Below are 120,790 nucleotides of genomic sequence, written 5' to 3'. Positions count from 1 at the left end.
CCAGCGGTGCTGACCGTCATGGGCTGTGGGGCCTGTCTTCTGTCTGTGACCTGGGCCCCAGTTTCCTTACCTGTGCAGCTGACCTGGGGGATGGATAGGTTGAGCTGCTCCATTTTGTTAGCCAGCTCCTGTCCCGGGCACCTGGCTGGGAGGAGCAGATGCACCACAGAGACGCTTGGAGGAGGGGTGCTGCCTGGAGAAGCATGGGGTCCGGCCAGAGGGGCTGGGGGCAGAGGGGCTTTCTGGAGGAGGGGCTGGCGCTGGGTCTAGGAACACAGTCCTGGGCCTGAGCACAGGACTGACCCTCCCACGAGGCCACTCTCCCATGGCCGGTCAGAGAGTCTGGCAGTCTCTGAGGGCCCCGCTCCCCAGCACCCTCCCTGCCTGCAGCAGCCGGACCCCGACACGCACTGGAAATGGGTGGGCAGCACGTCCCTGCTCTGCTACGGGCAGATGGCCACACACGCCGGGGAGCGCATCCTGCCCTGGGTGGACAACCTCGTCTCCAGGATGGTGTACTACTACTCGTGCAACAGCGATGTGAGCCCTGCCCGGGGCGCCCCTAACGGGAGGGCACCGGGCTGTGTGCTGATGCGTCACAGGTGACCCGTGGCTCCTCCCACTTGTCCATCTGTGCACGGACAGGACAATACCCTCAAAAGGAGTTTCCTTTCGGCGGTCATCATGCTCATGAGAGCTCTCAGGTGGGAGAGCAGCACCCAGAACTACAAGTTCACTCAGATACCAGAGCTTATCCGCTGTCTCCTGGTGAGTGACCCCTGCAGGGGCCCTGCCCGCCCAGCGGCTATTTGCAGGGACCACCAGGGGAGAGGAGGCTGAGTGGGCAGGGCCAGGCACCGCCACCATGCCTTCTCTCTCTGTCCTTCCAGGGTATCCTTCAGGAAGAGCCCAACTTCCTGGTCACCCTGTTCCGGCAGAAGATCATATTGGTCATTGTAGGACTCAGGTAACTCCTGCTCAGGGTCCAGGAATGAAGACAGGCCAGGTCCTCTGAGTGTGGGGTGAGGGTCAGTGTGTGAGGAGATGAAAGGCTGTGAATAAGGGCCAAAGTCCCCAGGCAGACACCAGGGACTGAAGCTGCTGGAGAAGCTGAAGCCGGGGCCATCACATTCTACCAGGGAGAGTTAGACTTACTTTGTTTCTTGTCCAAGGTAGGCTGTTAACATTGACACAGACTGAGCCCTCGTCCTGGATATATACACAGCCCTGATCCTGGTCACATGCTGAGCCCTGATCCTGGTCACTGACTGAGCCCTGATCCTGGTCACAGGCTGAGCCCTGATCCTGGTCACAGGCTGAGCCCTGATCCTGGTCACTGACTGAGCCCTGATCCTGGTCACAGGCTGAGCCCTGATCCTGGTCACAGGCTGAGCCCTGATCCTGGTCACACGCTGAGCCCTGATCCTGGTCACAGGCTGAGCCCTGACCCTGGTCACACGCTGAGCCCTGACCCTGGTCACACGCTGAGCCCTGATCCTGGTCACACGCTGAGCCCTGACCCTGGTCACAGGCTGAGCCCTGACCCTGGTCACAGGCTGAGCCCTGACCCTGGTCACACGCTGAGCCCTGACCCTGGTCACACGCTGAGCCCTGATCCTGGTCACAGGCTGAGCCCTGATCCTGGCCACACGCTGAGCCCTGACCCTGGTCACAGACTAGGGCCTGACCTTTCCCACATATCGATGCCTGATCTCATTCAGTGTTGACACTGACCCCAGAATAATCCCTAAGTTTTCTTACAAATACATGTTAATAAACCCAAGAGAAGCGAGTGAATGAGCTGGGCTAGCCCCTGCCAGTCCAAATGAGCTCTTGCAATCCCCACCATGCCCCACTCCATGCCACAGTCTAAGGCCTGTTTGTCATCCAGACCCACTTGCACAGTTTAAGTTACATAAGCTCTCCCTGCTGGGAACCCGCTTCAGCCAGGCCTTTCATTCCTAGGATAGTGGGCTGTGCGAAGAAATCCAGAATCCTCTGTGTGTTTCTTCCAGCAGTCTTCGGCCCAGTCTCAAGCCCATGGTCAAATCCAGGATCCTGCAAACCTGCCTAGAGAGCTTGTACAAGCTCCCACCCACGGAGATGCTGAAAAACTGTTTACCTCCGCAGGAGTCAGTCCCGGATGTCATGGTGACTGCCCTGGTCCTGGGGCCTGTCTGTCCCCCGGGGAGGCCAGCTCTGGGTGCTGGGCCAGTTTACTAAGCCTTTGCCATGTATGTGAGTGAGGGGAGCAGAGGGGAGCAGAGAAAGCTCTGTACTCACTGATTTTCTGTCGGCTCCCCTATCAGGGATGAAAGAAGGGTGTGGAAATCCCTGTACAGTTGTGGACTTGTCTCTTTCTCTGGCAGTTGTACCAGGTTCTGCTTCATTTACGTTGGTGCTCTGTTCTTAGATCCATAAACACGTAGGTGTCGATGTCCTCTTGGTGAAATGAGTCCAGTAACATTATGAGATGACCATCTTTATTGCTGGGACTATTGTTTGCTCTGAAATCTGCTTTGTCAGATACTAATGCATCTAGTCCAGCTGTCTTCTGATTAGTGTTGGTACAGGCGGCCTGTCTCCATCCTTCTACGTGTAACCTATTTGTGTTACTGTATTTAGAGTGTGTTTGTCTTTTTTTGGAAGCATATCATTGGCTCTTGCTTTTCTATCCAGTCTGACAAACTCTGCGTTTTACTTGGATGGAGGGGATTCTAGCCCCTCACACTGAGGTAGTTGGGGCTATGCTACCATCTTACTGTTTGTTTCCTATTTGTGCTGTCGTTCCTCTTTTCCTCTCTTTCTGCTTTCTTTTGAATTAACTGAACTTCTTGATGATTCCATTTGATGTGACTCTTCTATTAGCAAGACCACTGTGTTATGTTACCTTACTGGTTGTTTAAAGCTCACAGGAAACATCCTTAGCCCATGATGGACTTCCCTGGGTCGCGTTGCTGTTGTCATCCACTTCAATCGTACACATGTTACACAGACATTGCTGTTATTTCTGCTTTAAACAGCCAGTTGTCTTTTAACTAGATTTAGGCAATAAGGAAAAACGAGTCTCACAGTCACCAACACAGTGACCATCTCTACAGCTCTCGTTCTTTTCTGTGGGCTCATGTTGCCATCCTGTATCAATGTCCTTTGCCTACAGGATAATCCTGTACTTGTTCTTAACTGTTCTGGTACCTTGGCTTTTGTGTGTCTGGAAAGGTCTTTATTTAGCTTTTGTTTACAAAAAGATATTTTCGTTGGGTATAGAATTCTACGTTGACAGATTCTTTTTGAAAGTTGGCACTTTCTTTGGCCTCAAGTGACTCCCACACACATGCACTGATCAGCACTCAGCTGAAGACTCAACGGGAGCCCCCCTATAGATGTCCAGTGTTCTCTCCATGCCTCTCTCTCCGCTTCAGGTCTCTGTCCTGTGAACTCCAGTTGCCTTGGTCTCCAGCAGCATTCCACAGGTGGGAAGGGGGTGGGAGGAGAGGGCAGGATTTGCACGTCTGGCGTGAGTGCGTAGTCACCGTTGGATCAGAAGGGAGTGGCTCTCCACCATGTCTTTGATGACTCTCCTTTTCCATGGCACTTAAATAGCAACACACAATCTCAAACTTGTTTAGATGCTCATTTTTTAAAAACAAATGTTTATTAAATTCATTGGGATGACATTGGTTAATAAAATTATATAGGTTTCAAGTGTACAATTCTATAATACGTCATCTGTATATTGCATTGCGTGTTCACCACCCAAAGTCAAATCTCCTTCCCTCACTACATATGTGACCCCCTTTACCCTTTCTACCTCCTCCCAACCCCCTTTCCCTCTGGTAACCACTGTACTGTGTCTGAGTTTTTGTTTGTTCATTTGTTACTTTCAGTTTTATATTCTACATATGAGTGAAATCATATGGTTCTCAACTTTTTCGGTCTGAATTAATTTGCTTAGTATGATAATCTCAAGATCCATCCATGTTGTCTCAAATGGCAGAATTTCATCTTTTCTTATGGCCAAGTAATATTCTATTGTGTATATGAACCACATCCTCTTTATCCAATCATCTATCACTTTGGTTGTTTCCAAACACTATCACAACACTTTGGTTGTTTCCATGTCTTGGCCACTGTGAATAATGCTGCAGTGACCACCGGAGTACATACATCTTTACAAATGAATGCTTTCAAATTTTTCAGGTAGACACCCAGAAGAGGGATTGTGAGGTCATATGGTAACTCTATTCTGAATTTTTTTTTTTAATTTTTATTGGGGAATATTGGGGAACAGTGTGTTTTTCCAGGATCCATCAGTTGTGGTCCTCCAATCTCGTTGTGGAGGGCACAGCTCAGCTCCAAATCCAATTGCCGTTTTCAGTCTTTAGTTGCAGGGGGCGCAGCCCACCATCCCATGTGGGAATTGAACTGTCAACCCTGTTGTTCAGAGCTTGCGCTCTAACCAACTGAGCCATCCAGCCGCCCCTATTCTTAATTTTTTGAGAAACCTCCTTACTGCTTTCCAGTTTACATTCTCACCAGCAGTGTATGAAGGTTTCTTTTTCTCTGCAACCTCTCCAACACTTGTTACTACTTGTCTTGTTGGTAATATCCATTCTAACAGGTATGAGGTGATTAGACCTTTATCTCTATTCTTATTTGATTTTTACAATGTGTTCTTGCCTCTCTCCAATGGGACTGAGATCTTCTCATGGTCAGAAGCCAGGCTTATTTCCTACTCTACATCTCCCCACAGGTGGGATGTATCAAATGTGCTCAACAAATATTCATTGAAGGAGAGAGTGAATTTATGGCTAGTGAATCATCATTAAAAGGATGTCAATTGTATTCACTGTCTTCTTTTGCATTTATGGCATATATGTGTCCTCTGAACTTGAGAAATCTCTGATCCTTAGGTGGTCAAGGGGGCAGGTTATAGCACTATCATGCAGAGGAACAACTTAACCAGTATTTATTAGGTGCGTGCCATACTCCCACAGTCTGCAGCATCATATAGTATTAATGTATTTACTTATTCATTCAACAATCATCGAGCAAATCCTAGTGCCAAGTGCTGTGCTGGTCTGTCATCCGCCTCCATGGCGAGCAGGTCGGTGCGTGGCTTCCAACCAGCGTTCTGAATATCTATGCCAAAAATGTTCCTAGGAAGAACTACCTAAGGATCAGAGGAAAGAAGACGGGACTAACCCTTGAGGGACGGAGGTGTTTAAGGCAAACAAAAAACATGAGCAGCAGAAGTGATCTGTGGGATGCCGGAGTGGTGGGGGGGACCCTGGGGGTTGTTTCCAGGGAGGCCGTCCTCCTCATCCAGGGCTCATCAGTCATCTGGGGCACATGTTATTGTCTATCTGGGGCGCTGCAGGGAGGAGTGGCCAAGCCCTCACCTGGGGCAGTTCCCCAAGCACCTAGTAAGGACTGGACAAGGGTGTTGGCCAGGGAGGGACACAGGGCTGGCAGGCCAACCCCAGCCATGCGACACCAGGTGGCCATCTGCCCCAGTAGGTGCTGTACCAGAAGTCCATGCAGGCACTTGACCTGCTCCTCCAGACCTTCATCTCCGAGAACAAGAGCATGGACGAGGTCTGCTTTCTCCTGCAGGTGAGGGTTGGGGGCAGCATGGGGTGTAGAACCAAGGGCTTCCAGTGCCCACCCCAGTCCTGGCCTCGGCTTCTCCATGGTCCACTCAGGGTGGGTCCCAGGTTGGCAGGCTTGCCCTACACCCTGTCCCAAATGCCGGGGGCTGTCACCTCTTGTAAGGGCTGTGGTGGGTGTTTCAGAAGAATCAAAGACCCTGTGAGGAGCAGAGTGGCTCGTTGACCTTACCTTCCAGTGCCCCTGGAGAAAGGACCAGTCTTGGGAATAGTCTGAGGGTTCCCACACAACCTGGAGATGCTCTCCTTCAAACACCCTGGCTTCCCTCTGATCCACCAGCCTCCACAACTGTTGCAGCCCTGAGGCTACTGAAACAAACCCAGATATCTGCCAGACACTGCTTACCTCCAGAGCTTCCACAGCCCAGGGCTTTCCTGAGCATTCTGGAGTCTGTCATGTGGCCCCAGACCCAGGCAATCCTGAGGGAGCTGGGCTGATGGATGGGCAGAGAAGGGTGAAACATCTGGTGGAGCAGGAACAGCTTCAGCCACCCCTCCCATCACCCATGCCCAAGTGGCTGTGCCCTGGGCCAGGTCTGAAATGGGTGGTGAGGGTGGACCTGTGGGGTAGACCAGTCTCCTCGGCTCTCTGTCTCCATCCCAGCACACAGAGCCCTGGCTGAAGTCGGACAAGAGCTATGAGCGCAAGCGGGTGGTACAGTCCATCTTCCTGCTCCTGAAGTACGTGATGGACTGTGTGGTGCTCACTGTGAGTCTTCTGACAGCCCCCCACCTGCGGGAGGGTGGCCAGGCAGGCAGGCCCGAGCAAAGGGGGGCAGGGAGCCCCCGTGACGCTCTGCCTTGCTGGGGAGCTCACCTCCCAGCTGCCTTCTGATTTGTGCAGTCACTATTCACTGAGCATCTGGACTGGTAGGCATGGCACTGGAGACAAGACACAAACCCTGTCTTCATGAGGTCTTCCTGGCAACGTTGCCTGTGAGCAAGGCTTGAAGGAAGGGAGGGAGGAAAGCCAGGTGGCTCGCCAGGAGCAAAGTGTTCAGCTGAGGTCCACAGGTGAGCTCCACATATGCAAAGGATCCAGAGCAGCCAACACAATCTGGGGAAAGGAATGAGTGGAGGATTGCTCCTGCTGGATTTCAGGACTTAGTGGGAACCATGACCATGTGGCAGAGTAAAGATAGACCAATAGATTGACCGAAGAGAAGAGGGGGTCGAAAACTAGGACCCCACTTGTACAGTCCATTGATTTTCAACAAAGGCATCAAAGCTATTGAATGGGGAAAGGAAAGTACTTTCCACAAAAGAGCCGAAACAAGCAGAGGCCCAAACAGGGAAAAACAAGAAACAAACGTCAACCCCGATCTCACACACCACAAAAATCATTCAAGGTGAATCACAGAATGAAATGTAGTTTCTAGGAGAAAACAGAATTTTCCTACAAACTTGGGATAGGCAAAGATTTCCTAGACAGAATGTTGAGGGCAGCAATTATAAATAAAAATATGGGTAAAATGGACTTCACCAAAATTGGAAATTTCTGTACATCACAAGACACTATTAAGGGACCCAAGCGTCAAGATGTGGACAGGAGAAAATAGCTGTAGTGTGTATGTCTATAGCAAAAGATGTGCATCCAGAAGGTTAAGTGAATTTCTACAATGCAATCTAAAGCTAAACAGCCCAGTTTTAAAACAGGCAGAAGTTAAGCAGGCATTTTACAAAGTACATGAAAACGAATGGGCTCAATATAATCTGTCATAAGGTAATGCAAATTAAAGCCACAATAGGACTTTAAGTGGTAAGCCATCATCACTTACCACTGGAAGGCTAAAATGAAAAGGACGGACCATACCAAGTGTGGATAGGGATGTGGAACCACTGCTGGTGCAAGTGCAGACCAGTACAGCCACGTGGGAGAACTTTCAGCAGTTCTTACCAAGTTAACCCCTGCCAGTCCTGGAACAATGCTGAGTTCCACTCTTAGTATTTACTCGAAAGAAATGAAGACATACATCCATAAAAAATGTGTGCCCTAAGAACAACAACAACAACATCAAAACCCCTAAACCTCCAAAGGATCAATTAACCGCCTGTCAGAACAAAATTGAATAGAACACTCACAATGTCCAGCAAACACTGAAAACTTATTTGATGTGGGGAAGAAGCAGGAACAGTGGCCCATGATTAGAAGAAAATCTAGTCAACAGAAGTAGACCCAGAAATGACAGAGACGATGGAATGAGGAAACAAAACATTAAGACAGCTCTTTTATAAATATGTTCAAGAATTTAAAGGAAAATATAAACACAATGAAAGAATAGATAAAGAGTATCAAGAAAACTACATGTCAAGTAACTATAAAAAAGAGCCAAATGGAAATTTTAGAAATTGCAGAATACACTATCTGAAATGAAAAATTCACTGTATTGGTTTACAGAAGATTGAGCCCTGCAGAAGAAAGTGTCAGTGAACTTGAAGAGAGGATGAACTTTTAACAGAACCTATTGAAACGGAAGCATATAGAGAAAAAAAGAGAGGCTAGACAAAAAATAAAGCCTCAGTGATTGGTGGAACACTGTCAAGTATAACCGGAGTCCCAGAAGGAGAAGTGAGAGGATTGGGACAGAAAGAAATCTTTGAAGATATAATGGGTGCAAATTTTCAAATTTAATGAAAAATATAAACCCATAGCTCCAAGAATGTCAATAAACCCCAAGCAGAATAAACACAAAGAAAACCACACCAAAGCATATCACAATGAAGATTGCTGAAAAACAATGATAAGTGGAAAAAAATCTTAAAGCAGCCAGAATAAACACACACACACACACATATGCATGCATACGGGGAAATAATAAGAATACCAGTAACTTTTCATCAGAACCAATGCAATACCACCTTTTATAGATGAGGAAGCTGGAGTCGGGAGGTAAGGGCTGTCCTGGAGCTGGAAAGATGGCTTCTTCTCAGATACTGAGTTGGTGCCTTGCCCACAAGACGCTGAGCAGAGCAGTGGATTGAGAGAGCTGGAAAGTTGGGAGGGACGGTGGAAGTGACACCAAAAAGCTTGGCTCGGCTTTGCTCACTGCCCGCCTTCTGCAGGAAGAGGCTGTGCCCTCTGTGCTGGGTCACCAAATAGGCCTGCTGTTGCTGCTATGTCGAGACAAAGACGAGGTCACCAGGACCCACTCCCGCCAGTGTGTGTACCTCCTCCTGCAGCTTCTAATCCAGCAGAAGGGTAAGCTGTGAGGAGGGAGGGGTAGGAGACATTGGCAGAGGCCAGCGCCCACTCTTGCCTGTGGAACTGGCCAGGCTCCATGGCTTCTCTGGGCCTCGCTTGTGGTCTGGAGAGGACGGTGTCACTGTCCGGGCTTCAGCAGGTCAGGTCTCCTGACGGAGTGTCCTACAACAGGGAACATGGAGGAGTTCATGCATTTGAATGAAATGAAGAATTTTGAAGCAAGGGCCTGCAGAGAATCGGAGATGTTCTACCATTTGGTGAAGGTGGGGCCTGTCAGCGCTGGAGCAGGGAGGGGCTCACAGCTGGCCGGGTGCACCCACGGAAACCCCACATTGCCCGAACTACCTCTCCTGAGCATTTTACAGTTGGGGCCAGTGGAGGCCTCTGACAACCTGTGCAAGGGGGTGGTTAGGCAGAGCCAGGAGCTTGGTGCTCTTTCCAGGAAAGTGACATCTCCCTTCTCCTTACAATCCCGCCTGACCCCACCCACCTGTAACCTGGATGTGTGGCTGGACCCATCGGGAACTGCAGATTCTAAGGTCTCACTGATATCTTCAAAACCGGTCTTCTCAGCTCCCTGTCTCCTTCTGGCCTCTCCTTGTGACATCCCGTCTCAGTTTGTTGGGACTGTCCTAGTCTTCGCACTTCCCGTTAGCCCTAGACAAGCAGGATGGCTGGCCTCCCATTTCTCTGTCCACCCTCCCCACCTGCTCTCTTGGGCTCGGCCCTCCCTTCTCATTGGATTGGGAGTTCAGGGTTCAGGTTTGAGTCCAAGCTCTGTGCCTAACTGACTGGGTGGCGTTGGTAGGTCGGTCAAACTTTCTGGGCCTCAGTTTCTCCATCTTCCACGTGAGGGTCCCTGAGCTGGACATCCAGCCTACTCTCAGGACAGGCTGTTGTAGGAGTGGTGACCCCTCTGTGCAAATGGGCGCCTCCCGGGAATCCCTCCCAGGGAGGCCTGGGTTTAGAAGCCTGTTGTTGGGGGTGGGTCCCCCAGAAACAACCTGGGACAGGACTTCTGGTGGGGTTCTCAGGAGAAGGGAGTGAGGGAAGCAGGACAGGGCAGGGAGGAGCTGAGCAGGGTATGGTCTCGGCCTGACCTCGAGGAGTGCTGCGGCTCGAGCTGCACCAGCAGTTGGTCCCACCTTGAGGCTGGGGGTGGGCTTCCATAGCCTGAGTCAGTCACTGTTTATGGGCTGCAGGCCACGGGGCGGGGGTGCCTGACCTGGGCAAGGCTGCTCGCTGCTGTCGTCCCCAGAGCAATTCTCCAGAGAAGGGGCAGCCGGGAGCCTGTAGCAGCCAGACTTCCAGCTGCCGGTGGTGGCCCGTGGCCTCCTAAGGCCAGCTGGGCAGGGCACCAACAGCCTGTTCGGGGCAGGGGGTCAAGCTGGGCCCTTCTTCGTTCCCTGCAAGGCCGTGTACCTGCTATTCGGTCCGTCTGTGGGTAAGAGCAGAGCCCCCAGCCCTGGGAGAGCTGGATGACTCTGACGCTGTGGCCCCTCAGCCCAGCCCCTTTGGCACAGGCCTTGGACAAGACCCTGACCGTGGCCCAGCACACGCAGCTTGTACTCACGCTCCTGCACGGGCTCTGCAGCCACAGCCTCCCACACTGCGCCCTCGCCTCTCAGCTCCTCCTCATGGTCTCTGAGGACTACAGCATCAAGCAGGAGCAGGTGGGCGCCCGGGCCAGGCGGCCACAGCCCCTCTGCTCTGGCCACGCGCAGTGTGCCTCGCGCAGGCACTGGAGGACCTGTCAGGGAAGCTCAGGGGGATGGGGTGCACGACGGCCTCGTGTCCAGGGCTGCCCGTGTGCGTGTGCCAGCTCACCACCCCTCTTCACGGAGACCTCCCGAGCCAAAGGAGGCAGTGGGTCCCAAGGGTGCTCCTGGCAGTTGGCAGCGGCCAGCCCTGCCTCCAGCTGCCTGAAACAGCATGGCCCTAACTGATAGCAGGGCTGAGCCCCAGTGATACCCCAGAGTCCCTGCTTCACCCTGCTTTCCGGCTGGATCCCCTCGAGGTCCCAGGGCCCTGCCTTGTTCACAGACTTGTTCAGCAGGAGAGAGAAATGGTTCCCCAACCCCAGGATTTGATTGTCTCCCGCCTGGCTTGGCCAAGCTTGTCCTCAGCCCCTCCTCGGGCCTGGTCAACCCCTGGCCCTTTGGGGTTGATTCCCATTTTCAGCAGCTGTGAGGTGAGAAGCTGCTCCCACCTGCTTTCCCCATTGGGCCCTGGGTGTGTCCAGACGCCTGCGTGGAGGAGGTGGATCCGGGCCAGCAGGGCACAGGGGCAGCAGCTGGAGGGGCTGCGCTGAGGCCCCTGCTGCCTGCCCCTCCTCATGCAGGTGGCTGAGATCTTGCAAGGCCTGTTCCAGGAGCTGCCTGGCATCCTGTTTAACAACATTCTGCAGACCATGATGAAGGTGGTGGCAGTTCTGGGGGCCCAGCATACACAGGAGACAGTGGAGGTCATGCTGTCCCTGTGCCACCCCTCAGAGAGGTAGGTCACCTGCATTCACGAACCGAAGTGAGCACGTGGCCACCCTCTGGGGTTCGCCCTCCTAGTCCATGGTCACTGCCTGGATGGAAACTGGTCCTGGAAAGGCAGAAGCACGCACAAGCTTTGGCATGACTCCGCCCCCCTTCCTAAACTCCAGAACGGGGCCAGTGGGGTCCCCGAAGGTGGGGTGCCAGGCTGAGGGTGCCAGGCTGAGGCTCCAGCAATGCCAGGAGGGGGATTTCTACACAGAAATATCCCTCAGACTTGGAGAGCTCCACACGCCAACCTGCAGAGGGGCCAGAGGTGAGCTGGGTGACATGAAGAAACTACCCAGCCCCCAAATAGCTCCCGCCTGCTGACCCCGGCCCCAGGCACACATGGTCCCAGTTGCCCCTCTGGGCTGAGAGCCACTGGGCCCCCAGCCAAGGTCTGCAACATGGAGCACGTTAGAAATGTGGTGTCAGCTGGCTGTCCCTGCTGAGTCAGAAGCGTAGCCTCGCCAGCGCACTGGTGTGTGTGCCCCGCTAAGTCTGAGAGGACGGAGGGACCACGGTGCCCTGGGACCATTGTCTGTCTGGGGCCACAGGGCATTCTCAGGGATCCGGATCCGGGAGCACCTGTCAGGCCGCCCGAGGGGTGAGCCCTGCTGGGGTGTGAGCCCACTTTCTTGGCCTTGGCACATGCCTTGCCACCTTGTTTCCCGCGCCCAGACACATTAGAGAGAAAAAATGCAGTTCTCTTTAATTTGAGGATAGGTTTATTAGGGTGAGGAGACAGGCTGGGGAAAGAGTGGGGTTTGCTCAGGGCCACAAAGGAAGACGTGTGAGTGGGAGCAAGCGCCCAGGGCAGGGCAAGCTAGCCGCACTCAGAGTTTCAGGCAGGGGCCCCAACCCCGCTGGTCAGCAGAATACAGCCTCCTGGACACCCCATGCCATGGCGGGCGCACCCTTCTTGAGGGCTCCAGCCGCAGTCTCCACTTTAACAGGTCCACAGGCCATCCTGCTGTCCAGGGGTTGTGTCCCGCCTGCCCCTCTGCCCAGTGTGGCCAGCTGGCTGGTGGGACTGGACACCCTGCCTCCCCAGGCAGGTCACACTGCTGTGGAAGGCCCTGGCCACCAACGACCTGCTGGCCCGCAAGGTCATCACTCTGCTCTACCTGAAGTTGAAGCAGCGGCCACCCAAGGAGCTCCTCAGGTTCTCGGAGCAGGTGCAGCTGACTTCCCTGCTGGTGAGCAGCACCACACCTGCCCGGAGCCCCTCCCTGCCCCGCTGCAACGGCCTCTCATTCAAGGGCCCTATGGGATGCCAGGGTCTCACCGTGAGGAGCCAAGGGCTCTTGATGCTGAGTCCCAGGTGGAGCCAGAGCCCCTGGGACTCTCCGGGTCCCACCAAGCAAGGGCAGCAGGACCTGGGGACAGGGCAGCCCTGTAGCTGCAGCTCTCAGCTCCTCTGCTCACTGCACCAGGCCCCTTGCAAGCACCAAGGGTGGCGGCCCGTCGGGGCCCTGCTCTGTCGCCCCCTGCAGGCCCTGGACACCATTTACGAGCTCCTCTACATGCAGGAGTACAAGGCCGCAGTGCACTGGGCCTTTGCCGGGATCCTCCTGGGCCTGCTCACGCAGCTGCACTACCTGTTTGAGCTGGGCATGGTCGAGGGCATCACAGACCACCAGGAGGACGTCCTGGAGATGAAGCCCCTCAGCCCCTGCAGGTGACGTGTGTGACCAGCCTCGGCGCCCAGCCTCCTCTCTCTGGTTCCTCTCAAACATCCACAGAACGCCTGGTGGGCACCAGGCCCTGGGCTAGGAGCTGGGGACAGGAAGGAACTCTGGCCCCACCTAGGGGCTGTGGTTCAGGGTGGGGAGCAGGGGGTAGAGCAGCCTATAGCTATCAGGACTTAGGATCCTAAGAAGGGGGCAAGCCAGAAGGCAACAGCTTGCCCAGGCCCAGATGGGAGAGTGCGGGCCCGGGAAGAAGCCAGAGCCGCCGAGCCCCTCCGGACTCACCTCCTCCAAACACCCGCACTTGCCCCTAGGACGTGCCTGGAGGCACTGAAGGGTCTCTTCTGGACTGCCAACTACTGGGAGGTGTTTGCCGACCTCAAGCTGCTGAAGGCCTGGGAGCTCTTTGAGCACTTGGAAACCTACCCAGAGGGGGTGACCCTCTTGGCCAAGTAAGCACCAAGCCTGGGAAGGGCCTGACCCCAGACTGCACCCCCTCCTGCCCCCCACACTGGGACCCCGCCCTTCAGACTCAGTCACCTGCACCATCTCCCTGAGTCAGTGAGGTCTGTGGGGAGAGGAGGGTCCCCCTAGCCAAGGATGGAGCCCTCAGGGCTCCCGTGTGTGCCTCTTCCATCTGACAGGGCCATGGCCCATTATGACTGTGAGGTCAAGGCTGTCTTTGGGCAGTCGGTCATCTTACTGATGGGCTCCGAGGCACGGGACAACATCGTGGCCATCGTCGTCATCACAGAGGTCAGTCCCTGCTCTCTCCTCACCGGTGCCCTCTGGCCCTGGTGAGGAGGAGGCCGGAGAACTGGACTTCCATTCTACCCTCCAGCATAATGCCATCCTAACTTGTGCCTTCCATGTCAGACCTACTTGCTGTCTGGAAGTGCTTCCTTGGGTCTTACCCCACGATCTCATGCTGTGCTATAGGCTGGTTTTCCCTGGTAGCCGAAATGGTGGTCTGACTGTAAGAACCTGTTCAGTTTCTCAACAGTCACAATCTCACCCAGCACGTGTCTCGGAAATCTGTGAACAACTTCCTGAGCCTGGGCCTGAACAACCCCAACCATCTGGTGCGGGCCATGAGCCTGCAGGGGCTCAGAAGTATCCTCATGCACCCTAAGAAGGTGAGAGGAGGACATGCCCACTTCTGTCCCAGGAAGACTTCCTGGAGGAGGAGGCATTTGAAAAGAGCCTCCATGACAGGTGGAATTGGAAGGGGTGGATGGTGAAGTTAGGCCTGGGGTAGGAGAGGGTCGGAGTGTTTGGAGGGGACCCTGCTGTATTGCACAGGCCTGGGGATTCTGGAAATTTGGAGCTGAAGGGAGCTCTGAGGTCAGCGACTTTGGCCTCCTTTCCAGGTGGGAATCCCTTACTGACAGCACACCAGCCAGGTAGTCGGGTTCATGCTCCACCCAGTATATGGAAGACTCAGACCTTGCTGGTTGGGGATGTCATTCCTTCTCTTGCTCTGGGCCTCCCAGTACATGTCCGTGCCCCGTGATGGGGGCTGACGGCTGGGACTGAGGGCCCCTGTTGAGCGTGAAGGTGCCGGTGGAGCATCGGGAGGGCATTTCCGAGGAAGTATGGCAGCTGCTGGAGGGCTACGTCTCCCCGCAGGTGGACTTGCTCCAGAACCGGCTGGCCAGGGTGCTGGACAGCTTCCTGAGGCCTGAGCCCCAGGACCTCCTGGGCCTGATGGAGGTCGTGGGCAACATCCTGCACCACCTGGGTCTGCACTGCGTCGGTGCCATCAGCCTCAAGATAGCCCAGCACCTGCGGACGCTGTTTGACGATGTGAGACCCCACGTTTGCACAACGCCTCACCCCAGCCCGCCAATCACAACAGCCCAAGCGGCTGTGGGCCCTGCTCCCCGGGCTTGTGGGTTAAGTCCTCCAGCTGGTGGAGGAGCCCGGAGAGAACCTGGTCCCAGGAAAGAAAGGTTTCTCAAGGGCTCCAGGCTGTCACAGAAATAACCATTCCAAATCACATACACCCCTCACCCAGCGGACACTGGTCATGATGGTGGCTGGCTGGGGTTGCGGAGAGGGCAGGGCAGTAGCAGTTTGTCTTCAGAAAGACGCTTGGGGCAGCCACGTAGAGAACGGGTGGGATGGCTGCCAGCCCGCGCGGGGTTAATGATTTCAGGTGTTCTGAGTAAATCAGGAGAGGTCAGGTGGTGAGGCTTAAGCCAAGGCAGGCAGCAAGCTGCAGGTGAGCTCAGGGATGACACACATTGAGGGGACTGGGCAGAGGGTAGGGTAGGGTGAGCCCCAGTAGGGTGTGCAAGTGGGAGTAGATGCTTTGGTTCCTGGAGGTGAGGAAGAGGGAGGTGGAGGCAGGAGGGGGCCAGAAGGTGCTGCCCTTGTGAAGGGGTCCTGGAGACCCCTGGTGCTGCTGTCCTGAGGCTGCTGCTTGAGGCTGCGGAGGAGGGGATGGAGCAGCAGATGGCCGGATGCAGTCGCCACCGCGTCCCCAGGGCAAGGGCATTGTTTTTGGCCCCTTCTTACAAAAGGTGAAACTGAGTCACACACTGAAGGAGCCTTGCCCAGGGTCACAGAGCTGGGAAGTGACAGATCTGGCACCAGGGTCTATGCTCTAACCCCCACACTGGCCTGCCTGGGAGTCGGAAGTGTGACTGCTGTCAGCCTGAGGTCCCCACAGAAATCGCAGAGGAGGGAAGCCAGGGAGAAGAGGCCAATCCCGGAGGAGGCTGCAGCCATTGGAGGGGGTGGCGAAGGGAACTGGGGCAACCTGGAGAGAAGGCGGCTCCGGCTGGTGTGACAGGCTGGGGTGTCAGGTGAACAGCAGGGTCAGTAGGGGAGAGGGGTGAAGTCTGCTGGCCCTGAGCTGAAGAGGGGTGGATGAGAGGGCACACACTGGCCACTGCAGGTCACTGGGCCACACAGCAAGGGGCGGGATGGGGTGGTGGCCGGCAGGGAGGGTGGTGTGGGGGCTGAGGGCTCCAGCATGCAGCTTGCCCAGGAGCCCTGCCCGACGCCGGCAGGAACGGGAAGACGTGCGTGGAGGGGCCATCTTCCTGTATGGCAAAGTCATCTACAGCGGGGGTAAGAAGTATCAGCAGGTGCTCAGGAAGCACGCCTTCTGGTCTCTGGTGCCACTGCTCTTCCACCTGGCTGACTCCTGCCCTGCAGTGGTCATGGTGAGTGTCCCGGCCATGCCTCTGGCTGGACGGCGTGCTCCAGAGAGGCCTGCGCTGGCCTGGAAGTGGGAAGGGGAAGGCCCTACCTGCCTGCGGGTCAGTCGGGCAGCTCAGGGGGACTGAGCCCTGGTAAGTGGAGACCAGGGCGAGGTTGCCATTCTGGAGAGGCCGCATGACCTTGCCAGGAAACGTGCCGAGGGAGAACAGGAGAGGAGTCATCCAGGGTGACGGTTTCCTCGGCCCCGCCTGTCTCCAGGTTCCCCCGGCTTTATCCAGGACCCTGTGAGCCTCCCCTGGCTTCAGATAGGCCCCCATCAGCCTTGGGAGCTGGGCATTTGGGGTTGGGTGCATACCATACCTGCTCCAGGGCACCTGCCCCCATGGAGGTTACGGGGGGGCCATTGCACAGGCCCCAGGGCTTCCTAGCTCATGCTTTTGGGAGGCGCCTCTCATCTGCGGGAACGCCCTGTGCGGGTGCCCCCTCTGGAGGGCTGTCTTCCCAGAGCGGGTGGAAATGGGAGGGCCTGTGACCTGGGCGGGGCTCCCGCTCTCCCTCTCTCCCTCTCCCCCCCCTCTGCAGAAGACAAAGTTCACCTTCCTACGCTGCGCCATCTTGCTTGGGTGGGAGTTTCGGAAGGAGCTGTTCAGTAAATTGGCATGGGGTTGTGGCCAGAGTGCCGAGAATGACATTTTTGTCTACATGGTAAGATGCCGGCGCCTCCCCAAGCAGGGGCAGGGAGTCCTGGGGCGTGGAGACGGGCTATGTGCAGTCAGGGCCCTCCAGGAATCGGCTCACCCCAGCACCTTCTGAGGGGCATCCACATGGGGGTGGGACGATGCTGGGAACCCCTCGGTGACGTCTGCCTCGGCCGTGTGCCTGTCAGTTGAGTGCCTGCTCTGCACCTCTGGGGGGCGGCGTGGTCTCTCAGCAATGGGCTCACGCCTCCCAGCTGGGCCATGTGGGAGACCACCCCCCCATGTGCCTGGACCGGGGAGCCCTGCTTGGCAGCTGTCCCCAGCTACCGCCATCTCTGCCCCCTCCGCAGGTGGAGAGCAACTTTACCAGCTACCACAAGTTTCTCATGCAGGCCTTGATTTACCTGAGCAGCCCCCACAGGAACCTGAAGCTGACGGCCATGAAGTTCATCGGTAGGAGGTGGCCCAGTGGCCTTGCACTCCCACCCCCACACTGCCCGCTGCCCTGAGCGGCTGCATTGGACTGCCGAGTGCCAGTGCCCTGGGATCTGCTCCAGCAAGGGCAGTGGGCTGGGCCCAGGGTGGGCACGATTGGTCCCAGCAGCCAGGCTCTGGTCTCCTGCCACCCATCACCTTCCTGCTGTGCAGGGGGGATACTGCAAGACTACTTCAGCAACCTCTGCTTCTCCTTAAAGCCGGGCGACGTGAAAATCCTCAGGACACGTGAGCGCAGTGCCCGTCTGGGTCTCCCTTCCGCACCCACACAGGCTGCCCGCCCCGGCCCCCGGCCCCAGCGCCCCGGCCCCGCCCCGCTGGAGTGGCTGTGTTGTCAGACCCTTGGGTCTGTGCTGCAGGATTCGAGGTCCTCAAGCAGGAGCAGGACTCCATCAGCCGCAAGTTCTACCAGAACCACTTGGACAACGTCATCGAACTGTTCCAGAACGTAGCCCACTGAGACCTGGCTGCCTGCTGTGTTGCTTGTAGTTGTGTTGTATTGTGCAATTCTCTCTATTAAACGTGACAGAGTTCCCCCTGGCCTCCTGGGCTCTCTCTGCCCCTCGCTCACCCTCCCAGTGCCACCTTCTCGGGAGGCCTTCTGGGCCTGAAGAGCGGACCTGAAGGGTGTCTCCTTGGGACAGCACAAGGCCCAAAGTCAGCCGCTGGCCCTGGGCTGGCCCAGAGACTCGGGGCTCATCATTGAGGCCCCTCCCTAGCCTTCCCAGGCCTTCCCAGATCCTGTGATCCCTCCTCCCCAGCACCTAGAATCTTCCCGCGTGCCCGCCCTGGTCCAGGCCCCCCAGCTGCCCCTCCTGCACCATCCCTTCTCTGACCCCCAGCGTGAGCAGAGCTTTCTAAATGCACATCCCAGCCCACGCCTGTCCTGCCCTCAGATCGTGTTTAAATCTGGCACGTGGGCCTGAGACACTCCGGGATCTGTCCTCGCTGCCTCTGCCCCCGGCTGGGCAGTGCCCGGGCCTTTCCAGCATGGACATCAGCCCCCACCCCAGGCCCTGCTGATGGCCTCTCACTGTGGCCACAGCCCCCTTGCTCCCAGGGGCTGCTTTGGGGACGGCATCTGCACCTGCTCAGAATGTTCCGGCACATGCTGATCACTGTTGCGTGTGAATCCAATGCAGTCATGGAGATGAAGACCGGGGCGAGGCTCTCGCCCTCACGAGGCATCACGGGCCCTCTCCCCACAGCCCTCCAGGGAGTATGTGACGGGCCATGTCAGAGGCCCAGAAGTCGCCCAGACTTCCCCTCCAGCTGGGAAGGCGGGGAGCCTCCTGGGGAAGGGCATGCTGGAGCACAGCCTGGCAGGCAGCACCAGGGCTGGGGTCAGGACAGGCTGGGAGGGCATGAGGTGCTGGCTGAGCAAGGGGAGAGGCCTGACCGACACCAAGGGGTCCAAGAGGGCGGATGTGGGGAGGGCCCGCTGGAGGGCAGGGGGATAAGCTGGGAAGCTGAGAATGCCCGCCTGGGGGCTAGACCTGCGTCGCTGGTAGCACGGGGCCGGTGGGGGTGTTGGGCAGGAGAGGAGCCTGTGCCATCCTCCAGAGCCTTTCCCTGCAAGCGGAGGGCCGGCCCTTCCCCCAGCTCTGGTGGGCCTGCTTCCCCTCTCAGTCCACCCAGCCCTCAGAAGAGCAGACCCTTTGTGCACGCCTGGTGGCTCCTGTCCTGAGGGGTACCAGACCCCCAGGCCAAAGCCTGCCCAGAGCCAGGGGTGGGGCAGCCACGGGGTGGGGGCTGGGACTCAGGGGCTCTAGGGCTGGCCAAGCAGCAGTCCAGGCCACACACACCTCCCTCCTGGAGACTTGCTGGTGACGTAGGATGAGCCAGAGTCTTCTCTGAGCCCCCAAACTACCTGCCTTCCCCCAGGGGTGGGGCCTGAGAGTAGAACCTCTCTCCTCTGGCCAGCAGGCAGGCCTCCCGAAGGCACCCTGCTTGCATCATCATCCTCTGCTCCAGCTGGGCACTCACGCCTCCAGGCAGCCCACCTGGATGCCCAACTATCCATCCCACTCACCTCCAGCCTCAGCCCAGTCCCCTCCTCCAGGAAGCGTTGGGTGGAGGGGCACATCCCTGCTTCGGCCCCCCTGCCACCTCTCAGGGTCCCACCAGCAGGCTGTCTCCCTCCTCTCCTCCAGCGAAGCACCACTCCATTCTTCCTCTCACCTGTCCTGGAGTCCCAGGTCCTGCCCTCCTGCGTCCATCCAACAGTCTGTCAGCTGCTTCCCCTCCAGGGGCTGGGGGTCCCTGAGCCTGGACAGGGTCTGGGAGGGATCAGCAAGGACATGAGGGGAGAGGTGGAGGAAGACAGAGAGGGGACAGGGCCCCAGAGGCCACAGGTAGCTGAGCTGTCCTGGAACCCCTGCTCCCAGGCCCCCCAAGGAGGAGGCCCCCAGTGATGGAGCAGGAGGAGGGAGCGGATGGGGGTGCTGCCTCCTGCCGCCCGACCCCCTTCCCTGGAGGGGTCCATATGGTGTTCCCGGGGAGCCATATTGAGCCCAGCAACACCTCCTCCTCCTTCCCGGATGGCGGGGATCCGCCCTCGCCCTGCGGCTGGCCCTGTCCCCAGTTGGGGTCTCACTTGCTGGGAGGCCAGGCTTGGGGTGCTGGGAGAGGGCACGCAGGAAGCCCACCCTCCCCTCCCAGGGAGGCCCTGCCTTCATGTCCCCCAGGATGTGGAGAGGGGTCTGAATTTGTCCTGAGATGCCACACGTTAATGCAAGGTTCTAGACTAGGAAATCGTCCATCTCATAACCCTAAATTCTGCGGCCTCCACGCTCTTTGTTCAGGACCTGCTGTCCCCGGGTGGGCCCTGGGCACCCAGTCTGAGCCCGACTTACCCAGGCTCTTTGCCACACCTGCCCCAGGCCAACGGCCCTCTGGGGGAGCACAAAGCACCTGCCACGAGGGAAGGTTCTGGAGCCACCCAGCTGGGAGGCTGACATGAGCGGGGCTGGTTCCTCCCCTGCACTTGCTTCCGGCTCTGCCACGGCCTTATTTGGAGGTGGTTCCGCTCACTTGGCGCGGTGACTGGCACATTCACCAGCTATTCACAGACATCCTTCCCCTCCTGGTTATTTTTAGGGCCTGAAAAAGTACTCCGGGAGCCCGCTGCTCCCCATGCCTGGAGAAGGGTGGAGTTCCAGACTGCTGGCCTGGAAGGGCTCTCAGTCACCCAGTGCTGCTCTGACAGAGGGAATCTGAGGCCCAGAGGGGAAAGTTTTGACCTAGATCAAGGCCTCCTTCCTCCAGCCAGCCCTGCTGCCATGGAGCGGGGTCTAGAGGCCACAGTCAGCTTACCTTATGCCAGTGTCTTGCCCGTCTTTGGGCTCCTCTGTGGCTGCTCTGAGCAGACCCAGTCTAGGGCACAGGGATGCCCCAGTGGGTGGTGGGGCACCGGGGGCGGGGGGACTTGTATAAGGGTGTCTTCCAGGGGCCAGAAACACCCCCACCATCTCAGAAGGATCTGCAGGGAGGAGACTGCAGAATGCACCGCCCTCTGTAGGGGGTCCGAGTCCTCCCTGGGCCATAGGCAGTAAGTGGCAGGTCAGGGATGTAGGTGGGGGTCTCTGTGACCCCCCACCCCCGACCAGTGAGCTCCAGGTCTGGCAGCAGCTCCAGACAGGGCCTTGGCACCCTCCCCCATCAAGGTGATCCCCGCCATCCTCAGCCCCACGCCTCCTAGGACATGGTGGTGCTGTTGATAGCAGCTGAAGGGTGGCAGAGGAGGTGGTCGTAGCTTCACTGGTCACAGGTTGCCAAGGAGATTGGCACTTGTACAAAGATGCCAAGGAGATTAAGGGAACACAAGGTCCAGGAAGATCTCTCTGGTGGTTTCCAGTGGCAGGAAGGGGAGATGGAGACGCCACGGCTGCCCTCGGGTCACCCCCCCATAAAGGGGAGTTTCCAGGAATGAGCCAGGAGAGCTGCGCTCAGACTGACGATCCATGGGATACTGGCGGCATCACTTCGCCACCCTGCACCTCGGTTTCCTCGACCACAGCTAGTGTCAGGCCAGAGCACTGCCCAGCACAGGGCTCACCACCAGAAGGTGACCGGGGGCCGACCCAAGCGGGGCCCAAGGGTACTGACAAATCCTGTGGGAACATCCCCGGCAGGATCCCTGCACTGATAGCCAGGGAGGGGGCAGCAATTTCTGTACTTAGTCCCTGGGCTGGGTGGTCACGGAGCATTGAACAGCTGTGAACATGGATGAGGCGCAGCCAGGACAAAGGACGGGGCTGCTTCCGGAAAGACACAGCCTTCTTGGAGGAAAGGGCTAGGATGGAGGGGAAACCAGAGCCTGGGCACAGGCCAGCCCTGAGCCTGGGCACACGCTGAGCCCTGAGCCTGGGCACACGCTGAGCCCTGAGCCTGGGCACACGCCAGCCCTGAGCCTGGGCACACCCTGAGCCCTGAGCCTGGGCACACGCTGAGCCCTGAGCCTGGGCACACGCTGAGCCCTGAGCCTGGGCACACGCTGAGCCTGACACCAGTGGTTTACAGAGTCATTCCCCTTGCACGTGGAGAGTGTGGCTTGGGTCCATCTTGTTTGTGTTGGGTTGGTTTTATTTTTCAGTTTTTCTGTTGCATGTGGTGCTGGTTGTGAGCAGGACAGGGGAGCAGGCAAGACCCTGATTTGGTCACCCCACAAGGACAGTGGCGAGCCTCCTGCAGAAGCCCAGCCTTCCAAACGCTGGCCCAGTGCTCTGAGCTGCCTTCAGCAGGCGTGCATTTGGGGTGCAGGGGCTCAGAGCTTTTCTCCCCCCGGACCTCCTGTTCCCAGGGATCCACCAGCTTCTATCTGTAACAGTGGAAGGATGAGGAAGCCAGCACCCACCAAGCCCCTTCCCTATCCCATCAGCCGTCATCAGAACCCCCAGGACCAGGTGGGTTTGGAATTCAGGACTTCTCTGGGCTTGGAGAGCAAGCACAGTGTGTGTGTGAGAGTTCACTGAACATCCCAGGAGGCCAACACGAAATGTACAGACGTGTGTAGTGGTTCAAACGAACTATAACAAGCCTCAGTTTGGGTCAAGGTTTGCTGCCGAATCTCACCAAAAATTTTGGCTTTCTGAAGTGTTCAGGATGGTGGCTGGTTCCTGAGCTCCTTCTGATGGGCCTGGGGAGCTTTGCACCGTCTCTTCTCAGCTGCTGCGTGGCCACACTTCCCTCCCTCTTTGTTGTCCACTCTGACGGGGGTCCCTCGTGGTCACTCACAGTCACTCAGCCCCTCCCAGCCATGCACAGTCACCTGTGATCCCCTGGGGTCACTGCGGTCACTCATGCAGGAGGCAGCAGCCACCAAGCCCCTTCCCGGTCCCATCTTCACCTGCTAGTGAAGACTCTGGGGAGGGGGCTGGGTGTAGACACGTCTACACCAGTGAGATTCCCACACGCTGAGCCCGAAAAGGGGAGTGACAAGTGGTGGGAATGGCTTCATTGTTTTCGTTTTGAATGACAAGATGGGGGGGGGCCATAATCTCAGGCCCTGGGGCCTCCAAATGGCCCACCTGCACACCCCCTTTTTGGGCTGGGGCCTCTGTCCGCTGCCTCTGGGGGCTCATTGAGGTCCCCTGGCTGCCTGAATCCCGGGGGCTCCTGTGGTGGGGAGCATAGCCTGGGGGAGGAGGCCTCCCAGCTTCGCAGCTTCCCAGCAGGCTCCCTGCAGAGGCTCAGGCTGCCCCCTGCTGGAGACACGGAGAAGAGACAGATCCCAAATTTCCTTAGGCTGCTCAGGTTCAGAAAAGGGGCAGGGGCCGTGGGCAGTGAGCTGAGGTGGGAAGCGGTCAAGGACCGGGAGGGAGGGAGAAGGGCACCGGGCATGTACCCCACACCCAGGTGTAGGGCAGCAGCTCTGGGTGTGGTCACATTTGTCCCTCACACTTGACCCCTTGACAGTGGGACCATTCTGGAATGTGACCCCAAGTCCAGCCGGCCCCAGGACCGAGGAGGGAGGCAAGTGTGACAGGGGTGATGCAGAGGAGGGCAGAGGCCCTGCTGGAGATCGAAGCGCCCACCATGGCCGGCTAGGAGGGGCAGCCCCAGGCCCGAGTCTCCGTCTCTCTCTCTCCATCTCCTCCACCTTGCGTTTCCTTTATTGTCTCAGATTGTTCTTTAAAGATTTTTGTTTATTCGGGAAGGGGAACAGGACTTTATTGGGGAACAGTGTGTACTTCTGGGACTTTTCCAAGTCAAGTTGTTGTCCTTTCAGTCTGAGTTGTGGAGGGCGCAGCTCAGCTCCAGGTCCAGTTGCCGTTGTTAGTTGCAGGGGGCGCAGCCCACCATCTCTTGTGGGAGTCGAGCCGGCAGCCTTGTGGTTGAGAGGACACGCTCCAACCAACTGAGCCACCAGTCCGCCCTCAGATTGTTCTTTAAAAGCACTGCGTGTCCCTCCTGCAATGAGTCAAGGCCCAGGGAAGTCAACCACCTGCCCCTGTGGGTCTCAAAGTCTGAGGAGGGGAGGGGGGCAGGGGGCCCCAGCACCCTGGGGTCCCCATTAGGTTCCCTCACAGCCCCCCTGGGAGATGAGCCCCTGCCTGGGCCCACATGGGGGCGGGGGGAGAGGTCCTAACAGCCACGCAGGGCACAGGACAGGGTGAAGCTGAGGTGCCCAGCAGGCCTCTCCAGCCTTGACAGGGCGGGGGGACCAAGGCTGGTCAGTGGCCCGGAGGAAGGCGACACAGAGCAGATGTGGGTTTTTAACTCTTTTTATTGAAGAAAAGAAAAGGAGAGAAAAAATAGATTGCCCACTGCTGCTTCGTCCCGGCGCGGGCTCCTAGTCCTGCCCCTGGGGGCGACGCAGGTGAGAGGGCTGTGCCTGGGTCTGGGGAGGGGCCCCCAGGCCCTGGAAGGGGATGGGGGGCTGGCTGCTTCCCAAGGAGTGGGGGTATCTAAAAAACGGTGCCAGGCTGGCTGGGCCAAGCAGGCGGGTCCTGTGTTGCTGCGGCTCAGGCGGGCCTCCCGGGGGTGCTGGCCGCACCCTGCTGGCCATTGTCCGCAGCCACCTGCCTGACCGCTGGGGCTGGGTCCGAGGAGGGCAGAGTCTGAGGCACCTTCTGGCCTCTGGAGCCCTGTGCCACTGGGGCCTCCATCACCTCCTGTCCCGTCTGGCTCTGGTCCCAGCACTGCGAGCCTCTGCCTGGCTGCCGTCTGAGTGCCCTGAGGCCGGGGCGCGGGCCTGGCCGCCGCCCGAGCGCGTGTCTGTGCCCGTCCTGCAGCAGGAGCGGGCAGGGCAGCATCCCTCCGCTGTGGCCCAGTGCGTGGCCGCCGCCCACCCGCTCAGACCTCGGTCTGGAGGTCTATGACGTCCTGGCCCACCAGGGGGATGGTGGCCCCCGACTTCTCCCACTCCACACTCCGCAGTTCCAGAGGGCACGGCGGCAGCGGCTCCAGCTCCTTCTTCACCCAGGCAGGTGTCCCGTGCGCTTTCCGGAGGCTCTCCCAGGGCCGCTTGTTGGGCGTCTGTTGCTTTTCTGGCTGCTGGGCAGCGGGCGGTGGGTGGGGTGGGAGCCAAGATGGAGAGACGGAGCAAGAACAGATGGGGAGGTGAGAAAACGATGCAGGCAAGAGTCAGAAGAGTGAGGAAGGGACCAGAAAGGTGCGGGGTGAGTGCGAGAGGCCCTGGCACAGAAGGGGAAGGGAGTAGCAGAGCCTTTCCCTACTGCACACGGCCGTGGTCCCCTCCACTGGGTCAGGGTCTGGAGGTGGCTTGCAGAAAAGGGCAGCTGGAGGCCTCTGCCTGCTCAGTACCCCTCGCTTGGCCGTTCCCTTCTCTGAGAGGCAGCCTTGCTCAGGCTGCCCTGGCCCCCACCGCACCCCAGTGCACTGTCCCAGTGCTTGCAGATAGGAGCCCTGGGACAGACCCATCCATCTGCCCAGTCCCTCCAGGGTCTAGCATGGGCTGGGTCAGGCCAGTCCTCAGGAAAGGTTAAACGAATGAATGGAGTTGAATGAAGTGGAGTCGAAGGAGGGAGAAGGCAAAGTGACCTAAGGGCGCGCCCCAAGCCCGCCCCACCTTGCTGCCCATGGTCCTACGCCCCCACCCCAGGCCCCGCCCCCACACCCTGAGGCCCCGCCCCCCAGACCTTGCTCTCGGGGCCCAGCACCTCCTTGTCCTTCTCTGCATGCTGCAACTTCCGATTCAGGTCCTGGAACATGTCCTGGTGCCGCTTCCGCGTGTGCATGATTTTCTGCAGGGGGCAGGATAGCGAGTCCTGAGCCAGAAGGGGGCTGCCCTGCCCTCCACCCACTTGTGGGCTGACTCCGGGACACTGGGTCTCCCAGGTCAGGGCCAGGTCCTCCTCCCCAACCCCCTGGCCTGTTGGACCAGCCTGTCAGGCCTGGGGCTCAGAGCACATCTGGCCCCAGGTGTCTGGGGAAGGGGAGACTGGGACGCACCTCAAAGTCCAGTTCTGCATACCGCGATTTCCGCCGCTGTGGGGAGAAGGGGAATGTGTGCATTTACAGCCAGTTCCCTAAAGCCGCCTCCCAGGTCACCAGCCCTGGCCTCTCCTTGCCTGAGGATGGGGTAGCAGGACCCGCTCACCCCATGCCTGCCCTTGGATCTGGGCCACACCTCTGGGTGCACTATGGTTCTCAGTGTCCAGGGCCCTCACAGGCCACCAAGGCCCAGAGACACTGGGGATGGGGGTGGGGCCAGCCTGGGGTTCTGCGGGGACAGAGTGGGCAGTGACGGGCTGGTGGGAAAGTCATGAGGTCCCTCTTCCCTAGACTGTCTGAAGCTCGTGTTACAGTCCAGAACTGGAATGGGTCAGCATTCACCTTCTGCCCCAACGTAAAGGGGCCGACCTGCCCCCAGGGCTGTCTCCTACCTCGAGGCCAGTCCCAGAGCTGGGCAAGGGTGTCTGGTTCAGCGTGCCCAGGACACACTCCCAGGGCCAAGACCTTGACGTAGGGCTATGGCACAGCTGGGCGCCACAGGGAACTGGGTCCTAGGGAGCGTGAGGCTCCCCAAGGTGCTGGGCCTGGCTGCTCCTACTCCTCTCGTTTCTGAGTCCATGTCCTACAGGCTGGGAGGGCCTTGGGGGTTCACTCTAGGTTTCAGGCTGGACTAAGGGAGGGACTTGCTGTGGTGACCGCCCAACCACAGAAGGGGCCAGACCCAAGCAAGATTGAAGTCCAGCTCAGTGGGTCCAGGCTGTGGGCCCCTGAGCCCCATGCAGTGGGTGAGACCACCAGGTTGGGGAACCACCTGACGAGAGGCAGATCCCGCCAGCAAGCTCCCTGTCATGAGGGTCCAGGAGGGCTGAGGGGTGTGGCTGGAGGACAGACAGATGCTGCTGCCTTTTCGTAAGACCGAGGACACCTTGGTCGTACGCCAGGCCATGCCATGCCACTCGCCAGCACAGACCTGTCTCCCTTCTTGCCAAAGGAACGCTTCCAGCACGGTGAGCCTCCCTGACACTGGCTGCCAGCCTCAACCCAAGGTGCCCAGGACGCACACCCCTCCTTTGCTGGCTAGGGCCCCCCACCCCGAGCCCCTGGGCGGCCCTCACCTCCAGGGAGCTCACGGACAAGGTGGACACGTTCTCATTCTTGGTCCCAGCCCCCATGCTGGGCCCTGCGTGGGCAGTGGGCTCCCCAGGCTCCCCCAGGCCGGGGGGCACGGGCTCCAGCGTGGGGGGTGGGGGCAGGGGCTGCTGGGGGGGTGGGGGCGGCGGGGGTGGCGGCGGCGGGGGCTGGGCGGGGGGCGCCTCGGGGGGCTGGCGGGAGGGCGGGCTGCGGGCGGACAGGCCCGAGTCGGGTGCCATGTTGAGGTGGATGAGGCGCGTCTGTGGCATCTGGTCGATGTGGATGCTGTGCTTCGGCTCGTCCGGGGGCTTGGGCCGCAGCGTGGCTGTGGCCGTGGGCAGGATGACGTAGCTCGTGTCCAGGGCCTTCTCCTGGGCCCGGCTCAGCTCCGAGTCCAGCTTCTTGAAGATGTCCCCATCCCCCACAAAGGAGGACTTGGGCACGCGGTCCTTCTTGAGGGTCAGGGAGTGGTTGGGGAAGTCGGGCCGGGGACCGCCGGGGCAGCGGGGCGAGCCGTGCAGGTGCAGCTTGGACACGTTGGCCGGCAGGCTGTTGAAGTTGGGGGGCGGCGCCGTGGCGTGAGCCAGCTTCAGCTTCTCCTCCTCGGGCAGCGACGGCCGCTTGAGCGTGCCCGTGATGGTGGCCGTGCGGCAGGCGGCGATGTCTTTGTTCAGCACTGAGGGGCAGGTAGGGGGTCAGGGTGGCCTCCGGGGGTCCGGCCAGGCCCCCCGGGCACACCCCTTGCTATGTCTGGTGCTGCAGAGCTGGGGTTCCTTTTGCTCTTTTAAACAAGGCTGGGACACAGGCTGCCCCTCTGCCTGCCCCCATAAGAGGTGACCACCACCTACACTGCCCTTCCAGTAGCCGGGTGGCCCGTTGGCCCTGGAGGTAGCCCACAGTGCCTACAAGTGCAGGGACACAGCTCCTTGCTGCGGGCAACACGGCCTGTTCCTGGGGGCCCAGCCGCCCCTCCTGTTCAGCTGCACGGAAACCAGGCTGGCTTCCACGACCTCTGGCCTGGGTTCCAGCTTGCCTACACCCCCCCCGCCCCCGGTTCCCACCAGTCAATTCACCTTTCACTGGCCCTCACAGAGCCTGAAGCGGCCAGGTCCAGCCGCCCATCCCGCCCCTCAGGGACCCTCTCAGGAAGCCTGCTCTGACTGCAGCGCCCTCCCCCTGCTGGCCACACCTTTGTCCAGCCCCCAGACAGCAGCGCCTGTCAGCTCTCTCCTGCATCCCACCTCATCAGCACACGCCCTCCAAGCTGCTCAGGCCGACGGTCAGTCACTGGCTTTAGGTCAGAGCTTTTCATGCTGCCCTCTCTGCCCCTTGTCTTCTCCACCCTCTGGCCACCGACACCCTGCACCCACTCCATGTGGCCCAACAGGGGTCCATCATCTTCTCCACCAAGCCGGTGGCCCCCCAGCGTCAGGAAGGGCCCGTCCCTCACTCTCTCTCCCTCACGTGCCCCCCTCGAGGCTTCCCAGCCCACCTCAGAGCGAGCGTCGAGCCTCGTGGTCTGGGCTGTGCACCTCCCATGAACTAGGCAGACATCCCAAACTCCTCCAGACCCCGGGCCCCCCTCTGGGGTGCCCACTTCACGCCGTATCTGCCTGGGCGGGGGCCTGCTCCCGCACACTCAGCGCTTGGCCGTGTTTATGACACCTCCTCCCCACCATCCCCAACCCACAGCCACCAGCCACGCCAGGCGGGGCCATCTTACTAATGAGGAACAGACGGGAGGCTCAGAGAGGCTGGTGCCACCCAGCGGGGCTGGGCCAAGCTCCCAAAGGCTCCCAGGTCACCTCCCAATGAGGTTGGCTAGACTACATGAGACTAAGAGGGGGGCTGCTCCAGCTCCTGTTCAGCCCAACCTGGAGGTCCCCTCCTTGAGGAAGTCCCCCTGGGTCTACCTGGCCACATCTGACACTCCCTACGTAGGGCTGTCCCAGGCCCTCCCCATGGCTGTCTCTGGAGAAGGTGCTCCTCAAATACCTGACAGGCCAGAGGGCGCGTGAGCAGTTGGTTCTGCCCAGCTCAGGACACTGTTGGTCACTGCCCCAGACCTCTGGTTCACACAAGCCTCTGGCAGGCTTCCTTTTATCGGGCAAGTGATTCCCTTCTTGCCCTTGCTTCCAGGAAGCTCGGTGCTAGCCTAGGGATCAGCGGTGGGTCCTTGTCCCTGTTTCCCTCCTGCCCCCGACCCTCCTCCATGGTTGGACTAACAACGAAGAGATGAAGGCAACACAGAATATGGGCCCTCGTGGGAGGGCAGGCAGGGGTGAGTGACAGGTGTGGGTGGGGCGGGGGACAGGGCAACTCCGGGTGTCATGCAGAGCCTGTCCAGCCTCACTGTCCCTACCAGGAAGGTAAGGTCGCAGCTTGGCAGGGTGTGTGGGTGCTGAGGACTGGGGCACGATGGGGAGACGGCCGGGGCTGGGCAGGGAGGCCCCAGGCGGTCCTCTCCAGAGCTAAGAACTCCACCAAAACAGATGTCCCTGCACCTGCAGAGCCCGAGCTCCAGGACAGTTTTCCGGAGGCTTCTTCAGCTCATGCCCCCCAGACCCTGCCTGAGGCCTCAGGGGGGTGGGTGGGTGTGGGAGGCATGCGGGCAGCCGGGGCAAGCCAAGGTCTGTGTTCAGCCCAGGCCAGGGGAGGGCCGTCTCCCTGCTCAGACGAGGGCTCCGGGCAGCGTTCCCCTGGGCCTGGGGGGACCTGACCCAGCCTCAGGGTGGGAGTAGGAGGCAGGGGCGGGAAAGGACAGACAAATGAACAGATGCACAAAGAAAAGAAAAAGAAGCAAGTGGGCCCTGGCGAGGGCCACCTGTCGCTCTCACCTGTCAGGCGCTCACCTGATCTACAGGCCAGATCCACGTCCTTCTCAAAGTCTGTCTGCAAGACAGAGACAGGGCAGGGTGAGGGCCCGTGGGCCAGCGGGCAGGGCTGGGCGCTGCCCCAAGCGCCATGAGACCTGTGGGCTGCTGGGAAAAGGCCACACTGGAAAAGCAGCTGCACCTTGGAGGGGGGCGTGTGTGCGCACGCACGTGCTGTCTCCTGAGCGCTAAGGGGGTCCACACGTTCAATGGTGCCCGTGTGTTCACACAAAGTGAACTCCTGGAGGGCGGCCACACCCTGCATGCTCGCCTGTGCGTGTACATATACATGCGTGCAAGTGTGCACTCACACACGTGAGCACGTTATCCCTCCAGGGCATCCGTGGATTAGCTGGGAAGTGGGAGGCGGGTCCTGCCACAGCTCACTCACGTTCTTGCCCCCTGGCTTCACTCTCTCCTGCCCCCTTTGCCCCTGGGCCTCCAGCACTAAAACCCCTCTGCTGTCCCTCACACCCCTCCAGTGGGGCACAGAGGGCCCCACACCAGAGACCCTGCTGCCCAGGCCACCACCTGCTGACATGTGGGGCATGGGGGCCTGCCCCATGTCACCTCTTTAGTCACTGCCACAGCCCTGAGAATCAGGAAACGGAGGCCAGCCAGTCAGGGAGAGGCAGAGCAGGGTTGGGATGCAGATGTTTGGTGCCAGGGAGGGCACCAGCTGCCCCTCAAGCAGTGGCCATGGTCTCTGCCACAGCACCGGCCCCATCCCAGGCTAGGAGCTGGGGAAATGGCTCGGGCCACGCCAGGTCAGTGGCCTTCTCCAGGGCCGGTGGGCCCCAGGGGGCCGCTGGGCCCTTCATCTCAAACCTGGAGGATCCTTCCTTGAAGCGCAGAGATCAGGTTGGCGGGAAGACCACAAAGCCTGAGGTCAGAGGTCAGGCCAGGAGCAGCGTCAGGGGTCCAGGACCCACCCTTGCTCCCGACGACACCAGCGGCCTACCCCTGGCTGGCCACTGGCATCTGCTGAGGCCCTGCCTGTGACCACAACCAACCACCTTGAAGATAGAACGAGTGTCCCCTGCCTGCCAGGGGCACCCCTGTGGGCAGCAGGTGCAACATGACATTGAGAATTCACCCAGAGCACTACCAGGGCCTGACGAGGCGGCCTGAAGGGGACGTAGGGAGGGCTTCTGGGAGAAGGTGGCATCTCAGTGGACACCTGTGAGGTGGGCAACACCAGAGGGTGGGGTGTACAAGCGGCAGCACCTGGGGCCAGACTGTATGGCGCTAGAGAGTCTGGTCCTGAGGGGACAAGGCACAGCAGGGTCGGGGTGAGTGGACAGGCCAGGCGGTTCTCTGGGGAGAAGCCAGGTAAGCCAAGTTCTGTTCCTGGCTGAGCTTGAGGGGAGAGCAGGAGCTGAGACAAGGGCTGGGACACCCAGAGGGTGGAGTCTGACCAATGGGCACTGCTGGTACCAAGGGTGGGCCTGGGGTGGACATCAGCCCCACCCAGACTCTCGTCAATTTGACCCTGCCTGCCCCCGAATCCTGGACCAGGGACTTCGCCCTGGGGAGCCTCAGTTTCCCCAACCTTGAACTGGGCTCAGACGTCCTAACGGGGCCCAGAAAATCTCAGCGGCAGCCTGCCATAGGCTCCGGGCCCTACCATGAGCTGGGCGTGGCCGTTCTGGAAGGAGCCCCCCGAGTCCCCATTGCCCTCCTCCTGGCGGTCTACCACGCGGCACTTCACAGCATCCTGGACCTGGGGAGGGAGAGCAGAGGTGGTCAACGGCGAGCCCTGCTATGGAACACTGGCTCAGGAGCGATGCTGGACTGCAAGGTCTCTCCTGACGCCCTCAGGCCCAGTGCGGGCCCGGCCTCTTCTCTGACACTCTCTCTGTGCCCTTCATAGTGTGAACTCAAAATTGTGGAGCCCCCAAGAACGCGCTGCGGGCCCTCCTGGCCAAACGTGGTAAGAACCTGACATGGGGCCAAGGCAGGCGTGGTGTCCAGACCTGTCCTGCGTCACCACGGCCTCCACTTCTCTGACTGTCGGGACAAACCGAGGGCCTGACCCTCACTCCCTCAGGAGATGGCCCTCTGAGTGCCCACAAGGGCCCCGGGTGAGACCACGTGTCTGTGGGGGAGCCGGGCACCACGGGGAGCCGGGCCCACTACAGCCAGGGACTCTTTAGAGGGGACAGTAAAGACAGTTCCGTCAGTCAGGCAGCCCTCTCTCCTGGGTGGCCCGTAGCCGGTCTTATCCATCCACTCAGCTTCTCAGAAGTGCTCTCATATTTTTAATTCCTATGTGCTCGCTTTCTATTCTCGGATGTTCCTTTTCCGTAGTTCTTGTTTCACAGAAGCCAGGCCACCGAGGCCCAAGAGTGTGGCCTTAGAGCCTGGTCAGCGTGTGACCACCTGGGCTCAAGCCCATGCAAGGTGACTGCCCCGTGCTGGCCTGTAGCTGCCCCGTCTGCAGAAGGGGCTGTTGTGAGATCACGGGCACCGGTGGACTTTTTCTGGGGACATCACTGCGGGGCCTGTGACATGTCTTTCCTCTGGGCTGTGCTTGTGGCCCACTGGGTGCATGGTAGCTTTTCCATTGCAGCCTCTCCTTAGGTCCTCGGGACCGACTGGGCCTGTTTCAATGGCAGAAACTTCGGGTCTTCATCTTCCTGTCTTTCCCTCCAGTCAAGGGCTCTGGAGAGGGGTGTTCACATCTCCCCAGCAGGTATGAGCTGGGCTGGGGGTCTCTGCTGACGGGGTGACTGAGGTCAGCATGTACATTTCCCTCACACATTCTCAGTACGGTACCCCAATTTTCAGCTGCAGGTTCCCCCAGCCCAGGGGGATCGAAGCTGCTCCCTAAGCAGACAGCCAGTCCTGGCCATCCCTCGGCATCCAGAGGGCCCTGGTGGCCTCACTTCCCAAAGCTCCCAGGCCTCAGCGGTGTGGGCCGGCCGCTCCGAGCCTCCCACTGCCGCTGTGCGCTGGGCTGTTCTGCTCCGACTCCCAGATTTTGTCACTGTCACTCCTCTCCTGTTTTCTCTATCCTTTCAAATCTATGTGCTTTAAAAATTCCCCTTGCTGTCTTTCTAGGAGGTTCCAGGGGGGAGCAGAGGTAGTCTGGCTGTCTGCCTGCCTCTTCAGCCCCCGCTGACATCCTCTGCAATCCTGCACTGCTCTCCGTCTGACCCTGAAGAAGGCCCCAAGTCCACTGACGTCAAGATGCGTGTTTTTCCACATTTCAGCCCCTCTAAGATAGGAGCACATTACCTTACATGTTGCTACCAGCCAGTGGCAGTCGGGACCTAGTTTGGTAAAAATCTTCTCTACTACCTTCTGGAGAGGTCCAGAAAATGCCAGACGAGGAGTCTCAGCTGCCATGAAAGCTGCTCACATCTCTGGTGGCTCCCAGGGGCCCCAGGAGGATGGAGCCCCCGCCCCCACCCTGTCTGAGCCAACACTGGGCACAGGGGCATCTCCGCGCCTGGGCCAGGCTGATGCCCAGAAGCCCCAGGGACCCTGCAGGTGCCCGGTGGGCGCTGCCCCACCTGCCCCGCCGGCCGCCCACCTCTCTCCGCAAGATGCAGTGCACCATGACAATGACAAAACCCTCCAGCGAGTCGAAGACAGCGAAGAGGATCTGGAAGAGGGCGGAGCGGCGGTCGGTGACGGCAAGCACTGCTGACATCCAGGTCAGAGCCAGAAGCGGCAGCACCACGCAGGAGCTCCACAGCGAGGCCCTGCAGACACAGCGGCATCAGGGCTGCCCAGGCCCGTGCCCATGCCCGTGCCCCACCCGGGCTCTGGCCTCAGCCCCCATCTCCCTCCCAGGGGCCGGGCCAGGCCACCCTTCCCACCGGGGAGAGTCTCCCGTGGGGTCCCCGCTGGGCCTCCCACGCCTGGGCTGTGTCCTCTCCCCGGGGCTGGCCACCCTCCCCATCCTCTGTAGAGACTCTCTCCCCTGACCAGCCTGAGTTCTGCCAAGCTGAGGGCTTCCAGGGGAGCTGGGGACCCGGGAGGGTGGTCCCGGGTCAGGGAGGGAGCTCTCTGGGACACCAGGTCCCTGGCTGTCCAGGAGGCCACAAGGAGGGTAGGAGGTCCCAGTCAGGGGTCCAGGGCCCGAACTGCAAGATGGCCAGGGGAGGGGTGCTTGGCCAGGCCTCTGAGCTCTGGACAGAGAGAGGGAGGGAGAGAGGAAGATAAGGGGAGAACTAGAATACTCAGGGAGAAGGAAGGAGAAAATCTGTGGGGAGGCAACAGGACAGACGAGGCAGGCAGGGGACCAGGGCAGACAGACAGACAGGAACAGAGTGACGTTCACTTCCTCCTCCTGCTGGGTCCTGCTCTGCCCATCCCAGGGGGGCGGCTGCTTCTGCCCCACAACCCTCGCCCCTCCTTCAGGAGCATCTCGCCCCAGACCCCTCCCTGCACCAGCATGGGCTCCATGTGTGGCTACTCTGAGCCTGTCTCCTGGATCATACAGGGGGACACTCTGCCACCTCAAGGGGCTGCTGTGGGGACAGAAAGAGCATCAGCAGGACACCTGGCCAGTCCTGGTCACTCTTAGGCCTCTCAGGGCGACTGTGGCCCGAGGACCCAGCCAGAGTGAGCTCTGTCCCCATGGCTGGGTGAATGCCTGCAGGGACTCTGAGGGGCTGCTGGAGCCACTGTCACGGTCCCCAGGCGTGGGGGCTGGTGTCCAGACCACTTGCTCGCCTCCTCCCTGTCAGGATGAGCAGATTAAGTAGGGCAGGGGGTCAGAACAGGGAGTGTGGGGCAGGGCCACTAGGAAAAGGTTGGGGACACAGGGCTGAGGGGAGAGGCTGGCCAGGACAAGGACCCCCAAACCAGGGTGGCTTTGCCCGGGACAGCAGCTCCCCCCAGACTGCACCCTCTGCTGTGCGGCCCAGGACCTGCAAGGGGCCCAGCCCCAAAGGCTGGGACAGCTCCGTACTCACCTCTGAACCTCTGTGCGAGACTGGGGCAGCTCCCCGCCCCCTCCATCTCCTCCTCGGCCTGTCTCTGGGACCCAGGTCCCCAACCCCAGGTTCTGCCCCACCAAAGGCCCTCCCCAGCTCAGGGATGGCTCCTTGGCCACCCACCTGGTGGTTCAGGCCAGAGCCAGGACTCACCCTGAGGCCCCCCGTTTTCCCCACGCACAACAGGAGCTCCAGAACTGGACCTCATGGACCCTTCTTCACCTTCTCGAGACAAACTCGGGGTCTCCTCACAGGCCCCCTCCATGGGTCTTTCCTAAATGGCAGCCCTGCCTGAGGCACAAGACCCTAACCCGTCCAGGGCCCTGGCGGACCCCTGGCTCCGAGGAGGGACAGGCCGGGTGGAGAGGCCTCCGGGTGGGCACCGCACGCACACGCAGGCTTTCCTTCCTACTCGGAGGCTCTGCCTCCCCCAGGCCTGCTGTGCGCACACCTGCTGATGTCTGACCGTCTCTTCCCGCCTCTGGGCCTGAGTTTCCTCAGCGTGGCAGGTGGGCCCCGTAGCCTCTCTCCTCCCGTCCAAGCAGACTTCCCTAGCAGGGACCCACGGATGAGCCCTCACCCCATGTTCTGAGCAGGTGGGGTACAGCGCCCCCCCGCCCCAAACTCCTCATCCTGAGGCATCTTCCCTTGGGCCCTAAGCCTGATTCGCAGCCTGATGTGCCTGTGGCTGGCAGATGGCCAGGCTTGGGGACCTGGAAACTACCCAAAGTCCCAAAGCCCAGCCTCTGCAGGTCCCGGCATGATCGGGGGGAGAGGAGCCAGGGGGGCAGTCATGCCATCCGTCCGCTTTGCAAAGTCAGATGTCCCTAGGTGGGGGCGGGGGCTCTGAGCATGGACTGGAGTGGACAGGGCCACTGTCTCCAACCAGCTGCGTGACCTCACAGGTCACATCCCCCCCAGGCTCTTGGTACAGGCCCCACATCCCGGGGCAAGGTGCTGCCCTCCACCCCAGGGGGACTGGTGTGTGAAACAAAGACAGGGCCATGCCTGAACCCAAAGGGCACTGTACCTCGAGGTGTGCCCCATGTTCTGGATGGTGTGGACCTAGCACGAAGAAGCAGCCTTCTCCCTCAAGTCCCCCTCCACCCCCCCTGAGGCTTCTGGCTCAACCGGACCAACCTGCCCTGAACCCATGTCCACAGCCAGGACTGCCCTCTGCACGGGCTACTGCAATCCTGGGCCCCAGTGCCCAGCACAGGGAGCGAATACAAGAGGGTCCCAAAGACGTGTGTTGTCTGGAGACAAGATACCCCAAGTGCTCTGGGGTCACTGAGCCGCTCCCTCCAGATTCAGCCTCCCTCCGGGACCCCGGCCCACACCGGCTGCCCTGCTCACAGCCTGGTGGCGCCCGGGGTCAGCCACTCAGGGTGCTGGCCCTGAGTCCGCCCACCTGCTTCCAGGGCTGCGACTGCCTGTGACACTCACACACAGTCACACACACGGACATTCACAGACACACACACGTGAACACACTAATAGCCACTCGCACACACGCTCACATTCAGAGTGCTGGCTCAGGTCCCAGCATACCCATGGCCACCCTGCCTGTGGGGACACCCTGCCCTCTGGTCTCTGGCACCAAGAGGCCTTGGGGAAGAGCTGAGGGGGCTAGCGGGGAGCAGAGATGGGGGAGGGCAGGGAACGAGTGGTCAGAGCGTGAGAGGCCGGGCAGAGGATGCCTAGGAGCCCCAGTGTGACAGAAGAGATGACAGAAATGACAGAAAAAGCTTAAAACAAGCAAAATGTGACTCAGAGGAGAGCAGAGCCTGGCAGGCAGGTGGGCGGGCGCTAACATGGTGTTACTGGCCACTTCGGAGGTGGCGTGGGCCACAGAGAGGGCCCCACACATGTGAGGGCACAAGCGAGGGGGGCCGGGGACGCTGACTACAAGTGGGATTAGAAGACGAAAAGAACAAACAGGGTTCTCGCAGAAACCAGTGGGGCGGGAGTCGGTGAAGAGCAAAGCCAATCAGAGAGCAGTCCAGCCTGGCCTCCTGGGATAGGGGATGGGGCCTGGGGCGCAGGGCCATGGGGCCATGGGGGGACAGCGTCCTGGGGGGCAGTGCGATGGGGTCCTGGGGGGTGTGGGGATGGGTCCTGGGGGGCGTGGGGATGGGATTTTGAGGGCATAGGGTCCTGGGGGCAGGTGGGGAGCGGTGTCTTTGGGGCCTCTTTCCATCTGACGCACCCAGAGCCTGGGACCAGGAGGGCAGGCTGGTTCCTGGAGAGTCGGGGCTGCTTCTGAACCAGGCAGGCAGTGCTGGAGCACACTGGGCTTGAGCCCCACTCCACCAGCCCCGCCCCCGTCTGAGGCTCAGTCTGCTCAGCTGTCATATGGGGGCATAAGACAGCCTGCCTCAAGGGTGACCGTAGGATGCAGACAGACTGCGCCCAGCACAGGGGGGGCGTGCCCCAGCGTGACTCGTCTGGTGGTGTGCAGCCCTGCGGCCTCCTTGCTGTGTGATCATTGTCCAAAGAGCACGCGTGGGTGGCTGTGTTCCGGGGACGGCTGGAGCAAGGCCTGCCAGTCCCCACTTCCCAGACCACAGACCAGGCTCCCAGCCCCTGTGGGCACTCCACAGTCACATGCCTCCCTCAAGACCGGTTTCTAACCAGAACCAGAACCAGAACCCAACAGTCACTCAAGGGAAAAGTTTCCTGAAGCATTTGTTCACTGAAGCAAGCAGGAGGAACAAGAAGACGGAGGGGGAAGGGAGGAGAGAGTGAGAGAGGAGACGGAGATAGACAGGCGAGCAAGACTGGCACGGCGGGGAGGGCACGAGGGGTGAGGTCCCCACACAGACAGAACAGCAGGCACAGGCAGGGGAGGAGGGCTCTGAGGGCTGGGGCAGGACAGCGGGGGCCTGTCCAGACCGGCAGTCAGCCCCGCCATGACCTGGGGCTCCGGTCCCCTGGCAGGCTGAAGGCACAGTACCCTCCCAAGAACACGCCCCCACGCTGCTGGGCATGGCCAGCCCTCAGGACCGCCACCAGAAGTGCCGTGTGCCCTCTGTGGGCTCACGTTTCCCAAGCAGGGGGGCATCCCACGCCATCCACTGCACCTCCCATGCTGAAGGCACCACAGGCCGGGCCAGCCACATGCCCGCTCAGGGAACGGCTAACCCCGAGGTGGGGAAGGGGCAGGCCTGGCAGGGGCGGGGTCTCTGAAAGCAATCAGTTTCACTGTCTCTGTGGACCTCATAGGGCCCCCACCCTGTCACGGGCCAGATGGACAAACTGCAGCACAGAGCAAAGCAAGGGCTGGCTGTGCGCAGACCTCTGTGCCTCGGTTTCCCCACCTGCACTGGGGCTCAGGGGTGGTGAGCTCTGGGTCCTACCCTGCCCGCTCCTTTAGCTTCTTGTCCGTGATGCCGTCTTTGGACACGAGCTTGTTGAACACCAGGATCCCAATGGCCATGTTTACCTGCCAGGCAGAGGAGGGGGCGTGGGGTGTCTGCACGTGCACAGGCCAGGGCTTCACGTGGGGCCCAGCCGTGCTTCTCACTCCCCGGCCAGCGACGGGCTCCAGGGAAGAGGCAAAGCCACTGGAGCGAGCTCTGCCAGGCCGGTCCACGCTCATGCCCCCTTCACCCGTCTCCTCCAGCTGTTAGGTGGGGTCTTCTGTGCCAGATGGCACCCGCCCCCCTACCCCACCCCACCGGGCTGGGTATTGCAGCTTGAGCCTCCCATGTGACCCTCCCACTTGACGGGCTCTGCCAGGACCTGGGAGCCCGGGTGGGCGGGTGGACATCAGGAGGGAGCCAGGCTAACCCAGCTGGACCTCAGAGGGGGATGGGCACTCCTCCTACACCCTGCGCCAGGTCCCGGGGTGGGCAGAGCTGGTCAGCACAGAGGCCTCCCCACCCCCCACTGTGGTCAGCGACAGTTTGTGAAACGGGTTCCATCTGTCTAGAGGTTAGAGGTCAGCTGGGGCCGGGATGAGCCTGTCCCTACCCAGAGTGGGACTGACCAGGTAAGCATGCTCAGAGCACGAAGGGACCTCCAGTGACCTCCAGCCCAGCTGCCACCCACTCCCAGGCTCACCCGTACTCCTCCACCTCTCGTGTCCCTGCCACAACGAGAAGCGCACTGCCACCAGAGACCGCTGTCCTGGCTCTGCCTGAGCCACACTGCTTCCGTGCTCTCTGTCCTGGGCAGCCCTTTACAGACCTTAATTCAGGACCAGTCCTGCCACCAGGCGTCTTTCCTGACAGCCCCTGTCCCCTGTTTCTTAGTGCTAAGACAAGTCTCTCAGGCTGCTGCCCAGCCACCACCTGAGAGAGAAGTGTCACCAGGGCGCCCTCGTCAGCTCCCTCTACAGCCCTGGAGACCCTGGGGTCTCCCCTCTCCTTTATTCTCCTGCTGGTGGTGGTGGTGGGGGGCCAGCTCACACCCTTGCTCCTCTGAATGCCCCCCCTCTGCTCCTATCCTGCAGAGGGGCTGCCTGACCCCAGCTGAGCTCCTGTGGCTCGGGGACCCTGGGACTCGGTGGATCCTGGGACCTGGTCCCAGACGTCCAGGGCGGCTAACGCCACACACTGTGGCTGCCAGGGCCCTGGGAACGGCCAATCTGGGTGGAGGCGAATTTCCTGGCAACCTTCTTTTCTGTCATGGCCGGGGCAGAAGAGGGCAGGATATCAGCCACTCCACCCTGCCTGCAGCAGGCTCTGTGTTCAGCCTTTCTGTACCTGCACGTCCCCACTTCCAGTGGGGCTCCAGGGCGGGGTCCCATAGTGGGTCAGGACCAGCCCATCCTCCAGACGCAGCCCCAGAAGGGCCATGGGTGGGAAGGGCTCCTGCCTCCCACTCGTTCTGGGGCTCCTGCCCTTCAATGGCCCTGGCCATTGACTTGCTGCATTGACAAGGCCAGCACGCGGCCTCTCCCTGCCGTGCCTTCCAGGAATAAAGGGGCTGGGAGCCAGGCTGGGCTGTGGGGAGGGGCCTGGGCCTGCTCACAGGTGCCGCTCACCACCTTCACCAACCCACCCCAGGGCCCCCAATTCGTCCCCTGTGGACTCAGCCTCCCCCTGGATGCCCAGGGCTGCACTTTCCTCGGCCACGTCTAGCCTGTGCCCGAGCCTGGGTGCTCCCACAGGTGGCATGGCCCTGCTCAGAGAACTCTGTAGCAGCAAGATAGTGTCCGATGCCCTCTCCTGGGGTAGGAGGGAGGGTGAGATGGGCTCCAAGCCAGGTAGGCCCCCAGCCTCTCCTGCTTATCCATAACCCATGGACAATGGCCCTGGTGCCACATGGGGCTGTCCCTCGTCCCTCACCAAAAGGGCATTCAGAGGAGCAAGGGTGTGAGAAAAGAAAATCAGAGGGTCAGGTAAGGGGAGGTGCTTCCTTCCTCCAGGGGGTGACGGCCGGCGGCCCACCCAGCCTCCGGCTCTGTCAGCCCACTGCCCAGGCCTAGCCCACACTCCCTGCTGCCCCAGTCTTCCATCTGTCCACCTGTCCCCACTCACCCACTCTCTTGGCAAACGCACACAGATCTGGCAGGTATACAGCCGGTGCCCAAGAATCAGGCAAGCTGTGCTCACAGAAACAAGAGGCGGCTACCTCAGCCCAGCCTCTGCACCTCTGCAGCTCGAGGGCAGGTCAGGGGACTGAGGGTGCTGCCCACGCCCTGGTGGCCAGGGAGACCTGATGGGGCAGTAGGTGCGGCCCAAGCCCCGGCCCAGGACCACTGGGTGGGGTCCATACCAGCACGACGGCGGCAGCTGGTCCCACGAAGGCATATAGCAGTCCCCCCTCCAGGGAGAGCCAGCAGCTGGGGACGGAGAGGAGTAGGTTAGCGGCCAGGCAGGGGAGAAGCTGAGAAGGGCACAGAGCCTCCTGCATGCCGACCCTCATGCTCATCCTTAGCTTCAGAGCCCTCAGGGGCTCCAGGTGGCACTGTCACCCCCATTTACAGATGGAGGAGCAGGTCCAGAGTAGGGGAGCCCCTACACAGAACCGCATAGCAGAGGGCCAGGTGCCCTGCCAGCCCCCTCCCCGACTGTCCCTACCCAGGCCTGTCCTCCTAGACACTTACTCCCCAATCTCACACACAGATCCTCTTTCCTGACATGACAGCCAAACACCGGGCAGGGTCCCGAGCCTGGCCCTTCCTCACCCCACACTTCCCGGAATCTCCTGGGCACCACCCACAGTGGCCCACAGGAGCCTTGAGCTCAGGGAGGACTCTGCACACGTCACGTGCTGTTCCTTCTGCCGCGAGTGTTCCACCCCATGCTGCCTAACAATCTCCTTTCCATGCTTCAGAATCCTGCAATGACCCCCGTGACCCTCCCAGCACTCACCCCACTGGGGCTTCCAGCAACTGGGCTCCTCATTCATGTCCACTGGCCAGGGCTTGGCCACATCCTGTCCCCTCGGGGCTCCACAGTGAGCAGCCACGACCAGCCCCTCCTCCTGCCTCTCCCCACCTGCCCCTTCTTCCGCATCCCTGCACCCACGGCGCTGCAGGCCTTGTTTCCTCCCCTCACTGTGGGAAGTCGCACTACGGCTAGGAGAGCCCCAAGCTTCCTGGCTTGGCATTCAAGGCCCGTGGCCCTGGCCCACGGATACTTCAGGACCTCAGCGACTCCATCTGGGAAAGAGGCTCCCCCCCTGCACCGCCCACCTCAGGGTTTTCCCACGGTCCCATTGGTGCAGGGGTGGACACCCTATCAGATGGGGAAACTGGGGCTCTGAGAGGTTAACTGGTCTGTGCAAGGACAAGGTGGGAGGCTCCCCAAGACCACTTCTCTTGGTTCCGCTGCCTACTGCTGGGGAAGAGCTGGCTAACGGGAGGAGCCTGGTGTCCAGCTCCTCTCCCAGCTTTGGCTTTCTCTTCTGTGAGATGGGGGCCCAGCCAGCCTTCACCTCCTAGGGCCATGGGGCGCCATGTGGCCTCCCCCGCTCCCCCGCCCTGCCCCAACTCACTAGTTCATGGTGCTGTACCCTTTGGCCTTGGTAAATCCCACGGAAATGGCCACGACCAGTGCAGGCAGCCCTAGGGGAGGACCACAAGGGGAGGGAGTTGGTCCCCCACCGTCCAAGACCCCGCCCACCCTCCACCTCCCTCCAGCCGCTGGCGGGGGGCAGGGTTGCCAGGGATGTGACTTTGAAGCCCCCGAAAAGAGGGTGACACTGAGCATGTGGGAAGGGACAGGAGGTGGACAGGAAAGACGACCCACAGAACTAGGGGCAGGGCTGCCAGGTTAGCAAGGAAAACATAGGACATCCAGCCACCTTTGAATTTCAGATAAAGAATGAAACATTTTTTGGTATAAGTATATCCCAAATGTTGCATACGACATACTTACACTGAAAAGTTATTCACTATCTGAAATTCAAATAGAAGTTGGCATTAGTAATTTATCTGGCAATCCAGTGGCAGGGCAGACACCAGGGAGGGAGCTGGGGGGAGAGGGGAGGGGACACAAGGGGCAGGGATGAGCAACTGGGCCTGGACAGCGGCCAGAGGCCCAGGGTGGGCGGCCACTCACCCCAGCCCAGGCAGAGGAAGCGCTTTCGGATGAGGCGGTTCCGGAGGTGGCCTGTCACAGCCATGTAGGACTGCCAGGCCTCGGTGAGCACCCAGCAGAAGGAGGACAGGAAGAAGAAGTGCAGGAAGGCGGCCACCAACGTACACACCACCTGGGTGGGCAGGTGGGCGGGTGGGGAAGCTGGGCGGGCACTCGCTCCTCGGGCTCCACGACTGCCCAGGTGAGAGGCCCAGTAACCACAGCGATGAGTAGGACAAATCCCCAGGCAGGAAGCAACCCAAGGTGGGCTGTGAAACACCTAAGCCCCCGGTGGGTGCTTGCGTGGCCCTGCCCACGAACTGCCAGGCACAGACATCCCTCCTCACCCACCCCTTCATACATACACCAAATGCTGGCCAGGAGCCCACTCGAGAGCCCCAGTGCCAGCCCAGCTGTTTGGTAAATGGTGACCCCAAGGCCCAGGGAGGCCAGGGCATCTGCAGGGCCACGTGACAAGGCCCAGACAAGGTCAGACAGAGCCTGGTGCCCAACAGCGGGCTGGGGAGGCCTTCAGCTGGCTCATCCCAAACTGCCAGTCCAGCTGGAGACCAGACACCCAGTCCCCCTTCCCATCCTGCCATCCCGGCAAGGGGACAGCTTCCCTCGGGCCTGAGCCACATGGTTGCCGTGGCCAGAGGAGAAGCAAGGACTCGAGGCAGTCTGGTCCCCTCCTCCCTAAGCTTCCTGGGGACCCAGGGTCCAGGTCTCTGCTGGGGTCATCACCGTCACCACCATCACCAACCCCACCCGGGGACACTGGGGTGTGTGTGAGGCACCTACCCTGTTGCGGGTTTGGGTCTGCCCGATGAGGATGAGGGCGTTGGAGGAGATGATGGACAAGCAGAAGTTAATGAGGATGACGGACCGCTCTGAGCGGATGTACCTGTGGGAGAGCGTGGGAGGCCCGTGGTCAGTGCCCAACAGGGCCTCACTTCACAAGAACGGGCTGCTGTGGCCGCACCAAACCAGGGCGCCACTTCCTCCCTACAAACAGTGCTGCCACCATCATCACCATCACCACCACCACAACCGCCACCACCATCACCATCACTACCACAACCATCACCACAACCATCACCATCACCACCACCACGACCACAACCATCACTGTCACCAGCACCACCACCATCGCCATCGCCGTCACCACCACCTCCATCTCCACTTCCACGCCACCACATACCAAATGCCAACAATCAGGTGCCAGGGAGAGCCCTGTGGAGTCACTGAGCACAGCTGCCCCCTCCTGCTGGGGATGACTCATCCTTAAAAATGCTTCTCCTTGTCATGTAAGATCCTCTCCCTGTCACTCCACCCCCCAGACACAGCTCATTCTTGGGGTCTCACTGTCTGCCTGCTCCTAGCTTTCACCCCAGAAGCACCCCTGTCTCCCAAGGCCCACCCTCCCGGTCTGATCCTGACTTTGAGGCAAGAATGTGGAGTGGTCCTGAGTGGGGGCTGCAGAGCCTGTGCCCACAGTGGCTGTGTAACCCTGGGCAACTGACCCAACCCTTCTGTCTCTGTTTTTCCCTCTCTGAGATGGATTGGGGGTAACAGCCTGCTGCTCAGGGCTGGCCGAAATTCAAGAGCTCAGACAAAAGTGTCAGCCACCATCCCTCTGCTCCCGTTTCCCAACACAGCACCCCAGAGGTCTGTGGGGGCTGAGATCCAGGCAGGTGGCGAACTGAGGGTACAAGAAAGAACCTGGGGGGCCATGGTGTGGCCTGTGATGTGGGTGGGTCATGTCCCCTCTAGGTCTCCACGTCCTGACGGGGACCACTGGAGTGGGGTCCTGACTGCAGCTCACAGGGGCAGTGATGGCCAGCAGAGCTCAGGAAGGAGGCACTTTGCAAACCGTGGACAAGAACATCAGAGCCGCAGCACGGCAGAGCAGAGAGGGCGGCCCGTGCCCCTTCCCCAGAGGTCTGCGGAAACTGAGGCCTCAAGAAAAGGGCTAAGCCCAGGGCCAAGCATGTTCTCTGAGGGTCGGGGGGCACGTGGGCCCAGTGGGAGGGGCCCTGGATGCTGACCCTCTTGCACCTCCACCCTAGAGCAGGACAGAGGCCCGCTGCTCATGGCACCCGGTCACCAGGAAAGCGCAGGTGGCCCCTCCCACTGGCCACACTGACCTCTCCTTGCTGGCCTCGGGGTGTGGTGTCAGTTCAATTATTGGCTGATGTTGCAGTGCCCCGGGAGCCAGACACACTGGGAGTCCTGGCCGGCCTGCTGGGCAGCTGCTGGGCAGGCGGCTGACCTTGACATCACCCTCCCTGTCCCAAACCTCTGCTCAGTGGGGCTCAAAGTGGGGCACTGTGTGCGGGGAGACGGCTGTGCCTGCATTCACACGCTGTCACGCACACCTGGGGGCGCCTGGGCCTGGCTCAGACCCGCACCTGCGCACATAGGTCCCTCACCCACGGCTGGGGACCAGCTCAGAGAGGAGTCCTTGTGGCGTGCCTCGCCCCCGCACTGCCCTGCACCCCACGGGCCAAAACCCAGACAGACAGCACTCAGGGCCTGGGGGCAGTGAGCGTGAGGCAGGGGAGCGAGCGAAGGTTCCCCCCCTGCAACCTGACCTTGGGCTCTGGGAAGGCCATGGCCTTGCATGTCCAGGTGACAGGACAGACAGATGTCAGGAGGTCTTGGGGGCCCCAGTGGTCAGGGGCAGGGTGCTGAGCTGGGGAGCAGGCTTGGCTGGCATCTGCCAGGGAAAGCGTTCAGAGGGCAGGAGGAAGTATGGTCCCAGGGTGAGGAAGGAGCAGACAGGTACGTGCCTGTGTCCCCCCCGCCCCCCGCAATGCACCCCCGTCAGTGTCCCCGGAGCAGCCATCAGTCAGGAACCTGGAACAGGCAGCAGGTAGTGAGGGTGTGTGTGGGGTGGTGGAGGGGTGAGGGGTGGCAGAGGTGGGGGGGGAGCTGTGATCCACCCATGGGATCCATCAGTGACAACCATGGGCGGGGAGGGTGGGGACACAGGTGACAGGCGCTGGCTGGGAAGGAGAGAAGGAAGGGGACTCTGGGCCCCCCCACCCCCATGGCACCCTCAGAGGAGGAGGGAGCCGTGAGCCTGCGGCCCCTTGCTGGGACCCGCCGGCCCCCGGACAGTGCCCGCGCGCCCCTCGAGGACACCACCTCCACACGGAGACGTAGATGATCAGGAGCATGAGCAGGGTCAGGGACGACACGCCACAGCCCACGATGAGGGTCACCGACGGCACGGCCAGCTTCTCCATGCTCTGGCAATCCCAGGGGAGAGAACACAGTGAGGGGGGCAGGGGCTGGGCACACAGGCAGACGAGGCCCGGGCACGGCAGGGCCTCTGCCCTCTGCCCCTCGGGGCCAGCCCCCTCAAGCTCTTCTCCAAGCAGCAGCCAAAGAATTTTATACAGTGCCACCAGAGGTCCCCTCCCTGCCAGCCCCGCCCGCAACCTCCGCGTCCTAAGCAGTGTCCACATGCCCTCCTGGCTTTGTGAAGGCCCCCGGGCCTGGCCCGCCTTCTCGCTCCCACCTCACGGCCTTGGCAGCAGCAGCCATTCCCTCTGCCTGGGACACCTTCCCAGCTGTCATACAGCTCGTGCCTCTGGCCCCTGCTTACGCACCCATGTGCTCATCCTGTGTGACTGCATGACCCAAATCCACACCGTGGGCCACGCTGTCCTAGTGCCCTGGGCCTGCAGGGGGGCACATGGCAGGAGAACAGCATGTCCTGGTTGACGAAAATCGGGGCCCGGCTGCATCCAGAACCCAGACAAGTTGGGACTGCAGACTAGCTCTGTGGCTCCTCCCCAGCCTGCTGCTGCCTGGCTCCAGAGAAGGAGTAGGGGAGATGGTGGGGAAAGCATGGCCGGAACAGGAGGGGCTTCTTACAGGTCCCCACACCAAAGCTGACACCTTCTTGCCCCTGGGGTCATGGCCAAGGAGCAAGACAAATGTCTGTGTTTCCACACAGGGAACCGGCAGGCCCCAGGGAAAGGGGCTCAGGACCACGGCCAGCACCCCGGCTCTGGGCCTGGCTGGCCCTGAACTTGTGTGTGTGAGGTAACCTTACAGCCCCACCCTCGGGGGCTCTATTGGCTGTCCTAGTTGCCACGCCCAGGCACTCAGCATCAGCCTGTCCTCCCGCCTGCCAGCACACAAGTGTCGCCTCTACCCCTACCCATGGCACCCCTGGTCTCTTGCCCCCCATAAGGCCTGGCCGTCTGCTGGCCTCTCATCAGCTCCCGGCCTGTTGGGAAGCCTCGGGCCCTGGCCACACCGTACCGGGCATGGGTGTGACCGCTGAGCTCCTGCCAGCGCCAGCGAGGAGGGGGACCAGAGCCCCTGCTGCGAGCCCCCACTTGCTTCCTCCCTTCAGGACTGTTCCATGTCCTCTCCCAGGTCAACGCGAGGCATGAGGTGGCCCAGCTGGACGTGCTGCAGACATGCTGCGGACGTGCATGCCTGGCACACGCACACCATGACGTGCCTCCCTGCCCTGCGCCCCACTGGGCCTTGTGCTTGCTGGGTACATGTGCTCGCACTGTCCGCAGGAAGACCACTTCTGTGGGAAGCACCGTTGACCCAGGAGGCTCGGCTGGGAAGCCTCCTCCTAGCAGACCCCGCTTACCCCAGCTGAGGCGGTGGCCTCGCCCACTGCAGTCGTCCCAGCCTGCACTCTGAGTGAGGAGGGGAAAGTGCCACTGTCCCCACAGAGCTCAGACCCCAAGGCGGGGGCCCGGAGGGATCAAAGTCCCATCACCACATCACTGACCCATGGAGACCCTGTGGCCTAGGGCAGGGAGGAGGCTAGAGGGACAGGTGGGGGGCAGGGTGACCCCAGCAAACGTTTCTAGGACACTGGGCTGGCCCACAACCAGCCACGCGGGTCACGGGTGGCCGAGTAAGTGGCTCACGCCGGCTCCGTGGCTGGCTCCGGCCCGAGCTTCACGGCCATCTGCTTCCACCTGCCCTCATTAGGCCTGGCAGTCACACACCCACCAGCTCTCCCACCTGCCCGCCCACCCCCTCCTGTCCGTCACTCCTGACAGTTCTGGTCTGGCAGGTTCTGGACCGTGTGGAGAGGAGACAGGTCACAGAATAGGTGGGCAGGGCTATCAGCAAACTCCAGGCCTTGCTGGGAGGGCTGGACTGGAGACCTCCAGGGTGAGAGGCTGACCCAACTGACACAGAGCAGAAGCAGGCGACCTCCTGCAGGAGACCAGCTCCCTTGCCAGGCTCAGTGCTGCTCCCGGGCCTTTGCACATGCTGCTCCCTCTGCCCAGCGCTCTTCCCCTGACCTTCACACGGCTGCTGCTTCTCTCAGGTGAGATGTCACCACCTCACAGGGGCCCTCCCTTGTGCCTCTGCCCCAACACCTTGTACTGAGCCTCTACGGTATTCTCCCTGGCCACCCAGGGCTTTTCTGGTGTTTGTTTACATGGTTATGTCAGTTCTGCCCTGCGAACTCCCTACTTCCAATCTTCTCCCAAAGAGTCTACATACTTATGCACCCTAAACACTGATTTCCTTCCTATAGCACCACCTTTGTCCTGGTATTGCTCCAACACCAACCATGGCTCACAGCTACGCACATAAATAAGCCCTGACTACAGCATAGGCTGAGCCCTGGCCCTGGTCACTCGCTGAGCCCTGACTCTGGTCACAGGCTGAGCCCCCATCCTGGTCACTCGCTGAGCCCCGACCCTGGTCAGACTAGTAACAGTTTCAGGCACTTCACAGAAACAACACCAACAACACCTGTGCGTACAGACTGTTTACTCCATGCCAGGCTGTGTCGTGTGCTGTGAATAGCTCACCTCGTTCAATCCCCACCACAGCTCTGAGGCAGGTGGCACCGTCCCCCTCGCAGGTGTGACTCAGCGCAGGCCAGCAGGGGCACAGCCACGATCTGACGCTCTGGCGCCTCCGTCTTGCCTCTTCACTGCACGCCCCCGCCTGAGATCTATCTCAGCCCGCTCTGCTCCGGGGGTGTGACCGCAGCATGCCATCATTACCACCATCTCTGGGGCCCTTGTTCTGGATCCCCGTCCCTCAAAGCCACTCCATACCCTAGGATGCCTGCAGCCTCCGCCTGCTCAGACCTAAATTCTCACACCCAATGCACCCATGCAACCCCTGTGGCAGAGGCAGACACCACCCCGTCCTTCCCCACGCCCAGCCCAGCTCACCTCTGCCACCACCCCACTTGCCACTGGGCTACTCTGCCCTCACTCCTGCTGGGGTCCCTTCAGGTCCCCTCAATCCCATCACCATCCTCTCTCACCTCCCAGCCACCTAGCTTCCCACTGCCCTTGGGGAACAGGTCAAGCTCTTCTGTACCCGGGCCTGCCCCCTGAGCCGCACCCCCTCTCCTATTTGCTTCTCGCCCTTTGTCACCCTTCCCCACTAAGCTTGGCTGTGAACTCTTGCTCACCCTCAGGGACCCACTCCAAATCTCCTCCTCATGCACATCTCCCAAATAACCCCCCAGGAGGGAAGGGTGTCCCGGGAGCACAGCACCTGCCTGTCCCCAGCCTGTCTGAAGACACATCTGCTTCTCCCATCAGACCCCGGGGCCCTGGAGGGCAGGACTGAAGTCCAGCACAGGCTTCAGGCCCAGGCATTCAGGGGGGTGACAAGCACAGTGGCTGCATGATAGCCATTTCGTCTCTGCCCAGCATCTGTGGGGTCACCTGTCGTGGGGCCAGAGGAAGGCAATGATGGGTGCATGGCAGGTCCTGGCTCCTTCTGCACTCTCGCTCTGAGCTCACACCCACGCCCCGAAGGGGTCACAGAATCTGGGAGAGCTGACCACTACGCCATCTTACAGAGGAGCCTGCTCCCACTCCCACCAGTGGGTGGCTCTGCGGCCGCTGGGAGCTCCTGTACCCCGGGCCTCAGCTGCCTCTTCTGGGATATTGGGATGGGGTGCCGGACCCACTGCCCACGTCCCCTGTTCGTCTACGCTGACATGGCGGGTCATGCTGATGCCACGAGCCCCCCTGACTCTCCTGCCACACAGCGCCTCACACCCTTCACTGAGCAAAGCCCTGCATTCTTTCTGCCCCTCCCCTGTGCAGTGCGGCCTGGCTGCTCGGCCTTGCAGGCACCTGGCACAGGTCGGCTTTTCCTAGAAAGCCCCCCTTGGCATCAAGTCCCTCCACTCGTGGAGTTTCACCAGCACAGCCCTCCCTCCCCCCACACACTCCCATGCACTGCCTCTCACCCAGCACGCTCTCCACGCCAGGCCTGCATGAGCTCGGCCCCTGCCCGGGGAAAAGGGTGTTGCCTGCTGGATGCTCGGGCCCTGCTCCAGGAGTCCCCTTCTGCCCCCACCAGCTGCTTTATTCCTCACTGCCACCCTGAGCAGCACAGGACCATTTACACTCCACAGGGGAAGAAACTGAGGCACAGAGAGACTGAGGCCAGCCCAGGGTCACCGTGTGTAAGGGACATGGGGGAAAGGGAGATGGGGCACGCACCCCACTGCAGAGGCCGCCCCCGCCCTGGTCCTCCTCACACCCAGGGACCTGCGGCGGGGCCCTGCCTGGCTTGCTCGGGCCTCTGGGTGGACCCAGGAAGCCCCCGCCCCATTGGCTGTGCCCCTGTACAGTGCAGCCTGCTGCTTTAGTGCCGATGACCATCTATGCAGAAAGCCGCCTCTTTCAGGGAGCCCCCAGGATGGCCCTGCCCCCAGAACCAGCAAGATCAGCAGGGACAGCCTGTCACAGAGACAGCCTGATGGGGGAGGCCACACTGGACCAGGGCCAACACCACAGATCCCTGTCCATCCAGATTCGTCTTAAGGCCTTGGGTAAAGCCCCCTACTTAAGCCTCAGTTTCCCTGCCTGTCAACACAGAGGTTTAGTGTCAATTACCTCTAAAGTCCTGTCCAGCTCTGACCCTGCAGGGGACCCCAGCTGACAATATCGCCTCCCTACCCATATCCCAGAGGAGAAGAAAGTGGGCAGAATGTTCTCAGAGAGGCCTGGAGCCATCTTTCATATTGAACCTGGGGTTCCATGACAAGAGAGCTGTACCACTCCAGCCAGCCACCCCAAGCACCCAGGAAAGCCATGTCCCCCTCCCCAGTCTGTCCTCCGTATTTGCTGCCCACACCAGGCCTGGGCAGAGGGGCTTAGTGAGCAAAGACCCCAGCTCTTCCATCCTGGAGGAGCCCAGTGATTGGGGCCTGGGCCTTCTGGACCAGTGAGTGCAGCCTGGATGGGGCAAGAGAGCCCACCAGCCCCAGTGGGCCTGGCTCAGCACCCAGGGCTCCAGCCAGCCAGCTGGCCCCACATGCCGTTGCTATAGAAACTGGCAGCCCCCACAAGAATCAGGGAACAAAAAAGGAGGCCCCTGAGATATGGGGCCTTCCTGGGGAGCCTGTGGACCTGGGCCAGACTCAGCACCCCAGGCCCCTCCAAGTCTCTGACCTGGGACACAGCCGCCTCCACAGGCCGGGGTCCACAGGGGGGCTGGGAAAGGGCTCAGAAAGAGGTAGCAGCTTGTGGCCCCTTCTCCCGGACAGGCCAGAACCCTGCCACCCGCTGACAGGGACCCCAACCAAATGCAAGGGTCTGCCAGGCTCTGCCAGGCACTGCCCTCCCCCAGCCGGGAGAGCCTGGGGCCCAGCCTGCCTGGCTCCTCTGAGGACCAGCTCCCTCCAAGTCCCAGGCCCCCAAGGAGAGAGGGAGAGACTCACCCATCAGTCATTCCTGGGGTCCCAGCCCGGTTCCGCCCGCCAGTCCCCAACTCCACACTGCCACCCACTCAGCTCTCACCCACCCTCTCCAGAGGCCCAGGCCCTGTGGCCAGGCCCCGGGGCCTGCCCGGCACACCGACCCCTCCCAGCTAGTCGCCAGTTCCGCCCTCTGTGCGCGCGCCGGCCCGGAGGCGACTGTCCGTCCGGAAGCCCCTTCCGCGCCCCCGCCCGCCCTCGCATCCCGCCGGGGTCTCACCGCGTCGGCGCTGAGCTGGGCTAAGATGGCGAAGGTGGAGAGCCGGTCACAGAGGCAGCGCGTCCGGAGGGCGTCGAGGGGCACCGTGCGGCAGCCGCGCCATGACCAGGGCCCGAGCTGTGGGGGGGCGGGGGAGGAGGGTCTGGGGGAGACAGGGCAGCGTGAGCGGCGGCCCCCGCCCCGCCCGTCCCCGCCTCGGGTCCCGTCCCTGCCGCGCACCTGCACCTGCGCCCACGGCCGCGTGCCCGCCCCGCCGCCGGCCCCTGGAGCCCCGCGCCCCATGGCCGCCGCCGCGGAGCCACGGGAGAGCGACTCGCGGGAGCGCGGGCCGAGCCAGAGAGCGCCCCGCCCGCCGCACCGCCCCAGCGCCGCCTGGAGCCGAGGGGGCGGCCAGCCAGGCTGCGGGGGTGGCGCTGGGCGCGCTTGGACAGGGTTGGGGGGGCACGGCTGCCGGGGGCGCTGGAGCAGGGGAGGGGCGGCCTGTGCCCCTTGGCCCCACATCCAGGGCGCTCCCTTTGGTGACCTTGGGACCCTCCCATCCTCAACATCCACCTCCCTCAGGCCTTGCCGCCCCTGGGGTCTGCTGCTCCTCTCCTGGGACAGGAACAGTCTGTCCTTCCCAGACGGGAAGCAGTCAGCAAGCCCCCGCGGCTGTGACCCAGGTCCCTCCTGCTGTCTATAGGCCCGTGATTGCGCTTTCCACCGAAACACAAGGGCTCCTGAGGGTCTCAGTGACCCTGGGCTGAACTGCTTGCAAACCCGTCCTTGCTGATCCAAGTCCCTCCACCCTTCAAGGCCAGCCCCCACATCCAGGAACTTGGGAATGTCAGCCCTAGGCGGGGCCTGCCTCCCTTCAGCCTGCGGGGGTCCATGGCAGTGCTCACCACAGGGCGCCAGGCCTGCAGGCTGTGGGGGGCCCCCAGGCTGCCTGTCCATCACCAGCCCCAGCAGGAGTGGCCCCCTTCTGAACCGGCACCTGCCCCAGGGCCTCAGGAGAAAATCTCAGGTGTCTGGAGCAAGGGTCTTCCCAGGCCTGCCCCATGCTGAAGTTTCACCCATTCCTGGGCCAAGGGTGATGGAGCTGCAAGGTACCTTCCAGAGACCTTGGCTCACCTCCCCCATCGCGACCCCTTTGTGTCAAAGGTGGGCTGGAGGCTGAGCTGCTGCCTGCCCAGTGCCCTGCCCAGAGGAGCCGTGACCGCAGACCGCACACACAGACTGTTGCCTTTGCCATCACCTGGGTTTGCAAAGCACCAGCTTTGGCTACCTCCTCGCTATTCACCTTGGGAATTTACCTAATCCCTCACCCCAGTTTCAGATTCCTCATCTCTAAAATGGGGAGGGGGTCAGACACCCATTAAAGGCTCAGCACAGTGTGTGCATGCACGCGTGTGTGTTTGTTAGCATCTTTGGGAATGTTCGATGCCGGTTCCTGGTATCTGAGAGGCCCCGCATGGTTTCCGTTGAATTCATGTTACACAATCTCTGAGCTTCAGGCTCCAGGGGAGAAGGGACACATTCTGGGCCAAGCCAAACAGCCTCCCATCTGCTTTTCTCTCTTGATTGTCCTCCCATGGGGAAAGACCAGCCCCATTTCACAGAGGAGGAAAACTGAGGCGGGGGTCGGGTGGGGCAAGACATGCCCAAGGTGATAGCAAGGCAAAGCTGCTTCCAGGCCAAGGAGGTGGCCAGGCTCTGCAGGGCTCAGGCTCTGTGACCCCGGAAGCCCTTCCACCCTCCAGCCTGTCTGCTGATCTCTGAAATGCAGTGAGAGGAGGGGACGTCCCTCTCATGGGCACTGTGCCCTGAGTCCATGGGGTCCAGGGTTTGGGGGGCTTGAAGCTCATCCATTTTTCTGCATAAAAAAGAAAGCAGAAGTTGGCATTAGCCACAGAGGGGCCCTGGAGCTTCTGCCTCTGGCTTCCTGGGGGGGTAGGGGACATCTCTGCCTGAGCCTTCCAGCCTCTGCTCACCTGGGAGGCCTGGGAGGAGCTGAGGTGTGCCTGGCCACACAGCAGAGGCAGGGAAGGGCCACTGGGGTGGAGGCCAGGGGCCCTGCTGCCTGTGTGCCCCAGCCCCCAGTCTGCCACCTCGCAGGCTGTATGTCCCCAGCACAGAGTGGAACGAAGGTCCAAGCCTATTAAATCCCCAGCAGAGACCCCTTCTCCCTTTCCTTCCCTCTTTCCTTCCTATCTCCCTCCCTTCCTCCCTTCCTCAGAAGAGGGGAAAATGGCATTAACCACAGAACCAGAAACGAGACCTGGGCGGTGAAAGGAACAAGTAAGGACTGGGGGTCCTGAAGCTCCCAGTGGCACCCCTGGTCCAGCCTGGTCCTTCCTGCACCCTGGGCCAGAGGTTTATCAAGGCCCCACTCGGCTGCCCCGGGCACGCCCTGCTTGCCATCTGCCTTCATTCTTCAGAGCCGTGCGGCGCCCACCACCACCCTCCATCCCTCCCTCCCACTGGGAGTGCCCTGTCCTCACACTGGGTGTGCATTCACCTGCAGCCCTGCACCTGCAAGCCGCCGACCAGACACCAAGAGGCCAACACAGCACAGGCCAGAACAGTGCGTTCCCAGAGAGTCCTTCAGGCCATTCCCGGCTGGAGACAGAATCCCTCTCTCTCCCAAGTTGACCAGCCTGTTGTTGACATTGGCTATGGCTGCTCTTAAGAGCAGGCCTCTGTGGCCAGCCGGTCCTGGGTTCAAATCTCAGCTCTGCTGACAATCCAGGCATGAACACTGCCTCTACCCACCTCTTCCGAGTGGCGAGAGGAACAAGAACCCAGGTCTCCTGCCTGCCTGAGGGCTGCTGGGAAGACGGGGAGGGGACAGCACCCTTGGGCCCAGAGGGTGAGGGGCACAGGCTGGCTAGGACCAGCAGCCTGGCAGGTTCCCAGCCAGCACTGGCGGGTCTGCAGGGCGCCAGGCAGACAGCTGCCGGCCTCCACCTGGGAGAATGCCAGCCTAGGCCGGTGGCTGGCCCCACAGGGCTCCTGCTGTGGGCACTAATTAGCTTATCAGTCTCCCAGGGAAGGGGAGCGTGAGGGGTGGCTACCCACTCTGCTGAGAGGTCTGGCTAGGGCCTGCCTCTGCAGCCTCAGGCCATAGAGGGCACGAGGAGGCACCTGCCCAGGTCCAGAGAACCAGCTGGCCAGGCTGACAGCCCAGGAGGTGGGCAGCTGCTGGTCACTCTGGAAGCTGCCTGGACTTGGGGGTGGGGCTCACCCAGATCCGGCAGGACTGCAGTGCAGGCTCCCTGGCCTCAGCCTCTCCTGACACCAGGGTCCTCTTGGTGGCCTGTATCGGGGGCATGCTCAGGCTCCTGACATGAGGCACAGGCACGGGGCCCTCTCCTTGCCTCCTCCCCCATCTCAATACGAAACCGCTTCCTGGGCTTTTTATCATTTAATTTTTGCAATAATCCTCAGCTCAACTGTGTAGATAAAGAAATTGAGACTCAGAGAGGTGGGGCGATTGCCCAAGGCCACACAGCAAGATAGCAAGAGGGCCAGGGTTCCAGTTTTCACCTGACTATCCCCCCTCCCTGCCGCCAGGCCTATAACATCTGAACCACTGGACTCTGAAGAACAGATCTGAGAAAGACCCTCAAGCTGAGACCAGCCCAGGCAGAGGGGTGACCTGCCCAAGGCCCCATCCCAAGCCAGGAAAAGCACTCGGTCAGTGGAGGTTTCACAGGGGGGTTGCTGAGCCTTCTGTACTGTACTTGACGTCAGCCAGGGCCTGGCCTTGAGCAGGACATGGGGATGGGTGGTCCCTGACCTGAGGACCTTTACCTGTGTCCTAGGCACACCCTCACCTGGGAACAGCCAGGGAATTCTCAGCCTTCCTTCCAACAAGACCCTGGGACACACCCTGTTCTACCCACAACATCTGGAAGTCTTTCCCCACATGTGACCAAAATTCTCCCTGCTGCAGGAGACACCTGCTCCCATCTCTGCAACACAGACAGGCCATTTCCTCCTCTAGCGCAGTGACCGCTCCACACGTGGGAGACCATTTGCCACCTCTTGTCTGAGCTTCACACACTTGGAATATCTGGGTCACGGAGCCAGCCCCCATCGCCTGGGCCCAGGCCTGAGGAATCTGGGTCAGTGACACCTGCTTCTCCTTCACTAGGTCCAGGGTGAGGGGAGCTGGGATAGTGGCACCTCCCAGAACCAGGAGGGCAGGGTACCTGAGGGTTAGGGCAGACGTCCCTCGCTGCCTGAGTTCAGGGGAGGTTGAGGGGGGCCCTGGGCCCCTCACATTCCAGACTTCCCCAGGGCTTCCAGAGCAGAGCCGTGCCATCCCCATCAGACCAGAGCTCCCAGGGCAGGGCAGTGTTCCCTCTCTGAGAGGGCGCTAAGGGCTGGGCCATGCCTCCCTCGTCAGACCAGCTGACCTGCTGCGCCTGGCCTGGCTGGCTCCACCTCCATGGCCACAGGCCACAGGCCACAGTTAGCTCCCAGGCTCCTGCCGGCCTGGATCCTAGCCTCCGCCCTCTGCGAGTCCTGTGGTCTCCTGCCTGGTTCTTCTACCACGGCTATGTTCTGCTCATGGTTTCCAGGTCCTGCTCTGCGTTCTCCCCTGGGAGGGCAGGACGGGGCCTGGCTTGCTCACCCAGCTGCCAGCACCCCAGTGGGGGTGGGGTGCTCAGCCAAGACTTAGCAGCGGCCCCCTCTGCACGTCTAACCTCCCACTGCCTACCAGCAACCTCAAGGTCCCCTCCTTTCCTCCCTCTCATCCCGACAGCTGACCCATCAGCAAATCTGAGGGGCCTTCCTTTTGAAATGCACCGAGAGTCCCAGCTGTGGCCACCAGCGTGGTGGGACCCCCGCCAGCGTTCCCCTGGCCACCGAGGCCACAGCCTTGCTAGCCTCCACTCACCCTCCACACAATGCCACTGCCGTCCTTTGAAACATGCCAGCCCACGCCATCCTCTGCTCAAGACCCTCCCACAGCTCCTTCTTCGTTCAGAGCAAAGGCCATGCTCAAGGACCCACAGGGTCCCTGGGGACAGGCCCACCCTTCCGGACCCCACCTCTCCACCCCCTCTGGCCACATTCAGGCTGTGAGTCGCAGCTCCCTGCAGCCCCCACCGACTGCTCCTGGCCTGGCGCAGACCACCACCTCGTCACCCACTGCAGTGCCACAGCCTTGGCCCCATGTCCCCAGTGAGAGTGGCTCAGAGAAGGCAGCCCAGCGCCCATCACTGGATGGTTAGAGGAGAGCGGGCCTGGGCCCCACCCCTTCTCAGGCAGTCTACCGAAGGCACCAGAAGGGTGGGAGCCGAGGACTGTGGGAGGCCCTGGGAGGAGACTCAGCCTTTCGGCACCCCTGCCCTCCTGCCACCTGGCCAGTGCCCAGATAATGCTCACCCAGCCCAGCCCTAGAAAGGGAACCAGGCAGCTGAGGCCTGTACTCGCCCTGGGCACAAATCCCTCCTGGCCACTCGGTGCTGAGCTGCTGCCCCGGTGTGGTGGGCTCAAATCCTCACCTACACGTTGTTCAGGAAGACCACAGTGCCCATGGCAGGGCCCAGTGACACAGAGGGCCCACCGACAGCCCCCGTCCACCCACTGAGCCATGCCTTCTGCATTCCCCCACGAAGCAGGTGCTATTATGGGACTATACCCACCAGGGTCCCCTGGGGTTTGATGGGCTAATTCACACTGGAGTGTGAATGACTCATGGTGTCCTCCTACACACCAGAAAGAAGCTGGAGTGGGCAGAGCGCGCCGCAATGGGGGAACAGGGAGTGGGCAAGGTGTCTCTGCAGGGAAGAGCTTCTAGGAGACCCTCAAAACATCTCAGCCTGTCCTTCATGATCCTTGGTGGGTTGGCCTCCATTTGTGTTCCCTAAACCAACCATCCCAGGTCCAAGTTCCACTAAATTATGCTTCACTCATTGGGAGTGCCCACATCATACCTCTGCCTATTGACTTCTGAGCCATGGATCAAGGCTGGTGTTGGGTCTCCTCCTCCAGGGAGCCTGCCCAGATAACCCACGAGTCCCTGAGTACTGCATCGGACCCCGCCAGAGGCCCTGCCCTTCTGCTGCACTGGGCTCCCCTCCCCGGGTCCTACCTCACCCAGCAGCTGGAGCTCTTCGGGACTCCCAGCCCCCGTGGCCCTAGCAGACCCGCTTGCACAGGCAATCTCCGATGGACACACAGGTGGCCCAGAACACAGGCGCCGCTCCTGCCTCTCCCCCTGACCTCCTGTCCGCTGACTCAGCCTCATCCTTCAGGTGACTGCCACCTCCAGGAAGCCCTTGGCCTCTCTCTCCATGCCCAGCCCATCTGGTCACCAGCTTATGAGAACCCCCCAGACAGGCCATGTCAGCTTCCCCAGGGCCTGGTCCAGATCAGCTCCATCCTCCCTTGGTTCAAGGCCTGGGAGCGATGCCTGTGACCAGGGGATCCTGGGGGATGGGCACCTGCCTGACCAAGCTGCCAGGTGAGACCCATGCCCCTCAGGCCTGTGTCCTTCCCAGTGCTGCCAGCGCCTGAGCCTCGCTCAGCATCCCTGGGTCTGTGGCTAGGACCGCCAGGGCTTCTCATGTGCCCACAATCCAAGATGCCAATCTCTTACTCCTGGCTCCTGGCACTGGCCACACTCTGGGTCAGGGCTTTCAGCCTCAGGCCTGCGCCAGGACTGGAAACCTGGCCCTCCCCGGGGTCCAGCCGCTCTTCTTCTGTCTCACCCCACCCGACTGGGCAAGGCCACAGAGGCCCAGGGCAGACTGCCAGGCAGACGGGCGCTGCTGGGGTGAGAGCCTGGGCTCCCCGGCCCCGTAAGGAAGTGTTTGGCCTTGGAGGGCTAGGGTCCTACCGATGTCAGTTCCCCTGCTGGCTCCTCCCAGCTCAGAGACCCACACCCAGGGATGCTACGCGAGCCCTTTGCCCCTTGCTCAGAACTTTACCTGGTGCACCTCCAGCCCAGCTCTGCCTGGCTGTCACTCATTCCCACCCTTCGAGCGGCCACTGCCCCAACATCCATACCCACTGGTACAGCTGGGGGATCTAGCTGGTATGCTCACTCATTCATTCAGCAAGTGCCTCCCTGGCCTGCCTGTGCCAGCCCCTGTGCTGGGCACTGGGCACCCCCATGGACACTCCCCTGATCCTAGCAGACCCCCAACTTCACCACCAATCACAGCCAGCCCAACCTTGTCTCCTCCAGGCTCTTCCCTCTGCTCTCCCCTGTGGTCTTCTGTGCTGGCTGGTGTCAGCTCAAGCTGCTGCAGTCTGGCTCATTAACTGTGCCATGAGTGTGTCCTGGTTACCAGGGGGAGGGGGCCTCAGATTCCCCTAAGAGCTGAGCCCACCAGCAACGCCACTTTAACTGTCACCACACCTCCACCTTCATAACCGTCACCGAAACTACCACCAACTTCAATAACAACACCATTAACATCGACAGTGCTATCATGACCACCTCCATTATGCTGTCAACACCAGCGCCACCATCACTGTAACCAACCGTCAGCGTCATCACCACCATCATCACCACCACCACCGTCAAGAGCGACACCATCATCATCTACAGTGCCATCGCGTCACTGGCAGCATCACCAAGCACGACACAATCATACTGGTGCCACCAGCGCCACCAGCGCCACCACGTCACCACCGTCAGGATTATCTCTAACACCGCTACCACCCTCATCTATGACAGTCATTAATACGACCATCACCACCACCAACACCCTGACTATCATCAACACCCCTATTACTACCACCACTGCTACTAGCAACAGCACACCACTGCCACCATCATCAACAAGCATTTACTCAGCACCTGCCACGCGCAGGAGCCCGTCCAGGAGGAGGTCTCACCACCATGCCCGTCAGCCGTGATGAGGGCACTCAGGCAGCCGCACCATCACCCTTGCCCGTTACCCCCGCCCACCCTCCAGGCATCTCCCAGTTCACCTGACTCTCCCACGCCCAGTCCCCTCAGTGGCCTCAAGGTCATTCCACCATCCCCCTGCCTCCGGTTGCCTCTGTACCAAGGCCAAGAAAGGAGCCTGGACACCCACGATCACTCTGCCCTCCCTGCCAACCTGGAAGTCCTCCCTGAGTCCACCCCACCGCCGGCCCGCCCATATCCCCGTTGGCTCCGGGCAGAGCTGAGGACCGCTAGTCCTCCCAACCACCAGCAAGGGCACAAAGCTGCCTGGGGACTTGGGGCCTAGATGAAGACTTTTATATGGTGGGAAATAAGTAAAGGCACACCCGGCAGAGGGAAGCAAGTATTGTGAACAAGGAGGGCTCCCGGCATGCTTTCCAGGCATATCCCTGTGACTCAGACCCCTGCAGCCACGCCCTGCCCTCCCATGCCTCTTCAAGGTCACTGGGGCCGTCTGAGTGACGGAGACTGGTGGGCAGTGCAGGCCATTCCACCTGGGCTCAGGCCCACGAGCCAGCTGTGCATCCCTGCAGAAACAGATACAGGTTTGGGCAGGAGGCAACCCCACTACTGATCGCTCCTCCGGGGAGGCTGAAGCAGAGCCAAAGTACCAGGCATGGCTAGTGCTCAACATGGCGGAGCTTCGCTATGAATGCACAGAGCTCTGGCACATTGCAAATGGATGGACAAATGGATGGACGGGTGAACCCCCTGGCAGGAGCACCCTGAAGCACCTCTGTGTGCCAGCCAGGCCCAGGTCCTTTCCAAGTGTGCCCTGCTCTGTCCCCACATGGACCCCCTCCACATACACCAAAGCAGGCACTGGCTGAGCTCTTAACTACACCGCACCCTTCCCCCACTTCCTGGCACTGCCTGGCGAGCTCAGCACAGAGCCAGCCACCCACAGGGGCACCCAGACATGGGGGAGCCCACAGAGGTGAAAAGGTCCAGGGACCACACACAGCTGGACACAGCCCAGTGGGAGGCTCATGTGCCCTGACCCTCCATCCAGGAAAACTCCCCACACCAAGACAACCCCTGCTGTACCAACACACATAGAACCTCACGTTTCTGTCTGTGACACTCCCACTGTACTCCTGGCACAGGACACTGACTCCCCTTCACTGCGGAAGCCCCCTCCTCAGACATGCTTCACCAGGGCTGTCACAGGCCAAGTAGCAGCTTTTTCTAGCAAACAGGAGACCGGGGGGTGGCAGGAGGGGAAGGGCAGCAGGGTGTGGGGGGACAGCTCTGGGCCTGCACTGACAGCCCCATCCTCTGAGCGGCCTGCGGGAGCCAGGTAGGGGTCAGGGGCTGTGTGGCACCTTCCTACACTGGGAGGTGGTGGGCACTCATCTTGTCCCATCACACAGCCGAGAAAACTGAGGCTGCAGCTTCCATAGGCAGCGTGGGCAGAGCTGGGGCCCCTCAGCTGGGGTGCTTCCCAGAGACCTCTGTTCACGTCCTGAGGGCTCACTGTGTGCCAGGTGTGGACCCAGGCCCTGCCCTCAGGCCGGACTCACATTCTGCTGGGGAGAGTAGAAACAGGGAACACACAGATCTGAGTACTTCCCACAAACTGGGGTGGAAGCTGGGAAGATGTAACCGGGGGTGGGGGTACAGGAGAATGGGCAGGACGGCCTCTTCGAGCAAGTGGAGTTTGGGCCAGAGGAGAAGAGGGCACAGGGGCCAGGGACAGACAGGTCCGAGTGGTGCAGCTGGTGGAGGGCAGGACAGGGGACACTCATTGCCCCACCCCAGGTTCAGAGCACAGCAGTACCTGTGGCCCTGACCTTTTATCCTGCCTGTTCCCTCCAGCTCTCACACCCTGCAAGGAGACAGGCAGGCCTGGCTCAGAAGCCCCTTAAGGAGAGGGCAGGCCCCCAGCAGGCCTCTGCCAGCCCCTGCGGCCCCCCAGAGACATAATGGGAGTAACAGGGAGAAGGGAGGGGTGCCAGGGAGAAGGGAAACATCTAGGATGGGTAGGTGACCTCGTCTTCAGCATCATTACTCACTCCTCCCCCAGCCCTGGCTCCCCCCCAGGTGGGGGGAAGCAGAGCACGTCCTACCAAAGCTCACTGAACGGGCTTTCTGTTTGGGCCCGTCCCCCTCCGGTCCCTGCCTCCATCAGGAACCAGCCGGCGTGGGAGAGATCGGGCTGGGAACCGGCCGCTGACAGCAACCTGGGGACTCTGCCAAGTCTCCCTTCCGCTCACCCCCGTTGGCCAGCCCCTTCACTGCCCTCTCCAAGGAGACCAAGGCTGGGGGGCAAGGCTCTTAAAGGGACCAGGATGTGTACTTGAGCAGGAGCCCCAGGGAGGGGGCTGGGCCTGGGTCCAGAGCGTCTCCTAGAACAGCTGCAGCCGGGTGCCCCTGGGCTTGTTGGAGAGCACTCAGGGCCTGTCTCCTCAGCCACACTGAGAAGGCTTGTGTGAACAAACCAGGCGGATCTAAAGGTGCCTGGTGGGGAGTCAGGCTTCCAGAAAGGGGCTCACAGAATGTGCAGGAACACCACCCTTCACACACCACACCCTCTGCCAGCTGTCCCAGTGTCAGGGAGTAAGAATGCTGAGAGCCCATTAGTCAGGGAAACTCCCAGCCTGGGTGAACAGGGGCCTGCTGCGGGACTTCTCAGAGCCTTTATGGTGGACACATGGGGAGATCCAGGAGCACATGATATGGTGGGCATGGAACTCTGCCCTTCCTGGAGCCCTTGTGAGGCCCCACCCCCAAACGCTGGCACAGCAGGAGGAGCACAGTGGAGGGAGTCTGGCACCGGCCTAGTCTATACTAACACCCCCATGCTGGGCCTCAGTTGCACCACCTTCAAGTGAGGCAGAGCAGACGATCTCTGACGATCTTGCCAGCTCTGACTTTTATACTCCATGTAACTCTGGGTTCGTTTTTAAAAAGGAGACTGCAAAACATTTGCAACTTCCCGTAAGTGGGAGACCCAGGGAGCTGTCCTTTCAGAACCACAGAACTTAATTCCCAGGCTGTGCTCCTGACCTTCAACAACCCTGTCACTCACCATCCTTTCACGGCCCATCATGCACTCACCCGCCCCATCTGCTACCCCCACCCATCATCCCCCACCCATCCCACTCATCCTTCATCCATCCAGCAATCCTTCATCCATCCACCCATCCATCCATCCACCCACCCATCTGTCCTGGACATTTGGGAACTCTGCAAGGACTTCCTTTTCCCCCACTAATACCCATGCTCCCCAGACCCTCAGTGCCCCTGGCCAGGATGGTGCGGGGTATGGTGGAGGGTTCTGAGCAACGAGGTTCAGGAGTGGGTGACCTGGTGTCTTTGGGCTGAGAGGATGGACTCCGGTTACATAATAGGCTCCTGGGCAATGGGGACTCCAGGGGCTGTCAGGACCCGGCGTTCACAGAGCATGAGCTGCTTCTTCCAGTGTGGAAGTTGAGTCCTTGTGTGTGTGTGTGTGTGTGTGTGTGTGTGTGTAACGGGATGAGGCCGGTGGACGGTCTGCACTGTGGAAGGAAGCCTCTGACTCATTCTTTCCCAGAGGAGCGTGTTGCATCCTTGACTATTGCGTGTGTTTGGAAGAGGAGACAGCCCTGCAAGCTTGACACATGCGTAATTGTGTGTGAACATGCACAGGGTCAGGGCTAGGGAGATGGAGAGCTTGGCTCCATCTGTGACCACGACCAGGGTTCAGGTATGGGTCGCAGTCCTGGATCATGAGGTCACTAGTTCAGTGGACAGTCACTGATGGCTCCCACCCATCGCACACACATGATCCTGCAGACATGTGAGACCCTTTCTTTTCCAAGCGCACACACAAATACAGGTCCACTCCACACAGACCTGCCCCTGGGCACACTGGTGGAAGCAGACCTGGACCCCATCAGGCCACCTGGGAAACCCTTGGCTCCTCTGAGGAGCAGCGCCAACCAGCCATGGAAGGAGGAGCCGTCCAGCATAGAGCAGGGGAGTGAGGGTGAAAGGGGAGCCCTCCCTGTCCCCCGTCCCACTCAGCCTCCCTTCCCTGTGGATCCTGGGCTGCCCAGCTCTGGACCAGATGCCTCAGTTCCCGCTTCTGAGCTTCCAGCTGGACCGAAGGCCTCTGGGAGCCTCACAGATAACAGGCACAGTGCTGCCATGCCCCCAGGGCCAAACAGGGAGCTTGTATGCATAATGCTGCCCAGGGCACGCCTCAAACAGCACAGCTGTCGGCACCTTCCTGCTGTCCTCAGGACTCTGGGCCCCAGGTGTAGAGACCTGAATGGTCCAGAGGTGGGCACTGGGCACTGCAGCACTGGGAGAGGAAGGACAGGCGGAGGCCATGGCAGTGTGAGCAACCCGCAGACCTGGCCGCCATCCTCTCCCCACAAGCGGGCGGGCTCAGGAGGGCGTGATGTGCCCCAGGCCATGCGGCCAGAGCCACAGCCTGGGTCCCTGGGTGTCCTGGACAGTCCTCTCTGTGCCTGCTGCCCCCAGGGGGCAGAGGGAAAGGGGCCCGTCTTTCTGGAAAGCAATTTACTGCCAAGAGCTTAAAACTGTCTGGGGAAACGATGCCAAGGAAACAACGGGAAATGTGGCAGAGCTGTCCAAGCGAGGACCCTGGTGACGCTGCGGAATGAGAAAGCAGGAAGGTTGTTGGGTGGACCAGGGGCCTCTGCAGCTGTAGGCAGCCTCTGAAGAGCCCCTGGCAGGGTTGCGGGGGGGGGGTGTTTCTGGGCCGCCAGGAAGGGCTTGTGCCAGACAGGGTGGACCTGCAACCCTGAAAAGGCAAAACTCTGAGATACCCCCTCATGGCAGAAGGGCAGGCCTGGGTACTGTGAGCACGTGGGCTTTCTTTGTCTCCTTTTCTGATGCTCCATTTTGTACAAAGAGCGTGTGCCACTTGCAAAACCCAGAGAAAAGCAGTTGACAGCAACCAAAGTCAGAGGAGACACGTTCCAGGGCTGTGGGGTCCACCCAGCACCCCCCAGGCCAGCCTTGGCCTCAGCCCCCGAGCGGTCAATGCCAGTGTGGGCAGCCGTGTAGCCCTGCACACACACAGCACAGGGACTTTGCACTGCCTTGTCCCCAGATGCCCATGCGCAGTGCTGTGTCACCTCTGCTCAAACACCAGCTCCGCAGAGAGGCTTCTGTGGATCTGCTCCAAAGGCACGTCCTCCCCCGGCCACCAGCTCCATCTGGCTCCACTCTGCGCGTGGGCAATGACCTGACCTTTGCACAGGGATCTATCTATGCTCGCTGTCTGTCCTCACTGGGGAAGGGGAGGCTGATAGCAGTGATCACTAAAGGATGGGCTGGTGGCTGGGTGGCTGGATGGATGATCCCACCCCTCAAACAACTGCCATAGCTCCTGACACGCAGCCCCCACAAACTGGTCCCCCACCCCTTGCAGCCTCCCCTCTGCATCCCTGCTCAAGCTTTGCCTCTGCCTGAAACCCCTTCCTCCCCTTCTCTGCCAGGCAAACTTGTCCTCCTCCAGTGTCGTCCACTCCGGAGCCTTTCCCGGTCTCCCCAGGACACACATTTGTCACTGCAGGGCCCAGAGCATGGGCAGGGACATGCTGCATGTACCGCCAGGAGCAGGGGGCTGAGCTGAGCACACTCACCCTCCCGGCCGCCGGCCTGGGGAAAGGGTGCAGGGAGGCCTGAGGGCCTCACCAGGGCTGAGGTGGGCAGGTAGTGACAATGACACCCAGCTGCCCACTGACCAGACTCCCCAGTGCATACCAAACCCCTTGGGAGGAAGGCCCAGCCCCCACCAGGCCCACCAGGCCCATTGGGATCGAGCTGCCAAGCTCACTCTTGTCCTGTCTTCCCAAATTCTGACCCTCCTCTCCTCTGGGAGCCGCTCCCGCTTTAGCGCCTTTGCACAAACTCTTCCCTGTGACTAAATGAGGCTTCTGCCTCCCTGTGATTCAGGGGACACCCTGCTCTGGGGTGACCACGCAGGGCCCTGTGACCCCCCCCATCACAGCCTGGACACTCCAGCCCCATCCCCTGCCAGGCGCGGAGCAGGCACCGGCTTGTTCTCGCTGTGCCACAGCACACGGCGCGGGAGGCACTGGCGGGTGCGGACGAGGACCTGGGCACGCGACTCCAGGAGCTCCTGCCGCGGCTTCCCATCGGATCACTCTGGGTGTCCAATCCCCCCCGAGCTGCACTGGGCCATACAGTGTTCTCCTTGTTCCTGCACACCTAAACTGCAGGGGTCTGTCTGCTCCGTGGGGGTGTGGCAAGCCTAGCACCCAGCCCAGGGCTGGACCTCTATGCCCATCTCCTCCCCCACCTGTGGGCTTCCCTGGGTGGGTGACATGCTACCTCAGAGCCAGACCTGGGCAAGGAGGGTCCATGCAAGACACAGCGGCCGGGAACAAGAAATGGCCCCTCCCCCACGGACGCAGCCTCTTCGCGAGCCCACCCTGGAGGCCCCAGGCCACAAAGCCCGGATGGACTTACACATCTGTCTCATCCCACAGGATACAGGTCTGGTTGGTGGTGCCCTGGAGAGAGGGAGAGGAGTCAGGGCCACGTCAGCCCCCCGAGCCCCGCCCCAGGGTCACTGCCAGGATCCACCCACAGGTGTGCCAGGAGCTCTGCCTACGTCTGTTCCTCCAAGAGACGGTGTTTGAGGAGGAAACTGAGGCCCAGAGCAGGGAAGGGACTGGCCCAGCACCCGCCCCACTGCTGTGTGGCCTCGGGCTCCTCCCGGCCCCGCTGAGCACGGCTAGGCATAGGCGGCTGAAGCATATCTCTGGATGCCCAGATGGCCGGACCGGCTTAATGCAAGATGGGGTAGCAGGGAGACCCCTCTTGGCGAGCCCTGGGGTAAGTCAGCAGGGGTCAGGTGGGCAGAGGGAGGGCCTCAGCAAACACCCCTGACTTGTGTTTACCAGCGCTGGGACGATAGGAGAGGTAATGAAGGCGGTTTCCTGAACTCATGGGGGAAGCTGCTTTAAACGCTGGTGGGAATTACTTAGTCCTCGCCCAACCTTGTAGTTCCCATTTGATAAGGGAGGGAGCCATGGCACAGAGAGGTTGAGCAACTCGCCCAAGGCCACGCAGCAGGAAGGAGCAGGGCTGGGGTTCGAGAACTGGTGCTGCCTTGTCCTGGCTGGGTGACCCCTGGGCTCCTGGCTCTCAGCTGATCCACAGGGCATCTCGGCCCAGCTCTTCTGAGGCCCAACGGAGAGCCTCAAGGACCAGGGCATGGAGGGGCCTGGGACCCAGGGCAGGCTCGGTTCTCAGAGGGGATGGCTCTGTCTTCCTCAGGGAGCAACCAGGCCGATGGGGCTAGGACTGCAGTGGTGTCAGACGTGGGTTGAATTTCGTCTCCCACATCACCTTGCTGTGTGACCCTAGGCAAGTCATGGTACCTCTCTGAGCCTCAGTTTCCCCACTGTCATTTGGGGATGAAAGCAGCTCTCTTGCAAGGCTGAGGTGAGACCCCAGAGCACACAGCCCCATGCGTGGTCACACAGGGGAAGCCACATGCACGCAGATGTGCGCAAGCACAGGCAGAGGGCACTCACATTGTACATGTGGGCGAACTCGATCTCCAGGGGTGTGAGCAGGGAGCGAGGGGGTGGCTTCACCGTCACCGAGATGACCTTGGAGTTCAGAACGGTGGTGTTCCTGGGGAGTGCCAGCAGGCCGCGTCAGGTACCCAGAGGCCGCCCCTCCTGCAGGCGCAGGCCCACCTCTGGACCCCTTTCCTGAACACCCACCGACACCCCTGTACTCCTGTGGCCTCTCCCCATAGCCCCATGGTGCCCACCTCTGCAGGGCCAGGAAGCTGCCCAGGTTCCGGTAGAGCACGGTGCCCACCACAAACACAGACGAGTCATCCGCCTCTGCAAGAGAGTGTGCCAGTCACCCTCCCGACCGCCCCAAGCCTGAGCCCTGCTCGAGCCTGTGTCCCCGGGGGGAGGCTCAGGCTCCGTGGTCATATCCACCCCCACCACGGATGCAGCCTGGCAGTTGGAGTGCTGGGGTGACTGCCTAGGGTTCCCTAAGTGACTTCCAAGAGTTGGGGGCATGCAGGGAAGGGCTTTTCTCCCTGGGAACCAGTCGCCTGCTGTGTGACTCCAGGCGAGATCCTGTGAGAAGAAGGTACATTCATCTATTCAACGAAGATTGCCTGGGAACTTCTCATCACAGAGAGGGCAGGGAGGGCTTCCTGGAGGAAGGGGAGACCTTGGGAACACTGAGAAGAAACGGATGCCGCCTGGTCCTTGGGGCAGCAGGCTAGGCTCCAGAAAGATCTTCCCAGGGGCTGGACCCTCACACACGGCGGGGTGGAACCCGAGTCTCTAGTGAGGGCCCCTCCGCTGCCCCGGGCTCCTCACCTGCCAGCCCTGTGGAGAACACGCTCTTGGACACAGTGACCCTGTCCTCTGGCACCTTGGCCCCGTCACCTGTGGCCCGCCAGCCTTTCATGGGGAAGCTGATGTCCGTGGCCCCACTGGCCGGGAGCTTATGGATACTCAGCACTGCGGCGGGGACAGCGGGCAAGAGGGAGCAGAGACAGGGACAGCGGTTACACGACCTGCAGCCTCGGCCCTGGGACGCCACCGTGGGCCCAGGAGTCCAGGACTACCACTCGGGATGCTCACAGCTCAGAGGGACAGGAGGCTCCTGCCCGGTGAGGCCCAGGGCCTGGCGCCTGCCTTCCGGGCCTCTCTGCCAGGCCCTGGCCCCAAGCTGCAGACCAGCTGCCCTTCCCACATGCCCTGCGCCTGCACAGGCTTCTGGGTCGGCTGTGTCCCAGAGCCAGTGGCATCCCCTAGTTTCCCCTTCACCCTGGCTCTAAAAAAGGGACAGGGACAGACCCCACCTCCCAGGCCAAGGATGGTAAAGAGAGAACAGATGGGCTGGGTGGGAGGGGTGACCTGGAAGGAAGGTGCGGGGTGCGGGGAAGGGGGACGCAGCCTCTGGTGAGAAGCTGGAGTCGGGGACAGTTGATGGTACCAGTAGCCTTTCCTTTCAGCCTCTCCCTGTGGGAGCCTGGCCCTGGGGTCCGGCCAGCCTCTTGAAGACCCACAGCCCCACCTGGGCCCCAGCCAAGCTCACGTTTAAAGACCCCCAACCACGGGCATCGCCTGGACGAGTGGCAGACACAGGCCTGGGGGGACAGGACTTGGGTGTGGGGGGGTCGGCCTCCTGAGTCCCCTTCATTCCCGGCCTACCCACCCAGGCAAACACTGTGCTCCCTTTACCAGCACCCCACAGCCTGGGTCGAGGTCTACATGAGGGGTACATTAGGTGTGGGGTGAAAGGGGGAGGGGCCGAGGAATCAGCTTCCACCTGCCTGGCTGCTACCCGGCCTTTGCCCGTCTCTGGGGCCTCTTCCCAAGAGAAACCCACCACACAGGCCAGTGCGGCTCTGTGCCTGGCTTACCAGCCATGCCCTCCGTGTGTGGTCAGCATTGGGGACCATGGCATGTCCCCTACGAGAGGCCCTGGGGACAGGGACAGGCCCCTGCTCTTTGAGTGACCAACCCTGAGTCCTCCACCAATGAGAGAACAGGGAACGAAGTCATGCCCTCAACACATACGCTGAGCACCTACTGTATGCCAGATGTCCCAGTGCTGAAGCGCGGCAGCGTCAAAAGAGACAACTCCTGCCCTTGACGGTGAGTGGGGGAGAATGACAGGCGGTGCCAACCACGGGGCTGGGCTGTGGGAGATGGGGGCGCACTTCCCAACACGGTGGTCTGGAGTCCTCCCCGGGGAGGCGACTGAATAAAGGCCTGGAGGGGACCGGCCTGCTTGGATTCCTGGGGCAGGTGTTCTAGGAACAGGGTGTGCAGGCTGTGGGGTGTGTGGGGTGTATGAGGGGTGCGTGGACAGAGTCTGGGGAGGTGTCCCAAACAGGGAGGCTGTGGCAGTGTGTCCCGTGAGAGCCACGACGGGCACCCCGGGAATAGGCCTTCAGTGTAAGTGTGCAGGCACTGACCTCCAGGTCCCCGGCCCATTTACTCTTCTCGTCCCCATGAGGTGAGCTGTCACCATCTCATGTTACACATTCGGTTAATGCAGGGAGCTGGCGGGGGTCCAGTCCCCTCTGACATGACCCTTCTGGGAGTGGAGGGCAGAGCAGGGGGCGCTGTACAGCCCTGCCTTCCAGTCTCGGACAGGGCACCGGGGCTGACAAGTCTAAGTAGGACCCGGCCCCAGGGAGGTACAGCCGAGGGGCTGGATGTGCACTGGGGCTCCTGGGGTGTCCCGGGCTCGTGTCTGCGTCTGAGCGGGCCTATGCTGACCCCTCCCAGGGTCATGTCAGACCCCAGCCACCAAGACTCTCAGGTCTCTGCAGCTGAACAAACAGGCTGCCCTGGAGAGGCTCTGGCCGCTACTGGTGTATATAGATGAGGAAACTGAGGCAGGAAGGCCCCGCCCAGAGCTGCAGAGCAGGGGCACGGAGGTGGGGGGTTCAGAGGAGCAGGGCGTGGGCTTACCCAGGTTGTCTGTCACCTGGTACGCGTCCCGCAAATCCTTCATCCGGAAGCCAATGACGTCCACAAAGTCCTCCACCAGCCGGAAGAGCTCCTTAGCGTTGGGGCCCATCTGGGGGCAGGTAGGGCAGGTAGGGGTGGGGTCAGGGAGCCTCGGAGCCGGTGGGGAGCAGCCCCGTCAAGAACGCCAGAGATAAATGAGGGTGTCACCAAAGGACCCTGCACCCCCAGTCGGGGACACGCCTTCTCGTTTCTCTGCTTCCTCCCACCCCCTTCCTCATCTGTCCCCTCTGTGTCTGGGTCACTCCCTAGCACTACAGGCTCTGGACCTGATTGGAAGCGGGTCAGAACCTCTGAGGGCACAGCGCCACGCGTAGATGAGAACACTGAGCTCAGACACTGTGCTACAGCCCGTGGCACAGGATCAGGGGTCCAGGCTATGGAGGAGGGCAGGGGTCTCTGGGTAGCCACTGTCCCCACACCGGGTACTGCCCTGGGGACAGAAACAATGGCATGTTCCAGGTCAGTCTGGGAGGAAGGGAGGGACCCTTATTTCAGATGAGAAAGAACCACCACATCTGGGTCATTCTGACGAGCACCACGCAGCCAACACATTTTCCCACACCCAGGCATCCTCTGATGGATGGGGAAACCGAGGCTGAGAAGGTTAAGTGCCTTCCTCAGAGTCACACAATAGGCAGAGGCTGAGCTGGGATTTGAATCCAGGGCCCCACCCGGGGCTGCCTGGGACTTAGGGAGGCACTGTGGATGCCAGTACCCGTCCTGCTGCTCTGACGATGACAACCCCTGACTGCTGCCCTTACCAGCTGGGCCTCCTCCCATTTGTCCCGGTTCTCCTCCGCCAGCAGGTTGCTGATGATCTGGACAAAGTTCTGGAACAAAGAGAAAGGGCCAGTGAGCAGACAGCAAGGCACTAGGATCAGGGCTCAGCCTGTGACCAGGGTCAGGGCTCAGCCTGTGACCAGGATCAGGGCTCAGCCTGTGACCAGGATCAGGACTCAGCGAGTGACCAGGGTCAGGGCTCTTTGTGTGACCAGGGTCAGGGCTCAGCCTGTGACCAGGGTCAGGGCTCAGCCTGTGACCAGGATCAGGACTCAGCGAGTGACCAGGGTCAGGGCTCTTTGTGTGACCAGGGTCAGGGCTCAGCCTGTGACCAGGATCAGGGCTCAGTGTGTGACCAGGGTCAGCACTCAGTGTGTGGCCGGGGCAAACACTGGGCAGCCTTTGGTGCTCACTGTGAGGTTGAGATCATGGCCCAGCCGATGGCCAGGTCTGGGCTCAGTGGAGGCTGGGGTCCAGGACTGCCCCCATCCACTTCCCCAGGTGTCCCTCCCCTGGGTCACCCTCCTGGGAGCCCACCTGCACGTCCCCAGGGGTGGGGCTGTAGTACGCCCTTCTGAAGATCTCGGTCATGTTCCTCAGGACATCGATGGTAGAGAGCAGGTCCCCGCTGTAGCTAGTCCCATCCTGGGAGATCTCCACCAGTGTCTGGATGACTTCCGACACCCCTTCCCCAGGCAGCCCACGCTGAGCCTTTGCCAGGTGTTCCCGGGTCTGGAGAGATGGGGAGAGTTGGGTGCCATGATCCTGCAGGACATGTCACAGCAGGTACCAAGAACCTCCCACACCTACGGGACCCTCTGCAGCCCCCAGCCAGTGGCCACAGCTGACTTGTGTCCACAGGGCGTGTCACTGAGGACACAGGGTTATGCCTAAAGACATAGGGCAGAGGAGTGCCCTGGAGTGATAGGCTGGGCAGGAGACCCAGGACCAGTCCTCACCATCATCTGGATGTTTCGATAGTCGATGGAGACGCAGCGGATGTAGGTGGGGGGCTCCCAGTAGGCGATGCCTTCCTCATCCAGCTCACAGCGTCGCAAGATGAGGCCTGGGGAGGCAGGGGGCAGCTCTGCCTCCTCCTTCCCAGCTGGATGCCCACCTCTGGTGCAGGAATCCCACCCACAACTCCCAGGCCTGAGCCCCTCTGGATGGGACCCTCAGCCCCAGAAGCAGAGACTCGCCCACAGCCTCCCTCTGGCACGGGGGCCAGGGCTCCTCGCTTTCTTTCCTTCAGAACATTTCTGAGTGGCTGCTGCACTGACCTGGCAGAGGCCAAACCTTCAGGGACCCCCACCTGCATGGGGCAGAGTCCTCGGTGGAGCGGGGGCTTCAGGTTCAGCCTGGGGCCTCTCCTAGAGCATTTCCCCATCCAGAGCCCACAGCCTCGGCCCCCACCTCAGCTCCACCCGTGGTGGGAGACACTGGGCAGCCTTTGGGGCCATTTGGTATCAGGCAGTGACAGCCTAAACACAGGCACACCTGTGACCCAGAGCCTACTGTCAGGAAATGGTCAGGGAACAAGGCACAGCTGTGAGTACACAGTGGTGACGACAATAGAGAACTGCCACAATCCTGTTACCCAACAGGAGGCATGAACCAGAAAGGGACACACCCCCTGCTCTGACAGCCCCTCGGGGCTAGCCTTTGTGGGCATCTCACTGCCCCACACACAGCTCTGTGAGGACAGGACAGGAGCCCCCCACACCGGCTGCCTGTCAGCCCTCACCCGTGGCGTTCCGGGGACAGCGGACTGCAGCCACCTCTCCTGCCGGGGTCTCCTTCCAGATCACAGTGCCAAAGTTGTCCTCATCACAGATCTCATGGGGCTCTGCCAAGGGGTCAGAGATGGTGAGTGGGGTCAAGATCTGGAAGGGGTGCCAAGAGCTGGCAGTAAGGTCAGGGGGCCGAGATTCCCCAGGACACCCACCGTCACAAGAGGAAGTCATACCCTAGCCAGCTCAGCCCCAAGCCCACCCAGTTACTCGGGGTGCCCTCCTGGAGCCCAGCTGTGGGGGGCGGGAGAACACTCACCCGGACACCGCTGGGCACTGCATTGGCGGAACTCGTCCTGAGGGCCCTGGCAGGCTGCTCCCCCGAAGAAGGGCCCCGAGCAGACGCGCTCCCGTCGCTGCGTGCCACCCCCACACGTGACACTGCAGCCACCCCACGACGCCCAGGCCTGCCACTTCCCATCCACTGCGGGGCAAGCCAGGCGTGGAGGCACAGGGACAGGGACAAGGAGGGTACAGGTCCAGGAGCCACCGCAGTGCAGACGCACAGGGCCATGGAGACGCAGAAAACAGGGAGGGCCAGACACACAGAACCGCGGGGACCAAGGAGGTAGGAGCAGGAAGCCATGAGGAGAAAAGAAATTGAGACCACAGATGGAGAAAGCAGAGGTCAACTTGATACAGAAAACCAAGTGCCTCACCTGCACTGTCCCCCAGGACCGCCCCCATCCCACTGTCCCCCAGGACCACCCCCATCCCACTGTCCCCCAGGACTGCCTCCACTTCCCACCAACCCCCCATGCCCCGGAGGCCACATGCCAGGGCCCACAGTTAGCTCCCACGGGCCTCGCCCTTCCTCCATGGCTCACGCCTGCCAGATCCCCAGGCACAGTCCCCAGGTGCAGCACTGACCTGGGCACTGCTGCAGGAAGCAGTCTCTGCTCTCCACCCAGTGGCCCTGGCACTCGGCACCCCCGTATGAGGGCCCATTGCACTCCCGTGTGCGCTGCTGCCGGCCCTGGGAGCAGCTGGCAGAGCATGTGCTCCAGCTTGACCACTCGTTCCAGTTTCCATCCACTGCCCGGCCCAGGGGAGGAAGGGGACAGGAACCAGCGTGAACACCCAGGGTCCCACACCTAGCCTGGGACGCAGTATAAACACCCCCAGGGTCCACCACCCCACCGTGAAGCCTGGGCCACAAGTGTGAATGGCCTGGGGGCCAGCACCCCAGCACCAAGGGTACATGGATGAGAATCCCCCAGGGCCTCCAACTTCCAGCCTGATCATAGCCTTAGGTTCCAAGCTCTGAGTGCCCAAGCAGGTGTCTCTGGGTGGGCAAAGCAGGACTCCTGGGGCTGGCCAGTGACCCACTGGGCCCTTCTCCATCCCCTCCCTCCCTATGTGCCCCCAGCGCCCTCCCTCTCACCTACCAGGGCACAGGGCGATATTGCAGAACTTGGTTTGCTTCTCAGGGCCCTCACAGGGGTTGCCTCCAAACTGGGGGGGCCTGCAGGTGCGAGTGCGGTCCCGGAAGCCACGGCCGCACGTGCTGGAGCACAGGCTCCAGGGCGACCATTCGTCCCAGGCGCCGTGCACTGCGGAGGGACAGGAGGGCGCTGCTGAACTCTGTGAACCCTGGACCTTGATACCCCGCTCCGGGCTTCCGGCTCCCTGGCCCCGAGTCTGGCTGCCCCACCTGTGGTCATGATGCTCAGGCCCAGGATGTCCCGCTCCTGCTCCTGATGCCCCGCCCTCGCTCCATGCTCCGCCCCCACCCCTGCTCCCCCTAGGCCTTGGTTGCCCCGCCCTCAGATGTCCCACCGCTGCTTCTGATGCTCCGCCTCCACCCCCTTCCCGCCCGGCTGTCCCGCTCAGCCGCCCAGCCCCACCGCGCCCGCCTACCTGGACACACCGCCGAGTTGTTGCACAGCCGCTGCTCGCGCAGGGGCCCACTGCACTGCGTGCTGTAGGAGGAGGACACGCAGAAGCGCGTGCGGGTCTGCCAACCCTCGCCGCACGTGCTGGAGCACACACTCCACGGGGACCACTCCTCCGCCGCGGGGTCACCTGCGGGCCCAGACCTACAGCGTCACAGGCCTGCCGCTGCCTCTCTGCGGGGACTGCGGTCAGACCCTCAGGAGGCCCCCCAGGAGGAGGGCCGCGGTGCTGAACAGCAGGTGGTGGTTGTGAGGCCGTTTAACTCGCGGGGCTGGAACCCGGGCCGATCCCAGGACCTGCCCTTCCCGGCAAGGCTACGGGGCTGGGCTGGCTTGTCCCGTCTCCGGGGCCCTGGGGTCTAGTTTCCCTAAAGCCATTTGGCATGGAGAGGAGAGCCTGGCACCAGAGCGGGTAGTCTAATTGTGGTACGTTATCAATGTCATTTCTTATAATTAGCAGTTAACAACTTAAAATATTTGCCCAAAGACCTAGTCCCGTGAAACGGACCTTCCCCACTTTACAGCGTTTTTGTCCTCACATGTCACTCCCATGCACCTCTGCAGCTCAGCTCACCTGTCTGTGGGGACGGGAACCCAAACTGCTGAAGCTCGTCTCCCAGCTCCTCACGCCGCCGAGCGTCAGTGGACCTCAGGGACTGGCTCCTGGAGTTGCCGCGTCCGGCTGCTGCAGGACCGGCTCAGGTCAGCGCCCGGGCTGTGGCGCTCAAGAGCCTCGCTCTGGGCCCTGGGTCCTCTGTCCCCCGCAGAGTGGGGCGGGGCTCCGCAGCACCAGGGCTGCTTGACCCCACTGGACAATTGGGAAACCTGGGACCAGGGCACCCCGACCTGGCGCCAACCCCTATCTGGCTCATTCCCGTGGGTATCATCTCCCCCGCCCTGCGCTTCGTCCTCTCTTCTTCCAGGGTCTGCGCCTGCGGGGCAGCACGTTTGAGTGGCTGCTGCCCTCCCCTGCTCAGCATCCCACAGCTCCCCAGCCTCCTGTGGCCTGGACCCCCCCACACACACACACACCCTCCCTGGTCTTTTGACATGAGCTCCTCTTCCAGGAAAGTTCATCAAGGAAATAAGCAACCCAAAGAATGACAGTCTCATTATAACTTGATTTAACTTTATAGAAGCAGCTAAAATATACATGAAGTCATTAGGGAGTCTTATTAGAGAAATACGTTCTGGAGGCAGGATTGGCCTGGGGCAGGAAGGTCTGTCCAGGACTAGGGGGCGGAGGGAGCGAGCACCCCAAAATTATCAATCCACAGATGAGAAGAAAGTCCCATGCAGTCCCCAATGCCTCTGCGTCCCACCTCTCCTCCTGGGCCTTTTCTTCGGCTGGTTCCCGCCCCCAGGACCAGGCCTGGGCCACGCCCTTGGGCAGGCTCCACCCTGTGGCCCGGCCCTCGCATCAGGCCCCGCCCCTCATAGCACAGGCCCCGCCCGCCTTTTCCAGGCTTTGCCCCCAAGGCCATCCTTCTTCTCCGCCTCCTCCCTCACCTGGCCTGGCCCTCACATGGGTGCCCCCTTCCGCTCCTGACCTGGCCAGTCCTGCATTCCTGCCTCCATCCTGCCCAGACCAAGTCCATTCCCTCCACCCGGCCCCAACTCGCGCCCCTCCCTCCACTCCACTGGGCCTGCGCCCCTTCCTTACCTGGCCTGGCCCCACCCCAGACCCTTCCCTCCGCTGGCCGCCCCGCCCACCCCCGCACTCACGGCCGCAGGCTTTGCGGTTGCACAGGCGGCCCTCCTCCAGCACGCCCTCGCAGCCGCCGCCCTCCATGCCCGCTGCAGGCAGGCAGGTGCGCGTCCGCGTCTGTAAGCCTCCTCCGCAGTCTCGCGTGCACTCGCCCCATAGCGACCACAGCTTCCAGCCGCCTGGTGGGAACCAGAGGGCAGGGGTCAGAGCCAGGGGTGGGGACAAAGAGATAGGGTGCCTTTCAGAGAGTGACCTCTGGAGAGTCTCCCAGGCAGGGATGGGGCCACAGCGGCCCACGCGGAGAGACCCGAACTGTGAGGGCCAGCCTGGGAACCAGCACAACAATGGAGGTCAGCTGGGAGGCCAAGTGTGGGCCTGGGTGGGGTAGGTGGTGGGGAGGCAGAGGTGCAGGGGAAGGGTCTGCCCAGGGAGAGCCCTGGCTGTGCGGTGCCCACCCCACTCCCTCTGATCCCCTCTGGGGTCATGGTACTCTGGGCTCTCTGTCCACAGGCATCTGTGCTAGGGTCTCTCCTGGCTCTGAATCCAGGTCCCTAGCGTGGGGGCTGGGACAAAGCTGGAGCCCCAGAGGGGTCTGAAGAATGAATGAATGAATGACACCCATGCCCACCTCAGCGGCTGCATTATAAGGTCCTAGAGATGGGGTGAGGGCAGAGAGGGCCCTTTGACAAGTCTCATTCCTGGGCACAGCTCCTCTAGCCCTGCTGGAAACCCTCCCGTGGTTCTCAGTCCAGTTCCCTGAGCCTCAGTTTCTTCATCATCCCCCACCCATGTATGAACACCACAGGTGACCAATGTCCCACACCTGGTGGCCCAGGGGGGCCTCAAACTCAGGGCCCAGCCAGGCTGAGCTCCCCCACACCTCCCCAGGCCTGGAAATACTGGCCACTGGCTGCTGAGGGAGTCTGGCGACAAAGGCCTCTACCTGGGCCTCCAGGCCCCTGCAGCCACCCCTGCCTTGACCCCAGCTGCCCCCTTTCAACCCCTCATGAATCTTCCTCCATCCTGTCCCCCCAACAATTAGCCCTTGGTAACCCTAGTACCACAAGGACACTGAGCAGGACAGCCTCAAAGTACTGGGAAGACACTGAGGGCTGAGGAGCAGGGAGGTCACCGGGCCAGAGCCTGGTGGCTGCACTGATGGGCTAAGGGGCCGCTTGTCCAGGCCTTCTGTTCAAACACCATGCTTAAGGCTGCCCAGGTGGCTCCCACTGCGAGGAACTCGAGCCGCTGCCATCCTGTTTGTCCTGGGGGACACCCAGGCCCCCGCACTCCCAGCAACGCAGGCCAGGGTGCACTCTGCCTCGGTGGGCAGCTCACCAGTACCAATGGGTGGTGGGCATCCCGCACAAACCCACAACTCTGCGCCCACGATCGAGGCAGCCAGGAGACAGCGGGGAGGATTGCCAAAGTTCGGCACAAGGGTCCGCCTTAGAGCTGGGCCATTGCCCCCCAAGTCCTGCTCACCCGAGGCTGGAGCAGGGGTGCCAGGCTGGCCAAGGGCAGGTCGCAAAGGACCCATGAGAAGGGTGTCTAGTGCATCTGGGAGCTTCGGCTTGCCTGTGGCTTGCGGGAGTGCACCCCACCGCGGGGTGAGAATGAGGGTTGTGGGAGACCCCAGAGGGTGGGCCCCCAAACAGGTTCACGTAGTCGCCCCACCACCCACCAGCTGTGGGATGGTCAAGTCCATGTGGTCCTGACCTCATGCCCCTCTTCTGAGGCTATGGGGCGTTGTCCCAGGACTGAGGCCAAATGGCAAGAACAGGCTCAGAAAGGACGGTGTGGGCGTGGTCACTGGGGTCAGAGTTGACTCCAGAGAACCCACTTTGATTTGCAGCAAATTCAGCGTCCCAGTGACCCTGGTTGGGCCGGGATCTGTTCTGCGGAGGGGCACCTTCACTCGGCGGTGCCGGAGTTCCCGCCTCATCACCCCAGTGCAGGTGATGGGAACCGACAGCAGGGGGCGCCGGCGGCCAAGGAATGGGAGGCACGGACCGGAAGGAACCTCCCCAATGTGAGCCGCTGGCCTGGGTGCACAGCGTGAGAAGGGGAGCCTGTTGTGGAACCTTCTCCTCTCCCTTCCCTCACAGAGCCCACCCTCCCGCGGGGCCCAGAGAGGCAGGGCACCTCTGCCAAGGGCACAGAGCAGCCATGCCTCCTGTCCTCTGTGCCCAGCCAGGTGGCTGTCCCTCAATTGGTGGGTGTGGACCCTGCTCTGTCTCTCACTCACATGCATCTCCCATGTGTGCGAGGCCCAGGGAGGGGCTTGCCAGAGCCACAGAGCGGGGGCAGGGCTGCTCTCTACACGGACCCTTCCTCTGGGGTGCAGAGACCTGGCTCTGAGCCCCTCCTGGGTCTGGGCGTATGCCTTCATCTGGCGGTCGTCATGTTATCACAAGGAGCCCTCTCTGCTCCCACTGTTCAGATAAGAAGACTGAGGCAGCCCAGGTGAAGGAGTGCCTGTGCCCCCAGCTAGGAAGAGGCTGAGCAGGATTGCACAGGCTGTCTGTCCCCCACTCCCGGGCCAGCCCTCCTGGGGGCATCTCGGGCAGAGGTGTTCTGACCCTCCCCTGTCCCCAGCTGGCCCTGCTCTGTGCCAGGCACCTCAGCACACAGGAACCTCAAGTCTCATCCACCCCAGGAGGCAGCATTTTCATCCCGTTTACAGTGGAGGAAACAGGCTCAAAGAGGGGTGGTCCAGACAGCCAGGGGCTGGGAGTAAGGCCATGCCCAGGAGGGTCTGCCCTGGAGCTGGCACTGAGGGGCAAAGAGGGTCGCTGAGTCAGAACTATAAATATGGAGGATACTACATAAATACCATTTTGTCTTATACTGCAGTTACCATGGAAGCACCCCAAGGAGGCCCCGAGCACAGCCTCTGTGTCCACCTGCACGGACAGGGCAGGTGTGACAGCCCAGGCTGCCCAGAGGGGGCCTTTGCTGCTGCACTTCACATGCCTTCACTCGGGTGGTCTCGGCCCAGAACCACGGCCATTTGACAGGTGCAGAAAGGGAGGCCAAGTTACCTAGGGCTGGCAAGGAGAGGAGCGGGCACTGGAAGATTCCAGATGCTCTCCCTGCACCCACCCCCCACTAAGGCCACCTGCTGTGACCAACCACAGGCCCCAGCCCAGTGTTCCAGGCCTCAGTGGTCTCCCCTGCCAAAGCCACCACATCCCGTGACACTGAGATAAAGGAACAGAGAGGGCCGGAGTCTAGGGACACAGATCTAGCGGGGTCAGGGTGGGCGTGTCCTGCCTGTTGCCCCTTGCTGTCCCAGCCCAGCCCCCACACGGAAGCCTGAGTGACGTGGAAACCAGCGGTGGGTGGGAGAGAGAGGGTGTCCAAGCCAGGCTAATCGGAGGATGCCACTCGGTTCCCATGGCAACTGCTGCAGAGCTCCGTCTTTCAGGGTAGACTCAGGTTAGGCCTCAGCTGCCAAAACACCCACGATTTCAGGGCTGGTTACCTTGGTGACCCAGGTGGTGAGGCTGTAGTGGGGGAGAGGAGGAGAAGGGGGGCCACGGGCTCCGAGGACAGACTGCCCCCCCAGGCCTGTCCACGACCCTGGCCACATCCTGAGCTGGATCCTCTCCTTAGGCTGCCTTCTGATGCAGGGCCAGGATCCCCGATCCTCTGCATACACTGAGCCCTGATCCCATCAGACTGATCCCCGACCTTGGCCACACTCCTGCCCCGAGCGAGCACTCAGGAAATGGGAGCTGCTATTTTTGTTATCGTTTGTATTTTCAATGTGTGTCCCCACACAGCTGACACTTGATAAATGTGTGTCCATGACGGGGGGGGGGGCGGGGGGGGGAATCACCTAGGAAGGACTCCCAGGGCGTGAAGTGCAGGGCCTGGAGGCGCTCAGGCTGCCCTCTGCTGGGTGGCCAAGGGGCTCCTGGGCTGGGTGGGCTTCGAGGGGGCAGCAGAGGCGTGGGCAAGGCCGGGGGTGGGATGCCCCTCCAGGCCCAGAAAGAAACCGCCATTCTTACCCAGCTCAATGCCCCTCTGTGTGGAAGCCTCATTTCCATCTCATTACAGGATGAATAGAACCAATTAATGGCCTCTAGGCAGCCTGGCCACCCAGAAGAGAGGGCTCACGAAGAGGGGTCTACTGGCCTCCTTCCCACCCTGGCGCCTGGAGGCTGTGACCTCTCAGGCTCCTGTGCCCCCAGTTGGCTGGGATGGGGGCGCTGGGGGAGGCCCTGCGCCTGCTGGGCTTTGGGGTGTTTGGCGGTCCCGTTTGGAGGAGGGAACTGTGCACGTTCCATCTCGTCCAGCAGAGGTCTCCCCAGTCCAGCAGGTCTCTGAGCACCTGCCCATTCCCACAGGCCTGCCAGGCGGGGCTCCCCAGGCACCCACTGCGGAGTCCAGCTCCTGTGAAGACCCCTACCCCACCCCCACCAACGTAAGGCCTGTCCCAGAGCACCCAGGCTCCTCCTCTGAACCTCCTGCATGAATGTGCAAATGGAGACCAAAGGAGATAGGACAGCTCCCTGAAACCCCCTCCTCCAGCAGACCACGGGGTCCACAGCGCCTGCCCCCGGCCCCCCCACCATGTACCCCCCGCCCCCGCAGGCCCTGGCGTTGCCCTTCCTCCAGGGGGCCTGCAGCTCCCACTCTCAGCCTGGAGGAGCCGGCAGCAGCCTGCCAACTGTAGCAGGTGACAAGGGATCTCGGGATGGGCCGAGGGAGCCATGCCCACCGCCACTGGCCACCTCCAGGTGAGGGGTCAAGGAGAGCTCCCCCCACAGCTGGGTCTGCATCTCCCTCGACCTCGTGTAGCCCACGTGAGCAGGCCTGTCCCATCCCATTTCACAGACGGGAAACAGGCTTGCCCATCTAGCTCACTTGGTCCTGTCTGCAAGGTCATTCGCTTTGTCCTTGGTTCTTTTCCTCCTCAGGCAGGTGCCCCCCATCAAGAACGGTGTCCTATTAGAAGCATGAAGGCCCAGGTCCCACACTGGCTCTGCCCTTCGGCCCTGGGCGACCTGGGCAAGTCCCCGCCCTTCGCTGGGCCCCCACCATACGGCTGACATCCCTTCTCCAGTCTTTCTGGGACATGGAACCCAAGCAGGGTCTCTGGCAGCCAGGTACATGGGGTCACTGCCTCACGTGGGGACCTGTGGGTGACGGCAGACGTGTGCACATCACGGTCATGGGGCCACAACCTGCTATCTGGAGTGAGCCTTGTCGCCAGTGGACACCTTGTTTTCTAGATTTTTCTAAATTGGTCCTGTGCAAAAAGAGCTGCATCCCTGGCTGAGATGATCAGACCAAAGTCCCTGGCAGGAGGGCCCCTCCCGTTCTCCCCGTGCACTCCCCCCCCAAGGGCTCAGAGACACAGCCCTTCCCCTTGGAACTCCCCCCACACACTCCAGGCCCAGCCTCTCTCCACACCCTGCAGACACTGCTTCCAGAGGGGCCTCTCCACGCCCTGCAGGGGTATGTGTATCAGGGCAAGGGCCACCGCTCAGTGGTGACAGGCCTGGAGGCAGGGTGGGGACTTCGCCCTCCCTCAGCAGCGGTGTGGTCTTGGATGGGTCGCGGCCCCTGAGCCCAGCATCACAGCCCTCCAGACCCACGTGTCCAGACGTCATTCACAGGCTCAGGCTCTAGCTCAGCCCCATTCCCCACTCTGTGCAGCCCAAGGGGGCAGACACAGAGTCAGGGACACACACAGACACACTCACAGTTGCTTCCAGCCCCCAGGACACTGCTTTTTCATTATCTTACATGTCACTTCTGCAATAAAATTCTTTAATTAAAACATGAATATTTAAAACAACCCCTGAGAGAAATGGCCCCATCTCACCAGAGGCAGAAAGATGCACAGAGAGACTACGGGACAGAGACACACGCACAGACCCCTGGTGGGGGTGCGCCTGAGAGGGTCAGCCAGGCGGCCACGGAGTGGCAAGGGAACAGTTGCTCTGGCCTGAGGAATGCTGGCCCAGGCGGACGCGTGATGTGGCCATGTGGCATTTGGACAGGCCAGGCGGGGCGCAGGGCTGTAAATGGGCCACAGGCTGGCCTGGGCCGCCTGCTCGATCCCTGGCTTGGCTGCACACAGCCTTCTGGGGAGGAGACGGAGGGACATGTTTGTCCCAGCCTCCCCTGGCCAGTGAAGCTCCCTGGGCATCAGGCTCAGCAGGCACGAGCTGGAGTCTGGTGCCTGGCCCAGCCCTGCTGTGTGTCTTCTGAATGATTGCTGGGCCTCACTGGGCCTCATCCCCATGCACACACGTGCGCACAGGACCCTTCCCAGCAGAGCTCAGTGCAGGGGGACTGCCAGGTGGCCAAGAGCTGGCTCTGCTGTCAGCCTACCTCTCACTAGCTTTGTGACCCTGGTCACTGCCTTAATGCCTCTATGCCTCATTCCACTCAACAAGCATTTATGAGCACCGGCTGTATGCAGGTACCGTTGCACACACTGGGGGCTACTTCAGGGAGTGGGCAAACACCCCTGCCTAGCAGGGACAGAGAGCGAGGAAGGAACCCCACCAATACCGGAAGTTATCCAGTGTGTTCACAGGTGATAGATACCGAGATGGAAAGAGGAAATGAGACAGCGTGTGGGGTGGAGAGCTGGGGCTGGGGCTCTTTGCACCTGAACCAGCACGGTCTGGGTGAGCCTCCCGGAGAAGGGACGGCTGAGCAATGACTTGAGGGAGGTGGCGCTGTGGGGCCTGGGGAAGAGCGTTCCTGGACAGGAAACACCTGTGGCAGGAGGGCGCCCGCGGGGAGAGCCAGCCTCGGGCTGCTGGGAAGAGCAAACCAGTGCCTGTGTGGATGCTTTGGGCACAAAGTGAACACGCCAGACATGGCTGCTGTCACAACTACTGAGATCATTTCAGGCCCCGGGTCCCAGAAGCAGTCTGCGTCCAGGACACAGGCACTGGGGTCAGCCATCTGACCCCACGACATGATCCCTCCCTCCTGCCCAGTGCAGACGAGGGGCCCCTTCACGTCGCAAGCAGTCCTGCTCACATGTTCTCCAAACTGCCTTCCTACAAGGCCACCTGTCCCCGCCACGGCCCTTACACTGTGCTTGGTCAAAATCGCCAAAGGTCGCCCTGCACAGAACCCAGCCTCCAAGCACACACGTGTACACACATGCATGCATGCACATGGACTCTAGGTACCGCACACATGCACGCTCACGTGCACACATACATGGACACACTCAGGCGCGTGGATGCCTGGACACACGCACCCACACTCACACCTCCCCACCCTCTTCTGTCCCCACCACCAGCCACTCTCCCCTCAGAATCTCCACGAAAGCCCCCACTGGCTAACCCGATGCCAGTACCTGCACTGTCTCTGCCCCCCAAACTCTCCAGTCAATGAACATATTGGGGTCACCACTGTCACCCCACTTCTCATTCCCCCCAGCAACCAAGGAAGGAAGGTATTACTCTTTCCATTTTAAAGATGAGGGGCCTGAGGAGATGAAAGAGCAGCTGGGAGCAGCCTGGGGACAGTGAGCTGGGACCTGAGCCTAACCTGGTCCTGCGCCCGATGGCCCTGCTCACAGGACATTCCCACCGGGATGACCCGCGAGCAGCTCATGCTCAAGTCCCACTCTGACCCCTGGGTCTTCCTCCCGGCCCGTTCCTCCCCACTGCCTCCCCACTGGCTAGGCCAGAAATCCAGATGGTCTGGCGCCTCCTTTCTCCACACTCACGTCTTAGCATCAGCAAGTCCATCAGCTCCACCCTCAGACCCTCCTCCTTCATGTCGGCCCCCTCCGGGAAGCCTGCAGTCGCCCCTCCCTGTCCTGGACTAATCCCCTCTGGGCCACACTCTTCTGCACTTACAGCTCAAATGTCACCCTTCTGCTTCAAGCCCCCACCCCCCAGCCTTCTGCTCCCCAGGGAGCAAGTCAGCTGTGGCCAGCAGGCCTGTGCCCCCTTGCACCCCAGCTCCTGCCTCTGCACGGCACAAAGTAGGTGCTCTGTGGGGAGTGGGGCTCTAGCTCCATCCGGAACACAAACTCTGGCACACACGCCAGCCCTGTCCTCTTGACCTTCTCCTTCTGCCGTCTCCACGCGGCTCTGAGCAGCACTGGACATTTCCCAGCATGGCTGCTGGTCCACAACGCTCACAGAGACCAGCTCTTACATACTGGGCGCCAACGTGGGCCAGGCCCCAGGGCCGTCAGCTCCGATGTGACAGCATGGTCCTGCAGAGCAGTCAGCACTTCACAGGTGAGGAAACCGAGGCTCAGGGACAGGTGGCCACTGGGGAGTGGCCGAGCAGGATGCACCCTCCTGTGCCTTCCTCACTCTCAAACCAGCCCCGCCCACTTCTCTGCTCCTCAGAAGCTATCCAAGCCAAGGTCACAGTGACCTCCACCTTGTCGTGCCCCAAGGTCAGCCCTCCCAGACTCCTACCCCACTGCTGGGGGCTGATGCAACTGATGTCTCCCCATCTTGATGGAGCATTTTCTGCTGGTTTTCTGGACACCCCACCTACCCCACTTCTTGGAGGTTCTGCCCGTCACCTCCCTTTCTCCCCGACTCCTTTCCAGGTCTGCTCGCAGCTCACAGAGGCCTTTAACCTGGGATCCAGGCCCCAGGGCCATGAATAGAACTGGGTTCCAGGATAACTGGGTTCCTTTGTACCCCACATGCTTATTTTATGCCTTTAAAGATGTTATTCTGAGAAGTAGTTCATCGGCCCTGGACAATGTAATCTGGCCCCACAGTGACCAGCTCAGCATGGACACCCAGTCTGGCCTGGCCCCTGGATGCAAGGCACGTGTGTTCAGCTGCCTGCCTGGTGTCTCAAGCTGACCCCTGCTGCTGTCCCTTCGCCAGCCATTGCCCCAGCCTCACAGATGCTCCCAGGACATTCTGGGCATCCTGCAATGGGGATGGGAGGGCGCCTCCCTACCCCGTGCCCCATCCCGCTAGTGGCGTCCTCCTGCGTAGGCCCCGGCCCTCTCTGCTGGCGCGAGCACAGGCCCACTTCCAGCCTTTGCCCTGCCCTGGGCCTGCAGTGCGTCCTGACACCCGCGGGGTTCTCCCGCACCTCTGACCTCAGGCACCGGTGACCTGTCCCTCGTGCTGTCCCCAACACGCTCTCATAGGGCCTTCCTTGCCGCCCCCGTACCCCCACAACTCCCTGAGGGCGGGGCTGGTTTGTGGGTTTTCATTGCCCTGTTCATGGCACCTAGAACACACTGCAGGCACTCAGTCACTAACTGCTGGACAAAGGGTTTCCACGGCCACACCACACTCGATCCCCAAATGTCATCTCCTGACCACATGTCCAAACACCCATCTGCTCACATTTGCTCCACACAGCATGCATCCCAAGAGGCCCCTGTAGACCCCGGCCACCTGCCACAGGCCACAGCAGCCTGCTGCCCGTTAGATTGTCCTGCCTGAGAAAAAGGAAGGAGGCTCCCCAGCCAGGAATTTAAAACCACATCACCAGAGAGAGATCAGACCTGTTCTTCATTCCTTCCTTTCTCCATTCACGGGCACCTCCCATATCCTGGGCACATACCAGTTCCTAGGGACTAGTGGCCAGCACTCAGGCCACCTGTCCTGAGCGCACCTGTAGCTAGCTTGTCTCTAGGCATTGGCTTCCCTGAAGGTGTGCTCAGGGGGTGGGCGGCCAGGACAGCCCTTAAGAGAAGACCCTCTGCCCAGAGAGCCACCCCTGGGTCCTCTCCCGGCTGTCACTCACCTGGAGCGCCATCCCCGCCCCGGTCCTGGGTCAGGCTGGTGAGGCAGTTCTCAGGGCCACCAGCCACTCCATCCCTCAGGCAGACGTCCCCTCGGGGAACCAAGGGGCTGGAGCCAGGGTCGCCGGTGTCCCCGCCCAGGCAGGCACAGGGGGTCTGCATGATGCCGCAGGGGTGTGAGCTGCGGCTGCCGGCCAGACAGGCGTCCAGCCAGCGGCACAGCATCTGGCAGGCGGCCCGGCTGGGATTGCGGTTGCCCACGACCAGGTACTCCACAGAGAAGTCATGGCTGGGGCCTAGGGGCCCGGGCACGTCCTCCAGGGGTGGCTGCTGGCGTAGCATCTGCAGGAACTGCTTGCTGGCCTGGAGGAAGGCCAGGGGCGCCGCAGGGTCGCACAGCCGCAGCACCTCGTCGAAGCTCTCCATGCCCAGGTAGGTGCGCGTGGACTCCAGGAAGGAGTCGAATTGGTAGGTGCGGACGCGGCTGGGGCCGCCGCAGGGCGTGGGCGCTTTGGCCACCTTCAGGTACAACGTGTAGCGGCGCGGGTCCGGGTTGCGCAGGGTCCAGGAGCAGCGTGAGGCGTTGGCCGGGAACACGGCGGCCGCCGAGAAGTACCCAAAGAACTTGCCCTGCACCACCGTGGCACACGGCTCAGCCCCTGGCCCCGAGTCGGCCCCCGAGGCTGCCCGCGCCCGGCGTCCCAGCAGCAGCAACAGCAGCAGTGGGCCCAGGGTCCAGCGGGGGCTCAGGGCGGGGGCCTGGCCCCTCATCCTAGCTCGCGGGGCCGCCGGGGTTCCGCGGGCTGGGCAGGCAGGCTCCCGCCAGGCCTGGACATGCCAGGGTCCAGCGTCGAGTGGGCCAGGCCAGGGGCCGGGACCAGAGGACAGGGTCTCTGAGTGAGGGCAGGAGGAAAGGCCTTCAGACGACCGAGAGGGTGACGGGGGCTCCTAACGTCCAGGGCCCTACCACCAGCCTGTGCCCACTGGCAGCAGCTGAAAGAGAAAGCAGAATGGGAGACGTGTGAGTCCCCCGGGGAGACTGGGGCTGTGGGCATGCTGGGGCACTGCCCACCCTGGGCTTTGGGCAGCTGACACAGGCCCTGGCACTGCTCCCAGGCACCTGGCCTGTCCACCTGTCCAGCAGCCACCCTCTATTGTGTCCACCTGCAGGGGCCCAGCCAGGGGGACGGGAGACCCCTCCTTCACCCAGGCCCGAGCAGGGTGTGTTGGGCAGCGCCAGGCCAGGGCACATGCCACGGGGACCCTGGCTGTGCCTGTCTGGCCAACAGCCTGGCATGGCTCCTGAGGGCTCCGGGCCTGCTGCCTGCCCACTCACCCCGTCACGGCTATAGTGGCCACCCATCCCCTTGGGCCTCCGTAACTGTCTATGAGCCCCTGGGGGGAAGGAGGCCTGGCTCTCTCTCCCGGCCCTCCCCTCACCTGGGTCTCCTTTCTCTCCGACCACCCCCTCTCCTGCGCCCCCTGCAGACCTGACAAGAAGGGAAGTGGGACATAGGGAGCAGAGGAGCAAGGTCACTGCAGTCATCCCCCAGCCTCTGGCGGTCCAGGTCCGGCAGCACCTCTAAGCCTCGCCCAGGGTCGGGAGCAGAGACCCCTCCTCAAAGCAGGACTGACCAGTTCTTTGAGAGGTGTGGGGGTGGGAGTCCGACCCCGGTCCTAGGCTATAACAGACATCCACTCAACTCCTCCTTGGTCCCCACCTGTCACTGCAGCCTCTCAGCCCCCCTACCCCCAGCCGTGCTCCCCTGCCTTTTGTGCTGGGGATCCCCTGGCCTCTCAGGCACTGCACCTCCAGGTGGGGAGGGATGGGGCATGGAGTGTCCTGGAGCCGCCAGAGTCCAGCTGGGCCTGCACTGACCCCTCCTTTGCGAGGCTGGAGCTATTACCCTCCACGCCCATTTCAGGATGGAAAAACTGAGGCTCAGAGGCAGTAAGGACTTACCCAAGGTCACAATGCGGGGGCTGGAGAACCCACACTTAAAGCCTCAGACTGACCCGAACCTTGTGCCACTGGCATCACTCCCACACAGCCCGGGCACAGGAAGGCCACTCGGGCCCGTGGTGAGCAGGGACATGGAGGCGCCCAGGCCTCCCAGGCCAGTGCTTCTATCCTGACCCGCAGCAGCTGAGCTGGCCGGCCAGGAGAGGAGAGCGGCAGCCAGCGCCCAGAGCCGCCTGGCCTCCTGGTGCCAGGGCCTCCGCCCTGCTGACCGTGCACACGCCAACCGCCTGCCCACAGGGACTCGCCGCTTCCTGCTGCCTGGGCCCAGCTGGCCGGGGACACAACGTAGGTCACTGCTCTGCACTCCCCTCCCAGCGTCTTTGCTGTGTGGGCCTTGGAGACGGAGCAGGGAGCTCGCACAGGCCAAGCTCGGAGGCCTGGGCTCCGGCTGCCCCTCATGGCTGCGTGGCCTCGGGTAAGTCCCTTGCCTCCCAGCCTCAGTTTCCCCACCTGTCAAACGGAGACCAAGGCTCTGGAGTGAGCCTCCAACAGGCTCCTGGGGCCAGAAGACAGCCTACAAGTGCCCACTCCTGGGGTTCTCATACAGGGTTCTTTGGAGCCCTGGGGTCCCACTGGGGAGACCACCAGACCCAGCAGGGAGCCAGGACAGGCAGGGGAGCAGTAGGACTGAGCTGACTTCCTGGCACCCTCTAGGACGTTTCTGACTTGAACTACAGTCGTGCCCTGGCTCTGCTGGCCAGAGGCTGTCCCAGCCACGACCCTGAGAACCATGGAGCTGGCCTAGCCCTGCCTCTTCTGGCTGGTCACAGAGCAGAACTGGGCGGGAGGCCCAGACTGTCAGTGCGGACGGTGCCTCCACCTGCCCACGCCCCACTCCTCTGCCCCCAACAGACCCACAGGTCTCCTGCCGCGGGCTGAGGCTCCTTCACTCCCAGTAAGTGCTCGCCTAATACCCTCCAGCATCTCAGAGGCTGCTCTGGGCCTTCTCCCCGCCGAGGCAGCCTCAGGTGGGCAGAGAGCTGGGCGGGCCGGGGGTCCATCAGTGTCAGGCCCCAGGTCACGCAGCCCTGGGGGAGGCCGGCCAGTGTGGAGTGTGTCCCAGGCCTGGGCGATTGGATCCGAGATGGGGTGGGGGCATGCGGAGGAGGTCCTGACCCCAACTGGCACCCGGGGTGGTCTCCTGGAGTGGGCAGTGCCTGGGCGGGGTCTTAGGATTGGCGGGCAGGGTCCTTCTGACTGCTGGGGGTGCGGGCAGGTGGGGAGAGCTGGGAGGTGGCATCTGGGTCAGGAAGGCGGTTAGAGAGGAGACAGCATCATGGAGATAACAGGCTTCCAGCTTGGACAAGTAGGTGATGGGTGGTGGGAGCCCTCACTGAGGTAGGGGGAGCACACGTGTGTGCACATGTGTGTGGGCAAGCCCATGTATGTCCATGTATGTGCCTCTGTGTGTGTGCATGCACATGTGCCAGTGTGTGCGAATACAGGTGTAGCATGTTTGTCCAAGGTCACACGGCAGGAGGAGAGCCAGGCTTAGCTGCGCAGGGATGTGGGGGGCAGTGGGACGGGGACCAGGGTTGGGAGAGGACGCCCTGCGGGAGAGGACCATTCAGGGAGAGCCCAGTGGCCAGGCTGGAGCCCCGAGGAGCCCACGGCAGGGCCTTAAAGGAGGCCGTCCTGGCCGAGTGGGCGGCAGGCTCCATCCCAGGGGCCCTGTGTGCTTGGCTCCCCTCAGCCACAGCCAGAACCAAGGCCTCCGCTGGCGGTCAGAACGCTCCGCACCTGCTCGCCAAAGGTGAGGGCTGCGAGAGGCTGGCGGATGCTGACCCCGGTGCTGGGGGTCCATGAGTCACTGCTCATTCCCCCATAAGTTCTCACAGGGTGACTGTCTCCTCTCCCAAACCACAGGCTGCTTGTCTGGTGGTCGGTTCCCCATACCCTGGTCTGGGTCATTGCAGCTTTCCACGGCCACTGCCCTCTTAAACTCCCAAGGATAATGAGCACCCAAGCTCCCTGGGGACCCGCCTCTTCTTTCACCTCCTTGCTTCCAGGAAATTCTTCCTGGTGTCCTGCCCCCATGCCTTTGGCCAGTGTCACTCCATTCCTGCCACACAGCTTCCCACAGCCTGCAGAGTGGCCTCTAGGTGAGGGGTGGGGGCAGTGAGCATGGTGACGGGTGGAGGCCACCAGAGACAGGAGGGGGTGACAGTGGAGGTGGGGGACCTGAGAGCCAGCCACGCCAGGTGGGGACGAGGAGCTGGGAGTGATGGTAAGGAGAAAGGGTGACAATAACTGTCATTTACTGACCGCTGACCGCACACCAAGAACGGGTCTGAGATCTTTCGAGACCCCGACCCCACGCCTTGTTCGTCTCACGGCCCCACCACGAGGTAGGAGGGGTAGCGACCCCACATCACGGCTCGCAGAGTCACCAGCAGCCGAGGGATGCTGTGCCCACCTCCCACGTGTCCCAGACGCACCCACGCACATGTGGGCTGCTGTACCCTTGCCCCTGGCAGATGCCCTGGTGCCTCGGTTTCCCTGCCGACAACCGAGGGCAGGGGCTGGGGCCGCCCCTCGTGCTCCAGCCTCACCTCGGCGCAGGCCGTCTGAACCTCCTCCCCAGGGCCAGCCTCCACATCCCCGCCCCACCCCCCCGGCCACCAATGGCATCCCCAGACACCAGCCACAAAAGGCACTCTGTTGTCCTGCCTGGCCCTCTGAACAGTGCCCGCCTGTGTGTCCTGGGAAAAGGCTGCACTGGGGGAGGGGCGCGGTGGGCACCGGTGGCACCGAGGACAGCCCAGGGGCTGGTGGGCGGGTGGGGGCTGGGAGAGCAAGGAGAGGCCGCCTGGGGTACCCGACCACCCCAGCCCATGGCAGCCTGCCCACCCGGCTCAGGGTGCCCCATGGGCCACACAGATGCCTCCTGGGCTATGGCAGCTTGGGCAGCCTGGCAGGCAGAGGCAGTTCCGGCAGGGACCCCTGACACAGGGACCCCAGTGGTCTCAGGGGCTTGGGGCCACAAGGAGAGGTCAGGAGAGCTGGGCAGGCCTCCTTGCGTGAGCACAGAGCCAGGTGGGCCCTGGGAGAGCCAACCTCCCCTCCCCGTGGCCACTATCTAGCCCCACCCTCAGCGCCTGCCAACCACGCCCCACTGCCCACCATGGCTGGCTGCGGGGCATCTTGGGCTGGCCCTATGGAGCCCCCGGGTCTTATTCTACTCACAGCAAAGACACGGGGGCGCACCAACGAGGTGTCCCTTGGAGCTGGCAGGGAACCCCGGGCAGGGTTGGGTTACCATCAGGCTCCTGAGAGGTGCACTTGCCCACCACACCTGCCAGGCCTGGCCCCATGGAGGGCCTCCTTCTCCTGCCTGCCTGAGCCCAGGGGCCTCTGGGGGAATCTGGCCAGAAGCCAGCCAGAACTGCCCAGGAGGAGACCCCTGGAAAAGACACTGCGGGGGGCGGGGGGAGGGCGTTGTCCGGGGCTGGCTCTGTCCCAGGCTGCCCTGCTCAGGCCCCCACCTGCTCCCCCACCCACAGGCGGCAAGCTTGGTGTCACCTCTATTTCACAAAGGAGGCAGACAGACTGAGAGGCTGCCACCCCACTGCCCCGACCACCTGGCCCTGGGGTCAATGGCCAGCTCTCTGATGGGCCTTGGAGGCTCTAAGCCTCATCACACCTCCTCTCGCCCAGGACCTGGTTACCCCAAACCACCTGCAGGCCTTGAAGACACTCCAGCTCCTGGGCCTCCTGGGCCTTTGGTTCAGCCGTGCCCCCCGTTGGGCTGCCTCTGCCACTGCCTGGCACATACCCAGGACACAGGGCATCGCGCTGCCCGAGAAAGCCTCCCCAATCCTGCAGGGACTCCCAAGAGAGGATGTGCCCTCCCGGTGCTCCCACTGTGTCCTGCACCCCAAGAATGCGTGCACATGCACGTGCACACACAAACATGTACATGCGTGCATTTCTATACGTGCAACGCATGCTTGCAGCCATGCACATGGTACGCTGGCATGCAGACGTGCTCCCCTGCAAAGAGCCCCAAGTGGGGCCAGGGATAGCATCAGTCCCATGGCACTCCGGAGGAGGGGAGGCTTCTGGAATCTGGGTGTCACATGTCACTGAGCTTTCCTCTCGTGTCCCCCCGTTTGGTACCCTAAGACAGAGGCTCTGCTGCAGTGCTTGCCCAGCTGCCAGCCCATGAGACGCCCCCAGCCACACACCACACCACACCAGGATCTGAGGTCCCCAGGGGGAGGGGCTCGTCCAAGGTCACCTGCCCAAGGTCACATGGAGAAGGCATGGAGACAAGATCAGAAGAAGCCATCAGGAAGGGGTCCCGCTACTTGGCTGGGCCCTGGGGCTGCCCTGGGAGGGATGAGGTCCCAGGGGCAGGACGCCACACTGTTCATGTGCCACACTGATTGGTCAGGCCTGGAGGATAGAGACAGCAAGGTCCTGACAGCATGGGCAGAGATGAGAACAGACAGGCACTACTGAGGATGGATGTGTGTCGTGGAACCCAGGTCCCCTGGGTCCCGATGCTCCCAGCAGCACCCTGGGCTGTGGCAGCACTGACCATTCTAAGAGGGAGGGAGGGCAGGCATGCTGTCCCAGTCTTCAGAGGAATGGAGGGCCCCCCCAGCTGGAGGCTGTCCCTTGGGGAGCAGGCCCTAACCTAGGCCTCCCAACACCCACGGAGTGTCTCTGTCTGGGATGGCTGAGAAGAGGGGAACAACGGAGTATGGAGCTGGGTCTCAGGGCCACTACCAACCCCACCCCTCGTTCTGGGTGGAGATGGGGTGGGCAGCCGGCCTCAACCCAGGGCAGGACTGCGGAGCCCACGGCTGGGACAGGCTGGGCACGGAGGACCGTGTGCGTGTGCACGTGCAGTGTAGGAGCGAGTGTAAGTGTCCCAGGACGAGTGTGTCTGTGGAATTGTGTGCACATGCAGCCTGTGAGTGGCCAGTGTGCACGTGTGCGAGTGTGTGTGCTGTTGTGGAGAAGAAGGTACGGCCTGGGGACAGGGCAGTGCGGTGGCAGAGGGCGCTCTCTCCCTCTCACTGAGTCCTGCTCCTTTCCACTCAGGTTCTGTAGTCACACATTCCTCAGGGGACAGGATGTCCCCCCAGCCAAACTGGGTCCTCACGAAGACTTGCCCTCCACAGCACATCCCCCACAGACGCGGCACTCTCTGGTTCAGGGCACACTCAGGCAGGGCAGAAGGACCCCAAGTATCACCCAGTCGCTGGTCAACATCTCCTTGCCAGACAGGAGGGAGGTTCCTGTCGGTCTCGGGGGTGGGGGGCTCTGGGCCCCGGGAGAGTGAATCAGTCTTAACGGGTGGCGGACAGACTTTCCGGGGTGGGGCCAGGGGCTTTGTGTACTCCCTCCACCCCCACCCAGGTTTGGCTCAGTGGCAGGGCCACGCCACCTCTATGACCCTGCAGACTCCAAGGCCCTGCTGCCCCTCACCGCAGGGTCCCCACCTCCCCTCCATTCCCCTCCCTCTTCACCCGAGGGAGCCTCAGCTCACTTCTCAGCCAAGTCAGCACCCCCCAAATCAGCCTCAGAGCCCGACTCTGGCCGCCTGTCCTGGGGGGCCTCTCCTGGCCTCTGGCAGTGGTGGGCTGGGATCCCACAGTGACCCACCAGGGCCAAGCAGGCCACAGGGACCCCATCTGCACCCCTCTGAACGAGCCCTCAAGGACGCCCACAGAGCCACATGGGCAGGAAGACGGTGGTGGGACCAGCATAACGATGAAGGTGACAGGGATGCCAAGGGGGTGGTGGAGAGCGCTGGGGGGCCACGGGGGTGGGGGTGAGATGACATAGGGGGTGGGGTGGGGTGGGGTGAGCCAGGTGCCCATGGGTACACAGAACACTTCCATTTGTCCAAACCACTTACAGGACAGACACACAGGATTGTGCTTGTGGAGGCACAGAACATTCTGGAAGGACAAGGGCACCAGTAACAGGGTGACACAGGATGGGGGGCCTGGGGTCGGGTAGAAGGGGACTCCTTTTGCACTCTAACCCTTTGGTGCCAACCCTAGTACTTGCTACTTTTTCAATTAATAGAAATGAGTTCATCTGAAAAAGGCGGGTGGGGATGGGGGCACAGAGCAGGATATAGGGGCCCTTCCTAGCCTCTTTGTACTTTACCCCCAGCTCTAGTCCTGTGTACCCCAGACAGCAGACAGCGTCCCCACCCACAGCCGAGGAGACAGGTGCAGGGAAGGTGCTGCGAGATCTCCTGCCAGAACCGAGATCTGCACCCAGGGTTTACTTTTAGCTGCATCTTTGGGTTTTAGGGTCTCCTGTGAGGGAGGGGGTTCACACCCGTCACCGGCACTGTACTGTTCCAGGCGTCAGAGTTCCCAGTGAAGCTCTTACCCTCTCAGGCCTCACTTTTCCCAGTAACTGTAATGGGCAGTGGTGGGAGGAGGGGCCCTCCCATGCCTTGCCATGCCTGACGTCCCACAGAGGTGGACCTCTGCAGGGGCCCAGATCAGGGCAGTGGCTCACTGTCGTGCTCTGCCTGCCTCCCTCTTCTTCATGGGGCACGTGTGCTGTACTGTGAGTCTGCTCGTGTGCCACACTGATGGGGGCTGGGGGGGGCAGGTGGCCATTCTGTTAGGATGAATAAAGTGCAGTGCAGTGCAGGTGTGGGTGGGGCAGGCCCCTGGGCATTCCGCCCCCTGCCATCCTGCTGCCCCAGGAGCACCCACCATTTCTCTGGCATGTCCATCAGCTCCTGTTAAAGACCCTCTCATGGCCCCCAGGACATAGCCCGAAGCCTACGGGGCTCTGAGGTCCGTGCCGGCTCCCTCCGAAGCCCCGTCCTGCCAGCCACTCTCCTCTCCAACTCCTGTCTGCTCCTCAAACCTGCGCTCTCACCGGCCACAGGCCGTTGCATGGCTGTTCCCTCCATGAACCTCCTGACCCCTTTACCCCCCCCCCTCCCCGCTCTGTGGGTCCCTCTTGAGCTGCCACTTCCTTGTGCAAGCCTCTCAGGAGCACCACCTCTGGACTCCTGCAGGTGGCTGTCCTCTAGCCCTTGAGCCCATTCATAGAGCTTGTCAGGGCCTCTTTGCTCCCATATTCCCACCAGCCTCGCGGGTGGGGGGACCACACCCTCAGCCTTGCATGCAGTGCACCCCCCGGAGTGTGTACACGTGGGCACCCACACGTTTAGTGTGTATGTACGTGCAGGCTGTGCACAGGGATCCTGAAGTCCTCCATTTACCCAGAAATCACAGCTCTGCCCCATGGCCCAGCTGCAGCAGTGAGGCTGGAGGGTACCAGAGGACAAAGGAGAGGGGGGGTTTGCTGGCACGGATGGAGTTAACAAAACCCTCCAGGCTCTGGGGTCTTCATGGGGGGTTAGAGTTTTACTCCCAGGGGTCCATCTCACAGACAGCACAGCCTGGATACAGGAGTTGCCCTCAGGGAAAACCCGATTCTACTAAACACTGCCTTTCACACAGGACCTGTACCTCGCTACGCACACATATATGGCAGTTTGTACGCCTGCACACACATGCGCGCAGCCTGTGGCCGGACACGCATGTGCGTGCCTGGCACACATGTACTCATGCACACATGTACACAAACACGCTCCCTCACGCCTGTGCACAATGCACGGGGCCAGGAGAGTTTGGGAAGAGATGGGTGACCGAGGCTTGGGTTGAGCCGCGAGTGACAGGACTTGACGGGAGCAGAGGGACCGGCAAGCAGCTGGGGCTGCCCACGCTGGGGCGAGCGCCACAGGCCGCGGAGGAGCGACGGAAGGGGCGGAAGGGGCGGGCAGGGCGGCGGGCGAGCGCGGGCGCCCTCTCCCGGGCATCCGAGGCAGCGCGCCGCCCTCCGCCCTCTGCCACCGCAGCCCCGCGCCAGCGGCTAGTACCCGGAGCCGGAGACTTCCCCAGGGGGCGGGCTCGGGGCCCCCAGGGCCCGCTCCAGGAGGCGGGGCCGGGCCGGCCAGCCCCGGGGCGAGGGTGCTACGAGAGGCGGCCCGCAACCCAGGCCGCTGTCCCGGTCCCGCGGCCGTGTCCGCAGGTCCCGAGTTGCCTCGGGACCTTGCCGGCCCGCACTCTGCAGGCCCAGCATGCTGTGGGCCCAGTACATTGGATCCCGGGACGAGGGCCTGGGCCGGAAGGGCTCCGAGAGCATATCCCGCGCCCGGATTTCACGGATGCGACCACCGAAGTCCGCCAGGGGCCGTAGTCTGCGGGCAAGGGAAGGGACTGGAAGGGCTCGGCAACTTGGCTGCGTCCCCTACCCGGCTCGGGGTCCGGGGGAGTGCGGCGTGATGCCCAGAGCAACGAATCGCCTTATCCGCCCCCGCGCGGGTGCGCGGCGGCGACAAGCGCCCTTCTCCAGAATCCGAGGCGGCAAACTCCCGGCTCGAGCCCCGCGCACCATGCCCGTCCGCGGAGCCGCGCGCCTCCCTGGCGCATTCCCGCCCGCTTCGGGGCTCGGTCCCCGCCGCCCGGGCTCCAGGGCTCCCGGGCCGGCCTCCGCCCCCCCAGATTCAGGCGCAACAAGTCTGAAAGCAGCGCCCAGGAGCAGCCGTGGAGCCGGGAGGGAAGGCTCCAGGCCCGGCGCGGGGCGCTCCGGGATCCCCGAACACGCGCAATGACCGCTTCCAGGGACCCGGGTGCAGGGGGCTGACTCCGCGGGCGGTCCACACCCGCTCCCAAGGCTCCTACTCCGCGCGGGCGGGGACGCGCCCAGGAGCCGCCGCCCCTCCTACGCTTGCTTGACCTTGCTAGGGTACTCAAAGCCGGACCCCGCGGCACCCGGGCGTCCGGGCTCAGAGTTTCGCCGCCGCCTGCGGTCAGGAGGGAGCGGCTCCCTCCACCTCCCTCGCTGCCTCCTCCGCTGCGGGGGTCGCAAAGGAATGTGATGGCTCAGGGCTCTAGAAGACTCGATGGCCGCCTTCCCAGACCCCACACATCGTATATCACCTCCAAGATGTGAAAAGGGACCCCAACCTCGCACCCCCCCACCCCCACCCACGCGGCTACTGCTGGTCCCCGGCGGAGGCTCTTGCTCCGAGGGGGCGTGTGTTTGTGTCCGTGGGGGAGGGCGCCGTAGGTTGCCCTGGATCCCGAGGGTGGGGTGGGAGCGCAGACCTCCCGGCCCCTCCCGGACACACATGCCAAGCGGCTCCTCGCGGGCGAGAGTGCGCGCCCCCTGCCCACCCACACGCCTCCACACCTTTCAACTCGTGGGGACTTGCGGCTAAGGAATCCTCGCCCCAGACGCGGGGGAATGGGACGAGATGGGGAGCGCGGAGGGAGCGGGTACTGGAGGACGGGTGGGATAGGACTCTTGCGGTTCCATGCTGGGTCCCTGCGGTCCAGGAAACTTGGAGGCCCAAAATAAAAGTAAAAAGGGATGGGTGCCCAGCGCCCGCGGTCTGGGTGTCAGGCTGGGCGCTCTCTCTGGGCAGCCTGGGAAGTGACCCAGTAGGAGCCACCGCGGGCCCGCGGAGAGACCTGGGCTCGGAGCCGCAGCCTCCGAACAGCGATTTTTCAGCTCCGCTGCTCCCTCCCGAGGCAGGCCCGAGGTGCGCTCTGCCCCGCTCAGGGGGCCGCGAGGACCGGGAGAGAGGGTGCCTGACCAAGCCAGAGTCCTCAGCCTCCCCGGGAGGCGGCGGGGCCATGTCCATTCCTCTAGGCTGCTCCGAACGAGCGCAGTGGCAGCGGAGGGCCGGCGGCCTCTGCCCACTGAGAATGGAGACCGAGGAGCGCCCGGCGCCTGGCCTCACTCAATGCTGCGCGCGGACAGGGCCCAGGGCCGACCCAAAGTTCGAAGCGGCTTATCCGCGCGGCCTATCCGACCGAGTGGAAGAGAATACGAGAAAGGAACAGCCAGGGCGTTTGCGTGTGCGTGTGTGTGCGTGTGTGTGTGTGTGTATGTGTCTCTAGGGTAACCCTTCTCCCAATTTGGGGGTAAGAGAACCTCTGGGGAGTCTCCACCTACAATGCCCGGTCAATGGGTGAGGGCTGCCAGGGGGAAACCGGGGGCTTCTCGCGCATCCCTGGGGCTCTGTCCGTGGGGGAAGGACACCTCAGCCTCCAAAATGTCTGTAGGGGCTCTTGGTGTGATTTAGGGGAAGGGGGACACGCTGGGGTGTCTCTCCTCAGCCTACCTGGGTCTATGTGTGGCTGTGGGGATCACAGCTGGGGCTCTCAAAGACCCCTGCCAGCGTCTGTGTGTGTTGGGGACATCACGGGAACGCCTTCCCTCGCCTGCCCTGGGTCTGTGCCTGTGATGGGAAGTGGCGCCTCCCCCAGCCCAGCCTGCCAACCTGGCCAGGCTGCGTGCGAGTAGATTTGGGGAGGTGAGCAGTGTTAGGGGCCTCTCCCACATCCTGGGTCGCCCCCTCCTCAGCCCGCCCGGTGTGGGATCGCGGAGACCTGCCAGATTCCGTCGCCGCCGCTGGAGGAGCCAGGGGGCGGTGGTGGTGGTGGTGGTGGTGGTGGTGGTGGGGTCCAAACTCCCGAGCTCCGAGCGCAAACCTCGGAGCTGCGAAGCCCCAAACGGCGAAGTTAGGAAGTCCGGGCGCCCGCTCCTCCCCCGCCCCCCCAGCTGCGCCCCCTCTCACCGCTCCCCCAGCCCCCAGCCCAAGCCTTCCTTACCTTCTCCAGCAGCAGCGGCCACACTGGTGAAGACTTGATCCGGCGAGTTGCAAATCCCCAGGAGCGCCCCGCGTCGCCGGCGGCCGACCGGAGTGGGGGAGCTCCTTATGCCGCCGCCGCCCCCGGCCCGCTCCAGGCCTAGCGGGACGCCCCCTGGAGCGCCCCCGCTGGCGCACGCAGGCCCCCTCCCCTCCCCCCGCCTGCTGGAGACCCCGGGGCGCCGGGAAGGTCCGTACGCCCCGGCTCCGGGCGATGCGGAGCGCGCGGGCCCGGCCAGGACGCGGCGCGGCCGACTGTGCTTCCGACTCGCCCGCTCCGCGCTCGTTCCGCTGGGGCCGCCGCCAACGCCGCCTGCGCCCGCCGCTCCCTCTCCGGCCGCCGCCGCCGCCGCCGCCGCGCCGCTCCTCTCGCCTGCCCGGCTCCTCTCGCCTTTTTTCCCCTTCCTGAGGGGGGAGGGGGGGCGAGCCAAGCCGAGCCGGGGGCGGGGCGGCGCGAGGAGGAGGAGGCCGAGGACCGGGAGAAGGAGGAGGGGAAAGAGGCGAGCTGCTTCCCCCGCCGGGCTGCCGGCGCTCCCCAATCTCTCGCTCTCTGAAACTGGATCCCGAATCGGGAGCCAGAGACCGCATTACGGATTACATCAGGCTTTATACAGCTTCCAGATCACACATTAGAGGGGAGCGCGAGCGGGGGACGGGTGTGGGGGAGGGGAGCGAGATAAGGGCGCGGGGTGGGGGGCGGATAAAATGCACACACGCGCGCACGCCGAGGAAAGCCCGGCTCCTGCCCCAGGCAGCAGGGAAGCCGGGAGTTGGGGCTCTGCTCTCTGCTTCTTCCAGGAGCCGAGGAGAGGCTGCCTGCTGGCTGGACGATGGGTGGATGGACAGACAGCAGATGGATGGAGGGAAGTTACAGGGGGTCGTGCATAGACAATATAGGGTGCGTGGGAGGGTGGGATGGGTGGAAGGATGGAGGAGGTAAGTAGGTGTGGATGGAAGGGTGTGCAGGAGGATGGATGGATGGGCAGATGCCTGGGGTGTTGGATGGGGGGTGGGGGGACGGATGGAGGAAAGGCATGAATTGAGGGCCACGGACCCCACCCAAGAGGGTCAGAGGTTGGTAGGGGTGGGAAGGACCAACTAGAGCTGCCCACGGTGGGTTTGTCCAGTCCTTCCTCAGGGGGACTCCTGAGAGACACTGAGGGAGGGGCTTGGGAGAAGAGCCAAGAGGAGGTGGGTTTGAAAGTGAGGTCTAGCCTACCAATTTGCCCTACGGAGCTCTCCTCAGTCACCTCCTCCCCGTCCTCATCTTCCACTATCCTCTGACTTGGTGACAGTAAGGACACTCCCGTACCATATTTGGATTTTGTTTTCTAGAAGCTGATGGAGATGGCCCCTTTAGCTGCTTCGCCTTCCATCGTCAAGTATTCATAGTCCCTGTTCTTCTAGATCTTTGGCTAGATAGCTACAGGGGGCTTCTCTGGAATGCAATCTAGAATCTCGGAGAACGGCCTCAGGCAAATTACTTCAGGGTCCTTCTCTACTAGGATGCTTGGTCTTTCACCCCTTACTCCGTTTTAATAACTTGTGGTCCGCTCTGACTGTAAGAGCCTCTTTGCCTCTGCCTGAATAGCCAATACTGTACACACAGATCATCTTAGCAGTCCACTAATGTCTTTGTTGCCCAGGCCAACATTTGGTCCAACTGTCTGCTTTGCTCAGACTCGGCAGGAGGCTCCATGAGGGTCTCACCACTGTCACTGTCAAACATTAATTCACAATCATTGTCCATTCTCAACCTCAATGTCAGCACCCATCCCCACACTGTTCTCTCCATGACTATCACCATTACCCCCAACCAGTGCCATTCCATCACCCACCACGATCACCACCATCACCGGTTAGAGTCAGCACCCCCACTACCAGCATCACCTGCCCAGGGGCAGGGCGAGGGGAGGGCAACTCAAGTTAACCAGTCAACTGAGTGTCTGGGCACATTGGTCATTTCATCAGGTAGAGCTCTGCCCAAGCCAGTCCCTCTCGAAGCCAGCTTGTGGCCTAAACCTCTAGGGGTGTCCTGAGGAGCTGGTCAGAGGGCCATGGAGGCACAGACCCCGAGGCAGCCCAGGGGGGCTGGGGACGGCATCCTTCCCTGCCTGGACAGCCTTCTTCGTCCCCCTCCCTCCTGGGAAAGGGCCTTCTTCTCCAAGTCTGGAGGAAGAGATGGAGCTGGTGCCCTGGGGGCTGCTGTGAGGACCAGCAGCTGTGCCTGCCCACCCTTCCGGTGTCCAGGTCCTTCCTCACTGCAGCTGTCCTTGCTGCTGGTTCTCCTCACTGCACTAGCAGCCTGTGGCCACCAGGGGGCCTCTGATATTAGGCTACCAGGCGGCGCCAAGGGTGCGGGCAGCTCTGAGTCAGGATTTCAGCTGCTGCTTTTGACACCAGCCCTTCTCCCTGCTGTGGGGGAGGGTAGCAGCCATCCCTGCTCCTCTGCTTTGAGACAAAGCAAGGCTGGGGCCCCTCCAAACAGGTCATCCGGGGTGGTCTCCCCCACAACTGGAGCGCCCCAGCTGGGCCATGCATTGCCCCTCCCTGTACGGGGGACTCCGTGCTTCGGTCCCCAACTTGCCACTTTTAGAAAATTGTCCCCTTGCCCCAGTTCCTGATCCAGAACGCTCTCTAGGATAGGCAGAGAGGACCCTTCCCCCATACCCCTCCCTAGGAAGGGAGAAGAGTCAGCTGGGCCCCTGCTCAGAGGTAGGGAATTCTGTCCCATGACCTGGCTCCCAGCCTCCAACTGCATGCCTGGAAACAAGGAGTCTCACACTCACCTGCTGTAGCCTCAGTTTCCCTATTGGTACATGAGTATCTTGATTGAAAGGTTTTGAAGGTTTTTTACAGCCCAGACCCTCCAGGTTCTAGAAGAGATTCCTGAGATTCGCTACCAGTTTACACCCAGCATCCCCTTCACCAACACTTGTTCAAACCCCTGTGGGGACAGAGCCCCAGAGAGCAGTTTCCAGGCTCTCGGCCTCCCATGGAAAGGTGCTGGCTCGGTTATTAGATGGCTGTCAGCTGTAATCAGATGGCCAGCCGCTGTGGCTGGGCGGCCATCAGTTGTTACCGGGTAGTCATTAGCCACTAATATAACCGCCGTGGCTATGTTGGAGGGTTGGTTGGCAGAGAAGCGGAAGGCAGGTTGCAGATAGTGTGGCTCCTGCTTCCTGTGTCTCCAACCAGCCGCCAGCGAGACTATAGCGGTATGACTCCCCTATATCTATGTCTCCGTGGGTGTTCCTTTTTGGCCTCACCATGTTCTGCGTTCTTGTGCGGGGAGCGGGAGCTGAGTCCCTGCGTTACACCCCGACCCTCACCACTGTTCCATCTCCCACCCAAACCTGGGGGCCTGGTCACAGCTTAAAGAAACCCAGGGTGGGCTCAACATAGGAAGTGGAAATTGATGGTCCCCTGCTAGGCCAACCCTAGCCAGCCAGACATCAGGTCCTAGAACCTCCTCATTCAGCCCCAGAAGGAATGTGACCCTTGTCACCTTAAAAGCCCTATTCATGGCCATAAACCAATCCCTGACCACAGCCATCTACTCAGCCGTGACTCCTAAGTGACTCTAAACTCATTGATCACTGACCCCGGGCACGCGCTGAGCCCCGGCCCCATGGCAGTTTTATACACCCAGCTCTTAGTCCCAAGGCTGTGTAGACTCGAACACATCCCAAAGGGACGGGAACCAGAGGAACACTGAGGTCTAGGAGGAGCCCAGCCTGGAGCAGCAGGAAGGATACCTCAGAGTTCTGCCTGTTTCCGACCATTTTCACATAGGACCATGTCCTCCTCACGGGGAGAAGTGAGGGCTTGGGGAGGGGGTTATTTGAGACCATGTGGGGAGCCGGCTGGTCTAGGACCAAGCTTCCTGATCCCAGGTCCATGGGACAGAGGTGGCATGAGGGTCCTTAGCATCCTCAACCCTTCCCAGCAGACATCATGGTCCTCTCCAACCGGTCAGTGAACTTTGCAAACCAGGCAGGAGGATGCGGGGTGGGGGCTGTTAGTTGAGTCATATGCACGACAATTAACTGTGGACACAACATGCCACGATTTGCCAGCCAGTCAGGACCCAGAAGCCAGGCCCTCCCGTGAGGCTCTGTCCTCAGCCTGCATCCCCCACCGCCCCAGTACTCAGTCCTCAGGGCTGTGAAAATGGACCAAAGGGAAAAGAGGAGGGAGGATTGGGGAGGAAGGAGCCCCTCCAAGCCCCTCTGGTTAACCACAGGGTTCTAAAGGAGGGGCTCAGAAGGGCCCCTCTTGTGCAGCCTCAGCCCCGGGCCTCCTTCTAATCCCGTGTCACCAGCACAGATTGAGGGGGTCACTCGGGGAATGCCAGGTCCCCATCAGGTGGAACCCCTGGCAGGCTATGGGAGCAAAAGGGGGACTTAGGACCCGGTGCCTTGAAGAATTTCTCCCACCCTGTCCTCAGTCCCCCTGGAAAGAGCGCCTTTCACGGGCCCCACCCAGACCTCACAGACCAGGGGCCTGCCAGACAGACCAATGCCCAGGCTTTCTCCTGGCCGTGGTGCTGACTGAGTCCTCAGCCCTTTCCCGAGGAGCAAGGAGCGCAGGCCAGGATGAGATTATGTAACCCCAGCGGCCCTGCCCTCCCAGGGGAGCAGGAGGGTGGGGTAGTTTCTTTCAACCACTCCTCCTCACAACTCTCCAGGTGAGAACCAGGCGTCATTGGCGGGTTCTCCTGACACCCCCTCGGGCAGAGGAAATGCAGGTCAGGGAGAGGTGAGGTGGCAGCAGCCAGTGCTGCTGTGGGGCTCCGGGGCTGGGGGCCGGCTGGGGAACCCCTGGGGCCTTCAGGGCCCCTGAAGATAGTGAAGCCTGGTTCTGCAGGCTCCTGATACTTCCACAGCAGCTATGCTGGCCAAACCGACTTCATTCCCTGTGTCCATCTGCCCTCGTGGCAACTGCCACAGGCCATAAGGCATGGTGCTGTTCCAAAGCAGGGCAAACAGGCTCAGAGAGTGATGTGATTTGCCCAAGGTCACACAGCCAGGGATTAGAATAGACACCAAAGCCTTTGCTCTGATTAGGGTGGGACCCAGAGTCACAGATGTTTTTCAAAGGGGTCTTCAAGATCGACAGGGCAAAAAGGAAAGTGGGGGGCACTGTAGAGTCCCTGCCTTGGGCCAGGAATTGCACTCAACATTTCCGAAGGACTACTTCAGGCCTCACGACATCCTGACTGGGCTCTGGTCCTGGTCACAGGCTGAGCCCTGATCCATAATCACAGGCTGAGTCCCGACCTTGGTCACACCCTGGTCACACCTGAGGACGGGCCGCATCTGTAACCACCTGACCAGTTTCCAGCAAGCCCCTTAGGGCTGGCACCCTGCCCACACCCCACTGCCCCGGTTTCTAAAGCAGAGGCTGTGTGGACTTCAGGGCCTGTGCAAACAGCTACCCTAGCATCCCCCAGGCTCTCCCTCTGGGCTTAGCAGGATGCCAAGCAAGCTCTGGGAGCTTTCAGTGCAGGGAGATTAAGCATTTAATAAACAGCGCAGTGAAAATCAATGCAGACAATCAGAGAGATCAGGGAGCCACCGGGAGCAGAGGCTTGCCGGCCCTGCCCCCCCCGCCCCCCGCCATACTCCACACACAGGCTCCAAGTGGCGTTCTCAGCTGCAGGCTGGGCTTTCCCTGCCCACCTGGTGCCCTACCCGGGCTTCCCACTAAGACAGGTGAGCTCCCACATAGTTACTGCCTGTGCGTGCTGGGCACAGCCAGCCCCAGATAGGCCGTGGGCGTCCACAGGGACCCTGGATGCTGCCTGGGCCTCCTCACACCCCAGGCCACGACGCCCCATCTCTACGCCTCACCTGGAGGCCTTACTGCCTCTAGCTATCACTGGGGGGCCTAGTCTGGGCACCCCAGGACACAGCCCAGCCTGGGTAGCGGGTGGCCAGACAGACACTCAGAGGGCAGGGGATACACTTCCTCCATCCCAGGCTTCTCTAAGGGAGAGCCCACAGGGGTGACATTTTGGGGGTGGGTCCCAGGGGCCCTCACAGCCCTGAGGTCTGAGATCTACCTGGGGAGAGTAGGGACTGGGCCAGGGTCAGCAGATTGACCCCACTCCGTGCCCGGAGCCATCCCTGCTGTCCTGGCGGTCATCGTCCCCTCAGCCCGTCCCAGCAGGGCCTCCACCCAGCCGGTCCCGTGCGCTCTAGGGGGCCTCAGTGTACGAATGCTACTCCTACTGACACGGACATGCCCTTGTGTGGAGGCAACACCCCCACAGGGCACCCTCATTTCCATACGCCCCCCAGATGAGCTGTGGTACATACATGACTGGCTCCAGCCAATGGAGTTTGGGCCCTCTGAAGCCCCCAAACCTGCTCAGTGCTCCCCCTCCTTGATGCAGATGATGACAGGCGAGGCCTCGGGACCACAGACAGGGGCGAGGGTCCCAGGTCACAGTGTGATGGGGACCCTCCTGCCACCCTGGGTCTCAGGCCCTGATCTGTGGTGCCACTTTTGTATGGCAGCCTAGGCCTGCCCCAGATGACACAGAGGCCCAGAGGAGGGAGAAGGAGGCTGGGACACGCTCACATTTAGGAGCAGGAAGAGATGCGTGCACATGTGAGCGTGTGGGCATGAGAGTGTGAACACCCCGTGTGCATGCGTGTATGCGTGTGGGCGTCTTACACGTGTGCATGTATGTACAAGTGTGCGGGCATCTTACACCTGTGCATGTATGTATGCGTGTGCAGGCATCTTACATGTGTGTATGTGCACACAGCCCACAGGACGTGTAGCAGCCTGAGAGAAAGGGACCCACTCTCTCCCCTTCTCCCAACCCCTCCCCACGCCCCTCGGGGCCCTCACAGGGCAGACTTGGCCCTAATGTCAGGGAAGGACCAGACCCTGCAGGCTGCCTGGCACAGCCAGCTCCTCCTCACGCACACCAAAACTTTACAGAAAGAGAACGAGGTGGGATTTGATACAGATTCTACCACAGCTGACTGTGGGATGGGCCCCTCCCCACCTAGACTAGGGACTGGGCTTTCTAAAACATTGGGGTCTTTCCTGGCAGCCTTCTAGGTGGACAGCTCTGACCCAGGGCTGGTGAGAGGCGTCTCCATTGGGCTCCCTTGCCCACAGGCAAGGGCTGGGCTCCTCCAGCTGGCTAGGGCCATCTCCATGACAACCAGGGGAGCCTGGCTTGGAGCCTAGGTGATGGAGGGTCAGCACTGGCCTCTGCTCATGTGTCAGCCACAGCAAGGAGAACACCAGAATGAGGCATGGGACCGGGGCCTTGGCCTGGGGTATAGACAGCAAAGCCTGCCCCAGCCAGGGCAGAGTGGGGGGTCCACCCACAGGAGCACGGGAGGACTTGCATCTATCTGTATGGGGTGAGTCCCGACGGTGCAGCCCACTTGTCCCCCAGGGGGCACCCTCTGCCTCGGGACCTGGGAGCCCTGAAACCTGGTGGTAGGTCAGTCCCTTCCCCGCCTGGGCCTCAGTTTCCCTACATGTTCAGTGAAAGTTGGGTTCAATTCTCTGGGCTGTTAAGTGAACTCTGGCCCTCCTCTCAGGCCTAAGAGCCTTCTGAAGGGCAGGTGTGTCAGGGAGGGCTGTCCTGGTCCACCTGGCGACACCTGCCTCATTCCGAGCACAGCCCTGTCCATACCTCCCTGCCTACATCCTCCTGCCTGAGGCAGGTTCTTCCTCATCCTGGGAAGCCTGTCGGCTGTGTCCTCTGAGGCACTCTTTGCTGTTGGACTGCCTGGCCCATGTCACCCTCAGGGAAGACCCCTGTCTTTCCCCAATGTGAAGGTGACTCCCTGCCTCAGTGTCTCCACATGACTCTGCATGTTGAATCACTGTCCTGGGCTGGGGACAGTGGGCTGGGACAGGGTAGACCTGTGAGGGGACATCACCTCTCATTTGTCACTCTCCCCAAAGCCCAGTGCCATGGTGGACACCAAACCCAGGGCCTACAAGCACACCAGGGAGAGTTGGAGGAAGGGAGGAAGAGAAGGAGAAGGAGGAGTGATGGCACATTCGGGGGACAGTGAGACAATGAAGGGAAGCTTGCACCTCTGTACACACATGCTGATATTTTGTGAAACAGAGACCTGCCAAGAACGTTGACGCACTGAGTTCTCAGTCAAGGGCTAATGTTTGTACGCTTTTCCTTCTTCCTCTGACCCTCATAACCCCGTCCCTCCATGGCCTGTTCTGAACCAGAGGCAAGGCTGCCCACCCCAGCACCAGGCTGGGGTCTCTCAATGGAGCAGAGGAAATTTGCATGTCATTTACATATTGTTTGTATTCCAGTCAAAGGTGGAATCAATCTTCCAACTCCTGAGGTTGCTTCCTGGAACTGTAGCCTCCCAAGACCTGATAAATATGTGGTTGCTGGGATGGGGACTGAAAGAGGGGTTTGACTGGGGATGGACTTTTACATGGTAATAATAATGCATAACATTTGCTCAGCACTTTGAAATTTATTTTTAAATCATCAAATATTTCAAATTATTTCATTAAAACAACATCGGAAGGTAGAGAGTTCAGGGAGCATAACTCCCTTCTTCAAGTGGGGAAACTGAGGCTCAGAGATATCAAGTCAATTTGCAAGGTGACATGACAAGAAAGTAATCCAGCAAGGATCTGGGTCTTGCAAATCCTCTCCTGCCCTTCCTAATAGGGTTGTTTCTTCAGCTGTCTGCCTCAACTTGACGTAGACAGTCTTCTGCCCAGAACCTAATGGGGGAAGATGGTGGTAGTGATGGTAGTGGTGATGGTGGTGATGGTAATGATGATGATGATGGTGATGATGGTGGTGATGTTGGTGGTGATGGTGGTGGTGATGGTGGTGGTGATGGTGATGATGCTGGTGGTGACGATGGTTGTGATGGTGGTGATAGTGGTGATGGTGATGATGGTGATGATGATGTGGTGTTCGTGACGATGGTGATTGTGGTGGTGATGACGGTGATATTAGTAGTAATGATGGTAGTGGTGGTACTGTTGGTGACGGTAATGACAGTGGTGATTTTGATGATGTTGAAGAGAATCAATCCACCTGGTTTGGATGACTCAGGGAGCCAAGAACAAAATTTGTGTGGCTTTTGCCTTGATGTTTCCAGAGCCAGTGGCTGGCTGATTTAATGCTATGTCATTCCGTAGTGGTTAGTCTGCTACACTTCCTCCAGTTTGGAGCTGTTGGGGAGGTGGGGCGGCGAGTGATCCCTTGTCAGCGCTCTCCCATATCCTGTACTCCAGGCAACCCACTTCTGGGTGTGCTGTCTGTCTCCCAGTTCTCAGTGGTGTGGCCTGGGGCATTCTTATTTCTGCATCTATTGTGTCCCCTAGCTCAGGATTGGGCCCTGGGCCTGCCTTACTCAACACTGTCTGATGAGTGGAAGCGTAAATGATCCATCTGTGGAGATACAGTAAGACACAGGGAGCAGCTCCTTAGATCCCCAAGAACCCTCCATCACACTGCAGCCTTCTTCCCCACCCTGCCCACCACCCTGTCCTGGGTCAGGCAGGCATCTGCTCCTGCCTCCTCTGCCCTCACACTAGAGCTTGGCTCTGTAGGGCCTTGGGCTCCACCTGTCCCAGGTTCCTGCTGGGCTGTGAAGCCCACAGACAAGCAGACATCAAACCCACCACTTACACACAAGCACACACACACTCACATATCACACAACCTGAAACACAGGGCCCAGATCCCACAACCAGGCAGAGTGGGGCCAGCCTGGGGGTCTGTTCTCCTGAACCCAGTATCCTGCTCACGCTGCTGTGTCCCATGTGGCCTTGAATGCAGGGACCACTGGTGAATGTCACCTGGCCCGAGCCTATATACTCCCAGGCAGGGAGCTGTGGGAACACAAGGGTCCTTTCTGAGAACCAACCGACGTGAGTCTTCCCTGGGAGATGGCAAAGGGCCAGTGCCACGGGGAGCAGAAAGGGGGGCCCAAGCTCCCTGAACAGGTTAGGGGTCAGTGCCCAAAACCTTAAGAGGGGCTTAGGTGTAGAGATGTTCCATCAGGGGCGGGCCACAGTCGTTTTCCCATCTTCTGTCCCTGACCCCATTCCCAGAGTTTCCATTTCCCCAGGAGCCACAGACACCAAATGAGTCATCAGATGGACAACGCTTAGAGCAGTGCCTGACTGTGCAGGCCAGGTTGTGAGCTCGCTCGCTCCGTGACAAGCTGCACAGAATGTCCTCCTGGCCCCTCCTCAGGCGCGTGGGATAGAGTTTCTCTAGGGTGTGCATCCAGGAACAGAAGTGCTGGGTCAGCGGGCACGCGCATCCTGAACTGACCAAGCGCTGCCCACTTGCTGCCCAATGTGGCTGCTCTTTGGGGCACACATGCCCACTGTAACACGTTGCCATAGCCGGTCCTGCTATGAGGGGCCGTTGATGAGCGCCTCATTTTGGTTTTCATTTGTCTTTCTCTGTTCCTCAGATATTGCCACTGGCTTTGGAGGCTGAGAGAAAAAGGGGCAGGAGACAGGTACGCTGGGACAGGTCATCAGAAAGGGCCTAGAGAGGCCGGCAGACCTACTCTCCAGAGCCCCTGGAGTGGCAGGAAGGATGGGGCAGTGGAGGCCAGGCTCTCATCTGCGTGTCACCTGGTTCAGGGCCCTGCTATGAGCACCAGTGGGAGTGGCAGCCATGGCCAGTAAGAGAGTCCCCCACTGCCTCCAGCCCTAAACACACGGAGTCTGTCTGACGTTGGAGCCCCGTCTTCTAACGCACCTCATGTCTGAGTCCCTGGACTGCCCACACACCGGGGAGCTCTTGCCAGTGCCCGGAGCGTGGTGGGCGGGGAGAGAGCAGAGCCGCAGGCTCAAGTCTGGTGCAGGTTGGTGGTGCAGCTGGGGGCTGTGGTCTCCAGGGAGGTGACAACGGCCTCCGGGAAGTGCAGCACGACGAGGGTCCACCTTGCTGACCACCCAGCAAAGGGGACGAGGACTGGAAATATGCCCCATGCTAACCAGGAAGGGGTAACTGCTACCCAGCTGGGGGCCACCATCCCCTTACCTGTTGACAGGCCCTCCCTTGCCTGAGCCTGGTGCTGGAGAGAGGAAGGAGGGTGAGACCGGAGACCGAGCTGAGCATTTCGGTCCTCCTGTGGGATTCTACGGCGGTGTCTTGTGGGCTCTCCAGGAGAAGACACTGTTGGGGCCAGGGCCCTGTCCACCATCCGGGTCCTGCCCTCAGGGTACATGGCCCCTGAGCCCCTCCCCACAGAGCCCCCTGGCAGGACAGGCGGGAGGTCCCTGTGCCTGCTGGCCTGGACTGTGACTCAGATGGAGATGGGTGCCAGTGAATGGGGGAACGTTGCCTGCCACATTAAATTAGGTGCCTCAGAATTAAAAATACGTATTTATTTTAACCAGTTGGGGTGTTCGGAGGGAGATGAAAGGGAGGGGAGATGAAATATTACAAATTAGATAATTAAGGCAGCGGAGAGGAAAGCACGCCGAAACGGGAACCAGAAGGATGAATTGTGAATCCCGGCGCCGCACCAATTTAGAGGGAAAAAAAGGATTTAGATACAAAGCAGGGGAAAAAATAAACAGGCAACAAAAACCCAACCCAGCCAGCCTCGAAGCTTCCATTAGCGTTCATTCAGGGAATTGTCGGAGGGGACGGCCTGGGGCTGGGGGGCAGCGGAGCGCACACAGGCTGGGGTACAGGGTCGGTACCAAGCAGGGGTCTGGTCAGTCTCAGGGTGAGGCCCACCTGGCCCTGGAACAGGTCCTGAGAGTGGGATCATGTAACTGAGACCCGCTCTGAGAGCCAGCACTGGCGATGGCGGCCCTGGCACAGTCATGCTGCTGGTGGCACCTGGGACGCAGAGCTGGCTGGAGACGCGCCGCTGCTGCATGATGACCTCCTCCGGCGCCATGAAGTGTGACATGACAGAAATAAAGACACTGGTGGTGGTGGTGGGGCTGGTGGGGACGTGGTGCTGGGTTGGAAGAGGATGACACGGCGGTAAGAAGATGGTGACAGCGGTGCTGATGGCAGAGGTGCTGGCTGTGTGGACAGGGTGGCGTTCGGGGACTGGCGTGCTGAAGTCAGCCAGGTGATGGGAGTCCCCGCCTTCTGCCAGGGAGGGCAGGCTCAAACCCCCAGGGCCTGGGGATGGGAGGGAATGTGGCAAGCGGGGCATGTGCCTGGCAGAGTTGACGGACAGAGGGCAACAGAGGTAACCATGTGGAGAGGACCCTGGGCTGGGCTGGCACCGCGGTGCCTGGCACTCAGGGGCTGGGCTCCTGCCCAACGGGTCCACGGCCCAGAGCCTGGCTTCTTTACTGGATGTGGGGAGCTAGGGCACCTGGGGCACACCCCCGAGGCTGGCTATAAGGGCAGTGTGACAGTCTTAACACACAGCCACACCCACGTACACCCCCAGAATCACAGCCCAGAGTGCACCCCCGCAGTGCCCAGAGCGGAACGCAGGCGATGTGGGTCACAAACGGGGCCATGCTGTGGCGCTCGTCCCCCCTGGGCTGACCTCCTTAGTGCCCAGGGCCGCTGGCACCTGCGGCCCCAGATTTAGACGGCGTGAAGAACAGCAGCTCCCCAAACCCTGAGAAGGTGGGGGAGGCTATTTCCCAACAAGTCAAAGGAGAAAAAACACAGACCTTCTCCCCTCATGTCCCCTTTCCTGGTTTGGCATGGGGGACACATAACAGATGAGACCCTTGGAGCCAGAGCTGATCCTAAGGTGCTGGGACCTGCCCTCCCTCAGCCACATGGGGCCCCTGCAGCTCGTAACCCCACCTCCCAGCGCAGCCAGACCAATCTGGACCCAGCCCTGCCAAGGCAGAATCTGGGGTAGGCTCTGCTCAGTGGGACTCCCCACTGGTGCTGCGTCCTGGAAAGGAGCCTCCTGAGCTCTGCCAGAGCCGAGATCAGGCCAGGGCCCCTCGGGCTTCAGCACCCCCAGGGACGTCTGTGCACCACCCGCCCCACCTATTGGAAGCCTCATTGCAGACGCGGGTAACAGGCCGCTTCCCACCACTGTGAGGTGTGGCAGGTGGGCTCCCACGTGTCCGTCTAGCCACGCCCCTCCTGCTCCCTGAGAGCCTGGGGAAGTGGAACGCCCAGTTTTCAGACCAGGAACGTGTGGTATGTGGCCTGGCTGAGGGGCTGGCCTGAGCATCGGCACCACCTGGACACAGGGCCACAGAGCTGGGTCCCTGACCTCTGTCCCCGTCGCAGCTGCATGGAGTCTGGTCAGAGACCACTAGCCCTCTGCCGCAGTGGGGCCCGAGGGGCGGGCAGGGTGCCCCTGTGGTCTGGCTGGGCCCTGGCCCACCCTGTGCCTCCCAAGCTTCAGTCACTGCTATATTGAGGAGAGTAGGTGTATTGACACGTGCCTGTGCATGCAACCCACGTGTGCCGCACACATGTGCACATGTGTGTGCTGGTGTGTGCATGTGTACACACACATGCTCACAAGCACGTGTATCTCATGTGCACACAGCAAATACAGTGCCTCCTGTGTGCACACACAAATATTTACACGCTAATGCACACCACACATGTATGCGTGTGCACCCACATGTATGCACACATGGACATGGACGTGTGTATAAGTGCAGTGCACAAACATACATGACATGCACACACATACACACACAGGGTGCCCTCATGCATGTGAATATAAACACACGAGCTGTGTGCAGACCTCACAGGGATAAGAGCACGTGCATGTGTGTTTGTCCCCTGTGTATGTACGTGTCTGTCTTGTGTGGCTAGAGGAGGGAGGAGTGGCCAGTCCCTCTGATGGTGTGATGAGTAAACCCCACAGAGCGTATAAAGGTCGTGCTGTGCTTTTCACAGTTCCAGGGAAGGTGTGAGTTGCTACCTGCGAATTTCAAACTGGGCCAAATGGAGGCTGGCAGAGTGTTCTGGGCTGGCACCAGGGGCTGCCGGGTTCTCCATCCCATGCCCGCTGTGTCCAGGGGACACCAGCCCCTCCTTGTCTGAAGGACTGCCTGCATCACACCCAGGCCCCCACACCCTCACCCCCTGCCCCTCCCCTGTGGACCCCCTCCTTAGGCCCCCCCCCACAGGACAGCTGAGCCAAATGCCTCTCCCACAGCACCCAACTCCCCCACAGTAACTTCTGGAAGCTCTCAGTGGCCTGTAACTGCAAACCCAGCTCAAGCTGGCTTAAACTGTGAAAGGAATGGATTGACTCCCATCGATGGCAAGCCTGGGCTGTGTGGATTTCAGGCAGAATGCGATCGAGCTCCAGCTCTGGTTCTCTGAGTTCCCCTTGCTTTGCCTCATTCTCGTCCTCGTGTGTTGCCTTTGTCTTCAGGATGGCTCCCTTCACGGGGCAGGGTGATTCAGCATCCTCGGCCCCCACCTGCACCCACACGGTCGGGCCTCATCCTCTGCCTTGTACCTCATGGCCCAAGGTGACTGCTTGAGCTCCAGCTGTCACATCCGCCTTTTGACCAGTAGGAAGGAGAAGAGGAGAGGAAAGGTCAGCCCTGCTCTTTGTGGGCACTTCCCGGCAGTTGCACACATCACTTGCCACGAACCCCGTCAGTCAGAACTTAGACGCAGCTAGGAGGCAGCGGGGAAGTAGAGTCTTAATTCTGGCAGCTACTCATCCAGCTAAAGACCCAGGGTCCTAGTCCTGAGGGAGAAGGGACACTGGGTAATGGGGTGTCTACATAGGCCACTTCCTGGGAGTGCTGGTATTAGACAGAGGGATTGTAATGGTGGCACTAAATCTTCTATGTTGAGGTTTGAAGCTCTGGTATAATTTGACGTAACAAATGTCATTTAGCTTGGGACTTTCTGAAAGCGTGGGGCCTGCGCATCGGGAAGCAGGGCCATCCTGCTCCAGGAGCCTTGAACTGGGGCTAACTCAGATACTGTCCCACCCTTGGTCACCCACAAATGGATAGGCAGACAAGCCTGGGACCAAAGGCGTGTGGTGAGGGACAGAGATGGTTAGACAGATGCTGAGGAAGTGACCCCTTTACAAGCTCTGGGCAGAGGGGAGGCAGGGCAGGGCGGGGGGAGACCCCTGGGGTGTGGGCCAATCAGTGATGGCCACACTGAGCTGCACTCCAGAGGGGGACTGTCCGGATGAGGAAACGGGCTGGTGGCTGGGGGGAGGGCAGGACTGGGGGTGGGGTAGTGTGCCCTGGTGGCCTGAGCCTCCGCCCACGCCCACAGCTGCTTTCCTCGTCTCGCCCCAGATCCTTAGAGCCAGGAGAGGTTGTTCTCACTCACTGGCCATGCAGGGAGCCAAAGTGTCACTTAATCCATTAACAAGTCCTCTCCTGCAGCAGGAGGGAGTTTTAGCACAGCCCAGTTTGACTGTTAGAAGTGAGTAGTTTGCAGACAGGTGCAGGAATCGGGGCCGCCACCCCAGGTATCCCCACGCTGTGGGCCTGACTGCTGGGACCTTGGGAAATTCCTGCATGGGTTTCACTCCCGCCCCTGCTCTGTGGATGTCCGTTGACGGTGGACAGAGTTGGTGCAGGCCTGACTGAGGACATGGCGGGAACAGAGGTGGGGCAGTGGGAAGGGTGGCTGCTGGCCTCTGGCCATCCTAGGTTCAAATGCCGTTGCTGCCCCCGCTGGGGGGGCCTCTAATGCCTCACCTGTAAAGTGGGGCAAACGTCTCCACCTCAAGGGTGTGCGTGTGCAGCACCCAGCAGTGGCCAGCACATAGTAGGCGCCCAATGAACAACAGTGTCCAGCTCTGTTTTTCTTGGAGAGGTACCGGTCCAATGGGGGTACTTCTACCCTCAGAGAACCAGACGGGGTTGGGAGATGGAACATCCAGAGAAGGGAGGTGGAAAGGTAGGAGCCTGGTGGCAACAGATGCAAACGCTGGAGGGGAAGGAGCCATGTGGGGCCCCGAGAACGTCATCATCTGTCATAGGAGGGCACTGCTGACCCCACCCCAAACACTTCCACCACGAATGCCCGGCCATTCCAGACAATTAAAACTAATTCACACGTGGAGGCTATTAGTTTTAACATATGTTTGTAACCACTACCACCCTCACAATCAAGATAGAAACAGTTTCTGTACCTCTACAACTCCCCTGCGCTACCCATCTGTAGTCACACCTTTCCCCACCCCTAACCCTGGCCACCACGCGTGTGTCCTCTGTCACAACAGGTTTGTCTTTTTGAGGCTGTCATATCAATGGAGTCACACAGCGAGCCGCCTTTGAAATCCACTGCATGGTTGCACGTATCAAGTTGGTTTCTTTTTCCTGATGGGCACTGGTCCATGGCATGGATGTACCACAGTTAACCATCATCCGTTGAAGGACATTGCATAGTTTTCAATTTGGGGCTCTTACAAAGAAAGATGCTTTGAACGTTGTATACAGGTTTCTGTGAACAAGATTCTGTTTCACTTGGATGGGTGCCCCCCAGTACCCGTACGTCTAAATCGACAAGAAACTGCCAAATCATTTTCCAGAGTGGTTATACCATTTTGCCTTCTCAGCAGCAATAAGTACCTGTTGTCCCAAGTTGCCATAGCACTGGGCATGGTCGATATTTTTTATTTTAGCCGTCCTGATAGGTGTGAAGCAGAATCTCATAAAGGTTTGAAATTGAACTTTCTAATGACTAATGATGTGGAATATCTCTCCATGTGCTTATTTATAATCTGAATATTCTCTTTGGTGAAGTGTCTGTTCAAGTCTTTTGCTCTTTTTCCTTAACTTTCGATTTCAAAGCAATGACAGGCTCAGAGGCAGTTGCAGAATTTGCACACAGGGAGAGGTCTCCTAGCTTTCCTTTATCTGGGAATGTCTTTATTTCGCCTTCATTCCTGAAAGATATTTCCACTGGATATCCAATTCTGGACTGCAGTTCTTTTCTTTCAGCTCTTTGAAAATATTGTTCCACTTCCATCTGGCCTCCATGCTTTGTGAGGAGACATCTGAAGTCATCTGGATTTTTTCTTTTATAAATAATTTGTTATTTTTCTCTGTCTGCTTTCAAGAGTCTGTTCTTTGTCTTTAATTTGTAGCAGTTTGATTCTGGTGTATCTGAGAATAAATTTCTTTGGTTCATTGATCTTGAGTCTGTAGGTTTATGTGTTTTACTAAATTTGGGACATTTTCAGCCGTGCTTTCTTCAAATATTTTTCTGTATCACACTCTTTCTCATCTCCTTCTGGGACCCCAAGCTCACAAATATCAGATCTTCTGATATTATCCCACAGGTCCCAGAGACTCTGTTTTAAACTCTCCTCCCTTCCTGTTCATATTGGATGCTTTCCATTGATTTGTGTTCATGCTCACTGGTTGTTTCTTCTGTCATTTCCATTCTGCTATTGAACTCAAACCACGGATATTTTTATTTTATTTTTAAAAAAATTTTTATTGGGGAATATTGGGGAACAGTGTGCTTCTTCAGGGCCCATCAGCTCCAAGTCGTTGTCCTCCAATCTAGTTGTGGAGGGCGCAGCTCACTGGCCCATGTGGGAATCGAACTGGCAGCCCTGTTGTTCAGAGCTCGTGCTGTAACCAACTGAGCCATCCAGCCGCCCTTATTTTGGTTTTGTATTTTCAGTTCTAATGTTTCCATTTGGTTCTTCTTTATGTCTCTCTGTCTCTCTTTTTGCTGAGACTGTCTATATTTCTGTTTACTTCAAGAGTGTTTGCCCTTACTTGTTGGAACATTTTTTATAACAGCTGGTTTTAAGTCTTTGTTTGATAATCATAACATCTGTGTTATCTCGATTTGGCTTCTGTTTATTGTTTTGTTCCCTGAAAAATGCGTGTTGTGATTTCCCTGTTTCTTTGTATGCCAAATCATTTTGGATTGTATCCTGGAAATTTTGAATATTTTTTCCCAAGGCTCTGGATGTGTTCTAAGTCCTACGAAGATGTGGACACCTTAGCAGCAATCAGCCCACTTGGGTCCAGGTTGCAAGTTCCTGCCAGTCTTCGGGGGCTCTGATTCCTCTGTCAGGTCAGTGTTTAAAGCCTTTCAGTGATATTCAGATCTGTCCTACGTGAGCGTCCAGAGGCCATTCTGGAATTGGGCAGTGCCTCCCTGTAGCTGGTTTCATAGTTTTGGTGTGCTGTTTGGGGTTGTGTGTGCTCAGCTTAGGCTGAGCCTCCACAATCATAAACAACTATAGGGGTGACTCTCCTGAGCCCACTCTCTGTGTCCTCCCAGTACTTTCTGTTCCCTGGGACTCCTCTCGTCCTTTGGCCCAAACGTGGGGCTTTCATCAGGACACTCTGCTATGCACGTCCCACGACGGTGCCCACATCAGGGTCACATGGAGCGAATACAGAGTGAAAGAGGAAACACGCGAGTACTTCACCTTCTCGAGAGTACAGCTCTTGATCAGGGAGGGCGTTTTCCCTCCTTTTGCTCTTGGAGCGTCTGCGGACTTGCTGCTGAGACCGCCATGCTGGCCACTGCCAGGGGCTCGCCTGGGAGCTGGGGGCTGAGATGGGGACTTCCTCCCACTCTGTCAGTGTTAGGAGTCCTCTCTTATGTTCTGAGTCAGACTGGAGGGATTTTGGTTGAATTCTTTCTGTAGGCGCCGATGCATGCCCACTTCCTGGCTTCAGGCTGCCTCGAGTCGAAGCTGGAGGAAACCCGAGGAAAAAGGAGATGTTCACCAGTGGTTTGTGGGTGCTTCAAATTCCAGTCTTCTTCCCCCATCACCTGCTAACACTTTTCATACGGCTGCTGCATGAACTCTGTCTGGGTTTTATAGCCACATCCAGTTGGAGTTGATGGCGGGTATGCCTGCTCCATCTTACCGAGAACCAGACCTCAGATACTTTTAACGCAAACCTCCCCTGCCCACGGCTTCAACCACCCACCTGTCTCCAAACGGGGGTTTCTTCTGGGGAAAGACGAGATGGGGTGGGGTCTCTCCCCCTCAAATGTCTCTTTCCAGCAGTGAGGAGGCACAGACCTACCATCTGTGGACACTGTGGAGGGTCTAGGCTGGACCGCCAAGCTGAGGCCGAACGCCAACAGAGCGGTGTTCTGTGATGCCAGGAGCTTCGGGGAGCTGGCTGCCAGGCACAGTGCTGGGTGAGGGGCCTGCAATGGACAGTGAAACCGACAGGAGTGCCCTCCATGGTGGACTGATGTGCATCCCCCAAACTGTGTCCCCTCCTGGCCCTGCTTTCTGTCCTCCACGCTCCCCCCTGACCTGCTGCCCCCCCCCAGACCTGCTGTCCTTCTCCACCCTGGCGAGGATGGGCTCGGCTCTGACAATCACCATCACCCTTTGTGCAGGGCCTCATCATGGGATGCAGGTCAGCTGATGGAGGGGCCACTTACTGCCCCCTTCCCCAGGGACAGAAACCCCGCCAAGCACTGCTTCCTGGAGCCAGGGATGGTGGGCTGTGACGACCAGAAGGGCCTCCCAGGACCCAGCAGCTCATTTCCCAAACTCTTTGGGGCTTGCATGACCCTGAGCCGGTTCAGTACACACAATGCACCACACAGCCCTTTAGTTTCCCAAGTTTCCCCACATGCAAGGTGCCCTCCACTTCGCAGAGCTCCTCAGAGTTGGACCAGGTGGGGCTCTTGATTCAGAGGGGTAGAAAGCACAGCTCAAGCCCATTCAAGCAGAAGGGAATTGGGGCCCCTGCAAATTCCTGGCAGGTCCCCATAAATTCCCTTTGGGTCTAGGTGGATCCAGGTGTTCTCGTGGTGTTGTAAGCACCCCATCTTGCTCTCCAGCTTGCAGACAAGCTCCTGTCTGTGGTACAAAACTGGTGGCCCCAGGCCTTCAAGATCTGCATCCACGGAAGGAGCCCCAGCCGGAAAGAGGCAGAAAAGTCAGGAGGGTCAGGGGAGTGTTGGGAACAGGGTTCATGCAGAATGGGGTTCCCTGGAAAGAGGGTTCAGCCCAGAGGCAGACGCAGACGGAGATTTGTCTGCTGGAAGTTTACTGAGGAAGCTGATGGGAGGCTAGGGAGAGGGGCAGGGCAGACGGAGAGCCTGTACCAGGCACACGGTCCCAGAGGCCTCAGCTGCCCTACGGGACTGGGCTGGCCCTGCAGAGCTGGGGCAAGGGGTTTGGGCCTCTGCACTGCACATCACCCAGTCCCAGGGCACGGACTGCCCTGCGGAGGGCAAGGGGCCTTTCAGCTAGGGCCCGACCCACAGAGGTGGAGTGCCTCGACCTGGGGGAATCTGGGGTCTCATGGAAGCCATTGCAAGGGCTATCCGGAAGTGGGTGGGCCAAGCACCTGCTCTGAGCCTTCCCGCATCCAGGCTGCTCGTAGTTGAGGAGACTGCCCGGGGCTGCTCACCTCCCTCCTGACTGTGGTGACTTGAGCTCCAACCAGAGCAGACGGTGGGACATGCTGGGGAGACCTGCACAGGCTCCCCGGCCTCTGCACAGCCCTGTGACGCAGAGGGACCCACCTGGGAATGCCTGTGCAGGACACTTTAAAATCCAGACAGCTTCCCAGATGGGACCTGAGCCTGTGTCCTGCCTGGGATCCTAGGACTGTAGGAGACGTCACACCTGTGGGCCCTGACCCTCGTCACAGGCTGAGCCCCTACCTCACTGGACAGCCGTCTGGCACAGGCCTTGGCCGCAGGTAGGCCTGGGTGGGAGAAGCAGGGGGCCCTGGTTGTGGGGGCCCCGTTGCTGAATCCAGGAGGCAGAGGCAGAGAGCCCACACTGAGAAGTGCTCAGTGACTCACGCAGCTCCGCCTCACTTTATTTTTATTCCCATCAAACCCTATAAATACAGCAACGATCACCAAATACAGTCAATATGCCCCACGCCTCCCACCCCTGGCACTGGCCCACAGTCACCAGGGGGAGGCCGGAGACCCAGAGAGACAAATGTTCTTGGGGAGGGGCGGAAGGTCCTCAGGCCAGACCCCTGGGATGGACCCCATGTCCTTCCACACTTGGATGGCCTGGAATGTCCTTCTTCCTTCTCGGTTATGCTGCAAAGTAAAGAGCGTGTTTCCTACACTGGAGCCTCTGGATTTGTTTTCCCTTTAGAGAACGGGTTGAGAGTTGGGTGGGTGTTGTGTGTGGTCTGTCTCCCGACCCTAACGCCTACTGTGGGAGGGGGCAGGGCCTTCACTGGTTTTGGTCACTGCTGTCCCCCAGGTCTTTGATCAAGACCCTCTGTGAATGTTTGAGTGAGTGGGCAGGTGGGTGGGGTGACACGAGATAATGGCTCTAAAGAGCTCCACATGAGGGGCTTGGTGGTGGGGGCGTGATGCCATCATGCTCTATCATCATGCTTCTTCCACCGAGGGGAACTGAGGCCCAGAGAGGTGGAGTGGCTTGCTCAGGGCCACACAGCATGGAAGAGGACGAGCAGGTTTGCCAGGACAAAGCTCCTGGTACCTCTGGGAACCACATCTTGCTGGGGTGGCGGGGCTGGAGGTCAACACAGCGCCCAGCGGCTGAGGGGAGCTTGGACCCCTTGGCGGCGGTCATCACAGTGCTGTCATCGCCGGGTGTCCCACTGAGCCTTGCCCACGAGGCCTCTCAGCCTGAAGTCTCTGGTGGGCTGTGGACCTGCCGCCTGCTGAGGAGCCGAGGGAGCTGCCCACTGTGGTCCCTTCGGGTTACCTTTCTCTGGGCCACAGACGCTGTCCATTCTGGTGCCGGGCTCCACGAGGTCGGGAAGGGGGAGGAACAGAGGGAGAAGTCGCAGCCATGTCTTTGAGCACCCAGCCCAGATGGCCCTTCTCTGTATTTCAGAGCCCATAGCTTGGCCAAGGGGCAGGTCTACGAGATGGAGAAGGGACAGCCAGGGGTCTCCAGCTCAGAGAGAGCTGATAGAGCAGTGGGGACCCCAGGGGAGGGGAAAGACCATGGTAGTGAGGGCAGGGCCCTGGCCTCAGGGCCTTCACCACAGCCACTGAGGAGGGAAGAACATTGGACTGGGGGCCAGAAGCTTGGGGGCCAAGCAGCTCTGCCCACTGGTCGGCGGTCTTGGTGAACCACATCCCTGCTCTGGGCCTCAGTTTCCCCAGAATAGTCCAGATGCTCTCCAAGATCCCTTCAGTTCAGCCACTCTATCATTCATTCATTCATTCAACAAACAAGGGAAACAGCCTTGTGCCACTTGCTGCCAACAAGTAGCCCACAGGTCTGTATGTATATGTGTGTGTGTGTCAGTGTGATAAGTGCTGTGGAAGAGGCAAGTTTGGGGCTGGGGAGCTTGGAGGGTCGGGAAGATTCCCAGGAGGAGGGCCACATGTGTGGGAAGAACAGCCTTGAAAGACGGGGAAGTCAGCTTGCAGCCAGAGGGCCCGGGCTGGGCACAGCTCAGGGGCTGGAGGCAGAGGTGTGCGGTGCCCCTGGACAGCTGGCTGCCACGGGCAACAGTGTCCAGAGGGCCTGGAACATGGGGCAAGGTGCTTGGACGTGATTCTGGCATGACGGGTGGCCCAGGAAGGGCCTCATGTGGCTGGTCCCTTATCCCCAAATCAGACCAGCCCCATAA

General features: G+C 60.8%; 1 protein-coding gene across 2 annotated transcripts; it reads right to left on the bottom strand.

The window, feature by feature from the left end:
* Positions 1–24,160: 24,160 nt before the first annotated feature.
* Positions 24,161–98,581, bottom strand: ADGRB1 (adhesion G protein-coupled receptor B1). Of its 2 annotated transcripts, none has more exons than XM_033126014.1 (31): positions 98,277–98,581; positions 85,640–86,630; positions 75,931–76,092; positions 74,780–74,890; positions 74,171–74,335; positions 73,699–73,863; positions 73,181–73,354; positions 72,570–72,734; positions 72,265–72,366; positions 71,480–71,586; positions 71,058–71,252; positions 70,502–70,570; positions 69,681–69,789; positions 67,569–67,712; positions 66,998–67,073; positions 66,753–66,855; positions 65,680–65,723; positions 51,312–51,453; positions 45,505–45,608; positions 43,156–43,258; positions 42,337–42,487; positions 41,771–41,840; positions 40,547–40,613; positions 38,182–38,267; positions 33,412–33,583; positions 31,501–31,596; positions 29,853–29,892; positions 26,985–27,676; positions 25,867–25,902; positions 25,554–25,658; positions 24,161–24,945 (listed from the first exon to the last, which is right to left on the bottom strand). In XM_033126014.1, exons 2-31 carry the CDS (start codon positions 86,406–86,408, stop codon positions 24,748–24,750), a joined length of 4,722 nt encoding a protein of 1,573 aa, XP_032981905.1. In that variant the 5' UTR covers positions 86,409–86,630; positions 98,277–98,581; the 3' UTR covers positions 24,161–24,747. The 2 variants fall into 2 exon arrangements, with proteins under 2 accessions (XP_032981905.1, XP_032981907.1); XM_033126016.1 differs by having other exon boundaries at positions 73,181–73,345; positions 98,277–98,580.
* Between the last annotated feature and the right edge of the window lie 22,209 nt (positions 98,582–120,790).

The sequence above is a fragment of the Rhinolophus ferrumequinum genome, chromosome 14, assembly GCF_004115265.2.
Source record: "Rhinolophus ferrumequinum isolate MPI-CBG mRhiFer1 chromosome 14, mRhiFer1_v1.p, whole genome shotgun sequence".
NCBI classification, from domain to species: Eukaryota; Metazoa; Chordata; class Mammalia; order Chiroptera; family Rhinolophidae; genus Rhinolophus; species Rhinolophus ferrumequinum.
The sequence above is the reverse complement of the archived record's forward strand: the minus strand, read 5'-3'. Positions and strand labels throughout refer to the sequence as shown.

Bases quoted from the DNA above. Each gene is read 5' to 3' on its own strand.
- ADGRB1 (XM_033126014.1), bottom strand. From the start codon at position 86,408: ATGAGGGGCCAGGCCCCCGCCCTGAGCCCCCGCTGGACCCTGGGCCCA. The intron at 43,259-45,504 runs GTGGTGTCCTCG...GCTCTCCCACAG, and splicing joins ATCTACGTCTCCGTGTGGAG to GTACATCCGCTCAGAGCGGT. The intron at 42,488-43,155 runs GTAGGTGCCTCA...CTGCCCACCCAG, and splicing joins AGACCCAAACCCGCAACAGG to GTGGTGTGTACGTTGGTGGC.